The sequence below is a fragment of the Gopherus evgoodei genome, chromosome 8, assembly GCF_007399415.2.
Source record: "Gopherus evgoodei ecotype Sinaloan lineage chromosome 8, rGopEvg1_v1.p, whole genome shotgun sequence".
NCBI classification, from domain to species: Eukaryota; Metazoa; Chordata; order Testudines; family Testudinidae; genus Gopherus; species Gopherus evgoodei.
Window position 1 is genome coordinate 56999390 of NC_044329.1, and position 121896 is coordinate 57121285.

Sequence of the window (121896 nt, forward strand, 5' to 3'; positions counted from 1 at the left end):
CCAGGTGCAACCAAGTGCACTGATTGCTCTCTGTCCCCAACTAAGTCTTTCATTTCCTGTGTGGGGTACCTACTTCATCGCAGTAAGGAAGGACATCTGTGCAAGGGAACAACAACAGGTCAGAACCACTTTTGCTCCAAGAAGTGACACTAAGATCTTGGCAAAAAGTTGCTGACCACAAAGATAAAGATGGGAAATTGAACAAATTGATCATCAGCTTTCATGTTTCAGGCTTTGTCATGCAGAAGGGGCTGTGATGCTGCGCCATGGTGCTGAGGCAAGGTCAGCGGCAGCTCCAGGCACCAGTGCTCCAAGTGCATGCCTGGGGCAGCAAGCCACGGGGAGGCACCCTGCAGATCCCTGCAAGGGCAGCAGGCAGGCAGCCTTCAGTGGCTTGCCTGCGAGAGGTCCGCTGGTCCCGCAGATTTGACAACAATTCGGCAGCAGGCACGCTGAAGCTGCAGGACTGGCAGACCTCACGCAGGCAAGCCACTGAAGGTAGCCTGCCTGCTGTACTTGAGGCGGCAAAAAAGCTAGAGCTGCCCCTGGGCAAGGTCACCCTGTTTTGAGGTCTGCTACGCAACACGAGTTGCTACAAATAAATTCATGGCTTTCAACTATCCTGTAGACTAAAGTACTGCCCTGCAAATTTTGAGACAGACAGATAGCCTCACAATCCCCAGAGCAGCTTCTTAATGGATGACAATCTCCTGACAACACAGAGAGAATCCTAAATGGTCTTATCCACTTAGCTTGATAGCTCACTCAGGAACTCATCACTTTCACTATATGGGGGAAGGCCTCTGGTTCGAGTGGATTGTTCTTTGTGTGGGTTTAGAGGATAGATTTGAAACCCTACAGTACTTTAGATCATGAATTAATTATCTATATCCAAGCATCACTACCTAGATCCTAATGGAGAACTAGGGAGACCTTCAAGGGTTGTGCTTTCTATCCTCTCCAATCTATCTTCACCCCTGAGCCAGGTCTGATTTCCAAGGACTTCCTGAACTCAGGAAGCCAGAAACACCTTGGCAGCACACAATCAACAAGGCAGCATCCACACAGACCACATTCATGCCTGGTTGAGACTTTAAGCATGCAAAAGCATACAATTTAAAACAAGGCCTGAAGAATCCCGTGTTGCGTGGGAATCAGATTTTCATTTTAAAGTGAATTTAGCTCTGGAGTCTGAAGTCTCCTATTAATCTACAGAAAGAGCTATTGTACAGTATAGGCATTGGCACTGCAAACTTCCCCTCTACTCTACCAATGTGCCTACACTCAGCTGGAGAGTTGGAACTTTTCTGGCAATGAGAGAGGGATAGTGAGGCCTGTCCACTCTAATGTGCTGAATTAAGACTGACTCAGTATCAGTGGCGGTCGTGATCTCTGTGACGTGCACACAACTGTCTCCTGGGAGTTGGCCGAGATCATGGGCTTATTTTCTGTAGGTCATTGCCTAGCCTGGACACTTACTGGAGACCAGGAGCTGAAGGGCAGGAGGTGAGAGACTGACTAAAAAGAATTGCTCCTTCTACCAAGAGAAACTGCCTGGGATTGTCCAGCCTGCCCTTCTTGTTACCAGCACACAGTGGTGAAGGCAGCAGGTGTGGGGGTGAAGGTAGAAAACTGAAAGCTGCTGAAGGCAGTCAGGGACAAGCACAGAACTCAAAACTACATGCCCAGCCTACACCTGTGATGGGCAAACGCAGGAGGGATTAGAAATCTCCAAGCACAGCCTTTTAACTGCTCCTGATGAATTAAATGGACCTGGTGGCAGAGATTAAACCCAGCAGCACAAGAATGCTGGTCCTTCCTTTCTCTCCCTCGCTCCGAATTCCAACCTGACACCACGTCACCACTCTGAGTGAGGGTTACATAATGCAGCTTATGAAAGGAAAATGACCCAGCCGTGCCAGCCTGGGTGAAGCTCTGTGAAGAGAAAAAACAGGATCACGCTTAACTTTTCTGCAGTCCCTGACTGGGGCTATTTGTTCAGGAGTGTAAAGCAGGGTTGGGTGTTCAGAGCTGGGCGGGGGTCCCTGTCACGGAGTGTAGGGGGAGACAAGGCCCTGCACCCCTGGCTTCCTGCAATTCACCATGACTCTCAGCCAGCCAGCAAAACAGAAGGTTTATTTAGGCGACAGGAACACAGTCTAAGGCCATGTCTACATCTAAAATTTTGCAGCGCTGGTTGTTACAGCTGTATTAGTACAGCTGTATAGGGCCAGCGCTGCAGAGTGGCCACACTTACAGCAACCAGCGCTGCAAGTGGTGTTAGATGTGGCCACACTGCAGCGCTGTTGGGCGGCTTCAAGGGGGGTTCCGGGAACGAGAGAGCAAACCGGGAAAGGAGACCAGCTTCGCCGCGGTTTGCTCTCGCGTTCCCGGAGCCACCCAGCAAACCGCAGGGAAGGAGACCTGCTTGCTCGGGGTTCCGGGAACGAGAGAGCAAACCGGGAAAGGAGACCAGCTTCGCCGCGGTTTGCTCTCGCGTTCCCCGAACCACCCAGCAAACCGCAGGGAAGGAGACCTGCTTGCTCGGGGTTCCGGGAACGAGAGAGCAAACCGGGAAAGGAGACCAGCTTCGCCGCGGTTTGCTCTCGCGTTCCCGGAGCCACCCAGCAAACCTCAGGGAAGGAGACCTGTTTGCTCGGGGTTCCGGGAACGCGAGAGCAAACCGGGAAAGGAGACAAGCTTCGCCGCGGTTTGCTCTCGCGTTCCCCGAACCACCCTGCAAACCGCAGGGAAGGAGACCTGCTTGCTCGGGGTTCCGGGAACGAGAGAGCAAACCGGGAAAGGAGACCAGCTTGATTACCAGAGGCTTCCTCCTTCCACGGAGGTCAAGAAAAGCGCTGGTAAGTGTCTATACTTGATTACCAGCGCTGGATCCTCTACACCCGAGACAAAACGGGAGTAGGCCAGCGCTGCAAACAGGGAGTTGCAGCGCTGGTGGTGCCCTGCAGATGTGTACACCTCCTAAGTTGCAGCGCTGTAACTCCCTCACCAGTGCTGCAACTTTCTGATGTAGACAAGCCCTAAGACAGGCCTTGCCGGTACAGACAACAGAACCCCCTCAGTTAGGTCCCTCTGGGGGACCCAGGAAGGCCACAGCCCCATTTGGAAGCCCAAGCCCCATCAGGGCACCCCTCTCCATTTCCCAGCCAGCTCCAAACTGAAATTCCCTCCAGCTGTCTCACTCAGCCTCCCCCCCAGCTCCTCCCCCACCCTTTGTCCAGTTTCCTGGGAAGAGATGTCACCTGGCCTTCAACTCCCCCACCCCGGCTCCTTGTTACATGCTCAAGTATCCTCCCTTCCCCAATGCAGACAGTCCCAGCAAAACTCCCCTGCAACCTTCCCAGGTCACACTCCCCACTCAGTATTCAAAGAGCACATCAAGAACATTCCCACCTCATCACAGTCCCAGACAGCTGAAGCAGTCCCAGGGCTGACTGACCTGACACTCTTCCATCAGGACATGATGGTAGTGGCAAGGGGGCTAGAGGTGGAGAGAAACAAAGAGGGCAAAGGGATAGGGAAGAGGTGTAAAAGGAAGAAGGCAGCAGCAGCAGATAAGAGGTCCATAGATAAGGGCCTGATTCTCCTAAGAGATTATCAAGGGCCCAATCCTCAGCTGGTATAAATCTACCTCACTCTGCTGAGGTCAATGGCCTCACTTACTGACCTCAGTGTGGGTTCAAAACCGCTTGGGATCTGGCCTGAAGGTTACACATTAGAAGAAATCAGACATAATGAAAGGCTAAACTCAGCCTTTGTCTCCCACTTCCCTTCCCAGAAACCAACTCTAGTCTGCTAGAGTCAGGTTCCTCAGCTAGTCTGTATCAGCACAGCTTCACTAAAGTCAAGGGAGCTACATCACTTTACACCAGCCTGTGGGGGGTGGGGGGTTTCTGGCCCAAAATTGCTTACTTGTGATCTCTTGCCACAGGAGAATTTGGGTTTTTTTTTTGTTTTTTTTTGAGGGGGTGATGAGGCATTACAGGGACATGGCAATCAGACAGTGAGAGGGGTTTGCCAGTTATGAATAGTCACGGCTATTTGCCTGATATGAAATATTTCTGGTAGGTTATATTAAAACATTTATTTTAATCATTTATCTTTGATGAAAGCCTATGTTTGGAGTATTTAAGAGAAAGTTTGATTTGGTTACAAATGTATTTGCTTGCTATGGACTTTTGAGCCTCTCCCTAACTGATTATTTGTAATGCAGTAGCCCCTAGGAGTCCCAGTTCGTGAGCTCTGCTGCTGTTTTCACAGATCCACAATTTTATGCACTTGAAAATAATCCCATACTGCTGTAGAAACTAGCTGCTTTGCACTAACAGTTCAGTAAATCCCTTGAAGGACTTTGAAGACCAGACAGTCAAAGCCTGCATGCTCTCTGAAGCCTTAGCATAGCTGGTTAAGCTCACAAGCTCCACAGAAGAAGTCTCTGAACCAAGCCTGGACTCTCCTTTCCATACTTTCTAATACCTAGAGGTTTGAGGTTTTGGTTAACTTAGAATTTCCTGTTAGTGTCTTTACAAACCATCAACGCTCTCTCGATGCCTTTCCCCTAAAATCACTGATCCGTGTTTACAACCTTAACTTCAATTTAAGAGTTAGTCTGGGAATTGGAAAAATGTGCCAAGCACTGGCAGATTTTCTAGCATCCTTTGACTAGGGATAGACAACTCTCTTGGGGTTTGGATCAGATCAGTCCTACAAGTCTGGTGTCACAGGGTCAGTGCAGGCTCTCCCCCTTTTGTGCCTGCGCCCTGTGTTTAGGCTGGTATAATAAAGAGCCTTCCATGCCTTCTTTTGCTGGATCACCCAAGTGTCTTTATTTACAGTGTTCGTGCAGTTCCCCGGTCTCCCAACAGCTAGCTCCCCACAGACCCACCCCAGCATCTTCTACCTTTGAGGCTTCCCTCTTTGGTAAGGAGACAGCAATGCTACCCTCCTGTCTCCTCCCAGATTAGCCTCCTCACTGAGCTTTGTTCAGGGTTTTTATAGCCCTCCCGTGCCTCAGCCCAGCTGTCAGCACTCAACTCAGCATGCTCCTCAGAGCCAGCCCTGATTAGGGCTTGCAGCTGGGCTCACTCCTGAATACCTGTCTCTCTACCCTGACCTCCTAGCCCAAGAGCAGGCTGCAGCCAGCATTTTGGCAGGGCTTTAAAGTAGATTTTACCCCTGCCGTGCCCCATTCAGAAACTTAGATGAACAATCAGATCCTCCTGGGCAGGGCCGGCTCCAGGCACTAGCCCAGCAAGCAGGTGCTTGGGACGGCCAAGGAGAAGGGGTGGCACATCCGGCTCTTCAGTGGCAATTCGGCAGTGGGTCCCTCACTCCCTGTCGGAGGGAAGGACCAGCCGCCGAAGACTGGAGTGGCTGTTGTAGAGCTGATCACGATTGTGGCTTTTTTGTTTGTTTGCTGCTTGGGGCGGCAAAAACCCTGAAGCTGGCCTTGTTCCTGGGTCTGCCACACTGGACAGGAAAGCTCATGAGAACATGCTCTCCAAAAAGGCTAGAAGAAATAGTTCAGCCATTTTCCTCTGACAGGCTCTGAAAGCACAGAGACACCATGAACATGCAAAAGAAATGTCCAAGTTCTCTGAACTTTGTCAAACCTCTTTGTCGGGAGTTTGGTTTGCATTATGGGCAAGGTTTCCAGGGATTCTTTTTTTTAAGTCTCTCTTTTAAAAATCCATTCCGCTGTGAGCTCTATGGTGAATCTTGCTTAGCTGGATAGTAAATCCCTTTACTGTTCCCTGTTTCTAAATGACTTTTCTTTTAATCTCTCCTTCCTTAGTCTGGGAGCTCCTTGAGACATGGATCATGCCTTCCTGTATATCTGGAAAGCACCTAAAACACTGTAAGATGTTGCTGCAGACAATTCATAATTGGTTTTCAGATTGAAAACCACTTTGCCCAGCAATAACATGGTATTGCATTATACAGCATCATGAGTGTGCACAGCTTTACCTAGCAGACCAGACAGAGAACAGTAAAGGTGCGAAGATTACGTAAAGGTCAGAGATAGTAACAAACCTGAAACTGTTCTGTACACCTGGCAGGAACCTAGTCTCTTGGTGGCAGCATTATTGTTTATCATGTACATGCACACTGTACAAAGAGTCCTGAGCAGCCCCAGGCTATTTGAATAGCTCACCACATGCCAAAGTTATACTGTCATTGTATAGGGGAAAATAAAAAAAAATCAAATCCCTAGAATCTTAGCTCGCTTCCTGGTATTAACAAAACGCAAGCTATTCAGAGTTAAAGTCGACATTCTCTCCTTCACTTGGTTGATTGCTTCGTTCAGTGCATGTACGGTGGCTAAACTTCTCAATGAAACCAGGGCTGAAGCCACTGATTTAGAGTGGGCTCACCTTTAGGGCTTTAAAAGGTCCTAAAATCTGCTTCCAGCTTGAGGATTCTGCATGGTCCTCAATCCTGTAGCTATATGTATTTATGCAGTGTATTACCCTAGCACCCAGGAGCACAAACACAGAACAAAAAGAAGGGCCCTGCCCCCAAAGAACTTACCATCTCATGGATCCAGACAAACTGGGAAGTACAAGGAAACAGACAACACTGGGCAGCATGACAGGCAGTGGTGTCAACTCGCCCCCAGCCTAATCATTGTCAAGGGTGTTTTTAGGCATCTCAGCAAGGGAGAGTTTTAAGTTTTGAGCTTGTTTCAAAATAAAAATCAAAGCAATTAAACAAATGAAGTAAAGTTTTCTCTGCCCTTTCATCAGCATTTTAGTAAGGGTCTGCAGTTGTGACTTGAGCCCTAAAGCTTTCCACACATATGGCTGGGATCACTGAGGAGGTCACCCCCCACCCCCCGCGCAAGTCCTGCCCTATTGCCTGTCAGTGAAATACAGTTCTAAACAGCTTAGCCAGTGTATTAATCAAACCCATCCTGATGCTGAACTGCCAGTGTCTGGCACTGCAGCTCAGTGAGGCTTATTCTAAGCACAACAAACTGCAGCACTGGATCACTGAATGCTAAGAGACATGCAGTGGAGACTGTCCAGCAGGGGTCGGCACCACCACGTTGCGAGACGGACACTTGATAAAATTACTGTACTTAGTGATAGACATTGGGGGTGGAGGTGTTATGTCATTCAATTTTTTAAAAAGTTACCACAGACCTCAATTTTTACCATGGATACTTGTGTCCATGTACAGACACGTTGCTGACCCCTGCTGTGCAGAGCTCTGGCCCTACTCCAGGCACTCATGTTTCTGGGTATGGGGTTAGAGTTATTCATATGTTTAAAACCAAATCCTGACAAATGGTCTTTTAAAAAGGTAAAAAAAGACTAGGTGTAGTACAAAAGTTATATCCCCTGAGGAAGCTGCTGTCTGATAGGACTGCGCAGGCCCCCATCACTGTGGCCAGTGGGGTCAGGAGGAATACGACCAGCATGGGTGGCAGGTGAACCCCCCCTTCGGGAAGGCTAGCCCCAACCCTTCCACACAAGGCCCCACCTCCCATGGCCAGAATTCTGAGCTGCTCCCCCCAATGGCCAGAGAAGCCCTGGGCCGGTGGAACCCCAAGCCACCCCTTCCCACTGCCAGAGGAGCCCCAAGCCATCCCCAACTGGCCGAACAACCCGAGCAACCCCAACTGTGCTGGCTGGCCTGGGGCGGAGCAGCCCCAGCCCAGCATCCCATGGGCCGATGAGACCTGATGACCAGGAAAGGAACGGACCAGGAAAGGAACGGTCACTCAAAAAGGTAGCTTTGGACATGTGAGCACTTGGAGACAGACTCAGCAGTGTGCAATTGTCTCCCATACTGATAGCTGTCTCAAAATACTTGGGCAATAAATATCCCCTCTGGCCCTGTGAAAGTAACACTGGCCCGGCCGTTAGAGGGTCCACGTTGACGAGGCACTGACTAGAATGGCAGGGCCGGCCCATAACATTTTGGCACCTGAGGCGGGGAGCTCAAATGATGCCCCCATGCCCCCTCGCTTGGGCCAAAACTCTGGGTCTCAATTCTGCCTTCTTCCTGCTCTACTCCTCTCATGGTACTGCTCTGCTACCTACCCCAATACAGGAGAACGAACAACTTAAAATGCCTTGTTCAAAAACGTTAAGTAACACTTAACTTTCAAACACCTGAACAGCAAATGTAACTTTTCTTGTCTGCATAGTAAACACTGGCATTTTTATCTGTTTGAATAATCAAAGGCTTTCTGTGCCTTCTTGGTTGCAAAGATTTGAACTGCTTCCTGAAGATCCACAGTCTGGGCCAGCTCATGCTCTATTAAGACAGCTGCAAGGCCGACCAGCCTCTCCTGTGTCATTGTGGAGCATAGCTGTGTTTTTATTAACTTCAGCTTGAAGAAGCTGCATTGTCCACTGGCAACTGTTACAGGAAGTGTTAGAAGTATGTGCAGAACAACAAAAGCATTTGGAAAGAGGGTGGTCATCTTATTTGTGCACATATATTCCAGAACAGCCTTTGGAGTTGGTCCTGCTGAAATGTATTTGGAAAGGGCTTTCAGTTCATCACCTAAATCACTTGCATCAATATTGTGCATGTCGTTGTGTGTCCACACTGTCTCTAGTGCCCGCATTGCTGGTGTAGGTCTTCAGGTATAGTTAGGAGTTTTGGAATATCATACAACATCCCAAATATACTGCTGTGTTCCTTGAGCTGCAGGAAACATTCAACTGCATTGCACAATCTAGCACCTCGTTAAAGAATTCAACTTTGAATTGTTGTTTGGGGTCTCTTATGGGATTATCCCATGCCTGGTAATCAAAATGTCTTCTTCAGTGACTCTTGTATTCTTGAATGGGTGGGAAAATAGCTTCAGTGTGAAGTTCCTCTTCCAACTTCTGTTCACTCCTCAGAACATTTTGAAATCCCTCATCTGACTGGTAAGACTGTAGGTATGATTTTGCTTTGTCCAGTTGTTCTATTGCTCCAGAAATATCTTGGACTCTCTTGCTTACTAGATTTATTTCAAACAGTATGCCATGCCACAACACTAAACCACACAGAAATTTGAAGTTATGTATGTTTCTGGTAACTCCATTTTCCTGTGGTACTGTTCTCCCATGAACAGTTCCTGTCATAGAATTATCCTCCGTAATGGCAACTATGGCATCATCTATCTTCCCAGTTTGGTGTTTGATAGGCTTTATCGCCTCCACTCGACTTCCCCATCGTGCGGCACTCAGTGGTTTCAGTGTCAGAGAGGATGTTCCCAGATGTTGCTTCAAAATTTGTTATTGATTAGTTGATGCAGAGAAAAATATACAGATGCTTTGAATTACATTAAAAAATTCAGCAATTTCACTAGAAGCTGATGCTTCATCACTGACCACCAAGTTCAATGAATGAGAACTGCATGGGACAAAAAGAACAAGGGTTTAACTCTCAAATCCATGTTTGCACTGCGTGTCTGTTGTTTCCTCTCACGTTGGCACCATTATCATAGCCCTGACCTCTCATGTCAGCCAGGGCCGGTGCTACCATTAAGGCGAACTAGGTGGTTGCCTAGGGTGCCAAGATATGGGGGCACCAAAAAGCAGTGCCCCCAATTTTAAACAAACACACACACACACACACACACACAGCGGTTCCTCCCCGAGCGCGCAGTCGCTGCTCCACTTCTCCTGCCTCCCAGGCTTGCAGCACCAATTAGCTGTTTGGCGCCACAAGCCTGGGAGGAGAATTAGAGCAGGGGCGGCGTGTTCGGGGAGGACGTGGAGCAGAGGTGAGCTGGGGTGGGGAGGTGCTGCATGGCTCCTGGGGGGTGGGGGGGAAGCTGCCATGGGTGGGAGGGCTCAGGGCGGGGGGGGGGGGTGGGGAGCTGCCACAGGGCTGGGGGGAGGGCGGGGCACAAGGTGGATGTTTCGCCTAGGGTGCGTAACTTCCTTGCACTGGCCCTGATGTCAGCTATCACAATTCCCGTATCTTCCAGATTTTTTAAGAAGCACATTTGCCATACCAGCTCCTGTAGTATCATCAAGGTCAATGAAGTCTAGAAAATGCTCCGACAGTCACCATTGCAGGGACATTTTCACTAGGTTCTGTTATAAAATGCACCATTAAAGTCATTTGTTCTGTATGGCTGATGTCACGTGTGCAGTGCAGAATAACAGAGTAATATTTTGCTGACTTCATATCTGCCACAATCTTCTGTTTGACTTTTGTTGCCAGTAACGGTATGATCTCATTTTGAATGTTTTTTCCAAGGTAGTGGTGTGTGTACTTTTCTTGGGTGGTGACTCCTCTTAGATGCTCCTGGAACACAGCATCAAACTCAGCCATCAATTCCACAATTTTAAGGAAGTTTCCATTGTTTGGCACATACAGCTGATCTGAAGTACCACGCAGTGCTAGGTTTTGGGTAGCAAGCAGTCTCACAATGGCAATGAGCCTTTTCAGAACATTTTGCCAGTAAAGAGACTCTGATGCAATCTTCTCTTGATACTGATCATCTATGGTGGCCTTTAACCTTAGTCTCATCTGAAGCTCTTTCCACCTATGGAAAGCTCTCTGGTGATTTGCTGCCTTCTCATGGAATGCCAGATTTCTAGCCAAATGTTTCCTGTCCTTTGTTCCTATAGAACTGAATGTGGCTGGAATATTAGACTGGAAGAGTTTGCAACAAAAACAGTATGCAGCATTCTGGGTTTTTGAGTACATAAGCCATGGTCTCTCCACTTTGTCACCACTGGGGATTTCATGCCATTAATGTGTTGGATGGAAACGTCTATTTTCATTGTCTTTGGGGAACATGAAGTTTTTCTGTGGCCCATGCAGTACAAGGAAGTCTCGCAGGCTATGGCTCAAGTGGGTCCACAGTCCTGAATTATCTAGACTTGAGGAATTAAACTCAGCAGCAGCTGTTTCTTGCACCACCACCACACTCTTCTCTGATCTACATTTTTGTTAGTGAATTTGAATGGTTACATCCATTTGAGATGGAGATATGGATGCTGCAATAGCTGCCAGGTCACCTGCACTGTGACTAACTGGAAGATCAGGCATCTCCTCACCACTCACATCCTCACTGGGGCCGGAAGGCTAGCCACAAACATTGTGTCTATGTATCTCAGGAGAGTTCTGCTTAGACAGAACAGCTTCCTTTGCTTGCTTTCTTTTTCTGAATGCTGCCCCAGAGGGGCGTTTTCTTCTTTCACTCATGCCTGCTGTTCTGTGCCAGCTATAGTGGCTCTCAACACTCAGTTGAAGAGGACAAATAATCAGGCTGGTCGCAGGGCCTGAGTGAGGGAAGATATCAGCATCTTAAGGGCCTGACTGGCTCCTACTACTTCAGTTGACTGTTCTCCTCAAGTGGGTTCAGGGAAGCAGCAGGAAACCAGAAGCTCCCTGAGAAGCTGGTGTTAATCAGTCCAGGCTCCTGGGGGTGCCAGAGAGGCACATAAAAGGCTCCTCCTTCTCTCTCTCCCTGCAGCTCCTGCTGCTTTCTGTTATTCCCTCTCAACTTTTCTCCTGCCTGCCTGTTATGTCTCTTGTGCCCTCCTTCCTCCAGCACAGCACTCCACCATCTCTGTGCATCTAGAGCAGAGAGAATACATATGCACCAGCAGCAGACAATTTGCCACACTCTGGGTCCTAGTCTCCCCACTCATCCCAGTCTGGCACCTGAGGTGGCCGCCTCAGTTTGCCTCATGGTAAGTCCAGGCCTGCTGGATAGGGATCAATTTGCCCAGGAGAGCCTCAGAAACAGCTGTTAACCCCTTGAGACTGTTAGATGTGAGAAACTCAGACGTACAGAGATTAGAGTGACAGAGACATGCTGCTTTATTCCCCCTGTAAGAAAATCATTTCTAGTTCTTCTAAGGCAGAACTTGGAGCGGCACAGCTGTACCTTTGCAGCTGCACCGCTGTAAGGTCTCCCGTGTGGCTGCTCCATGCTGGTAGGAGAGAGTTCTCCTGCCGGCCACCTGCAATGAGCAATGGTAGCTATGTCAGTAGCAGAGCATCTCCCACCGACATAGCACTGTGCACACTGGTGCTTTTGTCAGTGAAACTTGTGTGTTTTTTTCACACCCCTGCCCTGACCATCAAAAGTTTTATTGACACAAGTGCTAGTGTAGACATAGCTTTAGACATGTTTATTTGTAGATTTTAAGGCCAGGAGGGACGATTATGATCTCATCTGAACTACTACATAACAGACAAGAGAACATTACTCAGTAATCTCTGCCAGTGGTTTGCATCCAAGGTACCCTGGGGATGTGCAGAGGTTTTCCAGGGAGCACAGCAACACATCTAGATATTGCCTAGTTTTACAACAGGCTACACAAAAAAGCACTACTGAGGTCAGTACAAACTAAAATTTCATAGAGACAATGATTTGTTTATGCTGTTCTACATCCTATACACTGAACTGCAAGTACAATATTTATATTCAAACTGATTTTTTATAATTACATGGTAAAAATTAGAGAATTAACAATTTTCCAGAAATTGTTTACTGTGATGAAGTTCCTCCTCTACCTTGGTGGGCCCTGCACTTATTGGCAGATTTTGCTAGCCTCAGAGATCTTCTTGTGTTGGATCAGGAGTTGAGAGGTTTTTGGGGGGAATCCAGGCCCACCCTTTACCCCGGGTTCCGGCCTAGGGCCCTGTGGACTGCTGCTGTCTAGAGCAGTGATTTCTCTACACCTCCCCCTGAATTTCCCCAACACCGACCCCCGCCCCAGTTTTGTGAACTAGTTACATGCCAAACCTGGTGGGTGAACTTTGTGACTTTGTCCTCACCCACAACTATTTCACATTTCAAGTCAGTGGCACTGCTATGGGTACCCGCATGGCCTCACAGTATGCCAACATTTTTCTGGCTGACTTAGGGGATGAGAGCTAAGGAAGTGTTGTTCTAATGCCTCTACTCTACTTGTGCTACCTTGATGACATCTTCATCTGGACCCATGGAAAACAAGCCCTTGAGGAATTCCACCATGATTTCAACAATTTCCATCCCACCATCAACCTCAGCCTAGATCAATCCACACAAGCGGTCCATTTCCTTGACACTACTGTGCTAATGAGCTATGGTCACATAAACATCACCCAATACTGGAAACCTACTGACCGCTATACTTACCTACATGCCTCCAGCTTCCATCCAGGACACACCACACAATCCATTGTCTACAGCCAACCTCTAGATATAACCGCATTTGCTCCAATCCCTCAGATAGAGACAAACACCTACAAGATCTCTATCAAGCATTCTTAAAACTACAATACTCACCTGCTGAAGTGAAGCAACAGATTGACAGAGCCAGAAGAATGCCCAGAAGTCACCTACTCCAGGACAGGCCCAACAAAGAAAGTAACAGAACGCCACTAGCCATCACCTTCAGCCCCCAACTAAAACCTCTCCAGTGCATCATCAAGGATCTACAACCTATCCTGAAGGATGACCCCTCAAACTCTCAGATCTTGGGAGACAGGTCAGTCTGCTTACAGACAGCCCCCTAATCTGAAGCAAATACTCACCAGCAATCACACACCAAAAACACTAATCCAGAAACCTATCCTTGCAACAGAGCCTGTTGCCATCTCTGTCCACAAATCTATTCAAGGGACACCATCATAGGACCTAATCACATCAGCCACACCATCAGAGGCTTGTTCCCCTGAACATCTACCAATGTGATATGTCATCATGTGCAAGCAATGCCCCTCTGCCCTGTACATTGGCCAAACTGGACAGTCTCTACACAAAAGAACACACACACACACAAATGAGATGTCAAGAACGATAACATAACATTCAAAAACAGTCTGAGAACACTTCAACCTCCCTGGCCACTCAATTACAAACCTAAAAGTCACAATTCTTCAACAAAAAAAAAAAAACACTTTCAAAAACAGACTCCAACGAGAAACTGCAGAACTGGAATTAATTTGCAAATTGAACACCATTAAATTAGGCTTGAATAAAGACTGGGAGCAGATGGGTCATTATACAAAGTAAAAACCATTTCCCCATGCTAATTTTCCCCCTAATGTTACTCACACCTTCTTGTCAGCTGTTTGAAATGAGCCACCCTGATTATCACTACAAAAGTTTTTTTTCCTCCTGCTGCTAATAGCCTACCTTCATCGATTAGGCTTGTTTGAGTTGGTATGGCAACACCCATTTTTACATGTTCTCTGTGTGTATATAGCTCTTCCTACTGTATTTTTCACTGCATGCATCCAATGAAGTGGGTTTTAGCCCAGAAAAGCTTATGCCCAAATAAAGGTGTTAGTCTCTAAGGTGCCACAAGTATGCCTGTTCTTTTTGTTGATACAGACTAACATGGCTACCACTCTGAAACTTATTACAATAACTCTTAGAGATCCCAACCCACATTGGTGCCCCATTTTGAGAGAGAGAGTCCCTGCCCTAAAGAGTTTACTATCTATAGTAGACAGGAGGGGGAAATTGAAGCACAGAACAATGAAGTGACAGGCCAGTGACAATGTTGGGAATAGGCCTCAGAACTCCCAACTGTCAGCTCAGTGCCCCATACTTTTGTAGACAAATTTCAAAGCAGTCACTTTCAATCAACATACACATTGTCCATTTTCAGATGCTTTTAAAATTCATTTTCTTTCTTCTCCCAATGACCATTTGTCACCTTGTTAGTGACAAAGGATTCCATCAATCAAGGCAATCCCATCCTCACTATTAGTGTTTAGTTAACTGCAGCTTTAATTGGATCAGAAGAACAAGTGAAATGAGCAGTTAGTAGGTCCTTAGAAGTTCAACCCAGCCTATTCCACTCTTGGATCTGGACTCCACTGTCCAGCTACATTTTAGCATGTGGCATTTTCCAAATCTTACAGGTTCAGTAGCCACACACAGTGGTCGCAGGTCTTAAACCTCAATGCACCACAGCTTTCCTGAGTTTGAGGGAGAAGGAGAAGTCAAGCAGGAGTTAGGGGGCTTGTCAGACTGGCTAACCCAGAGGAAAGGCTCCACGTTCCTAACCCTAAAGTGCTGTGAAGATGCTGATTTACAGACCAGAAGAAAAGGTCGTGATCCATGTTCCCTCTCCTAGAGCACAGCAAACAATTAAAGGGAAATAGAGAAAGCCCACAGATTGCTGGGAAATGGAAGCCACGTGAAGGAAGAGAAGGGGCAGAAAGGACAGCTGAGTGGGAGAGATGGGGGGGAATATTGCCTAACTCTGATTTGTTTCCCCCTAAAAGAACCATAGAATATAAGTATCTCGGTGATGGACCATATTTCTGGGCCAGTCAGGGTACTGCACGTGAGAAGCGTGCAGCTAGAACAGCACAAAGCCTCTCCTTCATACATTTCCAGAAAATTCATTGAATAAATTCATCACATAAATGATGGGGCTAATCTCAAAGCAGCTGGCACATTGTTTCTGGCTGCGCTGACAACCAACAAACAACGGTAACATCATTTGCTCAGCTCTACAAGGTGAAAAAATAATGGGGAAAATCTTTTATTATTTTATACTGACAGATAAATTAGATTATTCAGTGAATATTGTTCCTCCAGGCTGAGGTGCAATCGAATCTACACTAAAGCAATAAGAGAGAACATGCCCTTTGGCCTGGTGAAATCTCACATGCGACACAATGGATCTTGTGGCACTTCACAAACTTGATTAACGGATTATACAAACTATGTGTCATTACAGGATCACTTAGCTCTTTGTTGGTGGGTGGCTACATACTATGAGATAGTGTTAGAATAGGCAAATAAAGACTGTTCCTAGTTAAAACTACAGAGAAGATTTTTAGATGGGTAATTAGCCAAACCAAAAGTTGGCCTGAACAGAAAGCCTGGATGCCTTGCGGCCTAGTGGGTAGAGCACTGAAATGGGCCAGTGCCCTGCACGTTGGGCATGATTCTTCATTACCCCGTGCCTCAGTTTCCCCATATTAAAAATACAGATAATAGTACTGACCCCCTTTGTAAAGCACTTTGAGATCTACTACTGAAAAGCGAGCCAGGTATTATTCCTTTTGTAAACCATGCAAGTACTGAGCCAACTAAAGCCTGCTTAGCATCTGAGAGCTGACACAACCACAGCTTGGAGTAATACGCAGCTCCAATCCAGTACACCAGATGAGCAGAATAAGGACTGTAAATGTAATTAAGAGCCATAAAATCCAGTAGCATGAAACCGGCAACTACACTGAATCAATCATAGACTATCAGGATTGGAAGGGACCTCAGGAGGTCATCTAGTCCAACCCCCTGCTCAAAGCATACCTGGTTAACAACTAAAAACCAGAGAGACAATGGAAGCTTTGATGCTTAAGGACTCTGATGCAGTTACTGTTCTTCCCATGAATGAATTACTCCTAGGCTTTGACTTGTTTGGCAAAGGCTCCAAGAAGAACAGGATGCAGTCCCAGGTCTATCTTCTTAGCACTTTGCCATCCAGCTACGCCTATTACACAGATCTGTCTCCTCAGGGAAACGCTGAATGACATCTTCCCTGCCTTTCAAGCAGCATTCTCATCCTACAAACTGGTTTCCTCAGTGGGTCACTGCTTAGTGTCTTCCTTACCTTTAATCAGTAACTGATCAGGGTGATAGCCTAGACCTGTTGAAGTCAATTGCAAAGTACCCAGGATTTTACTTCAGATTCTTGAAGCACACCAGCTTACTAGTGCTGTTATAAAAGCCTTTAGAAACACAGGGGAGCTAACCCAATCTGCTTTGATAGGATCATGGTAAATCTTGTCCTCTTCAGTTCCCAATTTCTTTCCACCACCTTCCTTTGCTCAGGGGTTTCCTTTTGCTTTCTGATTGAGAGGAGAGTCCCCCTTCCCCCGCTGTTTGAGAGGAGATCTCTCTGATTCAACCCACTCCCAGCATTATCTGCTTCATTGCAGGCGAGTGCATAAGAAGGGGATAAAGGATCCTACCTGTGTGAATCTGGGCATGGTTCCTCTCCTGCTGGTTTCCCTTTGCTGGATATGACAAGTTTCTCAGCCCAGACACAGTCACTTGCATTATTATTCGTTCTCTCACAGTTAAGGCACCCATTGTGCTTGGCACCAGACATGCAAAGGTTAAGGGACTATCTGCCTGATTCATTTGCTAAGAGTGCAGCTGAATGCAGGCTAAGCTGGCCACATGGCTGAGTTGCATCTAGTCTAACTCCCCACATCTCCTTTCCTCTGCTGTCTCCTCAATGACAGCATCTTCAGGGCCCAGGGCCTTCTGTGTCCAGTTTTACCTATCAGGCTACACTGCCCTGGATAGAGTACAGTCTATGTAGAAAAGACAGTAAGGAAAAGCTAATGTCTTCATCTTACAGAAGGGGAAAATGAGCCACAGATTAAATGACTTGCCCAAGGTCATACAGCAAGTCAGTGCCAGTGCTAGAAATGGAACCTGGTTGCTTGAGGGCATCACCTTTTTTCAGCCGCAAGGTCATCATTCCTGCCATCACATTTCTTTCCAGAGCTGAGAGAATGGTTCTCTGTAGTCATTGGAGAGTTTGCCACCAGTTGATATAATACATTAGGTGTATTGGTAGGCAAAGCCACCTGTGGCACAAAGCCACCTGTGTATTGTATTACACGACACTTTAGCAGATCTTCTGAAAAACACACAAACCCTTGTGTACACTTACAGATAAATGGGTTTAAGACAAATAGTATCCAAAACCAAAACCAGTGTGAGACTTGCCTCCTGGAAGGGCTCCTACATGGCCATAAAATTTTAGAATTTTTTAATGAGAGTCACTTTAAAACCATGTTAAGTTTCTTAATACAGGTCAAATGTCAATATGAACAGAACTGAGTGGGTGTCAGATGATTGGGATGAGGGCGGTCTAGCCTAGTGGTCAGAGCAAGCATCAGGAATCAAGTGTTGGAACCAGCTGGAGTCAGTAGTTGGTAGCCAGAGCTAAGGGTCAAACCGGAGGTCAGGGACTAGAGTGAGCAGGGTAATGAGCAAGGAGGGGTTCAAGGCAGAGCCATGGCTAAGGCAAGGCTGGGTGCAAGGCAGAAACCCAAAGGACATCACAGTGATGGGTATGAGCATTGAGCAGCCAGTGAGCTGCTGCTGCTGGCACTTAATACCCAGACTGCTGGTCCCTCCAGCCAATCAAGTGTTGCGGACAATCAGGCAACTTGCAAGTTGCCTGGAGACTAGCTCAGCTGCAGGCCTTGATTCCTGACTGCAGGCCCCCATTGCTATGTTGTCATAGATGTACATGGTCTTTCCCAGCACTTAAGGACAAGTCTCTGGCCAAAGAGCTTACAGTCTTTGGCCCTGATTCTGCACCTCCTTAACTTACTCATGTGAGCAGCTCTATTGAGTTCAGCGTGACTATTCACCTGAGTAAAGTTAAAGAGGCGCATAAGCATTCTCAAGATAGGGGTCTATTTAGACAATAAGCGATGACAAGCAAAGGGTGGAGGAAGGACAAGGATTACAGCCGTAAAGGCTCGGCTACCCGAGGCAGCAATGTGTGCTTAACAAGGGTGTGATCTCTAAAGTGCACCAGTGTGTTAACAAACAGCGCTATGTTAACATGCTCTAAGGAACTTTTTAGTTACAGTTTCATAGATTTACCAAGAATGACTATTTGTCTGAAATTTCAGGCTGGAAATGCATTAGTTAGTACTAACTTTTTGTTATTCTGTTGCTGACTGGAGGACAAACTTTTTCAGTAAGCAGAAACAATGCCATGTGATTCAGGTGACCAACCACACACCACAAATAATGAAGAGCAGCAACCAGTTGACAATCTGAAAAACCCACAATCTGAAAGTTCTTTATCCCAATTATCTGGTGAATCATTACTACTAATGAACACATGTGAAGAAAATCCAGGTTGGTTCATGGCCAAATTCTCTGCAAAAAGAAGCTAAATTGGCAACTAGTATTATTTGAAACAAATAGTTCACTCAGCTATTCTTGTGGTTGGTCACGTTGTTGTAGAAAGTAATTTAAATGAAGAAACCACATGTTGAGTTATACTGAACGCCATCAAGTCTATCAGAAGAAGTACCCAGTCACTATATTACTTAGTGATGTTTATCCCTTCCCTCATCTACTATGTCTTTGAATCTGCCACCGCATAGGAACTTTGATATGAAAGATTCGGATTCCAGATCCCATTTTAAGATACTCCATGAATACAACAAGGAGTCTGGTGGCACCTTAAAGACTAACACATTTATTTGGGCATAAACTTTCGTGGGTAGTTACAAAACACTCTTGTATGTTTCAGTTCAGTAAGAGAACTGCTAAATGAGCCTTCCTCAGAAGCTTTGTGTAGTGGTGGGTCTTCATTACAAACAGTTATAGGATTTTAACAAAAAAGTATAGGACAGGGAAGCTCTACATCAGTGGTCCCCAACACAGTGCCTGCGGGCACCATGTCGCCCGCTGGGGCATTTATGTGTGCCCGCCTAGTGCCCAGCAGGGGAGAGAAGCTGCAGCTCCACACCTGCCGGGGACAGAACTCCGGGGCTGCAGACTGCAGACGCTGGTGTTCTCAGTCCCTGGCAGGTGCAGGGCCACGGCTTAAGCCAGAGAGAAGCTATGGCCCTGCACCTGCCAGGGACAGAGAACTCCAGGGCTGCAGGCACCGGTGTTCTCTGTCCTCCCAGCTTCTCTCCAGCTTCTCTCTGCACTGCCCAGAACTGGCGCCAAAAAAACCCAAAAAACAAAAACAAAACAAAAACACAAACCAACAAACATGCTTCGACTCTGCAGAATGGATGCAATGCCACCCCGTAGCATCTACTGCCCCAGGCACGTGCTTGCTCCACTGGTGCCTGGAGTGGGCCCTGTATTGAGTAATTGTTGGCGCCCGCCACACTCTTCTGAAAACATAATGTGCTAGTGGCCACAAAAAGGTTGGGGACCACTGCTCTACATCATGGACCATAATTTAGGTAGTGGGTTTTGGCACAGCCATGATTTGGAGACAAAAATCCCATGACTCTTAGGGGGGGTCTCTTAATTAAAAGCCATGGGTTTTGTCATGAAAAAATGACCAGAGGTCTCAACAAGCAGTTGCAGTGAGCTGGTCACCCCTTGACATTTTGCTCTATAATGTTAGTGAACATTGCACTGTATCTAGCTTGTAAGCCCCTCGGGGAAGGGAGTCTGTCTTCGCAACACTCTTCTCATCTGTCCTGCACAAGGCCGTCCTTAGGATTTATGGGGCCCTATGCAGTATTATTCAACTGGTGCCCCTATATCTGACCTGGGGCACAACCACCACCCCTGCCCACAGACCCCCAGAAGACACCTCACCCCCTGCATTGCTGACACACACTGAGCTTCATATGCCGGGCTTGCACCCAAGGGCATTTCGGCGGCAGGTCTCAGAGCGGAAGGACCCTCCTGCCATCGAATTGCCACCAAAGACCCAGCACTTCGGCGGTGGGGGATCCTTCTGCTCCGGGTCTTCGGCGGCGGGTCCCGGAGCAGAAGAAGCTCTGGGGGCCCAGGTCCCACGAGAGTTTTCTGGGGCCCCCAGAGCAAGTGAAGGACCCCGCTCCAGGGGATCCGAAAAACTCTCATGGGGACCCCTGTGGGGCCCAGGGCAAATTGCCCCACTTGCTCCCCCCTCTGGGTGGCCGTAGACTGCAGCATCCACTAGGTGTGCAGGAACTGATCCGCTCTTACCTGCTGTCCCAGTGGTGCCCCAAATTTTTGGGTGCCCTACACAGCTGCATATGCTGTATATGCTTAAGGACAGCCCTGGTCCTGCACATCTACTATGTGGTATAAATAACAGCTGACTGGAACATTCAGCTGGGGCCCTCAGCCAACACAGATACTCCTTTTGCCTCCAGCAGCACAACTCTGGGACTGTGCAGGTGAGGGAGGTTTGCTGGAGGGGCACAAAGCAGAGGAAATGAAAACAGGCTTGAAAGGTGAGAAATAAAATCCAGAGCAAGGCAAAGAAACAAAAAGTGAAGCAAGCGGGACACCCCATCACCCACCTTCTCCACTAAACTCTGCTGCTGCAGTCCAGGATTCAGTTCAGAGCCACTGCCCTTCTCATAGAGCCTAAAGGCTATGGAAGACCTAATCTGCTGTTCCTTGGGATAACCGAAGCACATTAACAGTCACTCAGGTGGAGTAACCCTTCTGCTCTGCTTTAATAGGCTGCTTTGTAGAGCCTAGCCCCCAGGCAAAGTGACAGGGCCCGGCTTACTTCACTCATCATTAGGTACTTCTAATTTGTTCCAGTAACTTTCCAGGTATCGCAGTTAGGCTGACTGGTCTATAATTCCCCAGGTCCTCGGTGTTCCCCTTTTTAAAGATAGGTACAAAGTTTGACCCTCTCTAGTCCTCTGGTACTTCAGCAGTCCTCCATGAGTTCTCAAAGATAATTGCTAATTGTTCCAATAGTTGCTTAAATACCCTATCAAAGCACACGTTTAACCTCATGGAAGCTGCATTCATGAAGAAAGGCATAGTAGTGAGTACAGAGGCTGATGTTGTATGGCGTAAAGGCTGATTTACAGAGAGATCCATGAAGATCAAACAGCTCTACTGTAGCACAAAAAAGGAATTGAAATCGAGACATTTAGTACCCTTCAGAGCACTGTGAAAATTTAACAGGAAAAATACAGAAGACATTTGCAATAAGAGTTCATAATAAATAAAGGATTTGCATGGAAAAATTCATTCCCAGGCACCTCTACACAAAAAAGAATTGGGCTGGAATGACTGTTTATTAAAAGAGCCTAGGAAGGTGATAACAGTTCAACTATCTCCCTTACATAGACAAACCTTTGAAGAGCCTTGTGGATAATCTTATTTTGATTGCATCAGAAGACAGTCAGAAAGAGTTTGGATCATTACAGAGTTTAACACTTGTCTCAATTCTTCTTTGTCTGTTAATTAGATTTGGGAAGGCTGTGCTTCACCAAAAAGGATGCAATTGGCAAGTGCATCCAAAAGATGGTGATTTCATTCTGACTGCCTTCAGCCTGCATGTTTTGTGTTTTACGGGCATTACAGCCGTTCACGCATCCGGGCAGAGTTCCTCTGGGCGGCGTCCACGGGCTCCCTTGATGCCTTCGAGGAGCAGTGGGCGCTGTCCGGGGTTCTCTGCTCGGTGTCCCTGTCAGGTTCCCTTCTTATGACCCTTTGACCTCACTCCTGTCCCTGTTCTTTTATTAGTTGTCCCCCGAACTCAGTGGGTTCTGTGGTCCTGTGGGTCCTCCCCTTAGACTGGGGGGGATCCTTTAGCAGTGGGTGGGCTTTGCCCGCCCACTTCCCAGACACCCAATAGATACGGGCATTACAGAGCAAGGTTTGAATTGCCTGTCAATTATGTTTCTATTTTTATGAAGAATGTATTTTTGCATCATTGTTTATTAACGTTGCCTTAAAATGTCAACATAAAACCAATTCTTTTTTTTAATAGTTTGATTTTTTAAACATTTGATTTAAAAAAAGTCAGTTCATCTTCTGACGATTTCATGTGAAGAATCTTTACTTTTTAACAGTTCCAATCTCAAAAAATGAGCTCTTTTCACCCTAAGAAGTAATGCCCAGATAATAATAAGAGACTCAAAAATGAAGATTTACAAATGAGGTTTTCTGAAAAGAAAACATTTTTTCTCCCTGTCTGTGAAGGAGTCCATTCATTTAGGCTTGGGGAGGTTTTTTAATTAAAAAAGTAGATAAATTAGATTTTAAAATGTGGAGATCAGTTTTATAGTTTAACAATGATGGTTATCAAATTTCAGCCAAGTATTTATTTGACATGTTAAACGTGAGTAGATTTAATTCTTTTATCAGTAGAGAACAAAGCAGTGCTGTTATAAATTACAAGTACCAGGTTTTAATTAGTATGTTAGACAACTTGAGAAGCAATGGACTTGGGGAGACAGTGCCATTGTTTTATTGGTGCCTGTCACTCAGAGGCATTTGATGTCATTTACAAGTACCTGCTAAGGCCCTCCATGTAACCCTTTATATGTACATATTAAAAAGGCCCCACATCCTCCACTGCCATTTGCAGGGAAACGGGTTGCACTTAGCCCTAGCATAAAACACAGATGCCCCTCCCCTGCAGCCTTTGGCACTCAGCACACTTCATGGGCTAACGTAGGATCACATGCCCTCTTTTGTGCCTGGGGAACCTCTGGAGGAGAGTAAAAACTCCATTACACATGTCTGCCTGCCTGGCTCTGTCTCCCTGGGAGATGGATCTGGGAGCTCGCACAGGAAATAATAGGTGCAGCCTGCAAAAAAAAAAAAAGTGCATGACTATGAAAAGCATACTCCTCTGCTCTGTTACCCCTGGCTATGCAAAACACACAGGCTCCAGCAAACCCCTCTAGGCTGTCATCTTCTCCCCACTAAGGGAGATCAAAGGGGATTACTACTAGTCTAACTAGCAGATCTCCATTCAAATATCTCAGCCACATTTGGGAATGTCCAGTGGAGAATAGTTCTGCTATCAAAAGCCATGTGTTCAGGGGCTTTTTCTCCTATTTTGCTCATTTGCACATGTAACAGAGGTGAGCATGTGGCCTCCCTTTGCTACAAGAACTAGGGAAAGAATTGGGAGAGAAAGGGACTCAAGCAGATCTTTGGCCTTGCTGAGCATCAAATGGGTGATTGTTAAAGATAACAGCATGCACAGGAGTTTTGGGTGGCTTTTCGTCTGCAAATTCAGGGTGCTCTGGGAGTACTTAATTTGGAAAGGATGTTATTCGGCTGCTAGCTTTGCAGAGGGACAGGACTAGTCCTCATGGAAGATCTGAGGGGAATGTGCAGCCTTGGGCTATTTTAAGGATAAGATGTGAGGGGAAAGACTCCACAAGAAACAAAAGTGGGATGTCAAGATGGAGAAGAAACAGCTGGATTCTTGGCACCCTACATCTGTGCCACAACAGGCAGGGAGCTTGTCAGATCTCAACCATCAGTGCTGGAGGGGAGATGTCCAATGAAACCCCAGGCTCTGTAGGGCAGTGATGGGGGCAAGTGGGGGTGAGTGAATGCTTGGCAGTGCTGAGCTGACAGCCAGGATGGAGGGAGGAAGCACAGAAAGAATGGTGCTGGAGCTCTCTGTCACAGGGGTGTGGCTGAGATCATCATCACTCACAGCTGGTCACATGACACCCATGACACAAGCAGGAACATTACCCCACATTTGAATCTGGTCAAGAGTGTTAATCACATTCTGCTACCTTAAAGCCCCTCTGCTCAATTCATTCTTAACTTGTGTTGCTGACATGTTCGATCCCAGAAGTAGCTGCATGTTAAAAACAGGGGAGTGATCCATAGGTAGCATATTACACTAGCCCAAAACTATCCCAAAGCACTGTGATCTAGGGGTAGACAAAGCATCATATGCAAAAGAGAATTCAGACCAGCCTTTAATAACATGCACTTCTGTAGCATCACTAAGCGAGGACAGATCCTGTTTATGATTTCAGCCACAGGCCACTCGTTAAGTAAGCAGCCTCCCCACATTACCAGCGCAGAAGAGGTGGGAGAGATGTTAAACTAGCTTGTCCAAGGTCACACAGCTAGGACTAGAACTCACATTTCTGGCTCCCATTCCTTTAGTCTAGCTGCCAGTCCACACTGCCCCTCCAGGGAGGGCCACTTACACTTTAATCTCTGAGTTGTGCACCCACAGCAGGGCTGCTGCTATGAAGGGTGGCTTTGTTTGTGGGAAGCTGCTTTGTTGTTTTAGAAAAACAGGCGAGTCTGTGTTTAAGCAGAAATCCTCTCAGCTCTGAGGAGTTACATTTTTCATCTTTTATCGAAGCATTCAGGCTGGGATACTCACAGGAGCCGGCTCAACATTTAATTCCCAAATCCCCTTGGCTTTGGGCAAATAACTCCCCTTTGCACCTGTGAGAAGCCCAACCCTGCACAAAGTACCATGGCCACGGTGAAGGGCCTCACAAACCTCCAGCACAACAGAAAAGCCTGTGAGCTGTACTCATCCCTCCTCCCCCCTCAGACAACCAGCATTCCTTGGTGAGTGTAATGGCCAAGCTTCCCCCTTCTCAATGCTGCCAGCACAATCAGGCCTAGAATGCCTCAGGGGCTAGAGCAACAGCCCATCTGAATCATGCATGCGGCCTTTCTTTTGATGGCTAGGGTTATGAAAGTCTTTGCTGCCATCCAGGCTGAATGGGCAAACACTCATTTTCCCATCCATTCTTCTGTTGAGGGACCTGGGTAGTCAGACCCAACTAGCCTGCTCTTATATTACCAGCCTTCACTTTTGGGAATCTGTTGGCATCTAGGCTACCACAGAACCCTAGGTACAGACTTGCCCAATGCATTGAGCACCAGAGTTTCTGCAGTAATGTTATATGAATTCTGTGCAGGCATCTCTTAATGGAGGCTACCTGGCACAACTAGTAAAGTGGCTGCTTCACAGAGTCTTCCAGGTGGGGTGGAGCAGGAGGTCACTTTCAACACATAGACACTTCGGTTTTAGAAAGGTAAGGCTATCTCAAGTAGCATGGGAAGCTAAGAATGATAAACATTTGTCTAGGAAGATTATGTATGGGATACACAAAAGCGGTTGCCCTTGGCTTAGCGGTTTCCACTGAAGTCAACAGTAAAACGCCCAAGATGGGAGCAGAGGAAGGCTACCATGGAGCATTTTTGAAAACGCCACGCTAGGAGTCTGACTCTTGCATTAGGAAATGTGTGATTAATTCTTTATCACAGTGACCCTGCTCCCAAGTGAAACATGCAGGATTTGAAGGTAGTCAATGCCACTTGGGCCTTCTGTTTAGAAAATTTTATGAGGCAAGTCATTGCTACTAGCTACAGGTTCCTGCATTAACCTCTTCTAAAGAAAAGGGGGTTTGAGTTGTTGGAATCTTTCAGGGGCAGATAACTAGAGGAAAACTAATGTGAGCAATAGCAAGTCACAGCCCCATTTCAGGTACACAGATGCAGGCATAAGGAGCTGAATTTGGCCAAATGACTTTGTAAAAATGTGTTCTTACACAACTGAATGGTTTCCGATTTTGGGGGGGCTTTTTAAATGAAGATCCTATGTCTGAGTTCCCCAGCTCATCCATGGTGGGTTGGCACCCCTACTTAGATTGTCCAGGAGTCTCCAGGAATTAAAGATTATGTCATGTAATGAAAGATTATGTCATCTGACCAAAATTGGCAACCATAATCCCAAGAGTTCCTCCAGGCCAGCGATGGCATTTTTCCCAGAGAACGAACGAACGAACGAACGAACATGTGTGTCTAGGATTCCCCATCTTATCCCAGGAGAGAGAGGAAATCCAGGCTGAAATCCCTCCAGATAGCTAAGAGCCCACACCATGACATTTCAGACAAATAAAACCAGAGAGAAAGTCAGAATTAAGTTTTTTTGTTATTATAAAAAGAAACTATTTGTAAATCCAAATGCAATGGCATATATTGGCATCATCCAAAATCCCAGAACTTTTGAACCCACTAGGCATTCCCCTGAGAGAACTTAGGGGCAGCCTGGGAAGGGAGGGCAGGTGGCACAGAGCCCCCTCGTCAGCACAGTCCTGGCTAGGTGGCAGGTAGTTTGCGTGCCAGGACATATCAACAGTTAACACCAATGGTCTCTGTAAAACTGTACAACTTTAGAAACCCTAAAAACATTATTAAAATCTAAAAAGTTGTTTCTTTTTATGAAAAGCCCTGCTTTAGTGACATGCTAATCCCACTGGAAAATAAAACACCCATGACCCCATTGCTAACACAGTTAAGTTGACCAGCCAACTCATAATTTAGAACATCCTCCTTGTGTTTCAGCCATGCCACACACCCGCATCAGCTCGAGTTTAAGTTATGATCGTTACTGCTACCTTCCAACTGCTGAACTGATGTCCTGCCAGGAATGGCAAAGCCCCCCCACCCCCCCCCAATTCTACCCTCTGCTCTAGCCCACGCTGGAGGTCCACCTCCAACAGTACCTTCAGGAACCCTGCCTGCTCTAGCTGGCTGAGTTATTGGAACAATCTTTAAAAAAAAAAAAAAAAAAAAAAAAGAAGATCCTAGGGTTTTTTTTGTTTTTACATTTAAATATTAAAAAAAAAACAAAAAAACCACAAACACTACTTCACTCTGTTATACACAGGAAATCGAGTGGCTTCCAATGACAGAGCAAGGAGGAATTTTGCTACCAGCTCCCACATTTAGCTGGGACAGTAGAATGCAAGAAGATGCCCAAGAGTCTTATCAAAGCCAGAGAAGGGAAATTTCCCACCATGTGTAAGTTTGCAAAGGTGTCAGAATCTATCATAGCTGCTTTACTCCTTTCTCCTCTGAATAACTCAAATCCAAGGACAACTGGTCTATGGAGAGTTTAGTTATGTATGTTGTTATCATGGAAGTTAGACTCTCTTGGGCAAAACCCACTACAGCCTCTTGTCCATCCACCTTCCTTCAGCCTATCGCCCCGTGTCCATGGAAGCCACTGGGTCCTGTCAGACATACAGATGAATTAGACAAAACAGTGGTTAAAATTCTTCTCTAACGCACACTCCTCCTCTCAAGCATCAACAAAGAGACATTGACAAGAACTAAATGCTCCCTCCCCCAACACAACAAGAGTTACTGGGACACAAAGTGGTAACTTGTCCCTTCTAGATGTAATTCTGAGGGCACATTTGGGGGCAGGCGGTGTCTGTCAGGGGGCAGTCCACTTAATTCTTGTACTCAAAGGGCTCATCCCCGGTTTCGCTGAGAAGACACGTACGGATTAGTGCCTCCGTCACAGCATAAGGGTCACAGTTGGCAGAGGGCCGGCGGTCCTCGAAGTAGCCCTTCTTTTCTTGGCCCACGTTTCTGGGGATACGGATACTGGCCCCACGGTTGGCCACGCCAGCAGAGAATTCGTGGATGCTGGATGTCTCGTGGAAGCCTGTTAGGCGCCTGGCGTTGTCCAGCCCCCCTTTTGGGTCATAAGCACGGATGTGGTACTGGTGCCGTTTGCTGAGCTTCTCAATGGCCTCTTCTATATGCCTGGAGACAGAAGGCGGGAGGTTGAGAGACTTTAGCAAGTACACTGGCTGTGCTGCTGTTCACTTGGCCACGGGTAACGTTGGCAGGAACTCACCCACACCCCACCCAAGCACACAAATCCCATGTTTCAGTCCCTTATCTGCAAGCACTCCCATTCCAGCTAGTACCAGCCATGGGCCCCTTCCTCTCATGGATAGTGAGTTACTTTGGGAAACTGACTCCACTGTATCACTTGGTTACATGGTTCAAATCCTCCTTTCCTACAGCCAGTTCGCCTGCATGTGGGGCTGGGTGTTTTCCCCTCCTGGCCTATTCTGACCAGTGAGGCTCTCAGAATTTTTCAGGGGGATCCCAAAGGCAGGTAAGACTCTCACTGAGTGGAGTTAGAGAACATTACAGCTTGTGGGGGTACCAGTTAGAACCAATAATTTGCTGAGTTGCATTGCCACTAAATATGCCTCGTACAGCTTCCTTTATCCTTGGGAAGACACAGGTTGTGCTTCAACACATTTTATTATTTCAGAAGCTTACAAGTTCTGCAAGTGTAGTGATATTCTGAATGCACCCACTGAAGTTACAGGGGAAGGAGTGGGCAGAGAAATGCCCAAATGGATCCTTAACAAAATTCCATTGTACTTGAAAAGTACAATCTAGTCCCTGAAAAACAAAGTCCCAGACTTTCAAGTACAGTGGAATCTGTAAGCCAATGGTCTAAGAATAGTCCAATCTGAAACTACTTTCAATATCTGGCCTTGTTTACCATGTGGCAGAAATTCTCCCTCCTTTGGTCTAGCACCAGATAAACTCCTACTACAGAGTGAGTACAGGGCTTTTTACAGAGATGGATAATCCAGTGCTAGACAGTGGTAAGAACGGCTGCCCCTTGTCTATTAGCACTTCCACCATTGCTAGTGTTGGTGAAACTGTACCAGTGTTAGACCACTACTGGGGGAATTCCCTCAATCTTCCGTGCAGACAACCTCTGGGTGCAACAGCTATAGTGGGAAGGGAGTTCAGTTCCAGTAAACAAACAAACAAACAAACAAAAAAAACCCACCACTAGAATTTCTGGGGGTATTCAAGCCAAAAATCTCTTGCATAGAGCAAGACATGTCACTATTCCCTTGGCAAGCCAACTAGTGTCTCAGGTGCAGTCTCAGTTCTGTAGAAGTCTTGCTGCTGTGGGTAAAGTCCACTTTCTCCAACTGAGCTTGCCAAACTGGTGCAACTAGCCCAGCTGTACAGAAAAACTTACTTGAGGCCTCCTTCCTCCCTCATGGACTTCGCGCTGAAGTTGGTGTGGCAACCAGCTCCATTCCAATTCCCAGAGATGGGCTTGGGATCGAAGGACACGATTACCCCAAAGTCTTCACACACCCGATGTAGGATGAAGCGTGCAATCCAGAGGTGATCCCCCATCTCAATCCCTTCGCATGGGCCCACCTGGAATTCCCACTACAGAAAGCAGAGAAAAAGAAAAAAAAAAAAGGCAAAAAAACAAACCATTGGCTCAGTTTGGTGAAGAACCATTGCTGCAAGATGCTGTTCACCCCGTCTGCACCCTCCTGCACTCTCAACATTTGCAAAGCCCCAGGGTACATACTGACTACAGCAGCAGAGTTTAGCAGCATGAGCTTCCGCATTGCATCATTGGCTGGTGCCAGCTGACTGCAATGGCAGGTGGAGCCAAAGTAGTTACCTGTGCGGGCATCACTTCTGCATTTGTTCCTCCAATTTTAACACCAGCATAGAGACATGCCCGATAATGTGCTTCCACAATGTCTCTGCCATAGGCTTTGTCTGCTCCTACGCCACAGTAATATGGACCTGCAGTAGCACAGAGCACAAGAAAGGTCAACATAGTCTTCAAATAGCTTGTGATTGAGTGCAGTGAAGAACACAGAGTGCAGTTAGGAAAGGGTTCTCAGAAGGCACAGGTCGCAGGAAAGTCTCTATACTGCTTTCATTTGGGGGTAGTAGAAGAACAAAATACCTCCAGAGTATGACTCCAGTCAGAGTCAGTGGGACTTGGGCTCCTACTTCTGAAAAGCCTGCCCAACTGGTCATATTTAAATGAATTGCAGACTAATGGAACGAACACTGGATATGAATCTGGTCTATGTGTCATAAGATTACTGTACAGCCACTAAGATTACTTTCGTTGTTTAGTTTTAGTCACTGTCAGCATAGCTTTTGGTGATCCAGTTTTAGCAACTCCTTGAATCTTTCATCTCATTTTACACATTTCCAATTAATCCCATTAATTAGTGATTGATAATATTATGATTTGGGGTTAGAGATCTCATGAATACTTGATTCCTAGTTCAGATATTAACTCCTGGAAGCTTACCCTGGGGCCCAGGGAAGCCATTGGAAGGCCAACCAAATGGATGTCCGTCTGTCCCAAGAAGAGTATATTCCTGCTCCATCCCAAACCAGGGGATCTGGTTGGACACCATATCCATAACCCGTTTACAGGTGTGCCGTAGGTTTGACTCTAGAATGGAAGAAAAGCGCAAAGCTTATTAGCTCACCAACGTTCTAGCCACAAACAAAAACCTCTGACATGTGAGATGTAGCCTGATCATGGACGAATAGCTTCTAGCTACTGGTAAAAAAAAAAGAAAAAAAAAAGAGTCTGGTGTGCTGCTCTGGTGGAACAGCTCAGATTCTTATCCCACCATGGAAGCTATGACTTGCCAATGTATTCTGGACAAAGCCACTACCACACAGTCTGTCTGGGGGACTCATTTCCCCACCCAGACCTCTAGGGAAGCCCAGAAATTCAGACCCAAAGAGACTGCCCTGTGACCACCATCATTAGCCAATGTAAGATCTAAGTGGTGGGTAGGGCCGCTGGCCTTAAATAGTGGATGCTCCTATTGGTTGTCAGTGCCATCTTATGGACTTCCTTATACTGTTCTTAGTCTCTTGAACCATATGCTGGCAATCATGAGCACAGAAGCTACTCGTCCATGACCAGGCCTACATCTCACATGTCAGATGTTTTTGTTCCCTCAGGTTCAAATTATTCCCTCCAATCAGTGATGCTATCCAATTCACTTCTTTCCCCCGCTCCCTTCCATGCTTCTCTATAGAATGATTTCCCAAGTTCCCACATCCCTCCCAGCATTGGAAATCCTCTTGACGAGTCCTTCAATATTCCCAAGACTGACCCATGTCATACTCCATCTCTGTATTACCAGTGGCAAGAGAGGCTAGACCAGAACAGATAAACATCGAAGCTAGTTTCTCCCTTGGTGTTGCCTACTGCATCTTGTTTTCTTTATATCCAAGCTCTTCAGGGCAGGGATATTTGTATTTCTTGTACAGTGTTAATGCATTAATGGTGCTTGGTAAAGTCTTGCATTAACTACTTTTCTGACAGTTACCTCTCCACCAACCCTCCTCAACTCCAAGAGGGAGCAAGCTTTCTCACCCCTCCCAGAACTACTGCAGCCACTCTTGGGGAAGGCACTGCACCATACCAGCTGGCTTGCGGTTGTACTTGAAGACCTCACAAAGAACCAGCTTGTTAGGGTCCTTGCGGAAAGGGTCCCGGAACATGGCAGCAGGGAGAAGGTACATGTCACTGTTTGAACCCTCAGACTGCAAGGTGCTAGAGCCGTCAAAGTTCCACTCAGGTAGATCTAGAGCAAGAGAGAAAAATTCACCCCTTTAGGATAGCAGCTTTCCATAACCACCAAAATGAGTTCACCAGCTGATTCAGCCTGACAATTGTGCAAAAAAGATTGCTTGTTAAAGGACACTGGCACACACTGTACTTTGCTGATTTTGCTGGTACTGAAATATGGGGTGAGGGAATTGCTTTTTGCTACCCTGTGGAAAAACAAAAAGCTGGGACATCAGCGAAGTCCGATTCAGCTAACTGCACTGCAGATGTCCTTGACGAACACTTCCTATCTTGTAGCCAACATGCTATGGTAAGATGGAGACCCAGATGGGTTTCCCTAGCCGAAACAAAGGGAATCAGGGAGATGCTATAAGTCAAAAGAAATGAGAGGGAGTCCGGTGTCCTCAGTTGTCTCCAGACTGCTGGACGACCCTGAAACACCCCCCTCCACATTGGTGCAACTGCACAGACCTGGTGAAGGGAACCTAGGAAGAATGCACATGGCCTAGAGTTGCCTGAAGGGGGAATATCATCAATTGGATAGTCCAGTGATTGTGGGGAGAGAACATCCCCTTACACTACCTGTGCCCCTCCAGCTGAGCATGGCTTAGGCCCCCACTGAATACTGCTTTTGCAGTGTGAGCACATTTGAAGCAGCTGGGAAGAAATTAACTCTACCTCCATTGTTATTCCCTTCCATGTGCTATGGGTGCCAAACACGCAGTGCCAGCCACTTCCTCGGTGAGGCGGGGAGATAATTCTGATTGCTCATGCACAGTACTTTGGTTTTAGAACCGTCCTAGCCAGTGCCATGGCAACAAGGGAAGAAATCCGAATGCTATTATGTCAGATGGGGCTGTTTGTTCTGAGACACAAAAGCTCTTAATTACACAGGATATATTATCTTCCCATTGCTTTCTTCCTGCCATCTCCCCAGGGCCAGAAAAGCTTTATAGGTAAAGGGCCAGCAGACTGGGAATACCCTGCAGACAGACACTCCTTTAGCGCAGATGGGGACACGTCACCGATTCCTGGCTCTACTTACAGCTCTGCCCCACAAGGAGAAGGGTGGTCTTCCAGATCTCCTTCCACATCAGGAGATTATGAAGTGCATCCTGCTCAGCCTGTACACTTTTCCAAGCACACACCAGAAGCGAGGTGGGAGCTATCCCACATCATGCACTCGATACAAAGAACTCAAGAAGTGGAATGCACTGACTGTCTCTGGTCCAGATTTCCCCCATGTGGGAGACACACCCCCACTCCCAACTCAAAAAGAAGGAGCTTTGTCTTCCAACAGCACAGCAGTGTTTTGCAGCTCTGTAGTCAGATGCTTGAACCCAAGCCAAGCCCTATATTGCTGCAAACCCACTGGGTGCAACTGCTTGTAGTCGCAGCATTCACCTTGTGTCAATCATACACCTGCCCTCTTACCTTCAATGCTCTTGGGCTCTTGGTCCAGCGTCCGGGTTTTACAGCGCAGGTGCTCCCCAGTCCCATCAATCCAGATGTACATAGCTTGCACCTTTTCACCCTGAGGCAGCTTCATGTACATCTGCTTTATAGCTTTGCTCAGGTGGGAACTCGCTGAGGTGGCCATGGCGGCACGGTGAGTTACTGGGGTCCTGCCAGGAGGGAGGTAAAAGCCAGCCATGAATATTTCTGTTTCGAATGGGTTCTCACACCCTTATACAAGAGAATGACCAAGTGGGAGAACTTCACAGCTCAGCAACAGAAGAGAGATGTGTGCAGTGTGTCCTCTAGACAGTTATGCTAGAATATCCCAGACAGTGTCACAGCTGATTACACCAGTTGTGAATCTGAATACAGTAAATTACACTATAGGAAACAGACAGTGTATCAATCCAGCAGTTCAATAACATGGTTTAGGACCAGCTACAACAATCATTTGGTTTCAAAGATTTCCTGTGGTCTCAGAATATCCAAGATCTCATCTACTGAGCAGTTGGGTCCTGCCCTGTCAGCTGATGGACTTGGTCTTTTCCCTCTCCAGCTATTATGATCATTAAGAGATCAGAAAGCAGCAGCCCCTCAGAAGGGCTCCTTGACTTCATTGTGAACTCTCCACTCACAAAATGCAATTTCAGAACGGACATTGCCCTGGAGCCAGGGCCAGCTCCAGGCACCAGCTTATCAAGCAGGTGCTTGGGGCGGGAACTCGGGAGTGGGGCAGCACTTTCACGGATTCGGTGGCAAGTTCCTCACTCCCGCTGGAGCGAAGGACCTCCCACTGAATTGCCGCAGATCGCAATCATGGCTTTTTTTTTTTGGGCTGCTTGGGGCCGCAAAACCCCTGGAGCAGCATTTTTGCCCACTTTGGCTTAGACAGGGCCTTCTGTGGTCCTTCCCCATTCCAGTAAGGACCATTTTCCAGAGACAGGTCCATCTCCGGACCATGCAATCTGAAGATATATAATACTGTTATGTAAGTAAGGTGAGAGGGGCCCCCAACTACAGCCCAAGACAAAGTAAGTAACCTTTGACCAGCAGAGACTCAAGAGGCCTCTCAGCCATGGAAGGTCTGGAGGCAGAGGGGCCCTGCTCACATACAGGGAGAGCTGTAGTAGATTCAGAGGATGCAAGCGGAGGTCACTGGGGATCTTTTACAGCCCCCTGGCTCTGCATACTTGGGGCAAAAGCCCCTGACTCTGAGAAGTAGCTGCTTTGGCTGAAGGCACTGTACTCCCTTGTCCCATATGAGGAATGCAGATTTGCCTCTGTCACACCAGCAGCTGTGCTGGGGGTCATGGAGCCCTGCTGGCCCTTGCCAACCCTATCCCAGCATTCCCAGCTGGCCACCAAGTCAAGCCCTCTCTGGTACTCTCAGAAACAGCCACCTCTCTGACCGGCACAGACAAGATTTTGTTCAGCCCCTTCCCTGCCTTTATTTATTTCTTGGCAATAAAAGCAGCACTGCGGTGACTCCAGTCTGGAAATAGCTGGGGTCTCAGAACCAGCCTGCCTCTCCCCTACAACTGGCCAGAAGGCAGACCACCACCACCCAAGATACAAACCTCCCTGGAGTCCCCTTCCCTCTCTGCAGCCCCCTTGCTGTCACTACATTTATTGCCCATTTGATTGCATGCCTCTGCAGTGGCAGTCCAGGTTTGGTCCTGTAAAAGCTTCCAGCTGAAGGACCCACTGCTGCCCCCCACGGCTTCTCTTTATGGTCAGCTTAGAAATTTGATCTATGGCTGTTCCTCTCTTCACGCAACTCTCTCCTCCGCTGTTCTCCTTCCTTAGGAGCCTGCACTCCCGGTTTTTAAAGGAAACTGTGCAGAGCAACTGTGAGGAAATCTTCTGTCCCAGAAAGATCCGAGCAAAGAGAAGCCCTTTAGAAGATCTTGAGCGACCTAGTTTCCCCTCCCCTTTACAGAGCTAAATCGGAGCTGCCCCCCCGGAGTGACTGCTTCGGGGACATAAAGCAGACAAACACAGCAGCCTAGCAAGGGAGCTATGCCGATGTACCGCCCCAGACACCATCAGGAATAAAGTTACCACACACCCAGCCGTCCTTCTGTCGGCAAGGTAGGCATCTCCCTGCTCGCAGAATCGAAGACTGACTGGAAGCAAGACAATGAAATAGGGAAACACACGAAGAGGCATTTCAGGAAAAGACAAGATCCATCCGCAAAGTCACCTTTCAATACAACCTTGCAGACCCGAGCCGAGCCCCGTGTGGGACCCAGTCCTGCGGGATTTCTTTGCCGCTGTACACATAGCCTGCCAGACGCAGGGTGCATTGGTTTCAGAGGAGCAGGACCATCCTCTAAGGGAAAAAGCAGCAAAACCCAACAACGCCACATTAAGCAAAGAGTCCTCCTAGCCCACCCCACTGCCTGTGAACAGCATCAAAGCAGCCTGGAGCACCCCCCAATCCTATACGCGGGGGGGCACATTCCCAGTGCACGTCCCCGCGCAAAGCCACCCAATGCCTTGGAGAGAACGGGCAGAGATTTACCAACACCCCCGCGCAGTGGCAACAGAAGCAGTTACCTTGGCTACTGAGCAGGCAGAGGAGAGGCGGGCTGATGGACAAGGGCTCACTTTCCCACAGCTGCTCCCATGCTCAGCTCTGGTGAAGCCAGTTCCCAGCTCGCCCATTTATCAGCTGCCCGTGCCGGCCCCCGGGCTGTCCGATTGGCTTCCTCAAGACGTGAGCACGCCACGATCAGCTGATGGGCGGCCCGTCGATCCGAGCCATTGGGCCAGCGAAGACAGGGCGAAGGGGCGGGAGGGAGCCAGGAGAGCCGGGCTGGGGGGAGCAGGGAGATAGGAAAACAAGAGCGAGCTCCTGCTGGGCCGGGGGACCCCGCCTTCTCCAGCAGGGAGAGGAAAACAAGCTCAGCGCAGCAGCAGGGGGAGAATGAATTGCCTGCTCCGGCACACTGGCTCCTTTGTGCGTACCCTGGCCCCCTCTGCCGGAGCCCTGCGAGCCGAGCCCGAGAGCGGTGTGGGCCGGTTCCCACTGTGCCCCGTTTCAAAACAAAGGAGGCACCCCAGAGACAGCGGCCCTGGGACTCTGCCGCCCGAGGAAGGTGTGGCTCTGGGTTTGCAGTGTTATTCCGATAACAGTAAAACGCTGTTTAGAGTGAAGTTAACCCCCCCCCCCGAATTCCCAGCATGGCAAATCTTCGGTTGTCTGCTTACACTCCCTGTGCCGCTCTTTTCTGGCAAGCAAGAGCTCTCCCCAGTCACTAGATGCTTCTGGGGAGGGACAGGCCAAGCCGGGTTTAGAAAGCGGGGGGGGGGGTATTTTTCCCCCTCTAACGGTTTTTGGAAAGTGGGGACAGGATCAACTCTCCCTGCTCTCCAAAGTGTTTACGTTAACAGCTGCCTTTTCTTTATATAACTGCATGCACAAAAACAAGCCCCGCTTGCTAAACAGGGCAGAGAGGGGAAAGCCGTCTAACTAGGACACCCAAAGGTTTATTGGGCGGGGGGCGCTAGCCCCGTACCCAGCTTTCCCCTCTGACTCTACAAAAACAACGGAACTTTGAGCACATTAATTTTAATTTCAGATCCTGGCTCCGCAGAGAGGAGGGGGAATGGAGTCTGCAGTGACCAGGAATTCAGGGCTGACATCCTAGGACTCAGGATGGCAGGGAAGTGCACAGCGGTCAGTATGGCCTGCTAGAAGGGCTGGCCAGTATTTTTCCATTCTGTGAATGGTCTCTTCTCCCACTTCTGCTGTGCCCTCCTCACTTTCCAGCACATTCATAAGAGAGTCAGGATTCAGAGGCCACTGCAGCTATCACACCAGCGCACTACTTGCTTTCAGTTTGCCTCCCTTCCCTGTCACAAGAGGCACTGGGGCTGCTCCCCAAATTGCCTTAGAACGGGGTGGGCAAACTTTTTGGCCACATCTGGGTATGGAAATTGTATGGGCCATGAATGCTCATGTCGTTGGGGGTTGGAGTGCGGGAGGGAGTGAGGGCTTCATCTGGGGTGCAGGCTCTAGGATGCAGCCAGAAATGAGTTCAGGGTGCAGGAGGGGGCTCCAGGCTGGGGCAGCAGGTTGGGGTGTGGAGGAAGGGTGGGGGCTTCCATTGGGGGTGCAGACTCTGGTGTGGGGCTGGGGATGAGGGGTTTGGGGTGCAGGAGGGTGCTCTGTGCTGGGACTGAGGGGTTCAGGAGGTGGGAGGGGGATCAGGGCTGGAGGTTGGGGCACATGAGGTGGTCAGGGGTGCAGGCTCTGGGTGGCGCTTACCTCAAGCAGCTCCTGTAAGCAGCGGCACGTCCCCCCTCTGGCTCCTACGTGGAGGTGCATCCAGTGGCTCTGCGTGCTGCCCCATCCACAGGTGCTGCCCCTGCAGCTCCCATTGGCCGCAGTTCCCAGCCAATGGGAGCTTTGGGGACAACACTTGAGGCAGGGGCAACTTGCAGAGCCCCCTGACTGCTCCGATGCATAGGAGCCAGAGCAGGGACATGCCTCTGCTTCCGGGAGCCGTGCAGAGCCATGGCACGTGGAGTGGGGCAAGTCCCAGACCCCGCTCCCCAGGTGGAGCTTGAGGGCCAGATTAAAATGTCTGAAGGGCTGAATGTGGCCCCCAGGCTGTAGTTTGCCCACCCCTGCCTTAGCATAATCTCAGAATGTGGGGGGATAGGTGAACAAATTTCTTAGCCCCTTAGAAATCCAAACCTTGCAAGTACAAAGGCTCAGAGACCCAAACTTCATCAACATTCTCACCTCCACCTTCTCCCTCCCCCCACCCCGAAATGAGCTCTCCAGCACAAACACTGCTTGCACTTCTCTCAGCTTCTACCTGTTTAAAAGAGGAAATCTGATTGCCACTACTCCCAGCTCTTTGGGCATCCAGGGGGCACTGTCAGCAAGGCGGTGGCATGTAGGATGGCACTGCACATCCCTAGCGCTAGCTGTATTCAGAAGGGACCAGATCCTCAGTGGGTACAAAGTGGGATAGTGTCATTAAAGTCTATGGAGCTGTGTCAATTCACGGGTAGTGTGTCCCCCTTAAGAGCCTGAATTCCTCCTTGGAAAAGGGATGGCAGCATTTATACAGACAGCCAATTATTTTGCACATCAGCTCACACAGAGGGCAATAAGAGCATGTTACTTCCCCAGGGTTAGTCCCAAGTCTGATGTCTATATAACCTCCCCATCATGTGAATGAGAAATAGCTACACATTTCTTCAGCATTTTGGAGGAAGAGAAAAAGTCAAGGGACATAGCCCCTGACTTCCCCTCCAGTCCCCCAACATGCAATTTCCTGCAGCCTAGAAAGCCCAGGTTTAAATGTAGATACAAAAGCCAAAGAGATGCATTAAATCCAGCATACCTCTAACCAGTTAGCTTGATAACAGGATTTGAACCCAGGCTTTTCACAAGCCTGTGCTGCTTAGCTCTAACTCTACAATAGCCAGCTGCCAGCAGTAGCCAATCAAAGCTCTTATGCAGCATGGTCATTACAGAAAGATCTCCACCCTGCTATTATGGGTTAAGCAGGTACTAATACCTGCTGCCAGACATTAGAGAGGTAGTGAGGCTATGACTGCATTGCCTCAGTTCTCCTGTGATGTTTGTTTCCTACTCCTTTCTAACAGCTCCATTTCACTCCTCATCCTGAGCATGCATTGTTGCTCCTCACATCCACTTTTCAGAAGCTGATTCAGTGATCTGTTTTACTCCTGACTCAAACCATGGACAGATAAACTGGCAACGTTACACTAGAATAGAGGCCAGGTCAGATTCGGTCATTTGAAAAAATAGATAAAGTATCAGCTGTTGGGAAGAGATCAGGTCAGTCCCTGCCTGAGCCAGCATTCCTGCTGCAGATCTGGATTTGGGAGACTGCAGGAGAAAGATCAACTCAGCAAATGGGGGGTGTTTGTAATAAAAGGTGCATTGGACCCAGGTTATATTCAAGGCTATTTTTCTCAGGTCTGCAGTGAAGATGCATCAGGAAAATTCTAGCTCAGATGGCTAAAGCATCTCTGAAATAGACAAGTAAGTTGCAAATGAGCTCAGTTTATTGATGCAAACAACCCTCCCCTCCCCTCCCCCCACACTTCAATCTATTTTAAACCTCATTGTTTTCTAGATTTCAGTTCAAGAGTCCTGGTGTTTGATTAGAGTGATCGGAAGATTCCAGGGTATTAAAAACCTCTTCAAGCATCACATGGGATTTGTTAGTTGATTTCTTCCCCCTGGGAAAATTCCAGAAGAGATTCTCCCCAATCCCCGTTTCCAAGACTCTCACTGTTATTCAATGCCTGTTGTTTCACACTGGAACAGACACATTCAGTGAAAATAGCCCTGTGCTATGCTGTGTTCTGTACACTCTGCTCAGTATTCATTCCCTCTTCCAGGCACTCTTCTCTTATTCAGGAATTGTTTACAAGGAATAGAGAGAAAGGCCTGGCTTGTCAGGTGAAAGGACAGTGCCTCTAGTGAGACCTCAGGGGGAATTACACATGTCCTTAGCCAGCTCCATTTCATTGGTTAACATGCTTGTGTTCCCTTCCTCCAGTTGCAGTTTATTTTTGTGGGTGCACAGATCACTCATTCCCTCGTGTGTGCCCCACTGACCCTCATTCTAGTCAGTGTTTAATTTTGGAGAGAAACCCTGTCCAAGAACTGAGAAGACAAGGACAACCAACACGTCCCACTCTGAAGGGGTATACATCAGCATAGCTCCCCCTGTTATGTTTATGTAAAGCCTTTGACAGAATGTAGCATTTAGGGGGTGGGAATAACATGCACATTTTTATTCTTTCTTCCTACCCATTTTAATCTTTGGGGGAATGTTTGTCTTTATCTCCTGCCTCCATCCCAAAAGTGGGCAAACTATGGCTCGTAGGGCTGGCTTTATGACCTGTCCGATTGGAATACTCAGTGGCGGTCCAGGGCTTCGGCATCATGGGCTCCACTCTGGGTCTTCTGCGGCACCGAAGGACCCCCTGCCGCCAAAATGCTGAAGAGCCCCAGAGCCGACCCCCTGTCTTTGCATGAAGTACCGGGGTTTTTGTTACCATCTAATGCTGGTTTGGTGCCCTATGAAATGGTGGACTCCCTCCAGTTTTTTAAATACACAAATGGCCATCTCAGAAGTCATCCCTTCCTTCGGCACTACTCAGCAGCCTACTTGCTAGTCCCAGCAGAGAAGCCAAGGACCAAAACAACATGAAAAGAAAATTCTTTTCTTTACTAGTGGCCATAGTTAAGGCTCATTGGCAGGGCAGCTTACACAGCTACTGCTCATGCTGCAACTATTCACTGGTTAAATAGAGAACTTCAGGCTCCAGGACTATTTAGACTGTAAACTCTGTAGGGCAGGGCGTGTCCATTTATTCTGTTTGTACAGCACCTGGCACAACAGGGCCTCAATCCTCACTTTTAATAAAAATATATTTTTTAATGGAGATATCACACTAGGGTGAAAAAAATGACCCACCTAGTTCTGTGTCATCTTTCAGCCAGTGACCAGTTCCCAGATACTTCAGAAGAAGGCAGAACACATCCATAATGCACCTGCCTGTCCAATACCAGGGTGGAGAGAAGTGAGAACTTTCTTCCTGACCCAGCTGATGATATTAGGTTACATCCTGAAGCATGAGGATTGATAGTTCTTATGATCTGCAATCCTCACCAAAGTAACTGCAGATGCAATTCTTAACACACAAAAAATTTAGCCAGGAAACATTTAGGGCTTCTATAGATATAACAAACCCACATAAGCATACTACCTAAAGGCATACATGCCTTACCAGTTCCACAACTACCATGCATCTTAGACCATATACTGACTGCAACCTTAACTCTGCACCCCCTTTCACTCTTCTGCACACACCCCTTTACCAAATTATCCCATCATCGTGGATGTTTGGTGGTGTAGTTTAGTACAGCAATGCATGCAGAAGAGGGGTTAAATGGGGTTATGGAAAGCAGGCATCCATAGAAGGACAGAGGTAAGGCCACAGGGACAGGGGACCTGCAAAATCAAGCCCAATATAATGGTAGCAAATGGATTTTGGAAAATTAAACTAATACAATAACAAGAGGAAGCAGCACCCATTTTTCTATTGACCAGCCTTTAGCTTATTCAGCTAGTCATGATGTAAATTCCATGCCATCGGGGACTCTGCAGTCACAGGGGTGGCTGCCCTGTGCATTTGATAAACTAATCCAGGGAGGTGGAAGGTCACTGGTTGCTCTCAGTGACTTAAACAGGTGCAGCAGGCACTGACCTTGCAGATCTTGCAGCAGATTTTTATCCCTTTGATTTCTGTATCAGGCTGATGACATTCCCAGAAGCAGGTTTTTGATTCCTATGCACCCAATTTACTTTATAACGAATAAATATTGAAAGAGAGGTGCGGGACTTGCTTTGAAGAAGCTGCCAGGTCAAGGGTAGATGATTGCTGGTTTTGAAATGGTTTTCAAAAGCAATGAAGGCTAGCAGTTATCTCTGGGTTGCACTGCAATGCAGGTTTTTGAGGGGTTGGGTTTTTTTAAACCCCCATCTGGCACTGAAAAGCTTAATCAGCAGTTCTCAAACTTCATTGCACTACCATCCCGTTCCGACAAGAAATCCTAGATGACTCAGTCCGGGCTGGAGCTGCAGCCAGAGCCCAAGCACTGCTGCTCCACTGCCCCAGGTAGGGGCAGACCCTGAGCCCTGCCATGCTTTGGCTTCAACTCTGGGCCCCCAGCGAGTTTAATGCTGGCCCTGACAACCCCAGTAAAATGGGCTTAGCTGATCCCTGTGTGTGTGTGTGTCAATGATACATTTAGGATAGTGGGGAACTAGTGATCTCTGAAAGCAGAGAGGGGAAATGTGGGGCCAGATGGGACCAAGGGAAAAAAAACAAAAATCGGGAAAAAAAAAACCAAAAAAACCCAAACATCACATGTTTCCTGCACATCCCCTCACTCTTAACTCTTCATCTTGGCAGCCCAGTTGCAACTCCCTTTGCTGGTACATCAGCCTGTGCTATTGGTCTTTTACCCACTCAGTTAGGTGCCCCACAGTTCAATGGGGCAAACAGCAGAAATCACAGCTACCCTATCTTGTCCCAGTTCTGTAGGCCAGCAAAGCCTCAGCACAAAGTCTTTTCTTCCAGGTTGGCACCTCTTCCCAGGCCTCAGAGTCTGAAACTCCCTTCACTACACTTTGCAAAAAAAAAAAAGGGAATTACAACATAAGCCTCCTTTACCCCTGAAGCGCTTCTGCCTCTGGAAGACCCAGCTTTCTAAGGCTCCTGCTGGCCTGAATACAGACCTTTTAAAGAGGCAAAGCATCAGCAGTGAGCTAGAGTCCCAGCCCCAAACTCTGGATAAGAGTGGTGGATGGTGGTGCAATGTAACCCACAGCACTAGTGCACACTCACAGCCAACAATGAGAGACTCTCTCACTGGTCCAGAGGCAGGTGGGCTGGAGAGGTAGGGAGTGTTGCAGGGGAGGGGAAAGAAAGGGAGACGTGGGATTGTGGCTGTGGAAAGTGAAAATACAGCACCATTTCCTCCATGTAAACTCCTACTCTAGTGTGTAGCTCCCACTATCCCTAGAGGTCCCCAGCAAGCAGAAGCCCATCACTGCTGTCTGGAACCAGCTGCATGCAGAAGTGGTGGGCTGTGTTTTGGATCTATACTAAGTCACTGTCAGGGTTCAGTCAGGGATCCTGGAATAGGTGCTGATTGTAGGGAATGGAATCCAATGAGAAATAATCTCTGCATCCCTTCCTGTAACAAGGACATGGGTAAGTTGTACAGCTCCACAACATGCGAGCAGGGCCGGCTTTAGGAAGTGCAGCGCCCAATTCGAACACTTTCGGCGGGGCCCTGGCAGGGATGACTTAAAAAGAAAAAAGTGTAAAAAAAAGCCTTCCATTTCTTCCATGTATTATTTACTTTCCATAACTATATAAATAATAAAATTGTATATTATGTAAATTGCATCATATATGCTGTGATTGGTTATTAATGACGGCTGTTTCACATGTGTGGGTCCCCGCCACTCCCTGCGGGGCGTGCACATGTGTGGGTTCCCGCTGCTTCCTGCCTCTCATTGAAGCAGGTGTGCAGGTTACTGGCCTGGGAACTGCAGGGCAGCAGTGGACCTGGGGCTGGTTTGAGGCAGGGCAGGGGCTGACTGGAGGTAGGGTCTGGCTGCAGGCAGGGCAAGGGGTGCGGCGCTGGCTGGAGATGGGAGTGTGGGGCGGGCTGGCTTCAGGCAGGGCCACAGGGGGGTGCAGCAGGGGTTGGCAGGGCTGGAGACAGGGCGGGCAGTGCAGGGCTGGTGCGGGCAGGGATCTGTGGCAGGGGTTGGCTGGAGACAGGACAGGGGGGTTGGTAGGGGCTGGCTGTGGGCAGGGGGTGCAGAGCTGGCTGCAGGCAGCGGGGGATGGGGCTGGTGCGGGCAGGGCAGGGGGTGCAGCAGAGGCAGCTGGAGCCCCGGCCCTTTAAAAAGCCCCCAAGCCCCCCGCTATCCCAGGGCTCTGGGGGCTATTTAAAGGGCCCGGGACTCCCCTGCTTCTACCCTGCCCCGGACCTTTTAAAAAGCCGTGGGAGCCCTGGGGAATGCATGGGGGCAACGGGGCTCCGGCGGCTATTTAAAGGACCGAGGTGGCAGAGGCAGCTGGAGCCCTGGCTCTTTAAATAGCCCCCAGAGCCCCCTGCTACCCCAGGGCTCTGGGGGCTATTTAAAGGGCCTGGAGCTCCAGCCGGGGGCACGGGGCTTGCGGCGCTCTGGCTGGAGCTCAAGCCGGGGCCACGGGACTTACCGCACTCCGGCTAGAGCTCCAGCCGGGGCTGCGGGGCTTGTCGTGCTCTGGCCAGAGCTCCAGCCAGGAGAGCGGGGCCGTGGGGCTTGTGGCGCTCTGGTCAGAGCTCCAGCTGAGAGAGCGGGGCTGTGGGGCAGCCACGCTCCCGCTGGCGCTTTGGTCAGGGGAGCGGGGCCATGGAAGACCCCGGAGCAGACTGCAGCCAGGGTAAGTAAAAAAATTTAAAAGGCGCCTAAAGCGCGGGGCCCTCTTAGGCGCAGGGTCCGATTCCCAGGAATCGGGCGAATCGGCCTAAAGCCGGCCCTGCATGCGAGGCCAATAGTCTTAGAGGGAGCCAGGCATAGCTCAGCCAGGTTCTGTGTGTAGCAGATCTGACTCACTGCCACAGCACCTCCTGCTGGTCATCCAGGAATTAGCTCAATTCCAGCACTAAGTGCCTCCTGCTGGCTAGTGTCTTGCCTGCCACAGGCCCCATGTCCCACCTGGACCCCAGTGCCCCTTACTCTGGGATTGTGCCCCACCGCAGTGCCCACACTCTGGGTCTCCCCTCCCAAGGGAACCCCCAACTCTCTATGCCCACCTTGCCTCAGTGGCAACTGCCAGTCATCATCTAGCCCCCATTCTCTGAGGCAAACTGTAGTCTGTAACAGCCACTCATCACTGGCAAGGGGATTTGGACCTGCTCCCTTTCTTGGCCCTGGTGTCTCCCTGCAGCCCCTGTATCTCCTTTTGCCTACAACAAGATCTCAACTTGGGGATTCACCAGAGCTGTGCTGCGCTGCGCTGCGCTGTGCTGCTTCAGGTACCCTGTCTCACTAGGTCCTTCTCACACAAAAGCTGGAGTGAGACCAACCAAAATCCTCCCTTAGCCCTTATATCAGGGCCAGCTGTGGCCTAACTGGGTGTGGCCACAGCTGTGGCTGCCTCTTCAATCAGCCTACCTTTTCCCCTAGGAGCGGGGTAATTGTCCCACTACACTGTGCATATTGTTTCTGATCCTTGGTCCGTTCACGTATCCGGGCGGAGTTCCTCTCGGTGGCATCCACTGGCTCCCTTGACGCCTTCGAGGAGCAGTGGGCGCTGTCCAGGGTTCTCTGCTCGGTGTCCCCGTCAGGTTCCCTCCTTCTGACCCTTTGACCTCACTCCTGTCCCTGTTCTTTTATTAGTTGTCCCCCGCACTCAGTGGGTTCTGTGGCCCTGTGGTTCCTCCCTTTAGGCTGGGGGAGGATCCTTTAGCAGTGGGCGGGCTTCACCCGCCCACTTCCCAGACATCCAATAGGTACACTGTGCATATTGTTTCTGATCCTTGGTCCGTTCACGTATCCGGGCGGAGTTCCTCTCGGTGGCGTCCACTGGCTCCCTTGACGCCTTCGAGGAGCAGTGGGCGCTGTCCAGGGTTCTCTGCTCGGTGTCCCCGTCAGGTTCCCTCCTTCTGACCCTTTGACCTCACTCCTGTCCCTGTTCTTTTATTAGTTGTCCCCCGCACTCAGTGGGTTCTGTGGCCCTGTGGTTCCTCCCTTTAGGCTGGGGGAGGATCCTTTAGCAGTGGGCGGGCTCCGCCCGCCCACTTCCCAGACACCCAATAGGTACACTGTGCATACTGTTTCTGATCCTTGGTCCGTTCACGTATCCGGGCGGAGTTCCTCTCGGTGGCGTCCACTGGCTCCCTTGACGCCTTCGAGGAGCAGTGGGCGCTGTCCAGGGTTCTCTGCTCGGTGTCCCCGTCAGGTTCCCTTTTTATGACCCTTTGACCGCACTCCTGTCCCTGTTCTTTTATTAGTTGTCCCCGGAACTCAGTCGGGTTTTTGGGGTCCTGTAGATCCTCCCCTTAGGCTGGGGGAGGGATCCTTTAGCAGGGGTGGGCTTCCGTCCGCCTACTTCCCGGAACCCAATAGGTACACTGTGCACATGCAGCTAGTTTTGCCAATGCACCTCTAACCCTTGGCAGGTTATCCTTGGACTGAGCAGCAGCTGTGAGTTGTGCCAGTTTATGTTGGACCAGGCTGAGAACACCACACTTGTTCCCTTTATGACTTAGGCAACATAAGCACTGGGGTCACCTACAATGACATGGTAGGGCATGAATTCTCCACTGTGCCATTCAGACTTTGTCCTTGTTAATGAAGATATGGGGAGAAATGTTATTAAAGAAGATGAGCAGGTAATGTTGGTCTAGGATTAGAATAATTAATGCTAATTAAAAGGTGTAAAGAGGCCTGTCTGAAGAACTTGGTGTTGCAACCCCATCCTTATCTGCTTATTGTTTGTATAAACAGTCTCATCACTCTGAGCTTCTCAATTCCTCATTTGAAATAAGTCCTTTCCTTGCTCTCTTTGCCTTCACTGAAATGGGACTTTTCTGCCCTTCATGGAGCAACAGCATAAACATAATCCCTTCCACAGGTGACCAAACTCAGGTCCCTGATTTGGTCCACCATCCTGGGTGGAGGAAATTGTCAGCTAGTGAAGTGTGCATACAGGGAGCAGACTCCCTCCAGTAGATAATTCACTGGAAGTAAGGCAGGTGGAAAACCTAAGTTGGAGTTCTATTCTCACCTGGAAGAGACTTTGCTGCAAGTCCTGTTTTCTGTTTCATAATGGGAGATACTTTTTCTTGAAAGAGCAGGAATAGGAAAGACCAAGAAGACCCCAGAATTTGGGGGAGAGCCCCTCAAGGGAAAGGAGCCCAAGAAAGCCCCATGATTCATTGTTGTAAGAAGGTGTCAAGCACGTCACTGTTGAACAGAAGGAAACTGGGCCATACTGGAGAGATCCCTGTGAAATCTGAGAAGGTGAAAGTCAGTGAATCCATCCTGAGGGTGATTGGACGGATTTTCAGAAGACGTTACATCACCTCACAGAGCAGTTGGGTGGGTCATGATTAGACATTGGCCTAAATAACAGAGAGTACCAGTATGCACTGGGATGGTGTGACTTTACCCACAGAGGTTCCGAATGCAATTTCCAGCTCTCCTATGGGAGGAGTCACACTCATGCTATTGTAGGAGTTACAATAATCACACCAGTACAGTACATACACATGTTGCAAAAATGCCTACAAGCTGAAGAACGAAAGAACAGGGGTAAGGTGCCATTCTGCTCTGAAAAGTGACTAGAGAAATGGCTTAATATGTTTCCATGGTTATTGCTTGCCACTGACTTCCAGATGCAGATCCTCTTCTGTTGTAAATTGGCAATTTAGAGCCAGATTGGTACCTCAGCTGAAGTCAGCAGGTGTACAGTGATTGCTGGGGATCTGGCCCTCAATTTGGTCACTTACCAACAGAAAGGATGATGGATTTCTTCCTAACTGAGTCGTGATCTGAGAGTCATGCATGTGACAGTCATGGCAAAAATGCAGTGTCACGTAGAGGTTACCTGGCCCCTCATGGGACTGAGATTAGTCGAGAGCTCCTGGGTGGATCTGTAATCAGAAATATTTTTCACTATGTTTCCAAACTGTAATGTATAGCTCTGTCTCCAGCATTTCATGGGGCACAATGTGTAGCACCTCTGTCTTCTCTGCTAATTAATTAGAATTAGCAGTGTTTTGCTGCTCCATACCTGCCCTAGAATCCCGTGATAGATCAGATTGGAAGGGCAGGTAATGTGGCCAGATGACGTGTAGTGTTTGGGGAGACAGAGGAATAATGAGGGGGGAACTTGTGATGTACCTCAGCCAGGACCATGATTGAAGAAGAACATCTTGATTCCCATGGGGGATTCTGATTCTTATCACCCTGGAGATAATTCACCCTAAACTGCTGGCATTCCCCACTCCACATGGCACCAGACTGTTAGCACCACGCCTCATGCCAGCATTGGTGGTCCCACCACACCTGGGACAGGGGGCCAGTAGCTGCAGTTCCGAAGCATTGTTTGATCTGGTTCTGGCTGAAGGGACCTGCCAATCCCTTCCTGAGCCTCCCAACTGCAGAGTGATACGAATCACCCTGCCTCCCTTGGGCGTCCCTGCTGAGGATGTAAAAAGACCTGATGCCCTTGCTCCCAGCACCTTCCAAGGACACGAGGAAAACTCTGTTCCTGCGTCCTTGCATGGGTGGTGAGAAGAATGCAGAAACCCAGGTGAGTCACATGTCTGTGACTGATTCAAAACGTGCTGTGAGTCATCTGTGCTTCTGCAACATTTGCTCTAACAAACCAAGAATCCCATCATGAGGCATCATGTGAATGCTCGCAACTGTGACAATGACATTATAGTGCACAAGACAGGCATAGCTTGCCAGTGCAAGGGTCTGGATCCAATGCCCATTGTTGAAGTCAACGGAAAGACTCCTTCTGATTCAATGGACACTTGATCAGGCCCTATAAGAAGGCTTCGAAAACCATAAGACCAAGGCAGGGGTTCCAAAGCTTATCTCTCAGCCTACATGTCCCTCACCTGGACTGAGACGACTGTTGGCACTGAGGGGAGGCCCATGCAATGTTGTCACTGAGGGGAGGCTTTATAGCTGGGCAATGCCAAAGAAAGAAAGTGGCATTCTGATGACAGCACTTGCTACTCTCATCAAATGTATTGGTTGGGAATGGGCTTGTTAACTGAAATGGGGATTTCTGAGCCTCCTGTAGGTCTCCAGCACCATGCTGCTTTGGAAAAGTGAAGTGACACCATTAGCCAAGATGGGAGTCTGGTTTCTACATAAGCTTCACAGGAGAACTCGAGAATATAACAGTAAATGTGTCCAATCTTATTTCCAATGAAATCAGTGGCAAAGCTCTCATTGACTTAAATGGGATCGGAAGCAGGAGCAGGTTCCATTGCCCTTCCTTCAACATCCCACCAGTACAGAATGGTCTTTACAAACTCTGGATTCTAGCTAGTCAGTAGCCTTGGTGGTAGCCTGGCACAAGAACACTGGTTGGAGCTACTTGTCATTACTGAACCCCATCACACAAATATCAATGCACCACCACAAGGAATGGCTTGTATAGAGTATAAGTAAAACAACAGGACCAACTCTCCACCTCACCCAACTCCGTTCAGCCATCAAGAGATGGGCACAGTGCAGGTTGCAGATGCTAGATCCCACGTCATGTGGGATTGGCATAAATCGGCAAGGGCAGCTCTCATTCATATCAGTGGTGTATGGTCCCTCTGGGATCTTACACCAGCGGATGATTGGCTGTAGCATAGCTCTAGTCCGCCATGCTCCTTCATGCCCCCAACCCACCCTATAAATGCCCTTTCTGACTCCACTGGCTTTACCAGTTCTATGCCAGTGGATAGCTCCCTTGCACAGGGAATTCTCCATTAGCCAGTTCAAGTCCACTGTGTCACATGCACAAAGTGGACCTAATGGACCAGAGTATCTGGCCCAGAATGTGTTATGCAGGACACAGCATAATACAGCAAAACCATTGGGATTTTTTTTCACTGACACCCAATCTTGTGAGCAAACAATGCCAGTGTCCCTTCAGTCTACCAAAAGCACATTCGGCAGTCATGTTGCACCTGCTCAGCCAGTGATAGAATTTTTCCTTGGTGCTGTCAAAGTGGCCAGCAGGGGTGGCTCCAGGCCCCAGCACACCAAGCGCCTGCTTGGGGCGGCAAGTCACTGGGGGCACTTTGCCAGCGCTGTGAGGACGGCAGGCAGGCTGCCTTCAGCAGCTTGCCTGCGGAGGGTCCCTGTGGCTTGCCTGCGGGACCAGCGGACCCTCCGCAGGCAAGCCACCGAAGGCAGCCTGCCTGCCATGCTTGGGGTGGTAAAATGCCTAGAGCCGCCCCTGGTGGCCAGTGTACAGTTTCATGAGCCAGGGGGCAGCCTGGATCATCCAGGATCTCTACTGGCATATCAACCTTGTCAGTGGTAATCTGCCAGTCAGGAAAGAATCTCCTTGCTTGTGGCTTTCTGAACAGTCCTGTGTTCTTAAAGATGCACACATCATGAACCTTCCCTGACCAGCCAACACTGATGTTTATGAGGCGTCCCCAGTGACCCACCAATGCTTGCAGAACCATAGAAAAATAGCCCTTTCGGTTGACGTACTCTGTGGCAAGGGTGTCTGGTGCCACAATAGGGATATGCATGCTATCTATTGCTGCAGCTTGGGAATCCCCTTGCTACAAAGCCACCCCTGTGTCCTGCACATTTCTGAGAGTCAGAGGCCTGCATAGCAGGAGATAATTAATGGCTCTGTACACCTCCAAAATGACTTCCCACTGACTGGTAATAATCCAGCATTGCAAGTTTCTGCAGTGCCATTGCCACTCACTTTGCCACTGTCAGTGCAGCTCTCTCATTTTGATGTTCCTGTGCACACAGATCCAAAAATGTGGCCTCACGTATCCGAAAGTTCTGCAGCCGCTGCTCATCATCTCAAGCCTGCATTATGCTGCCATCCCACCTGTCAATGATTGTTTCTCGGGCCCAAAAGCAGCACTCCCACATCTGCAGCTGCTTTGTGAATGTCACCAATAACCTTGAATTGATTCTTGCTGTGTCCCACAGCAATCTATCCTCCAAGAAGTAGTCACGTTCCCCACTGATTCAGTTTTTCTTACAGATCTGCAGTCGCCAGAGGATTGTGCGTCTTGTGCTTGCAACACTCCTGACAATAATGCAGAGCTGTGCAGGCTCCATGCTTCTGTAAGAGATGGACAGTGAGGAGGGTCATGTAGGTTTGTAGGATTTTTTTAAAAAGGCACAAAATTATGGGCTATACCTGACATTATGGGATGGAGACAGATGCACACAGGGAAGTTGACCCCTTGCTCCTAGTCACCCTGCATGACTCATTTCAGCCCCATCATGTATTACCAAAACTACACACACTAGGTTACGTACACATGGTGCACCACACTGTGCACCAACATAAACACTCTCACACTGTAGCACCAGCTCAAGAAGCCAAGTATGCACATGCACAAATGCTATACTAACTGCAACAACTTGATGCAGATGTAATTTACGTCAACCAAAGTTTGTACAGTAGACATGGCCTGAGAAGATCCAGAGAGATGAAATCACTTGCTGAAGGCCACAGAACAATTCAGCGTCACTGGAATCAGGATTAAGACTCTGGAGTTCCTGACTCCCAGCCCCATGCTCAATCCACTAGAGATTGTCTCCAGAGGCATTGATTCTGTGTGTGCAAACCTGGAGGCTATTGCTACAGCTACCTCAGGGAAGAGGGGAATAGTAAGCCAGACTTCAAAGGAGTGACCTTGTATTAATGATTCCTGTCTTTCTTCTGATGTATCCAGTGTAATGTGATACCAAGAATCAAAACACAGTTGCAAAAAGTGGTGAGTTTAATATTTCTAATCTAATGGTGCCACCTGCTGTCATGGAACACAAATTGCTTTTAGCCATTAGAAACTAAGTATCGGGGGTAGTCGTGTTACTCAGTATCCACAAAAACAATGAGGAATCTATTGGCACCTTAAAGACTAACATTTATTTGAGCATAAGCTTTCGTGGGTAAAAAACCCACTTCTTCAGACGCATGGAGTGAAAATTACAGATGCAAGCATAAATATATACACTGGCACATGAAGAAAAGGGCGTTACCTTATCTGTGGAAAACCAGTGTTGACAAGGCCATTCCAGTCAGGGTGGATGTGGTCCACTCCCAATAACTGATGAGGAGGTGTCAATACCAAGAGAGGGAAATTGCTTCTGTAGTGATCCAGCCACTACCAGTCCCTATTCAAGCCCAAATTAATGGTGTTAAATTTGCAAACGAATTGTAGCTCTGCAGTTTCTCTTTGAAGTCTGTTTTTGAAGTTTTTTTGTTGAAGGATGGCTACTTGTAAATCTGTTACAGAATGTCCAGGGAGATTAAAGTGATCTCCTACTGGCTTTTGTATGTTACCGTTCCTGATGTCTGATTTGTATCCATTTATTCTTTTACGTAGAGACAGTCTGGTTTGGCCAATGTACATGGCAGAGGGGCATTGCTGGCATATGTCACATTAGTAGATGTGCAGGTGAATGAGCCACTGATGGTGTGGCTGTTGTGGTTGTGTCCTCTGATGGTGTCGCTAGAATAGGGAACAGAGTAGGCAGTGGAGTTTGTTACAGGGATTGGTTCCTGGGTTAGTGTTTCTGTAGTGTGGTGTGTAGTTGCTCATATTTGCTTCAGATTGGGGGGCTGTCTGTAAGCGAGGACTGGTCTGCCTCCCAAGGTCTGTGAGAATGAGGGATCATTTTCCAGGATAGGTTGTAGATCATTGATGATGTGTTGGAGAGGTTTTAGCTGGGGGCTGTATGTGATGGCCAGTGGTGTTCTGTTATTTTCCTTGTTGGGCCTGTCTTGTTGTAGGTGACTTCTGGGTACCCATCTCGTTCTGTCAATCTGTTTCTTCACTTTCCCAGGTGGGTATTGTAGTTTTAAGAATGCTTGATAAAGATCTTGTAGGTGTTTGTCTTGTGTGAGGGATTGGAGCAAATGTGGTTGTATCTTAAGGCTTGGCTGTAGACAATGGATTGTGTGATGTGCCTGGATGGAAGCTGAAGGCATGTAGGTAAGAATAGTGGTCAGTAGGCTTCCAATATAGGGTGGTGTTTATGTTACTCTCACTTATTTGCATTGTAGTGTCCAGGAAGTGGATCTCTTGTGTGGACTGGTCCGGGCAGAGGTTGATGGTGGGGTAGAAATTGTTGAAATCCAGGTGGAATTCCTCAAGGGCTTCTTTTCCATGGGTCCAGATAATGAAGATATCATCAATGTAGTGCAAGTAGAGGAGGGGTGCTAGGGGATGTGAGCTGAGGAAGCGTTGTTCTAAGTCAGCCATAAAAATGTTGGCATACTGTGGGGCCATGCGGGTACTCACAGCAGTGCTGCTGACTTGAAGGTATAAGTTGTCCCCAAATCTGAAATGGTTGTGGATGAGGACAAAGTCAAAAGGTTAGCCACCAGGTGTGCTGTGGCCTCACCAGGGATACTGTTTCTAATGGCTTGTAGTCCATCCTCATGTGAAATATTGGTGTAAGGAACTTCTACATCCATGGTGGCCAGGATGGTGTTTTCTGGAAGATCACCAATTCATTGTAGTTTCCGCAGGAAGTCAGTAGTGTTTTGAAGATAACTAGGAGTGCTGGTAGTGTAGGGTCTGAGGAGAGAGTCCAAATAGCCAGATAATCCTGTTGTAAGAGTGCCAATGCCTGAGATGATGGGGCATCCAGGATTTTCAGGTTTATGGATCTTGGGTAGCAGATAGAATACCCCTGGTCAGGGCTCTGGGGGTGTGTCCATGTAGATTTCTTCCTGTGCTTCTTTAGGGAGTTTCTTGAGCAAACGGTGTAGTTTCTTTTGGCACTCCTCAGTGGAATCAGAGGATAGTGGCCTGTAGAATGTGGTGCTGGAGAGTTGCCTGGCAGCCTCCTGTTCATAGTTTGACCTGTTCTTGATGACTATAGCACCTCCTTTGTCAGCCCTTTGACTATAATATCAGAGTTGTTTCTGAGGCTGTGGATGGCGTTGCGTTCTGTATGGCTGAGGTTATGGGGCAAGTGATGCTGTTTGTTCACAATTTCAGCGTGTGCACGTCTGCAGAAACACTCTATGTAGAAGTCCAGTCTATTATTTCGACCGTCAGGAGGAGTCCATACAGGAGTCACTTCTCTTCATGTGCCAGTGTATACATTTATGCCTGTATCTATCATTTTCACTCCATGCATCTGAAGGAGTGGGTTTTTACTGATAAAAGATCATGCCCAAATAAATCTGTTAGTCTTTAAGGTGCCATCAGACTCCTCGTTTTTATTAGAAACTAACATTGTCAGGGTAATCCAGGCCTGCATTTTAACGTGATGTCATAGATTCTCAGCAGGTATGCACCCTGTTTCAAAGAATAGTAAGATTTGTTTACTCACATCTTTGCTGTGCTTCAAAGCTCAGACAAGATGCTGTAAATTAGAAATAAAATGTATAGGTCTAGTATGTGGGAGAGAGCAAGCCTGCTATTTTACACACATGCCATATTAAAAGGGAGTGGGGAATCTCAGGTTTGGAGGTTCATGTTGATAAGAAACCACGTGTCTGGTAGCTTATCTGAGCTTTAGCCAAACTACCAGCAGTGGGCCTGCAAAACTGGAGCATTTCTGGTAGTTCTTGTTTCCAGCAACAGGCAGGAATACCATAGCAACAATGGGCCAGATTCATCCTCACTGTAGTTCCACAGAATTCCATAATAAAGTTATGTTAAGGATGAATGTGGCCCAGTGTACTTCCACTTGGACAGTACTAAGGATAAATATAGGGCAATTCTCCTTGGAAGATTTAATCAATACAAAAAGATCCCTTTCCTTTTCCCCACTCTACTCTTGTTGATATTTTACTAGAAGCTGTCTCTCCTGGAGACCTTGGTTACAGGTTTCAGAGTAGGCATTTCTATGTCCATGTCCAACACAGTCTTTGAAATCAATTTGTACACAGCTTTGCAAATATAAAGTGCTATATAGGTGCCAAGAATGGCTGAGTTCCTCCTGTTCAGATGTTGATGGACTATCTGTTTTCCTTTAATTAATCTATATTCTAAGTCACCATTCAAATAATTTCTATTTTTCTCTAGTTTTAAATCCAATGAACCAGAAATTGTAAAACACACATACAAGGGTCTACATGCTTCCTTCCATTTCAGGCGTAATTTTATCTGTTGTTTCCTTTTGTTTAATAGCTCCAGAGATGTAACACCTTCCCATCCACAGAGCTCACTTAAAGGCTTATTAGCATTCAAATAGTCATCTGGAGAGAGAATTAACTCTTCGATGTTTCTGGGACTTGATTTCTTCACCCTTATGAAGTAAAATATAAGGAAGGATTTATTTTATTTTTGCTAGTTTTTATATAGAAAGATTATTTATCCTACAATTAAAGAAGTGGCCAATAAAATTAGATAGAGGTTTAAAATATGACTAGATATGGAATAATTAAAAATAATAGTCATTGAATGTCCATCTGCCACACTGAATACGGATGGTCAGATTCACCATTGCTTAAACTCATATATCATTATACCCATGGCAAAGTGGAGCTTGAATGCTACCATTTGGCTTTACACTGACTTTGCATTTGTTTGGCCTAGTGTGTATCATTAAACAAGGCCCTGGGCACTAGTGAATCAGACCACATGTCTTTACAATATCTTCCCATTAAAACAATTTGAAACCTTAAAGTGCAGTTCTGGGCAAGACCCCTGCAGCTGTGGTGTTTGCCATGGAATTCACCTCTGGCTGCAGAATTGTGCTCTGCAAACTCAGTTCTTACCTTTTAGGTTGTGGGGATGATGTTGAACACATAACTTATACTACAGCCTATGTCAGCATAACTTATGTCACTCGTGGGTGTGTCTAAACCTATCCCCCGAGAGACATAAGTTACACTGTCATAAGTGCCCGTATGCACTGAGCTAGCTTCTCCAGGCAACACAGCTTCTGCCGTTCACAGAGATGGTTTTATTATGCTGATGGGAGAACTTTCTCTTGTCCGTATAGACTGTCTTCACCAGACATGCTCCAGCTGCATCAATAAAGCTGCGCCGCTGCAGCGCTGTACATGTAGACATGCCCTTAATGTAAAGTGACGTAGGAGCACTTTTCTGACTTTATAGGCAGCCTGAAACAATAGTTCTGAGAGGTGTGATCTGCTCCACTTGTCTCAGACAGGCCTGTGGGGATTCCACAATTATATGGCCATGGCATATGGCATTTCTCCAAGATGCCACAGAATCTGTATTTCTGCCAGGGAATTCACCATTCTGCAGCTGCCTGGCACTTAACATACCATTTTTTGTCTCCCTGCCATTCTGGGACCTCCCTTCAGCTGAAGGGGGAGCTAACTGGATTACAGTGCAAATTCCCTGCATTGCATGGGCAGCAAGGGGTCTTGGAGCCTGAGCTGAAGTCCAGCTTGCAGCCTGAGAGTGGGCGAAGCCTGAAGTGTAAGCTGGCAAGCCGGGCTACCTAAAGAATAGAGCAGTAGCTGAGATTCAGAAGCCAGGGTGGTGAATTGATACTGGTGCCTGTGATGTTGCGCTCCATATGATTTTATGAAAATATGCTAATGAGCGTGAATATAATGTAACTGGAATATGCTTCATGCAAAAGGTCTCTTGTAAGATATCATTACAAAGAGATCACTGAGTGTGATCATCCTATTTGTATAAATCGATCATTCTTGTATCTGAAACTAGAAATATGAAATATACCACTGAGGTCCTATTGTAATTATGCAAAGTGTGGGCCATTAATTGTGGTCTGGAATCTTGATGGCTCCCATAAACTAGGACAATTGGTTGTAAATGGCTCTGTTTACTTGCAAGCCTTCCTGTGAGTCAGGCCAGGAAGAATGAAGGCTTGGGGTCTCACAGGACATGTGACCATGTCACCTGGTACTGGAATCTATCTTCAACCTGGTGTTTTTCCTTTTAGAAGGAGGGGTGGGGACCCAGAGAGACAAAAGATTCCTGCCTTGTGCCGAAGCTATATAAGGGGGTGGAACAAAACAAAGGAGGGTCCAGTCATGAAAAATCCTCTAATTACCAATTGAGCTGGAGCTGACAAGGATTGTACAAGGAGAAAGGATTGGGCCCACACTAGGCAGTAGTCCAGTCTGTGAAAGAAGCTTATTGGAACATCTCTGAGGGTGAGATTTTATCTGTAATCAGTTTCTTAATGTATTAGGGTTAGACTTGCGTGTTTTGTTTTATTCTGCTTGGTAACTTACTTTGTTCTGTCTGTTATTACTTGGAAGCACTTAAATCCTACTTTTTATACTTAATAAAATCACTTTTGCTTATTAACTCAGAGAAAGTGATTAATCCCTGGGGGAGCAAACAGCTGTGCATATCTCTCTATCAGTGTTATAGAGGGCAGGCAATTTATGAGTTTACCCTGTATAAGCTTTATACAGACTAAATCAGATTCATTTGGGGTTTGGATCCCATTGGGAATTGGGTATCTGGGTGCTGGAGACAGGAGCACTTCTTAAGCTGTTTTCAGTTAAGTCTGCAGCTTTGGGACATACGGTTCAGATCCTGGGTCTGTGCTGGAGCAGACTGGTTTGTTTGGCTCAATAAGACATGGTTCTGGAGGCCCAAACTGGCAGGGAAAATGGGCTCAGAGGTAGTCTCAGCACATCAGGTGACAGTCCCTAGGGGTTTCTGTGATCAAACCCGTCACACTGCCTACAAGCTCTTCTTTTCCCTGGCGCGTATGAGCAGAAGGTGATTCTGTGCTGATTCTGACTTCAACGGGGCTCCTGCACTGGGAGCTCCTGAAGTGGGGACAGAGCTAATTGCAGGATTGTGACCAGAAGCAAGAGAAGTGACTGGCTAGATTGTAGGATCCAGTAGTTCCTCTGTGGCTTCCACAGCAAATGTGTTTTGTTTGAAGCTGATTTTGCTATGGGACAGGACTGGAAGCTCTTTACACCATTTAGGAAGCCAGAGGACAGGGGATGGCCTAACCTGAAGATAAAAGGGTTACAGAGGTCACTAAGGGCCTACAGAATCTTTCTTATGGGGGATGATGCTTGAGACATAAAGTCCCCAGCTTGACTCTGAGCTTCCCAAGGTATATTTGTAAGGTATGCAGTTAGAAAACAAATGACTGGCAGATTTGATCTGGGATCAATGAGCAGATGATACATATGGACTTCTGCAGTGCCATTTTCAGAGTAGCATTGCACTTTCACCAGCTGGTACCATGTGGAGTGTGGAATTCTGCAGAGCAGCAATACTTAACGCATCATAAAGGAACGACTCCCTCTAGAATGGTCTGGCTTGGCAGTGACAGCAAAGCTCTCAAGGACAGGGGAAAACATGAACAAGACTGGTGAGTTACCTGCAACACACCCTTTTTGGAAGCCTTAACAAGTAATTAATGAGGGAAAGAGGGTTTAGAGCAGAGGTGGGCAAACTTTTTGGCCCGAGGGTCACATCAGGGTTGTGCAACTGTATGGAGGGCTGAGTAGGGAAGGCTGTGCCTCCCCAAACAGCCTGGCCCCTGCCTCCTATCTGCCCCCTCAGAACCCCCAACACATCTACTCTCCTGCTCCCTGTCCCCTGACTGCCCCCTCCTGGGACCCCAAGCCCCTATCAACCCCTCTGCTCCCTGTCCCTGACTGCCCTCCGGACCCCTATCCACATCCCTGCCCCGACAGGACCCCAGGGACTCCTACTCCTAACCCTCCCTGTTCCCATCCCTGACCACTACCCCCCAGAACCTCCAATCCATCCAACCGCCCCCTCCTCCCTGACTGCCCCTCAGGACTCCCCGCTCCCTTACCCAACCCCCCCCCGTTCCCCACCCCCTTACCAGCAGCAGGAGCTCACAGCCACGGACACCCAGCCAGAGCCAGCTGCGCTCCCCACTCTGCCCAGTGGGAGCGGTGGGCCAGGTGTGGCCGCACGTCAGTGGCCCACTCTGTCCAGCTGGGCAGGGCAGGATGCTCCCGGGGCTGGCTGGATGTGGCCCGCGGGCTGTAGTTTGCCCATGTCTGGTTTGGAGTAGCACAGGCCAGGGACTCAGGAAATCTAAATTCCATTCCTGCCTTTGTCACAGATTTCTTGTGTGATCTTGGTCACTTAAGTGTAAGCTTTCAGAAGTATCCATTAATTTGGAGTGCACGTTTTCTACGTGCCCCTCTTGCCTCTATCCCTCACTTCCATATCTGTGAAACAGGGATAATAATACCTCACAGGGATATTGGGAGACTCCGTTCATTAATAATGTTCATATAGTACCTTTCAATCCTTGGATGGATGGAGCTTCTGAAGTTACTCACTGTCACTATAACCTGAGTCACTTTTGTCTCTCTTGTCCATTGACCTGTGTTGGTTTCTAGGAATTTATTAGCATGCTCTACAGAAAAGCAGTTAAAGATACCGATTCACAGAACCAGTTCCTCAGCTGGTGTAAGCTGGAATAGCTTCGGGGGGGGGAGGGTCAAAGGAGTGATTCCTATTCACACCAGACAGAGCTCTGGCACATGATGTTTTAGTCTTAAAATCTGTTTTGGGATTGGTCCTCTCCTGCAGTCAGCCACAGCGTCTCTTCTTTATTTTGTACTGCACTGACTCATCGATTTCAGAGTACTAATGCTATTCGTGCATGAGCTAGGCACTTTAATTGTTTAGAGAGGTGCCCTTTGACCTTTCAGAACCTGGGATCCCACACTGGGACAAACTCTGGCTACATAAAACTTCCTTCAGGATATGTCTTCACTGCTGAGTTTACTCAGGTCTGAGCAGCCAGGAATGGGCACCCCAGTTAGCCATGCCCACCTGCAAGTGTCCACGCTCTGGAACCACACTCAACTCATTCTCATGCAGCCACTGTCATGTTTTGGGGTGCAATCCAGACCAGTAAGGGGTTATGTCAGTGCCTGCCCTGTAACCCTGGATAGCTTAAATGCTCTGCTGCTGTGATTCACAGCCTGGACACCAACAGCCACCAGACAAGAATGCAATAGCCTGAGTGTCTGTGTGCGGTGCAGCCCTGGGTCAGTGCTTCTGACCGCAACAGCCTGCCTACAACACAACATCCCACCCAGGGTTGGTTACTCCTGGCAAGATGACCCCAATGCACTTCCAGTCCTGAATTTGTACAAAACCATCTACCCTGAAAGGTCAAGCCCTCTTCTCGACCACAAGAGAAATAATAAAGTTCATTTGCTCCTTCAGAGAGACAATACTCTGCAGTTTACCATGTTAACTGGAGTTAATAGTCACTTAAATTCAACACAGCACTGGGCTGATTTAGATTAAAATAAACAACTTTATTAGCACCGTGAAGAAGGGACCCTGTGAGTCAAGTGGGACTGCCCCTGTTGGCCCAGTGCCAGGTTGGTAACCCTGTCACACAGTTGTCAGGACTCCCTGTGGGATCAGATGATTGCAACAAGGCAGACACAGGACCCCTGGCGGGGTCAAGCAAGCAATCAACCTGCAGCCCCTGGGCAGGGCAGAACAAGCAGTCTGCAGCCCCTGGGCAGGGCAGAGCAAACAGTGTATGGCCCCTGAGCTTCCTGGTTGAGGCAGGCAATAGCAATTGGGGGTTCTGACGCTATGGGCAGGGCAGAACATACAGTCAGCTTGTAGCCCCTGGGTGGGGCAGAGAACAAACAAGTAGCCACATCTAGTGGAAAGTGGGGAGGGGTAAGAGAACCCAGGCCCATCCTGCTCCACCGGGTTCCAACCAAGGGCCCTATGAAGTTGGGAAATACCCTGCTAAGGGTTTAAGCATCAGCTTCTACTACATTCCCTGGGTCACTTCCTACCGTGAGGTGCAGCTCAGACTTCTCCCTAGCTGGCAGTGGCTCAGTGTCCCCATAAATCTCTGTGGTTGTCTGGTTGTTTGCAACATAGTCTGCGTCCACAGTTTTTGCCTCGTGGAGTCTCAGATGTCTCTGCAAGAGCTTGCAATACACGTCCTTCCTCCTCAGCCAGCCCAGACTGAACTGGGCTGTCTCCTTTTATCTGGCCCTTCCACCTAGAGCACGTGTAGCAGGTGTGAAGGGGCATGGCCTTCTGGGTCCACGGTGATTGGTCCCACTCCATTGGCCCAGTGCAGGGTTGGTAAACCTCATCAGAAAACAGGACATAGGTTAAGTGAAGCCAAGCAAAAGAAATAAAGGTAGAGATGGTTACAAGCAAACAAAAGTGAAAACGTGCATCTAGAAGTCTAAAACTCAACCTTGCAAGGCACAGACTTTGTTTAAGATGGTTTTGCTCACCAATTGCTCTTAGTTTAGCATGGCTGACTGTTTCTCTGTTAGGACCCTTTCATAGAAGTACGAGGTACTGGTTTCTCTTGTCTTAGGGGAAAGCTAAGATGGAGTCTCTCTATTCCTTATATTCCCAAAGAATTGTTTTTATTCTCAAAGTTAAAGAGGCCTCCTGGGGATTTGGTCTCTCTGGTGTGTAGAAGCCATGTTAATTCTGTGTGTCTTGGGTTCAGGCTCAAGACAACCCAAGCTGGTTTGCTTTATATCTTTGTTAATGACTAAAGGAGGTAACCCTCATTTCTTTGTCTAGGATGGATTTGCTTATCTAGGCTGTCTTCTTACACATCTTCTAGTAACATTATACAGAGGGAACTCATAACTTCACATATTAGATTAATACACGCATTTTACAATTATATTAATGACCATTGTGCTAGAACATAAGACTGGCTATACTGGGTCAGACCAATGGCCCATCTGGCCTAGTATCCTGTCCTCCAACAGTAGCTGATGCCAGATGCTTCAGAGGGAATGAAGCGATCATCCCTGTCACATCCAGTTCCAGATTCTGGCAGTCAGAGGTTTAGGGACACCAAGAACATGGAGTTATATGCCTGATCTTCTTGGCAAATAACCACTGATAGACCTACCCTCCATGAATTTATCTTATCTTTTTAACCTAGTTATACTTTTAGCCTTCACATCATCCCCAGGCAACAACTTTCACAGGTTAACTTGCATTGTGTGAAGTAGTACTTCCTTGTTTGTTTAAGCTTATTGTCTATTAATTTCATTGCATGACCTCTGGTACTGGTATTATGTGACGGGGTAAATAACATTTCCTTATTCACTTTCTCCATACCATTCATAATTTTATACATCTCTACAGACCTGCTCTTAGTTTTCAAATATCACCTTAACAAGGCATATTTTGTACAAACATCTTTGCAGTAATGTATGAACATGGGGTGCTTAGAGTCACAGCTGTGTCTACACTGACACTGCAGTAACCCAGGTCAGGCACGATGATAATTTTGGGGCATATCCCAGGATTCTAAGCACCTCTCTAACTTGACCTGCTGTAGGAATTGTTCCACATTGTACTGTGAGAGAACTTGTTTACCCTTCCCAAGCCTCTCTGTGGAAGTGTTCTCAGAGTTTTCAGTGTTACAGGAACCCAATCTATTAAACGGTCTCCTCCTTTTGTGTTCCTTAAACTGGGTTTAAGAAGGAATTATTTAAGAACAGTTTTAAACAATTGTCTTTCCTAGTATGAGAACTACCAGGGATTGAACTAGGAACTTCCAGAGCAAAAGGTGTGAGTTGCAGCTTGCGGGTCAGCTTGCAAATTGGAGCTATAACATATCCATATCTCCTGTAATTAGCACAGACAGGGCCCTATAGCACTCCCAGTGGGCTACCCTAGCATTTTAAAATTCATTTTTTGGTTCAGTTTCGCTCCCTCTCTGTTACAAAAGCTGGGTAACTGTTTTTCTTCTCCCACCTTAGCAACAATAGCCTCCACGGAGCTGGTGGTTCTGCTGGAAGATGAAGTCTTTGTAGATTTTTTCAACACATTCCTGAATCTCCCAGTAAGTTTCCATCTTACAGTTTAACTCATTCTCTTTCTGGATTCTACTCCCTGCCACCCACCCACACCCCTGGTGAGTCTGCAGGTCTTAGGGAACCCTGTGAATTTCAGGCCAGTACTTCTCTGGTAGCTATCCCTACACCTGCTCCATGAGCATGCATCTTTGGATGTAATTTTGTCAGCAGTTGCAAGCTAAGTCCAGGAGAGGGGGTGTTAGATAGGCAGAAAGTAGTTATCCAAGCAGGACTTTGGGCAGCACAGAGGGAACACCACCTTATTTTTGCACGTCGTACCTGTGTCGCGCTGTATGGAGTGGCTCACAACAGGGATTGCTGACCTCAGGGCAGACTGTCAAAAACAGGGCAGATGCCCCAAAACCAGTGGTGTGTTCTACAAGTAGATTTCACCAAGCCAGTAATAAATGTGAACTCCTGGATCACTATAACAGACTTACCATGGAGTCACAGATAGTCTCCTTAGACTCTCCAGTCTATCCTGCCACTCAAACAAGTTGGACTTAATGATAAATGGTCACAAAAATCACAAACAGTCCCAAGAGACCAGTCACTTACCCCAGATCAATCTGTTTTAGATCTCACACCAAAGATAACGCCTGTAGCCAATCCTGTAATAAACTAACTTCAAGGTTGATTAACAAGGAAAAAAACAAAACAAGCAAGTTATTTAAGGATTAAAGCAAGCAAAAATATACTCACTAATGAGTTGCAGTCTAAATCCTAAAGATGACAGAGATGTGGTAGTTTGTCAATTCAAGACGTCTTGCAGGGTGGAACCAAGGAATGACCCCTTGGGCTCTCTGCCTCAGTTTGGAGTCTCTGGCCCAGTGAGAATTCAAATAGGAAGGAAATGACAAGTTTCCTGTGACTTTGTTTTTTTATTTCCTTCATTCAGCCTCCAAGTCCCTAGGACGGGCATTGCGCGTAGCATTTCCCAGGTGCACTAGGGCCATTCACCAATCCTTTGTATTGTGATATTCCTTGATGGCTCATCTGATTTTTATAGTCCTTCTGGACAAGCAGTGGAAGGTGAGGGAGAAACACTCTTTTCATATGAGCTCACAAGTTTAGAGCAAACATTTTCAAAGCCATAAAGCAAAGCTTTCCTATTTCCTTACAGCATAGAATACAGCCATTACAAATGCAATTAATGCATGCAGCGACTTACAAACATCCTGCAGAGTCTAAACACTACATACATACTTATAAATGGAGGGGGACAGGGATAGCTCAGTGGTTTGAGCATGGGCTTGCTAAACCCACAGTTGTGAACTCAGCCCTCAAGGGGACCACTTAGGGATCTAGAGCAAAACTGAGTACTTGGTCCTGCTAGTGAAGGCAGGGGGCTGGACTCAATGACCTTCCCTTCCAGTTCTAGCAGATAGGTATATCTTCTATTATTATTAAAACTAATACCTATTCTGAACAACACTAACACATAAGTGAATTGGTCTGGTCTCCAGCTATGTTTGTTGGCTCTTGTGGGAATTAGGAATCCCTTCTGCCTTTCCAACTTCTCCAGAGCTTGCTCCTAAAATGGCTACTTTTGGGCCTAATAGGACAGAGCTCATGGAAGAGAAGGAATGAGCTTGTGAGTTAAGCCTCAGAAAGGCTGGGTTCAATCCCAGCTCTACCACACACTCCCTGGGTGACCTTAAGTGCCAGTAAGTCTAGGGCCAGTGCAAGGATACTTTGCACCCTAGGTGAAACTTGCACCCCCTAGACCATCAATTATAAACTTTCAAAAATAAATACTGCATAATATGGCATTGTTCATTAGAATTAATACACATTCATTTTGAAAATGTATTAATTTCATTATTTAGTCTACATATTTAATGAAAATAAATGAATAACCTGACATGGTGTGGGGCTGGCTGGCTTCGGGCAGGGGGGTGCGGCAGGTGTTGGCTGGAGACAAGGGGGTGCAGGGCTGGCTGGAGGCAGGGGAGGGGGTCTGGTAGGGGTTGGCTGGAGACAGGGGGTGCGAGGCTGGCTGCGGGCAGGGCATGGGGTGCAGCAGGGGTTGGCTGGAGACAGGGATCCAGGGCTGGAGGCAGGGCAGTAGAGAGTGTGCAGCAGAGGCTGGCTGGAGACAGGGGGTGCAGGGATGGCTGCAGGCAGGGCACTGGGGTGCGGCAGGGCTTAGCTGGAGATGGGGGTGTGGGGCTGGCTGCATGCAGGGCAGGGGGTATGGGGTTGGCTGGAGACAGGGGGTGCAGCAGAGGCTGGCTGCGGGCAGGGCGGGGGGTGAAGCAGAGGTTGGCTGGAGACAGGGGCTGTGGGGCTGGCTGGAGGCAGGGCAGGGGGTGTGGGGCAGGGGCTGGCTAGAGACAGGGGGTGCCTCAGGGGCTGGCTGTGGACAGCAGGTGTGGGGATGGCTGGAGACAGGGCAGGGGTGTGTGGCAAGGGTTGGCTGGAGATAGGGGGTGCGGGGCTGGCTGCGGGCAGGCGGGGGGTGTGGCAGGCATTGGCTGGAGACAGGGGTGTGGGTCTGGCTGGAGGCAGGGCAGGGGGCGTGGGGCAGGGGCTGGCTGGAGACAGGGGGTGCAGCAGGGGCTGGCTGCAGGCAGGGGGTGTGGGGATGGCTGGAGACAGGGCAGGGGTGTGTGGCAAGGGTTGGCTAGAGATACAGGTGCAGGGCTGACTGCGGGCAGGGCAGGGGGTGTGGGGCAGGGGCTGGCTGGAGACAGGGCAGGGGATGTGGGGCTGGCTGGCTGCGGGCAGGGGGTGCAGCGGAGGCTGGTTGTGGGCAGGGTGACGGGTACCAGGGCTGTCTCTAGATATTCTGGGGCCCTACACAGCCCACCCCCCACACGGGGGAGCGTGGTGCCCCCAGCCTCTGCAGGAAGGGTAATTGGGGGGTGCCCTATACTTCCTTGGGGGGAGCAGGCCTCTAGGGGGGGTGGATCTGGCTTTGAGGGCAGGGGGAACCACCCCCCAGCACTCCCCGGCAGTGTGGCTGAGGCCGCATCTTTGCACTTTCCCCCACCAGTGAATGCAGGCACGACCCTGGGGGCGGGGTGGGGCTGAGCAGGGGCGGGGCCCTGGAGAAAAGCCAGAGCAGCAGGGAGTAGCGGCGGCCGGAGAGGGAATGACATCACTTCCCAGCTAGCCGGAGCTGATCAAAGCCGCTGTGCCGGGTGAGCATCCTAGACATTTTGCGCACTACTTTTTGGCGCTCTCAAATTTTGGCTCCCTAGGCAGCTGCCTAGTTTGCCTAATGGTTGCACCGGCCCTGGGTAAGTCATTTAATCTGTGAAGTGGGAGCAATCCAGAGGTGAAAGTAAGCCGGTATGGTCCAGTGCAGCCTACCAGCAAGAGCCAGTACGGTGTGCCAGACCAGACCAGCTTTCCCAGGCTAGCACTTTAAAGGGCCCGGAGCTCCCTGCAGTGGCTGGAGCCCTGGGCCTTTTAAATCACCTGCTGAGCCCCGGTGCTCCAGCAGCCAGGCTCAGGTGGCAAGTTAAAGGGCTCAGGGCTCCTGCATTGCAAGGAGCCTGGGCCCTTTAAAACACCACCTGAGCCTGACTGCTGGAGCCCTGGGGTAGCAGTGGCTGGGCTCCGTCGGCGATTTAAAGGGCCTGGAGCTCCGCTGAGGTAGCAGCGGCCAGAGCCCCGGGCCCTTTAAATCACCCCTTAGCCCCAGGGCTCCCATCCGCCTCTGCAACTGGTAGCTGGGGGTGATTTAAAGGTGCCGAGGCTCCCAGCCACAGCCGGAGCTGTGAGTTGAGACCAGGCCCCTGCTCAGGACTCTGGCACAATCATTCCTTTCTCCCACTCTTTGTCTGTTTAGACTAAGCCCTGTAGGGGAGAGGCTTCCCTTTACTCACTGAACATACAACAGTAATACACTAGGGTACCTAGGCCCTGCTGTAATCCAAATACATCCCAGACTGAGAACCGTGACTATAGGGAGCGGTAGGGTCACTTAGTTTTAAACAGTTTGTTCATTTATTACTAATAATTGTATCGGAGGAGTGTCTCTGCTTACCAGGAAAGGTTGGAAGAACTCTGCATGACTTGGAAGAATAAGTGGTGGTGATTGTCTATGGGAAAGATGGGTTTTCCAGGAGGAGTTATGTCTCCACTAATCAGCCCTTCCCCCACACCCCAATCTCTCTCACTTCTGTCCTATTCTTTCTTCACAGGTCTTTGGCCAGACACCCATTTACATGGCCAACATTTGCCAGTGGTTCCTGTGGCCAGAGTTACCGTGTTACCTGGTGAGGCAGTAACCTTCTTAGCATGCAGTGGAGGGCTGACACCTTCTCCACTGAAAGGGAGAGGGGTGGGGAGGGAGGGACAACAAGAGTGGGCTGAACAAGTAGGGTTTAAGATTCCCAAGGGTGACTCTCCTTCCCTCTTGTCCCCTCCTCATGTTTATTCCGTTAATAGATTTATTTTAACATGGGGAATCATGTTCTTTATGTACCCTGGGTACAATCAGGAGCACAAGTGATCAGGGCCCTGATCCTGGGGAAGTTCTGTAGAGCTTGATCCAAATTCCATTGAAGTCAATGGAAAGACTCCCTTTGGATCAAGCCCCATGTGCAGAAGTTTTGTTAAATTCGATAGAACAGTGTGGAGCAGAACGTTCCATCCTTAAACAGGATAGGGCTGTCTTTGCAAAACCAGGAGCCTTCACTCTAAGCCACCTCTTGCAGGGTCTCTCCTCTCCACTGCTACAAGCAGGATTCACCTGTGTTTTGACACTATTGATCCCTGCTGTTCTTACTGGGGAGCCTGCTTCCCCAGTGCTCCAGCTGCATCATCACCACCTCTTCCTTCCATTGGCTTCATGGACAGGAAGCAAATCCTTGTCTCCCTAGGTGTAACCCCATTGGGATCAATGGGGTTTAAGTCCCCCCAAACATTCATTACCCTGAAAAGGTCATGAAAAACAAGTCCTAGCAGGCGTTGAGCCCTGGGAGTCTTACAGGCCCCTAGCCCTAATGGGTTCTCATTTGATGAAGTCAATGGAGTTACACCAGGAATAGATCATTCCTCACAATCTAATCAGTCTTTGTGGGGGGGAATACAGGTGCCAAAGTACAAAGGCTTATTGACCTGGATGGAAAAGTACCGGCTGCCGCACTTCTGTAAAACCAACTTGTGTTTTCATTACATTCTCTGTCAGGAGCTTCTCAGTTTCATTAGATCCAAGGAGGCAGGTAGGCAAAGGTGACCTTAAGCACAAACATTTGAATGTAGGGCAGGATTTCACACATCAGCAGTGCTGTACCCTGGCTCCGTTCAGTTAAGGCGCTCACCTCCGTTGCATGCTGACTGAGGTTTGAAGAGTGGGAGACGCACTCTGGGCTAGGTCATTGTGCTTATAAAATGGTTGCATTTTTTGTAAATGTTTCATTTGTGTAGGGGGAAAATACTTGTAAACTGTGGGAAAGGGCTCAAAAGGGGCATTGTTTATTGTAGCAACTTATGTTGGAACCCAGTGACTTCTCAGTCTTGGGCTCTTTAATCAAGACTGGATGTCTTTCTAAAAGAGGCTCTGGCTCAACCAGACATGGCGGGTGGGATGCAGAAATCACTGGGTGAAATTCTATGGCCTGCGTTATGCAGGAAGTCAAACACCCAAGGATTCTATTCTGCCTCAGTGATTCCAGGTCAAATGTGCTCAGTTCACACATAAAAAGATCGTATTCCTTTAACTTTTCAAGCTCCCCTCTATAAGCAGATATTGGAGAGAGAGAGAATTTGCTGGTAGTTCCTCTAGGAGTCACTCAGCTACTATGGGCATGAGCAGTGGTGCAATCCTGATTTTTTATGTGCAGGTACTCCACCTCCACCAGCGTGGCCCCACACCTACAATGCATGCGAGGTCACACTGTGCTGAGGAGACTATTTTGGTCTATAAACTGTGGTTACACAAAGGGGACTCTGACACTATGAGCATGCAGAAGGGATGCAGAAAATTATACCCTGAAACTTGGAGTAGTAAAAGCAAATATCAGAAGAGCGCAGACCAAAGTAAAGGGACTTGCTGTAGCTGGTTTTTCTGTTCCTGTCCACCTTTCCCCATCTCCATAAGTTACATTCTTTTTGCACGCCCACAACTGAGTGTTAAATTGCTGCCAGTTGCCCTACTTCATCACTTACACCTTTTTTGGCATTTAAAACCATTTACCACTTGTACCCAAGTTTAACTTGCACACTCCCATTAAAGCCACCAGCCAGTCAATTTCACCCTAAAATCTTGATGGGAATTGCACCCAGAGGTGGACTGTCCCCTAATGCCTGAGATGCTGAAATCCTGTTTTATAAATGTCCTGAGATGACCGGGTTTTTTTCCTCATCTGAAGGAGCAGCAACCATTTAAAAATGATATCCTGTGAATGATCCTAGATAGAAACCAGTGTTATATGCCACTGGGAGTCCCACTGTTCCAGTGATGTATAGTAGGTTTGGTGGGTCAGGCGATAACCCACCAATAAGCCTAAATCAGGGCTATTTGCTTGTCTGCTGTGTCTTGTGCTTATAAAATAGTGTCCTGGCCTGTGACTCAGCCAGTCTGTGTCATAGTTACACCAGGTCTGAATCTGGGCCATAGTGTTTACCCCAAAACATGAGGACAACAGCCCATTTACCAGGGAAATGCAAAGCTGTTGAAAGTGAAGACAAATGGGAGAAGGGCAGATGGGATGCTCTTGGTGTATCATGGGGCACAAACACATAGGGCCAGATTCATCTGTTGTAACTCCAGGGAAGTTAATATTTAATGCAGTCATTGGGTGTAGAAAGGTCACCCACCAGCCAGTACATGTCTAATGACTGGGCATAGTGTAGCAGCCTCTTGGACTCTGGTGGCCCTTGTTGGTGGCCACTCGGAGCCTGTAGTGGTTTGCCCATTCTCATAACTAAGCCCTCCAGCCACATGGTTTGTCATCCTACCCCTTCTGGGGTAATAGAGACCCTAACAAACAAACAGTACAATGACCTTATGCCACGTCTTCAGCCCCATACTGGAATCACTAGTACTTGTTCCCTTGCATCAGGCAGGCTTTCATATCCCCTTCCTTGGAGGCAGGGAGGGGAAGCCAGGGCCTCCCTCTCCTCTGGGTTCCAACCCAGGGACCCTGTACTAAGCAGGTAAGATGCGCTTCCCTAGACCACTTCCTACCTTCATTGACCTCCAGGCCCCTCTCAGAGGAGCTCGTTCCAGCATTTTGTCCTTGGCGGCTCTGGCTCCTTGCACGGCTTCCTCCCAGTCTGCAGCTGGTGCAGTCCTCCACAGGTTCCTGGGCAGCAATCACTCGCTGTCTGAGCTCCAGCCTTTTAGCCCAATTGTTGCTAATCACATAATTCCCTGCAGGTGGGGAAGTAGCTGCTCTGCCTATTAATCCCTGGATGGCTATAGCAGCGCAAGGTCCAGACATCCTGGATAAACTTGAGTTACACCCTGGATTAATTTGGTCCATGTGGGTCAACAAAAGCTCAGAGTCATAATGTCATTATCAGAAGAGCTGCAAAGATAGCTGAGCCATGTTCATCTTGTATTATAAAGTCAACAGGAGCAAAGTTCACACCAGTTTGAGCTTTCCTCTGCATCTCAGGCTTCTTCTTGCAACCTAGGTTTAATGTTAGACACCAGGAAGATTTGAGGGGAAGCCCCAGTTGAGATAAAAAATGGAAATGGGAGGGGGAGGGTTAACTCAGGGAAGTGGATGTCAGGGTCTGGAGGGCATGTGTGTGGTTTTACATGTCCATACATTCATGTATTGGGTATCACTAGTGGGAATTCCAGCTCAGCATTTGCAACTGGCTCTTATTTATTCCAGCTGGCAACTAGGTTTTGGAACAGCCAAGGTCCATTGGCCTGCTGTCTCCTGGCACTGCTGGTCCTCCAGCAGAAACTAACAGAGATCAATTGAAGGATTCTAGAGGGGTCTACTGAAATTTCCATAGGGATGTGTTTGCACATGCACATGCTCGAGTACATTCTGATGTGATGTCTTTCACTTTCTCTTGCAGCAGAGATGCTGAAATGGAAGAGTGCAGATCAATGGCTGCTCGAAAAGTGCATTAGCGGTAGCAGGGGAATGTGGCGCTTTCGTTCTTTCATCCAAGGAATGGCAGGTGACCACAGAGAGCTTCCTTCATACTGCCCCTTACTTCCCTATGTATCCATAAGTTTGTGCAGAGTGGCAATCCCTGCATCTGGACATTGGGATATGTAACTTTAAACCATGTATAGAACTTTAGAATAGCACCTGCCTGTCTCATCAGCAATGCTTTCAGGGAATGTCTCTCCTACTCACTCTCCCCACTTTCTCATTTTTTCCCTGCCCTTAACCATTGCGCTGTCTGACCCACAGGGGAAGAGCTGACAAAATTCTGGCTTGCTGCAGAAAGGCTCTTGGAGATTGATGAGTCAGATATTGCCCAGCGAGATCTCTACCTGTCTCTGCTCCAAGTGCTGAGGGCCACTTATTTGCAGGAGGGCTCCACAGTGGTCACCCTCTGCAGCATGAGCATTGGTAAGGAGAATTTGAGGCTGGGAATCTGAACTTCCAGGAGCAGCAAGACTTCAGTGCATCTGTGCACTTTCTGGTTATGTTCAGCACCCCAAGCCTGGCTTGAGGATCTGGGGATAGAAACATGGGGTTGTATTTACCACTAGGGGGTTGATGAACATGGAGTCAGTTCAGACAGCTCCACCTTGCAGAATGGACATCAGTATCACTTGGTCAGAGATCTCATAGTTCCAGAGAGAACAGCACTCAATGAACAATGTGACCAAATCATGGACGGCTGGTATCATAGGCTAGGGGAGGCTAAGCATCCCCAAACAGCCAGGTGTGGCCCTGCCCATGCTCCACCCTGAGGCCCCCTCCCCATCCCACTCTTCCCTCATGACCTTGCCCACACTGCTCCTTTTCCCACTCTTGCTCAGCCTCTCCCCCAAAGCCAGCAGGCACTGGGGCTAGGATAGGCGCGCTGGTGGGTTGGGACTCAGAGCAGCTGGGACAGGTGGGCCAGCATCCCAGGATTCGGGCTGGCCAGGGCAGCAGGGGCTGGCCGGCCTGCAGTAGGGTGACCAGATGTCCAGATTTTATAGGGACAGTCACGATTTTTGGGTCTTTTTCATATACAGGCTCCTATTACCCTCTACCCCATCCTGATTTTTCACATTTGCTGTCTGGTCACTCTAGCCTGCAGCCTTGGTCTTGAAGCAGCTGGGGCAGGTTGGCTGGCGGCCTGGACCGGCTGGTGGGCCAGAACTCAGAGAGGGCTGGGGTGTGGGCTCCTCTGACCATGGGGGGGGGTTGGGTGGGACAGAAGGGGGAGGGCCAGGCACTAGCCTCCCCAAACAGGGGGCTCATGCACCCCTCATGGACCAAATCCCTCTTTCACCCCAGAGAGGGCCATCTCTCCACCTGCTCAGGCTTGAGGAGCAGTGGTGGAGACTAGAAATGACAGGAGATGGAAACGAAATCCATTCTCTTACCCAAGGGAGGGGAGTTGTTCCAGAGCAGAGCTGAAGTAAAGTGGTGAGGCAGAGAGGGCAAACACAGGAGTAAGAAAAACTGGAGACTGACTGCTCCTGGCATCTTTTTGAGAGAGCTAGCCCACCTCAGCGGGGGTGAAGGCTTGTGCGGCCCATCATCAAACTGGTACAGTAGTCAAGCTAATCTAAGAAGTTAACTCACAGAAAGCCCTGGTGAAGTTATGACCCTGCCACTGCGCCCTTAGTGGATGAAGGTGTACGTGGAGCAGCCGAAGTCTGATGAACCAAGCAGAGTGCTGAAAGGCAGTCAGTTTGCATTCTGTTGCTGACTCTGCCACTGAGTCACTGCATGACCTAGGCCAAGTCACTTAACTGCTAGTCCCTGTGCCTGCATTACCCTATCTGGAGAAGAGGGCAGTAAATGCACCTCTACCTTCTTGTATAAAGTGCTTTGTGTTCTGTGGATTACAAAACACTCTACAATGCAAGGTATTATTGTTGCTATTATTTCCCCTTGCGTTAAACCATTGTCCTGTGGCTGGAAGCAGTGAGCTATTTTGCTTGCTGACTGCCAAGCTGTATCCTGGGATTGTGCATGTATACAAAAATGGCCACAGCGCATGTGTTGCTTTGTCATGGAACAGATAAACCACAATCAAAAATCCGCGTTTTAAAAAGTCATTAAAATTAGACTCATCCTTGCAGTAGCTTTGTGTACATGCCGCTTGCAATGAGAAATAATGGAAGGGGGAGCAGTGTGCAGTCTGTAGAACTCTTCTCTCCCTTACCGTATTTACTCCACTTCTCAAGAACCTACTATTGTAGGGTCTGATCCAAAGCCTAGTGAGTCAGTGGAAAGACTGCCATTGACTGCAGTGGGATCTGGATTAAACCCTTACTCTTTACAATTCTCCATGCCCTTTTCAGAGTCTCTGTTGAAGATCTCAGGCTGGCACCCTCAGCACATCAGCACCAGGAGGGAGCTCCTGAGCGAGATGCAGAAAGTAGCCCTGTTTAAGATCCAAAGTTATTGGCTCCCTAACTTCTTCATTCATTGCAAGCTGAACATGGAGAAGGAGGATGCCTGCCAGCCTCTAATGTGGGAATACCAAAAGCGTTTATTACAGGTGTGCTCCAAGGCGAAGGCAATATCTCCAGCACTCACAATGAGTATCAGGAACAGCCGGGCTACGTCAGAGCCGTACTCCAGTAAAAAAGCCAAGGAGCAGATCTGGGATCTTGTAACTTGTGGACAACAACCTAAAGAAACAGAGAAACATGGGAGACATGGGCTGCAGCCCGAGGGGCAGCCAAGCTCAGACTGGAGTGCAACTAGTCTGACAGACATGAAGCAACCACCTCCTAAAGAGGATGCCCTGGGAAAGACTTCTGTGTGGGCACAACATCCAGAAAGGGGTGTTAAAGATATGGAAAAGGCCACTTCTTTCAAAACACCCAGCCCTAATGCCCAGTTGCCTCTTCAACTGGAGGAGATTGGCAAAAGGAGAAGCCTCTCTGATTTACGTACTTGTACACCCATTGCCCAGCTGCCTTCACTGCTAGCCCTGAAAAAGATCATCAAATCCTCTTCTTCTTTGGATTTCCTTCCTTGGGCATTTAATGCCGACAGCTGTGCTGGCCGCCCCTTCAGGAAGTTCTTGAAGAGCAAGAACTATGCTGTGGAGACTCATCTTTTGGATCTGTGGCACGATCTGGAGGATTTTCTGCGCATGGTGCTGAGCTCTAGCAAAGGAGGCAGCTTCCTCCTGCGCCATTTGATGGGTGAGAGAATATGTGAGATCTATTTAACAGAAAGCAACCACCAGCACCTTCCCCTGAAGCTGAACACTCTCAGGAACCTGCAAGATCTTCTGCCTTCTGGAGAGGTCATTCCTTGGATATTAAAAGCACAGGAAGAGATTTGCAAGGTAGGAAACGCTGGCCATGATGCTAATGCCAGGAAGTGTGATTGACATTCTCTGTGTTGGGTGCTGCTGTGCATGAATAGAAGTCATTTGTAACATTGCAAAACTGAGTACTTTGGTGCCTGATGATCCCTTTACAATGTGCATGGGACACGTTCAAATACAGTGCCTGGAGCTTCTGATTTCTAAGGTCCCATTGTAGGAAATCAAACTCTGAAGCAGACACTCCAGGAGGGATTATTCCCAGACACGAAAGGCTAAACTTTCAAAGTTTAGCACCTATGTTTTGCTCACAAAACTTGCATACCCAGCTCTCGTGTCTGATTTACACCTACAGAAACAGAAACTGGGGCATGCAAAATGGGTACTTAGATGAGCAGCTACCCATTTGCAAGCACAAATGTGGATTTTGTAAAAGCAGCTTAGAGTCTACTTAATAAGGATGGTTCCAAGGTAAGGCAGAGAAAGGAAAGTGGAGGTTCAAGAGCACGCCATGCTGCATATTGTCTGGTCAGGAATCAGAATTCCCCAAGGATGCAGCAGATGTTACTCTCTGTTTGGTAGAGTTAAAAATGACCTTCCATGTGGTCTGATTCCAAGACCTTAGCTCTTGCTCTGTGGGCCAGGTAGAGGTGGATGGGGAGCTCACTAGTCAGTGTGCCCAGCCAATAAAGATGTATGAGCCAGGGGGCTGGATAGCGTGGGAAACTGTGCTAGGGATCCTTTCACATCGAGGCTGGTGTTCTCAGTGTGATGTAGTCTGCGACTGAACGCCATTATAACCATCGCTATTGGGTAGCCTATGCAAAATGACTTGATGGGCTTTACCCAGTCTACATCACTGAAAACACCCTTAAGCTGGCCCTTTAGCCAAGGACCAAGAGTAAATTCCCTTTTCCCCATAGCCATGGCCCTTCCACGCCAGCATTGAGGCATATGGACAGGGCAGTGTGGAGCAAACCTGCTCTGGGGCCACCTGGGCTGTCCTTTATGGCTCTGCAATGGACTCATGCATCCATGGAGGGTATTAATCCAGCACTATTCCCAGCACTACACTAGTTTTTCAAAGCACTCCCTGGCAAACTGAAAGCTGAGAGCTCTGCTAGCAGAAGTGGCCAGCGCTTGCTTACAAAGCATGTTCTTGTTGCCTTATCAGATACTCAGCTTCTTCTACAATGACTTCCTTGCTGATGATGATGAAACATTTCTTCATTTTGTGGTAAGAGGAAGCTGTGATTAAGGTGACCAGATGGCAAGTGTGAAAAATCAGGACGGGGTGGGAGGCAATAGGTGCCTATGTAAAAAAAAAGTCCCCAAAATTGGGACTCTCCCTATAAAGTTGGGACATCTGGTCACCCTAGCTGTGATGTGGGTGAGGGTCTGGAAGGATGAGCCCTAGCCGGTGTGTCTGAGGATGTTAGTGTCCCTTTGTGCACTGCACACCCACGTGTTCTGAGCATACAATGACTGTGCACACCTGGGGAAGGGTTTGTGTGAATATTGCTGTGTGTGCATGTAGGTGTGTGCAAAAGACTCTCTCTTCAGCTCTTTGGAGCAATGTTCCTGAATTCCTTAGCCACTAACTCCTGGAATTTAGCAGCCTATTGGTGGTGTCTTGAAAGAGCAGTCCGGAGACTTGCCTGACCAAAAACCACCCAAGAGTAGCAAAAAAAAATAAAAATAAAAAAACTTTTCTGGCAGGAAACACAACAAGGTACCGATCACATACACAAACCAGGGGTAGGAAATACAATGAGTAACTGATACATTCTTTAAGGACCCACCTCTTTTCCCTTGCTCATAACAGGTATTGCTATTATTACACAAAGAGAAAAAAGTCTACACACACAGATAGGTGACCCTGCAACCAATAAAGGCCTTCATTAATGGGAAGGGCAGCTAGCATTTTTAACTGTGCTTTACTTGTGTTTATGTTTTTCATATGTTTTTTCACTACCTTAAGAAACTAAATTACATGAGTTCTCCTCTTCCTGTGGCATTGCTCTTAACCGGTGCTTGAAATTCCACAAGGAGACCAGATCTCATGGAATACCAGCCCCATAAATGGCACCTTGAGGCAAGAATGGCTCTGAAAAACATACTTTCAAACAGATGTGCTGAAATATCTAGGTTTATCTGGATTCCTGCAGAACCCACATGGACCACGCTGCTAACTCAGGCCAACATTTGCAAACTGACCTCTCCTTTTGAGTGTCTCGGTTTTGGGTTCCAACCTGAGACAGCTGGGTCTTGGTTTTAAAAAATGCTGAGCACTTGCAGCCGCCCTTTTCTTGGGCACTTAGCATGTCTGTCTGCAAATCAGACCTTCATTTTCTGAAGCTGGGTGCCAAAGCAATGGCCACTTCTGAAAATATTGATCTTGGGCCAGTTTTACAAAGGTATTTAGATGCCCAAAGATGCAGCTAGGCAGCCCCTTTCTCCCACTCTTTGTTTCTTTTGCATATTTAGATCGTAAGCATTTTGGGTCAAGGACTGTTGCTTTGTGCAGCACCTAGCACAATGGGGGCCTCTGGGTGCTACTGGAATGTAAGCATCCAGCACCAACAATTGTCTGAGCCTTGCCTATACTAAACAAACCACTCACATTTAAACACAGTATGGCTGTGACCACCTTACAGCATGGCTAGCTGTGCAACGCAGCTGGTGCTTGAGCCAGTGGAGAGGCTGCCAATCTGTTCTAGTGTAGCAATTTCGAGACTGTCATCTGGGCTCCGGGCAATAATTCTCCACTCTTTTGGCCATAGTCTCAGAGGAGCAAGGTCCAGAAACCTGTGGGAAAAGAGGAGACTTATGGAAAAGATGAACACCTTCTGCTGGCCAAGAGGATAAACGAATCCCTGACTCTGAGCCAAGCCTTGTATGGAGTGAGGGACTTCGAGACACTCTCAGAGGAGCACTGGAGATTCATAGCCACTCAGGATCTCACAAAAGGGGGATCGATTCAGGTTGAACTGGAGCCTGTTGTGCACAAGACAGGTAAAAGGAGTCTCTTCTGGAGGCTCAGACATAGTCACTTGAGAGGGAGGCACTCATGTCAAGCTAGACAAAGACTGAAATATACAGTGTAGGCAGTGTTACAGCGACCCCTAGAGGTAACCTGGAAAAAGTGTTTTCCCTCTAGCAGACCCTCAGCTGCTTATTGTTGGAAAAAAATGTAAATAGTTGACATTATTTTGCAAAAATGGCGGCTGTTCTTCCAAACAGCTTCTAGAGTTAAAATGTTGCAAAAAAGTCTTTAAAATTTCAGCAACATTTTTTTTTCTGAATTTTTGGACAAGCTCTGTTGCTTATAGCCACTTTAAACTTTGATACTTAGAGCTGAAATTTTCCATGCTTGATCTCAGCCTCACAGCAAATTTAAAAACAACCAACCCTTAAATGTTTGAACAAAATGTTCAACCTTTTTTTGCACAGTCCTTTTGTTCAGCCTTTCTCTACAAAGAGTGGCAAAAAATACACTGATGCCATGTTTTGTGACCCTTTATTTGAACAGCTCAGAGGGAGATGGCAGACAATGGAAATTTGGCTGGGATGTCACCTACTGTGGTGATCTGGTAAAAGGTGATTTTGATTTGACCAAGTGATATGGATTGACAAAACACACGGTACATGTCTCCCATTGCATACGGTGTCTGAAGGTACATATGGAGTGGAAGCCCATATGATATGCCGAGGAGAGTGTGGAATAGGGGCAGGGCTTTGAGGTCAGGGATGCCTGAGTTGTAATTCCAGCTTTGTCAATGACTCACTGGGTCAGATCCCCTCCCGCTGGCACAGGAGGAGCAAACTGTGCCTCTTTGCACCTACCCTGGGACATTGCACCGGGTGCAGGCTGCAGCAGGAATGCACAGAAACCCATGCCCAGTTGCCTTGGCCAAATCCCACATCTTGGATTGCCTTGGGCCCTCAGTAGAGGGGAGATTGTGGCAGTGCCACATGCTCTCACCCAGTGGACTTCTGCTGCCTAGAGCCATGCACAAGGTTCTAGCTGGCAAAAGCTGTTTTAGAGTCTTGGATTAATTTATCTCACTGTGTGAACTGAAGAAAGCCATTTAATCTCTCTGTGCTTCATCAATCCCGTCTGTTGAACAGCAATACACCTCTCGCAGAGAGGCTGGGAGACGTCAGTAATGTTTGGAAAGTGCCAAGTGTTATTACTAAGCAGTTTTGGTGAAGCCTGAATTTCTGTGGACCACCTGTCCAGGTCATTGCTCATCACAATGGTGGGAGAGTCCAGGGATCAGGATGGAGAAGGAATCGGGGGGAGGAAGGGAAGATTGGCACTTCTGTGGCTATAACGCCATGAATTATTTCTTCAAGCACCTTCCCAAGGCTGACTGGTAACCACATGCTGAACGAGTGATTAGTCCAACCCCTCTTCTCTCTGCCCCATCAGACTACAGGAGCATGACGTTCGAGGAGCTGACCCTCAGAAATCCTTCAATGGCTGTAGAAGTGTTAAGTGAGGACTATGAGCTCTTCTGCAGAATGTTTCCCTCCCTAGGTGAGTGCTTATGAGGGGCTAGAACTAGGGCAGATTTAAAACAAACTCATGGGCAGAGAATAGCAGACACAACCTTGAAGGACTGAGCACGGAAGGCACCCTGAGAGGATTAGGCTGAGGAGAGGCCCATCTACTTCCCTCCTATGGTTCAGGTGATCATCTCCAGAAGGAAGGGGGAGAGGAGAGTCCTCGCCCCCCAGAAAGGCCTGCACTCCAGCACCCTTTCCCAGAGTTAAGGGAGAAGGAACACTACCCTGCAGCCAACCCCAAAGGGACGTGGCTACATTCAGGTGATGAGCTCCCACAGCACAGGCTCTTCTGGGCTGGCCTCATGACATGAATGTCGTCATGGTGAGTTTGGAGATTGCCCAGAGCCCTCTGGGTTCCTCCACTTGGAGGCTGAGTCGATCTGTGCTCGCTGTGACATGGCTGCCAGTAACCTCGGGCCCAATTCTCTTCTCTTTGTAACAGCGTTTGATCTTGAATACGAAGAGAGGAAGTGTGTTCGCCTGAGCAAGACAAGTCTGTCCCTCATGAGGAGGGAGAACCTCATGTTAAGGAAGCCCTCTCTAAGACCCAGGTACAGCACCATGTGTCATGGAGATTTCTTCCCTTTTACCACCTCCACTCTCTCCGGAGTCATGTTTTCTAACCCCCAAACTCCTGCCATCTGATTCATCTTCCTGTGGAACCAGTCCCATCTGCCTCATAGAGTACAGCACTCTCAGACAGAGGCATTGGTATAGCTGGATCTGGGCAATGGAATGGAGGAGGAGGGGAAGAAACTCGGTATCTTCCTCCCTCCACCCCACCCCCATCCCACACAGCTCTAGGCACCAGCAGGCCAAGCGCGTGCCGGGGACAGCAAGCCACGGGGGGCGCTCTGCCGGTTGCTGTGAGGGTGGCAGGCAGGTTGCCTTCGGCGGCATGCCTGTGGAGGGTCCGCTGGTCCTGTGGCTTCGACGGACCTCCCACAGGCGTGCCGCCGAATCCGCGGAATCGGGGACCTCCCACAGGCAAGCCACCGAAGGCAGCCTCCCTGCAGTGCTTGGAGCGGCAAAATACCTAGAGCCGCCCCTGATCCCACGCACCCTCCTTTGCAATCTCACATCTCATCTACTCATACAGGAAATATCCGCTTCATTCCAGAGGGCTGAATCATTCCTAGTTACCCAGCAGGTGGAGCTCTTGAGCATCATTAATAGGGCTTCCTCCTCCCCTCATTTATTTATTTCTCGTGCCTGCCTAGTTTGATTCCCTGCTGAGCTGATTCTCCTTCAGCACAAAGGCCAGTATATGGCTTGGGTGTCACTGATCACTTGTGGGTTCCAAGGCAGCCAGGGCAGATGCCTTCAAGTGCACAGCTGAACTCTAGTGAAATTAGCCTTGCTCCCACACAGGGCCGGTGCAACCATCTAGGCAACCTAGGCAGTCGCCTAGAGCGCTAGGATTTGGGGGGGCAACATTTTCTTCGGCAGTGACCGCGGCAGCCAGATCTTTAGCTGCCTCGGTCGCCGCTGGCATTTAGGTGGAGGGAGCTGGTGCAGGGGGGCATGGGGAGGGCCGCCTGCAGCAAGTAAGGGGGGGAGGCGGCACGCAGGGGAACTCTCTGCCCCAGCTCACCCCTGCTCCGCCTCCTCCCTGAGCACGCCATGGCTGCTTCACTTCTCCTGCCTCCCAGGCTTGCAGCACTAATCAGCTTAGGTGCCGCAAGCCTGGGAGGCGGGAGAAATGAAGCAGCCACGGTGTGCTCAGGGTAGAGGCGGAGCAGGGTGAGGTGGGGAGGGGGGGTGCCTCAGGGTGGAGGGTGGGGGGTTGGGGAGCTGCCGCGGGGGCGCACCTCAGGGCGTGGGCTCGGGGACGGGGGAGGATGCAAGGTGGAAGTTTCGCCTAGGGCACGAAACATCCTTGCACCGACCCTGCTCCCACAGGTTCTCTGGTTGGGATCTTCTGTTAAACATGGCAGGTGCAGAGCCATTGGGTCAGATTCTGCTGTCTGGTACACCGCCATAAATCCAGAATGACTCCATTGGCTTCAGGATTTACACTGGTGTAACCCAGGTCAGTATTTGGCTCAGTTGCTCCCTTTGGTGGCAGCCAGGTCTGGTAAATTCCACTGATGCTGTTGAGCCATGAGTGGGTTCGTCTAGTCCTGTGGTTCTCAATAAATCAGTAGCTGGGGAGGAGGCACACATTTGGTTTCCCTTGTTACGGAGAAGCTGTACTCTGCCAGTGCCTTCATCAGGTCCCATGCACGGAGGTCCCCAAGCTTTCTACCCTCTCACCATCACTGGGAGTCTGACAAAAACTCCCTGTGCCAATGGAGATGCGGGCACAGGGCTCCAGCTCTTGATCAGGGCAAAGTGCCCTGCCATGGTGCTGCTTTCTCACCCAGTGCCTCCTCCCCACCAGGTATCTCATGGAAGTACTGCACAACCCCGTCCACCTGGAGTTTTTCAGGCAATTCCTCAAACAACATAACGTCGAAGCCCCACTGCTCTTCTGGCAGGCGGTGGAGAAGCTCAACACAGAGTCCAACCCCAAAGCTCAGAGAGCTTTGATCAACAATATCCTCAAGAATTTCTTCCACAACAAAGTGCCTGCTGGTATGCAGACTCCCTACTCCACAGAGCTGAGCTACTCAGGAAGGCAAACATGATCCAGACCACCCACTAAGGTTACAAGGGAAAGGGATGCCCCAGCCTAGAATGATTTCTCTGTGCAAAGGGCAGTGCCTAAGCTCACCACCCCAGGAGTGGCCTGGGCATGCAGTGTGCCACAGACACCCCTGTGGGGTACAACTCACTCCCCACTTCCCTATTGCTCCAGAGTGGGAGGGAAATAGTAATTTGTTGCTGGGCCACACCCACAGCAAAGTAGGACAACCCCCTGTACCACCTCAACTATTTGGTGCATTGGTAGGGGAGGGGAAGCCAGTGCATTGTCCACTTATTCCAGCATGGGGAGTACGTGGGCACACAGCAGGGCTCTGGAGGAGCTGCTACTCTCCCTGATACAACTGTACACAAATCGGCAAGGATTCTGGACCACTGGGAGCGTCGGCAGCTGCCCTGCCTAGGGCTGCCTTAAGATTCTGTTGTATCCCTCCAGCACAACGGAGCTTTAGTGGAGGCAAAGGGTCTGGACTCTCATTTGGCATTTCCAGTTTGCTGTGCCACAGTGCTGCCAAATTCAGGGACCTTACAGCAAGATTTAGATCAGCTTGCAGCAGAGTGCAAAGGGCCTTGCCAGGTCTCACTGCCCAAACCAGGGGGCATCTGCTCTTCAGGGACTCTAATTTTCATCTCACTGTTTCCTTAGTTTCCTGCTCTTACTGCCACACAGGTTTCTAGAAGAGATCACTATGATCAGCTAATTTGACCTCCTGCATAGAATTTCACCCTGTGATTCTAGCAGTGGAGGGAAATATTCTTGCCTCCTGTCTTCTTTAGATGTTTTGAGCTCAGTAGTGTCACTTGCAAAGTGTGTGAGGTGCCTTGGTACTTATATGGCCTGCAGACTTCTTCTTGGGTTAAAAAGTGATGTTATAAATGGGGAAAACGCCAAGGAAGGAGGAAAAATGTATTGGGCAAATGTGGTTGAGGGGGTAGTGATTGTGATGAAGGTCCTGGGCCTTGTGAACGTGAGGGATGGAGATTCGTGGATGGCTCAGAGGTCTTACAATGATAGAATGTCTGGTGCAGATGAGAGAGATGGTGTGTCTTTTCTAGAGGAACTGCTGCAATGCCAAGCTTCCATCATCAGAGATATACCCAAGGCCAGCCTGGTCACCAGCTCCATGCTATTCACAGCACAGAGCTTTGTCCTGAAAGCAATGGAAGAGAAATGGTGAGTAGTCCTGGCTCATTTCACTTTAACAGGGTACACTCACCACTGGGGTGCCTCCTTGTGGCTGGGTCTGGGGATTCTCTCTCATCTGGTCTGGTGTCCCTTTCCCTCAGTTGCCTGCACCGTGGCCTCTCTATTTCTCTGGGACTTGAGGTGCTTCCTCTTCGTGACTCAGCCTTACAGCCAGGTCACTATTTGGTCCTCCCCTTCTGAGATTTTAAAGTCCCACTGGACAAGCTGTCCATATGCCATGTCAGTCAGTCTTTCAGGCCAAGTCCAGGTCCAGTGCCACTTCCCCAATGGCTAGTAGGGCAACCCAGGCCTGCCCACTACTCTGAGTTCCAGCCCAGGGACCCTATGCCTAGCAACCACAGTTTATTCAATCTCTGATCCTGTTGCTGTTTCCTTGGGCTCCTTCCTACTTCACTTCTCTATCTCCTGGCTCACCTCTGGGTTTACCAGCCCAAGCTTCCTCCGCTCCCAGAGGCTATTCCCCCCTCTCAGCTTCTTGCCGGAGTCTGAAGTCCAGGACGTGATCCCAGGGTTTACTCTCCCCCTCGAACTCCTTGTCCCTAGTCAACTCCCTTTCTCTGTAGGGAGTTACTGCAGAGCCCCTCCATGCAGCCCCCTCTTGCTCTCAGCTTCCTGGTTTTTCTCAAGCCCAGCCTGCCCATGCCCAGCTGGGCTTCATCTTCCACTAGGCTTTATCCAGCCCTGGCTCTCCTCCAGGTGCAGCCTGTAACATTAATTGGCCCCTTTTAGCCTGTTCCAGTCTTGTGAGGGGTGGATGCCCCATCACACTTCCTAAGAGGCCAATGGCGTTGTTGCTAAATTTGTTGGAGGTTATACACACACATACTCAGTAGTAGGATACACCTAAGCAGTGACCAGAGTGCTGAGTCCATATTCTGGCACAGCTCCCATTGGAGCTGACGGGATTTTATCTGCATAAGGACAGCAGGGTGTGGCTCATAACTTTTCATACACTAGTGTGTCTGTGAAATATTATAAGGGGCAGGTTGAGCTGGTCCTTGTATTTCTGGGATTATCCATGAATAGCACAGCCCCCTGCAGCAGCAGAAGCTGGTGAGGAGGGGATCAGAGGATGATCAGTTTTACCCTCCTCATCAGGTTTCACTGCAGCAATAGAAGTGATATCCAGGGTTATCCAGCATTCAGGGACTGGGCCCTCCATTTCCCCCAACACCTCTTTCCTCCCTGTCTCTGCCTTTGTGCTAGCCTCCTCCCATTAAATTAGGCTTGAATAAAGACTGGGAGTGGATGGGTCATCACACAAAGTAAAAACTATTTTCACCATGCTAATTTCCCCCCTACTGTTACTCACATCTTCTTGTCAACTGTTGGAAATGGGTCATCCTGATTATCACTATAAAATTTTTTTTTTCTCCTGCTGATAATAGCCCACCTTAATTGATTGCTCTCATTATAGTTGGTATGGCAACACCATTTTTCATGTTCTCTGTGTCTATCTATCTTCCTACTGTATTTTCCACTGCATGCAGCTGATGAAGTTGGTTTTAGCCCACGAAAACTTATGCTCAAATAAATTTGTTAGTCTCTAAGGTGCCACAAGTACTCCTTGTTCTTTCTGCTTTCTCTAATACTCTCCCATCCGGGCAGGTTTAAGATGTACCAAGATTTATACCCTGGGAGCGATATTTTTGACACTCACTTGGTCACGAGGCAGGGAAGGGGATCCTTCATAAAGGACAAGCTGGTAAGTAGGATGGCCTGCACTCCACCTGCTGATACACCAGCTAGATCCCAGAGCACAGGCCCGAGAGTGGGGAGGGGCTGCTTTTCTCTGTAAATATGTTGATGCCAGTGGGTTGAGGGGTCATGCAAGTCTGCAGAACAAACTGTCTTTGTCCAGAATGAGAGAGTTAATGTCTATAGTCCCTGGGCTGTAAGCTCATCTGTGCAAACAGCCCCCTGTGCCTATGCAGAGCCCCACTGACTTTCATCAGGAAATTCATTTAACGGCAACGTCCCCCAGGGTTCTGACTGAAGCCCAGTGACATTGAAAAGCAATGACTGTGGCTCAGTGGGGTCAGTAATTCCACTTAATGTGCAGATGCATTTTGGTGCATTAGTTCAGGGTGGCAGGTCTGCCTGGGCACAAATCCCAGGGAATAATCAGGATAATTAGTCTGAAGGCATTCCCATCAGGCCCATAGTTATTTACTGCCTCCATTCCCTGCCTTGCTTCCTCTCCCAGAGCTGTACATAGGCTGACACCTTCCATGTGCTTTGCCCACAGAAGAGAGTGTGGTTCGTGCTCCAGGCTTTCATCAGGAGCATCTGCAAGTTCCAGAGGGAGATGAACAATCGGAAATCCCGCAAAGACTTTGAGGACTTTCTGCGGAGGGAGCTCGTAAATCAAAAAGAAAGTATGTCCAGATCCCGCTCATTCTCCTGCCTACCATTGTTGCCTCCTGGGGTGAGCATACTCTAGGGGAGGCAATAGCAGAAACCTGGCAGCTTGTCCCCTGCCATCATTTTCTTATCTGAGAGTTCTCTGTTGGGGGCATATAAGAGGCCACGATACCAGCTGGCTCAGAGGGAGTGAAGCAGCTGGGTTGTTCTCTCCATAGCAAGAATATGCTCCAACCCAGCAAGAAGTTAGCCACTGGAGAAGGGAAAATCCCATTTGCTAACCTGGGCAGGCAGCTCTGCCGTTGGTCACTCAAAGTGGCATTTTATGCAGCTCGTGCTATTTGAGCACCCATGTGAGGAGCTGGGCAGCCTAACTTAGGCACCCATTAGGCACTATAATGAAAAATGAGGTCCTAACTGTTTAAAGCACTAATTGTACTGCACAACCCCCCTGGAAGCTGCCTACGCTGTACGTTTTCAGCTCATCTGAAGACAGCACCCACCAGCTGCTCTTGTAGGTTCAGTAAGTCTGTGCAGTGACTTAGTACCTGGCTTGAGCTGTGAGTATTTCCTCCATGTGGTGGTTTAGTGTGCAGCACTAATGTAAGTTCTTTCCTTATGATTTAGGGTAGCGCTGGGGGGCAGGAGGAGTATGGGGATTAGAGAGTAATGTGAACTAGAAGGGCTCTGGACGAGCCGTGTGTGTACTGGGGGAAGTGTTCAGGTTGAGGATTACAGGGCCAGAGACACCAGCAGCAAACTGTAGACAGAAGAGTAGAGCACGTTAGGTGGGGGTTAGGGTACAGGATTGCATTGTTGGGGGATTGGGTAAATTGATAGAGAGACACACGTGGGATTGAAATGAGGTGTGGCTCAATCCCATTAGTGCTGGCCTTGTCACCTCCCCGTCTCATGCACGCACTGTGTCTCTATCAATTTACCCAACATCTGGGTCGCAGGAGCTTGAGGGAGATGAGTTGCTCAGGTCTTCCCTTGTCCTCACTCAGACTTGCCCAGTAGCTCCATGCGCAGTACCATTGCCGTGGCTAGCCCCCGCCAGGCTGTGCCGGCTGCCAGCACGGGAGAGGATGTGGAGGTGATACAGGTGAAGCGCCGGCTCTTTAACCAGCGGCACATTTCCATCAACTTCTTGGTCAACGACCTCAGTTTTTACCTGGAGATTGAGAAGTAAGCCTGCCCGCCTTGTCCGTTTGTTTCAAATACCTTGGGGTTCTTCCTGTCTTGCAAGGATAAAATCCCTGGCCTGATGGGCTAGCTCAGACAGAGCGGCACCGCATGCTAGCCTGCTGGGCACTCAGCTGATCTGTTGCTTACACTGCAGCGATGTGGTGCTGGGAGGTACTGCACTCTGCTCCCAGGGCAAAGGCCTGTTTCTTTACACAAAGAAGCCCCCTTTGGACAGCCAGAAGGGACTCTTGGTGTGAAGGAGTACCTGTTGCTGAGTGCTCTGCAGCGACACCTGTTGGCTGATCAGGAAGCAGCAGTAACAGAAGACTGAAGGATGCTCACTTTCACTCTCCCAGCCAGCACAGGAATGGCGGTGACACAAGCTGTGTGTCTCCAGGGCAGGAGGTTGTTTAAGCGGGGGGACAAGTCAAGCCATGCTGCCTGTGTCTGCTTTGCATGACCCTAACTGTGATCCGTGCACTGCTGGTGGCCTGCAGAGAGCGGGCTAGTTACACACTACTGGCTGCTGCTCCTGGTTTGACATTTGGTATTTTCCTGCTGGAGCTGCCACGGAGATGTCATGATGGCCAATGGGAGGGGTGGGAAGCACAAGACAATCCCTCTGATGAGGTGTAGTTGCCCCTATGAAAGTATCCAGGAACCCTTGTGCCATCCCCCACTTCCCTCTGTCATAGAGTGACTCACCGCTGGCCAGGTATGGTGAAGCAGGCTCTGGTCTGGCTCCCACTGCAGGACAGCTGTTCCAGCCTAATGGTGGTCTGCCTCTTCCGGTGACTCAACCCTCCGGCCAGGTCACATCCAGTCCCCCCCCTTCCAGGGTAGCAGGAAGTCCCTGCAAACACCAGCCTGATGTCCTTAGGTCAGGTTTCCTGACTCTAGGCCCAGTGATCTTTACACCCCTTGTCTCCAGGTTTTCCAGAGTCCCTACTCTTTGTATGGAGGTATCATGCCACCTTCCTCAGTGGCCAGGAGGGGAACCCAGGTCCTCCCTCAGTGCCAGCTGCAGGGGTTTTGCCGTCCCAAGCAGCCAAAAAAAAAAAAAAGCTGCGATCACGATCTGCGGCAATTCAGCAGGAGGTCCTTCGCTCCGAGCGGGAGTGAGGAACTCTCCACTGAATTGCCGCCGAATATCTGAAAGTGCCGCCCCGCTCCGGAGTTGCCGCCCCAAGCACCTGCTTGATAAGCTGGTGCCTGGAGTCGACCCTGCCCTCCGTCTTCTCTGGATTCCAATCCAGGGACCCTGTGGAAGCAGACAAGGTCCACTCCCCCAGACTCCTCATTTGAGTGCTTCCTACCTTGGACTTCCCGCTGCCCCTTTCTGGGCTCTGCAGAGTCCTTTCCATTTCTTGCGGTGAGCGATACTTCCCCGAGTTTCTCCCCTGGCAGTCCTGTTCCTCTTTGTCAGAGCTCCCTTCGGAGGGACTGCTCCACCCCTCTGTCTACCCAGTGTCTCTTCTGGCCTGTTCCAGGGTTCCTGTGTCAGGAGAGGATCCCCAAGGCCTATTCCCATCTCCATCCCTGGGCTTCCTCTTTCCTCTGCTGCCCTGAAATCCTGCCATTGGCCCACAGGCCTCTCTATTGACCAGAGAGGGACTGCAGCATTCTTACCTTCTCACTGTGGTTCCTTCACCTCATTGTAACTCCCAGATTCTTCCCAGCTAGACTTCATCTTTAGTTGGACCTGGCCCATCCTCCAGGTGCAATTGGATGCATTCATTGCTCTCTGGCTCCAGTTAGCCCTTTCTATACCAGTGTGGCATATACACCCCATCACACCCTCTTCGGAGGAAGACGTGCCACAGGGCAGGGAGTGAATGTTAGTGGGAAGTGGGCATCCAAATCCCCTACGTGGCTTAGAAAATCTCAGCTAAAAGCCACATGTTGTACCAGAGTCTGAGGAGACAGCCACAGCCACAGCTTCTCTCTTAGAGGTTCTCTCCCATTTGTCCTGGCAGGTTTTGTCACCTGGCTGATTCGGCCGCAGTGCTCGCAGCCTGCGGGATGTACACCGAGAGGGACGTCGCCTTTCTTAAGACCAAAGTGGCCACGATCGCCAAACTCTTCCTGAACTCCGAAGTCCCTCCTAAACTGCGGGTAGGATGCTGTAATAGGCCCTGCACGCTCGCTACCAGGGAGGCCTGTGGCCTGCAAATCATCACCTGAGAGTCTTATGGACTGCGGGGTGTCTGGCTCAGGGAATTAATAATGGGACCCAGGTTTCAATCTGCTCCAGCTGAACATACTGCAGTTCTGATGACTTTGGCATTGTGCAAAGTAAGTTATTAGCTTCAATCCAGGTCCTACTGGAGAGTGTCCGTGATAACCAAAACCACTCTCACAACTGACGCTAACTGGTAATCCAGAGAGAGTGAGTGAGTGGGCATGGCGACTGAATGACTATCTGGACATGGGCCCCTCTGGTCAGGGCTGAGACACAGTGGCTGGCTTTACGGTCAATAGAGAATAGCCTTTTGGCCTGTATTCACTAGAGATCACTCATACTCTCCCTCCCCATTATGCTGCACCTCCTCATGGCACACTGCTGTTTCTTTTTAAATCCCTTTTAAAAGCATGGTGAGGGAAGGGGCAGAAAGGAGATTCCTTTGGATTTTGGCTAGTTAGCCAGGAAATAAACCGAGACCCTGCTTAGAGAGCTCTGAACTGTGACCAGGGCTCTATAAGTGGAATGCAGACTCCTGGAAGGTGCGAGGGCAGTTGGAGCAGAGGGGGGGGAGTTACTAGGGGTGTTTCTGTCTGGGATTCAGTAGGGATGCCACCTGTGCCTTAAGCCTCATTTGTGAAGTGGTCTCTGTTCTGTGGCCAGGTGAACATTTCTGAGGGCCAGAAAGATTTAATCCGGAATTTAGCTGCCAAAGGGGTCCTGGATCGCAGCCTCTATCACATGGCCTTGCTCAACGTCTTCCCAGTTCTGATATACTTCTGGAAAAGGTAAAAATCCCTCCCTTTTGGGCAGGGCGAGGGGGGTGCAGAGGTGGGTGTCGGGCGCTCTCTCGCTTTACCTCCTTCCAAAGAAAATGTGAGTCCGAAAGGGACATTATTGCTGACTGTATTCCTCAAATGTGTTAGACTTGGTTTGCTGTCTGTCCTTGACCTTAGTATTTCCCCTACAGATACTGTAACTGGAAGGTAATGGAGTCCTTCCGCAGGTACCCAAAGATAAAAAAAAATCTCTCTCCACTCCCAGCGAAGGCATCACCTAGAACATCCAGTATCTTCAGTGGGGGTAAGCTGAGACTGTCTCTTCCTCATCCTCTCTCTTTCTCTGATGTTTTTGCCCTGTCACATATGCTGCACGTTAGTCCTCTCAGCCTTGCCCATCTTCTAATGCCTCAGGTAGTGGCTCACCAGTGGTTCTGTATGAGAGGCAAAGTTTGATGTTAAAATACCTTTATTTGGTGAGTATTTGCATAGATCAGGCAGCTGTAATGCTTCATGGTGTAAACTGGATCAGGTCAGGAAGGAATCTTCCTCCAGGTAAAGTGCTGCACAGTTGTCTAGGGGAGGTTTTTTTGTGAAACCTCAGGTAATGATATAAATACTGTAACTGAAGCAGAAGACGAGAATTGATGGATTAATATTGATCTGGCAATTCCTATCTTCCTATGTTGGTGATCATTTTCAATCAGCATGTTGGTCTCAAAACAGCTAAACCTCTCCCTTCATTCCCTCCTAGATAGCACATGAACACCCCACAGTGGTAAGTCCCATAACTGTACATCTGCTACTGAATACAGAAAGTCTAATCAGGGTCATGTCCATCAAATGCACTTTCTCCATGATAAACACACTAGATTCCTTATACCACGTCCCCCAAAAATATTCAACCCTTCAAAACAGAAATTAAACTAAAGTAATTCTGGTTGGCGAATTTGCTCCCAGCCAGGGCCGGCTCCAGACACCAGCCTACCAAGCGCTGGCGGGGGGAGGGGGCACCTTGGGGTTTGTTTTTCTTTTTTTTGGTTCCGCAGGACAGCCCTGGGGGGAGGCGGGGCTTGGGAGGCGTGGCGCCGTGCTGGGGGGCGGGGACTTGGGCGGTGCGGCGCTCGAGGGGGCGGGGACTTGGGCGGTGCAGTTCGGTGCTCGGGAGGGGCGGGGACTTGGGCGGTGCGACGCGACGCTCGGGGGGCGGGGACTTGCGCGGTGCGACGCGACGCTCGGGGGGCGGGGACTTGGGCGGTGCAATGCGGCGCTCGAGGGGGCGGGGACTTGGGCGGTGCGATTCGACGCTCGGGGGGGCGGGGACTTGGGCGGTGCGGTGCGACACTCGAGGGGGCGGGGACTTGGGCGGTGCGATGCGACACTCGAGGGGGCGGGGACTTGGGCGGTGCAGTGCGGCGCTCGAGGGGGCGGGGACTTGGGCGGTGCGATTCGACGCTCGGGGGGGCGGGGACTTGGGCGGTGCGATGCGACACTCGAGGGGGCGGGGACTTGGGCGGTGCGGTGCGGCGCTCGAGGGGGCGGGGACTTGGGCGGTGCAGTGCGGCGCTCGAGGGGGCGGGGACTTGGGCGGTGCAATGCGGCGCTCGAGGGGGCGGGGACTTGGGCGGTGCAATGCGGCACTCGAGGGGGCGGGGACTTGGGCGGTGCGATTCGACGCTCGGGGGGCGGGGACTTGGGCGGTGCGATTCGACGCTCGAGGGGGCGGGGACTTGGGCGGTGCAATGCGACACTCGAGGGGCGGGGACGTGGGCGGTGCGGCGCTCGAGGGGGCGGGGACTTGGGCGGTGCGATGCGACACTCGAGGGGGCGGGGACTTGGGCGGTGCAATGCGGCGCTCGAGGGGGCGGGGACTTGGGCGGTGCGATTCGACGCTCGGGGGGCGGGGACTTGGGCGGCGCAGTGCGGTGCTCGGGAGGGGCGGGGACTTGGGCGGTGCGACGCTTCTTGGGGCGGGGTCTTGGGCAACGCTACGCTCTGGGGGGCGGGGACTCGGGCGAAGGGACGCTCGGGGGTGGGGGTGCGTGGAGGCAGCGCTCTTTATCTTCGCTTGGGGCGGCAAAAAATGTTAGAGGCGGCCCTGCTCCCAGGCAGGTTCGGAGATGAACGCAGATTAAGGAGTGATTCATCTCTCATGTAGCTTCGCTGACATCAGTGGCTTTATACCAGGGCTGAACTGAGCACTTACAATGCAGAGAAGCTGCGGTCAGAGCTTGGCGGGGGGGTGACACTCACTAGAGTTCAGTCATGAAGTGGAGGGACTGGTATAGGGTACATTGTCCTAAGGATCAGGGGCAATTTTCACTCCTCAGCCTGGCATTTAGTACCAGCTCATTTAAGAACCAGCAGTGAAGTGGTTGTCACTCCCTCTGACACCTTGGATTCCTCACTGAATAGTCGTGGCAATTTTCTAATTGACTTACCACTTTTAATCAAAATAGTCATTTTTTTTATTAAAAGAGAGTTTTATTTTCTTTAATAGTTAGAATAGAAAACAGAGAGAGAGTCAGGAGTAGGGTTCTATTCTCTCTACTCCATCGTTGAATGACGTTGGTCGTCATGCAACTGCTGTGCCTCAGTTTCCCTGCATATAAAATGAAGATCTGGAGTCTTGATTCTTTTTGTTACAGCAGTTTTATGTGGCTCTATTGATCTGAGTGTTGAATCAAGACCACTGATGTCTGTTGAGATGCATATCAAGATGTACTGACCCAGGCCGAACAGAGCTCAATATTTATCCCAAGGAACAATAAATCTTATTTTCACTCAAAGTGGAAGTTACTATGTGTAACCATGTCAACTTCCCTTCCTTATTTGTTTGTGGGATGTTTAACGGGGGTTCTGAGACCAGCTCCTCAATATGTCACGGCTCTGGTCCCAAAGTCAGGATTATTGACCTCCCAAGGAGGCAGATAAAATTTGATTCATCACATGATTATTCTCAGCCAAACATCAGTCAAAATTTCAATTGCACATAAAAAGACTTAGGGTATCTACCTGACATGGCTGTTTGGGAGGGTTAATAAATCTTCATAAAAAGCTTTATGGAGTTATATGCAGTACATGCAAATTATTACAGTCATTAACTATTTCTGTTCCATGCTGTCCACTCCCAGGCACCAGAGTTTGTGTTAAAAACCATGATGCTTTGAGATGTGACCAATCATTATCCCAGTATTCAAGTGTTGCTCTGGACTCGACAGCAAATGGAATAGATTGAAATGGCACTTTGTTCCGTCCCGTCCTGGCCATAATCCAGCAAGGAGTGCCAATTGGGCACACCCCTGTGCCTGCACAAAGCTCCTTGCAGGACTGGGGCCCCAGCAGAATCCAAACTCTGTAGGTAGGGCCTTAAACAGACTAACATCCTCACTAGAGCTGACAGAGGACAACCCATAAATCACTCTGACCTCCGTGTTATAGCTACTCACTGTCTTTGTGTCAGTTTCTAGAGTTGCCCATTAAATGAGAAGAACCATCTGCAGTTGTTACCAGTGTCCGCACTGCCAAGCTAAGATAGTGGTGGGAGAGCAAAGCAGATTCTCTTCTGCTTCATGTCATCCACACACTTGCCAGCCAATCTCAGATGGCAGAATCTGTATTGTTGGTGTCATTGTATGAGAAGGGGAAAATACCCAGTTGGATTTCCAAACCCAGGATAAAACTGTATTTTAGGGCAGTCAGAAAAATCTTGTTTCGACTTGCAAACTGAACTGTTTCTGTTGACTTTTGTCAAGATACTTTCCTGATTATAATCACACCCTAAAGTAAGAGCTTTGCCTAGCGAGGTTACTGACAGGATGGGTTTAATAGCTTGTTAAAAAAGTACTCTACAATTACTAGGAAAAATATCCTAAATATATACTGATCGCACAAAAGCACCTTTATTTACTTTAGTTTATTTCTGGGATTACAGTCACTGCAAAGAAGCAGCTGAGCAGAGTAATGTCTCACAGCATATACATATTTTAAATTCATCTCTCTTCCCAACCCCACTCCCCTGGGGTGCCTCTCTTTCTGGGAAATTCCCAAGGAAGAGACTTGAATTTTTCTTCCATCTGGCCACATAGTGTCCCTGTTGCTCCGCTTGTGCCTTATTTTGTCATCAGCAGAGGATTGAGCAGCTTCGGGTGCTCAAAGCGATGTCTCAGCTGGGAGTGTAGCCTTTGAAGATGTGATGAAGGACCTTCTTTAGGAAAGCTTGAAAAAAAATGTAATTCAGAACTTCAGATCTCTAATTCAGGGAGGGAGAAATTCAAATGACATCTGCCACATGAAGCTGAAGATAGTGCTTCATCCTACAAGTCGGTTTGTTTGGTTGTGTGAATGGAGGGGTAAAGAGGAAGCCACATGGAGCCACAAAGACACACAGCTTTACACACAGCCGCATGGTTTAACACACTGCCACACATGCCCAGCTGGCTGGCTGTGCGGCTGTGTATAAAGCTGTGTATCTTTGTGGCTCCATGTGACTTCCTCTTTACCCCTCCATTCACACAACCAAACACACCACCTTGAACAACATCCGAATAAACACAAGGCCCCACCTCCTATCCTTCAAGACCTGTATCATGTATGGGATAGTCAGTAGCTCCTACCCTTGTTGTTCACCACTGCTGCAGAGGAACCTAGGTCAAGAGGTGGTTCCCTCTGTTATTCATTCATCCACTCATCTTGTTTCATTGACTGTGCTTGATGTTCAAGGAGAACAGCCTCCAACAACATCAAATGAGATGCTTGTTGTACAACCCTGAGCTGCTTCCTTCCCCCTCTTGCCCAAGGATACGTGTCTATGTCACATCCCAGTCATTTAATATGGGATGGGGAGGAGAATCCAATCTCATTCTCCAGTACCCCTCAATCCTGTCTGCCAATCCAGACGAAAGGAGCTGAAGAGGCCTGAAAATCTGTGTGGGAGCAGCTGGTTGGTAGAGCAGAGGAAGGGGGAATCTATTAGATGTATTAGAGAAGGATCCCATTGCTGGAGAAGTTACTGTGCTGTATTGTTTTGCCTCCTCTTTCAATAGAGGACTATCCAATCATTAGGTTCACGCTGCTCAAGGGGATCCAGCTGCTGCTACCGCAGCCTCGGGAGGAAGTGGATTCTTCTACAGAGCAAAAGTGTAAGTAACTTTGCCCCTGAGGCTCTCTGACCTGGGAACCGAGTGCCTAGTGATGACGAAGGAGCCTGGGAAATCAGACTCTCCTGTCTCTAGCTATTCCTGTCCCCAACTGTGCAGTTCTGGGTTTACCATGGTGACATGGTGCTTGGCCCAGAGTCAGAAGGGGCCCTGGCCAGCCCAATTCCCCAGCCGGCTGAGCCAGCTAGGAAAGCTGCCCCGCCCCTGCCCCACGCTCACCCCGCCTCTTCCCACCCCTGCTCCGTCCCAGGCCCACCCCCACTCCACCTCTTCCCCCGAGCTACATCCTGGCTGGAGGCTGCAGCAGGGGTCGGGCGTGCCCAGCACTCACTAGGCGGTGGGAAGGGGAAGCGGGGGCAGGGGGAAAGAGGCAGTGGGGAAGGAAGGGGGTGGGATGGGGAGGAGATGGAGTGGTGGGGAAGGGGCATGGGATGGGGAAGAGAAGGGGATAGGGAAAGCAGAGGTCCAGCATACAGATCCCCTTGGCAGCAGCTGGGCTCCTCTGTTAAACAGTATCAGAGGGTAGCCGTGTTAGTCTGGATCTGTAAAAGCAGCAAAGAATCCTGTGGCACCTTATAGACTAACAGACGTTTTGGAGCATGAGCTTTCGTGGGTGAATACCCACTTCCTCAGATGCATGTAATGGAAATATCTGTTAAACAGGCCCATCAAACCCTCACCCTGACAAGCCCCACCTCCCCTGCATCTCTACCATCCAAATAAGACCCCCCCAACACCCTCCCCACTGAGCCCCAACCACCTACACCTGGACCCCCATCCAAATAAACCCCACTTTCCCTGCACCCAGACCTCCCCCTCCCCCCCCCACTGAGCTCCAACCACTTTCACTTGGTTCCCCCTGCAGACTCCTATTGCCCCTGCACCTGGAACCTCTCTGTGCATCCAGACCCCCCACTGAGCTGCCTGCACCCACACTGCCCCCCAAAGAACCCTCTTACTCCCATCTGGATACCCCCTCTGCACTTGGATCCTGCTGGCAGGCTGAGCCTCCCTGCCCACATCTGGTGTGCCTGGCCCTGGCACAAAAGGGACAGGGCCCCCAGGTGTTTCTATGGCAGGCCTGGCCCTTGTGCTGTGTCAGGGTCAGGTTCAGCCTCACGGCCAAGTCCCTGTCCCGGGGGGCAGGGGAGACTTCAGGTTATTCTCCCACTTCCATGCAGCCAGTGGCCTTGTAAAAAAAAAAAATTGCAGGATTTTAAAATATTATGCACAGAATTTGATGCAGAATTCCCTCAGGAATAGGGGGCACTGTACAGCTGTGATGGTGGGACTGCGAAGGGGGTGCTGGACAGTAGGGGATCTGTGGGTAGGGGAGCTGGTCCGGGGGTATGGTGTGCAGGATGCTGTGCAGTTGCAGTGGGAGGCCAGTTGGAGAGGTCTCTGGGCAGGGGGTGCTGGGCATAGCAGGTCCAGGGGCATTGGGCATAGGGATCTGTGGGGGAAGTCTCTGTGTGAGAGGGTGCTTGGCATAAGGGCAGGGGGGCAGTGTGGAAGTGGCACGCTGGCAGCGCAGGATTGGGCAGGCCAGTGTGCGTCTACCAGTTGTGGGTTTGTAAACAGTGCCCTTGTGCTAGGCTGAGTGGAGCCATTCCCGCTGCGCTTCAATGCCCCCAACCGATCTCTCGCTCTGCGGACCACAACCCATCACATGCCCTATTTCCCCAATGGGGGCCCACAACTATCTTTGGCGCTGGCCCACAAAAAGTTAACCCAGCCCTGCACCTGTGTAGATGTTGCCAGGCCACCTTGGGAGCATCACGTCCCCCTGCTGATCTCTTTACCCCAAAGAGAACTTAGGAATGCTCTTTCTCGTGAGTTCACCTTCCTATCTGCCCAGGAAAAAAAGATGCTTAGATGTTAGAATGTTGCTGGTTGCTTGTGTGGAGGGGGCCTGCAGGGTGATTTTCAATTCATGATGGAAAGTTCTCTCGGGTTTTCTCTCAGCATCGTCTGGAAGCCTCAGCTGGAAAAAGCCTCCCTCTGGCATTTGCGTGACCCAACAGATCGGGTAGGTAATGACCGGGAAACCTCATCTCCTTCCGTCCAGACCCGGTGCGAGTGCCCAGCATGAGATGGGAAATCACTCGCTTCCTAATTGTGTGGGCAGGCCAGCTCCCTGCCCCCCAACCTACCCCGGGCACAATGAAGAGTGGGGAAAATAACCCCAGCTGAAGATGACTACAGAATAAGGGGGTCCTGCTTCTGTTCCTGTCTCTGCCACAGACTCCCAGTGAACTAACTACTCTCTCAGGACCTCATTTTGCCGTCTATAAAGTGGAGATAAAAACACTTCTCTTCCTCGGGCATTGTGAGACTAAATCTTTGGAAGGCACTCTGATCCTGCAGTGATGGGAGCATAGAGGGACTCCGGAAGACTGTACTCTCCAGTGCTTTGTCCAGTTCAATTCCAAACAGTCCAAGGGAGAGAGTTTGGGAGATAATGCCCAGTCCAAGAGACCTCGCCATTGGGATAGCTTCCCTGATAGTCAGGCTTTTCATTTCACTGCTTCTGGTTAAGAGCCCTTGGACCATTCTGAGCTTTAACTCCAGAGGAGAAAGTAGGACTAAGTCTAGATGGAGTCAGGATGGGTTGATGAATAATATGTACTGACACATACTCATGGACCAGGGCCAGGAGGGAGTGGTGGGACATGCTGAAACTTGTTCTGCTTCTGAGGAAATGACTGTATCCATGACATTTGCATCATACAAACCAAAACTCACTAAGGGTGGATGGGATTGTTGGCTTCTCAGCTTTGTTGCAATTCCAGTGCATTTGTATAGTACAGGGTCGGTGCCCTCCTGTCCCCCGCCTATCATGGATTGGCATTGCCTGACGTTCTTGCTCTTTTTCCTTCAGGCAACAGCTTCAAGATGCTTCTAAAAAGCCATCCTAATCCATCCCCATTTTCACGATTTGAGTGCATCCAGAGGCTGGCTCTGAAGGCACAGCAGTGCTCCAGGTCAGGACTGAGGTGTACTAGCAAGGCCGTGGTGGGAGGTCTGGACTAGAATATCAGGAGTTGTGGCAGTTCAAGCATTAGGTGCTTTGGCAGACCTACAGGTTGCACAACACCTGTTCTCATAGTCCTTGGCTATGGACAATGATGGCATCTTCTGCCTTCAATAATGTTCTTTAATCACTAGCCCCTTCCCCCATAAAGAAATAAGTGGAAGCAAAAGAAAGAAAGAAAGAAAGGTCAAGGGAGGCAGGCCTAGGCACTAGGACAGGCAGTGCCTGCCCACCCTTCTACTTGGGGGACAATAGCAGAGAGCAGCCAGCCAGAAACTCCAGCCAGCAGGGCAGGAGCAGCCAGAGCAGGGACCTCTAGACATCGCAGTCAAAACTGTAGCCGGTTCTGACTTTCCCTGCCCTGACTGGCTGTTTGCTCCAACCCTCCCTCCCCCTCCTCACAGTATCTTCACCTCACCTTCAGTCCACACCTGCTCCTCTTATCTTCTCTTCCCCTGCCCTGTCCCCTTCACTTCCCTTTCCATTTGGCTGATCCCCTCCTAAGTAAACCCACCCCTCACCCCGGTCCAAAATAGTAGTGGAACGAACATGATGTTTTCTGCTTTCCCGCTGATCGCTCCACTTGTGTGTTAGACCCCTTCCCCCAGCCTGGGGCTGTCTAGTCTCTAGAGACAATATTGTCTCATTGTTTCCTTGTACTTCCCAGTCGGTCCATCTCCACCTGTTATCTCATCTTGAGATTCTAAGCTCTTTGGGGCTGGGGCTATCTTTTTGTTCTGTGTTTGTCCAGCTCCTAGGGCTGTGGTCCATCACTGGGGCTACTAGGCACTTCCGTAACATCAATAAATAATAATTGATAGATTTGCTGCTTGGGTGTATTGATTCCCTGGGTGTACTGCTCTTGTCCCAGTTCCAACAACTTACACAAAGTAAGCGGGCCCCCTCTGTGCCTTTGAAGCAACATTGCAGGAGAATCTGGTCTCTCTGTAAGGCCTTGTCTACAGGGCCGGTGCAAGGATGTTTTGCACCCTAGGCAAAACTTCCACCTTGCACCCTGTGCCCCTGCCCTGAGGGGCCTCCCTCCCCCATGGTCGCTCCCCCCCTCCGCCCTGAGGCGCCCCCCCCCGTGGCAGCTCCCTATCCCCCACCCTCTGCACTGAGGCACCCCCTCACCCCTGCTCTGCACATGAGCACAAGCCCGAGCACCCCGAGCTGATTGGTGCCACAAGCCTGGGAGACGGGAGAAGTGAAGCAGCCACCACATGCTTGGGGAGGAGGCAGGGCAGGGGTGAGCTGGGGCGGGGAGTTCCCCTGCATGCCGCCCCCCGCTTACTTACTGCAGGTGACCCTCCCTGCACTCCCCTGCCCCAGCTCCCTCCGCTGAAATGCCGACAACAACCGGGGCAGCTGAAGATCCGGCCGTTGTGGTCACTGCCGAAGAAAATGGCGCCCCCCAAATCCTAGCACCCTAGGGCGCCTAAACGGTTGCACCGGCCCGGCTTGTCTACTCTGGGGATATGCCCCAGTTACAGCCACCAGCCACCAAGGTAGCTGCACCAGTACAAACCCCCAGTGTGGGCAGGCAAAAGCTCTACAAGCTGCAATTTGCGCTGGGGGAGCTTGAGACTGCTTGAAGCAGGGGCAAGCTGCATCGTTGCTAACCTAACCGCAGTTTAAAGCCGCTTTGCCTGCCTACACTAGTGCAGCTACCATGCTGGCTGAAATCCCCAGTGTAAACAAGGCCTAAGGGAGCTGTATCCGTCCCCCACTATCCTTCTGGCTTGATAACTGCCCAGAGGTCATTGCAGCCTGTGATGTAAAGTGTTTTTCCCCTTCACAGAGACAGCGGGAAGCCTAGTGCTCCAATGTTATTAGTGGATGCTGCAATGGTTGAAAAAAGTTCTGAGTTTCAAGCAACATGCACAGAGAAACTTTCTGCTCAGATGCTAGCAAGTGCAGAGAATAAAAAGTTCTGTTCGCTAGATGTGTTCCTAGTGCCTATCTGTCTGCCTCTAAATAAAAATAAGCAGAGCAACCTCCACGGTGAATTCCTGTCCCTTCAGACTCTAAACAAACCACATGAGCCTCTGAATCCATCTCATGTTCTCACTCTGATCCCCTTTTTGGAGATGCTAGAGAACTGGAGGCATTCACCAAATAGGTAATTAAATCCCACCAACCTCTGTCCACATGGCACAAATGCTCATAGACATAAAATGTCAGATCTGGAAACCGGTCAACAAAATACTGTGATGGGTTCTGGATTATTTCCTTGAACCTAGAATAGAAAACAGATGAATTTACGTGGGGCATCCCAACTGACTGTGAAGTATCAAAGAAGTAGGTTTTCCCACTTTTCATCAGCCTTTGAGAGAATTTCCTGGAAACAAACTAAGGTCCATGCTCTCCCTGCTTTGCATCTGTGGCTTCTTCCGTTCTCACCCTTGTTCTCCTGCCCGGGGATTAAAAAAAATCACTTTACTGGTAGGGGGGGCAGGATTTTGGCCACTAGTTTTCAAAATCTGGTTGCAAAATGCACTTACAGTTGTTTTTTGGTTTTTTATAATGCTGGAAGTGAAAAAGGACCCCCTCCCACACAACTCCCCTCGCAGTCCCCCAGAACTATCTTCATCTGGGACATCAATCCCAATATGACCACTTACCATTGCGGTTTTCCACCATAGTGCGTCCCCACATTTCTGATTAACCTCAATAGGTCAGTGACAGTACCTTTATGGAGGGGCGTCTCTTTTCCATGTTTTCCAGAACATCTTGATCAATCTGAAAAATGACCCAGAAGAGATTGGTCACTCTATGAGGTTCCCATACCATAGAAAATACTCTCCTCCTTCCCTCTCCTTCTTGTCCCCTTGCTACTGCAATCTCCCACACTGGAAACATAGTCACTATCCCATTATTTCTTATATTTTCAACAGAATTTTATAGCTGCAGTGATAGTTAAGGCTGTATAATTGTTTCCATCATAACCCCCTACTGTCAGTCACTCAGAGCTCTCTAAAACTTTTCACGTCTCAGGCTGAAATTTTCCAGGTTCAGTGTCTGTCTGGGGATGAATTGGGCTGTCTTTGTTTTTTTCACAGAGTATGAGCTAAAACAATCCAGCTGTTAAGAACATGTAAAGAAAAAAAATTAAGAACCTTCCCTATTATAAGCAAAACCACCACCCTGCCTTGCAACCCCCGAGAGCCAAAAGGACTAGATCAAAGAAAGCTGAAATTTAGCTGGGAGAAAATAAACCAATGTAAAGAGAAATACCTCTGGTGCCTTGTGGCTTTGTTTCTGCCATTTGCAGGGTCTTGAAATCACTGTTTGCATAAGCACAGTGCTTTGTACAAGTGCAGGGGTTTTTTTAGCCATTCTTAGCAAAGTTCTAAATGCAAGCATGCGACACTGCACGTGTGCATGACTGGCCTAGATGCACTGTGAACATGTTATGCATTGAGGCCCCAATCCTGCAAGCTCCTTCATGCAGGCAGACCATTATATCTGTACAGAGACTCACTGAAATATCATAGGGGGTTACCCACACAGAGCAATTTACACAAAGGCCTCAGTGAGTGTACATTTACTGCACACCAAAAGTATTTGTTCCAACAGGTAGGGCTCCACAGAACCTTTTGCGTTACTGACTAAGGTGCACAGTCACTGCACACCTGATACAGAGAATTCTGGTGGGTCCAAACCATTCTAAGTTATGGAATTTTTTTTCCCTTTCAAGCCATAGGAATCCCATCAAAAGTCAGGAAGTGCCACAGTTAAGACTGTATATGCAACCTTAAGTCCCCTTATACATAATGCATAGTATTCAGGACCAAATTCATGTAACAGAGTTCAGAATTTGGCTCAGAGACTCTAATTACATTATATACTATTTGTCAAATAATACAACACAACACAGGTTTTTCCCCCTAGAACCCTGAAAGGCGCATCTTGTAAGGTATGCAGTGAGGGCTTGATCCCTGACACCTATGGAAAGGCTCTCATTGATTTCAGTGGGCATTGGCTCAGGCCCTGTGGAGCCCATTCACTACATATCTTCAGATATGTACAAGGGGGCAGAGTTAGCGGAATGATTGTTTTATGGTTAAAGCACTGGACTGGGACTCAGGTGATCTGGCTCTGGATTCAAGTTTCCAGCAGACTCCGTGTGTGACAGACTCCCTCTGAATCAATCTGTGCTTCCATTCTCCATTTGGAAAATGAAAATTATACACTTTCTTTCTCCCACCTTCTCTCTCTTGTCTATTTAGATTGTGAGTTCCTGAGGGCAGGGATTATCTCCTACTATATGTTCATGCAGCACCTAACATAATGGGGCCTTGATCTTGGTACAAACTGTTAGGTACTACTTTAATACAAAAATAAATAATAATTAGCATTAAATGTGTAACCTTAATTTTGTCATTTCCTGATTTCTGAGTGCTTAAGTGTGCAACTGACATGATAGTATGTGGGGGAGGAGATTTGGAATGAAAAAAACGGCAAAAAATATACTTAAAAAAAGTACAAAACTGATGAAGTTTTCAGATATTTAAAATACGAAATGGCAATATAGGAAAAAACACAATGCATTTTCTTAAGAAGAAACTAAAGTATATTTTAAATATCAAATGTATATTAGCAATTTGGCAAACCAATTCAGATTCCATTTTGTACAGGAATCCACTGATAATGAAGTTATTTAGTATCAGTGCACTGGAAAAATATGTATATTGAATGATGCCTTGATTATGTGTCAATATAATTCTGCCAAATCCCTTGGTTGGCCATTACCTGCTTTTGATCACTAAATCAAATAGGCTTTGGCAAGAGGGCCTCCATTTCACTTTGCAATGGTTAAGTAATAAAAAGCATTTATAGATACCTTCAGCCTTGTCAACAGCAATAGGTATCCTGTCTTTGAAGACATGGTGGACACAGAACATGAGCAGATTGAGTAAAAGTTGAATACAGCCAGTAGTCCAAACAACCATCAAGCAGAAAGGACTATGATGACACTACCAAAAAGAGAGAAAAGGAAATTAATCTTGATCCACAGTAAGCAATCTGGGCTGAGACATCTGTGGCCCACATACAGAAAAACTTAGGCCCTATAAGTCTTCAGGGACACCCTTCCTAGTACAAGCTGCCTATTGTTATTTTTTTTATGATTTAAATGCCAGCAGCATGCTGGGTGCTGTATAAGATACTAATTGACAACAGTCCTAGCCCTGGAACATTTGCACTATACAAAGATACAGAGAAAACAGGACACAGTGGGAAGCCTATTTGGAGGATTATTCTTAATATATAATTAGCTGATTAAAGCTTACCTTCTTAGTCCACTGGTAGAAGTGCTTCCCAGTTGTTGCCTTATTGCAATTCAAAGCTTTCACAATCTGACTCTCAGCATTGTATTTTTCGATGTCTGGATTATTCCCAACGTCCACAAGAAACTCAAACCTGCTGTGGAATTGAAAGAGAGGAAGGGATGGCCTTCAAGAATGTATACCTGCTACAGAGTTGAAGGTGAGCACATTTATTATCCCAGAGCGGGGAGGTTTTGGCAGGAGCATTCCAGCTATTGTATCTATTGTTTGAGATCTTAGAACTATTGTTAATGACGCTTACCTCTCATGGGTCCAGAAAAAGGGGTGGTGGAGCAAGTCTCCTAACTGAACTGAGTTTCCTCCATGGGGGGAGACCAAACTTCTCATGAGATCTTCAATCTCCAAGTGACCCTGCAAATCTGTTGGACATCTTGCAGCCACATCCTCTCCATCAGATCCATCAAAAGGCACCTCACCCCGTGTTACAACTTATAGGACCAACCTTCCGAGTGCCTGAGCAGGAGAACAAGCATCAGAATATTTCACTTCCAGAGCCAAAATCTCCAGCAGAGAGAGCATACAGGGTTTGATCCTCCTCCCCTTGAGTTCAGAAGGAGCAGGACTGAGTCCATAATCTGCACAGACTCAGTTATATATTCATCCTATTGGCCAAATTCTCTTTGTTCTGCTATTCTCAAGAAACAGCAGGTATAGCATCTTTAACAAAAATAAATATATGAATTGATAATATCTCCCACATAACGGGATCCCTTAAAAGAAGCTGTTTTGATACTGAAATCAAGGTTGTTGGGCTTTTTAAAAAAATGCTGCATGTAAAATAATGGAATCCGTGGATCAAGGTTAAGGTTGTTATGTTGTAATGAAATACACCTCTACTCTGATATAACGCGATCCGATACAACACGAATCCGGATATAACGTGGTAAAGCAGTGCTCTAGGGGTGGGGTTGTGCACTCTGGCAGATTAAAGCAAGTTTGATATAACGCGGTTTCACCTATAATGTACTAAGGTTTTTTGGCTCCCGAGGATGGCGTTATATCGTGGTAGAGGTATATACACATTTCTTTAGGCTAAGAAAGAATGACGTGCTTATGTTTATTTTTACATGGGTATAAGATGTTATGATGTTTTAACTATTCATTTCCTGCTGTTAAAGATCTGGGTTTTGTAAATGGTGTGGTAGTTAAATAAATTGTTGATACTTAGCAACCATCACCATTTTTTTAAATGAATTTTTTTTTCTTTTTGGGAGTTGGATGAACAATTTAACCAGCGGATGAACTGCTTTGCCTCTGCTGTATTCCCACAGGCCTAAATCCTGCAAAGGTTAACACGTCTGCTTAACTTCACATACAGGGAGTGATGCCACTGAAGTCAATTGGATTAGGGACTAAGGCCTATTTTAGGTATCTGTTACCTTCCCTTTACTGTGCATGTAATATAAGGAAATGACTTGTCCTTCAAGAATTTTATTTATCTTTTCTCAGTGGATGGGTTGCAACCCCAGGGAGTCATGAAAGGTAACCAGGGGTATCATGAGGCATTGAAATTTTTAATTATAAATCTAAAGCAGAGAAAATCTCACTCCACCACTCCCAATACACCTTACCCTTCAAAATCAAGTATTCTCTGTCAACCTTTCAAAACACACACACAAATAAATTATATAAGCTTAGCATTATCACTGATACTTTTTTATCCTTACTCTTATAGTAAATGTAACGAGGTTGCAACATTTTTTTTAACTTTTAGTAGGGGGTTGCCAACCTGAAAAGGTGGAGAAACACTGATCTACAATAAAAGAAACTAAAAAATAACTTAGCTATAGCTTTGCAGCCAATTTTTGTCTGTTTCATTTTAAATGAACACTAATAAATATATTATGGCAGTCAGCCCCTTTGCAGTTTAGAACATGCTGGCCATTTCAATCAAAATAGCAGAGATCCTCTTGTTAGATTAGTGCACATTGTAAATAGCAACTTGCAATAGCTCAGAGGAAAAAGTCTTCAATGTTCACCTCTTGTAATGCCCAAAGGCCTTGCTTCTGGTGGAGAAAATACCCTTTTCTATTAAAAAATCAATTTTCCTAGGAGCTATGTCAACTTCTTGTGATCTTCTGCAAGAAGCTGACCAGCTCTTGGTCAAATTGCCCATATGCTGCAGTGTGCTGTAGGTGTCATGGCCATTGTATTTTTATATCAAGTTTAAAATAAACTGAAAACAAGATACATAGAAAAGACTATGGGCCAGACTGTCTCCATCTGTGTGTAAAGCAAAGGGACGGAACTTTGCTTTGTAAGATTTTCACATACATTGTTCCACCGATGGAGTTCCATTTCATCTCCTACCCCCACTGGGCAAAGCAACTTCCTGACAATAGATCTGACACAGCTCCAGTGGACTGGTATAGCAATGAAAACATATAGGTAGAAAAGAATTAAAAATATATATATCACAAGATGTAGATCTAGCCAGGGAGAGTTGGCTTTGTCTAAAGAATAGATTGCAGTGCCACAACAGGGGTGCAGCCCTTTGATTTCTTGGCTGTTTCTGACACATCATTATATTAACATGTCAAAATTACAGTATCAAGTAGGTCCCTTATCAGAAGTGACAGAACAATCCACTATTTCTATCACATGCACCTGCAATTTGTAATTTTTTTTTAGCAGCATTGGAATGTCCAAAAAATCAACCTATCTGATTGACTGATGCCAAATTGATTTCCTATCAACAATACTGTGACCTGCTGCATTGTCTATTTCTGTGTTTGATTCTGCAGAGACTAATCACTGTGTTGTTATTTTGGGGGTTGGGTTAACCACTGCCCTTCCTTCAGTGTAAATGTAAGAAATAATCAAGGTCCTTTATGAAATAGATAGCTGAAACAACAGAGGCCAGCACTCAAAACACCAGCTATGCAGATCAGGTGAGAAACTGAGCTACGTGGGAAGAGAGGTTTTAAGGTATATTGCTTGTTGGAGATGGACTTGTGGCGGGGGGCAGAAACGCACAGAGAAGGCAGCCAAGGCACAGGCAAAGATGCGTTTACAGCCTGATGCTGACAAAAGCTAAAGAGACAGCACTTTTGGGTAGAATGCTGCCTGGGCAAAAGGCTTGGGACTGTGAGCAAAGAAACTGTCGCCTGCTGTTTGATTTCTTTTATGTTCAGGGAAACTGGGCTTTATGTGCATTCTTTGTAAAGTAGCAGGATTGCATCAAAGAAATACTTGCTTCCATAATTTATTTCCTTTCCTAACAGAATCAACCCACAAGATTCCAAATGTTAGCTAATCACTTGGCTCAAAAGGCATAACCACATGTTATTCTTGTATGAGCAGAGAGGGCTAAGATCTCTCCCACTAGGAAATTTTAAAAAAGAAGGACTAGGAAAAAAAACGACAGAAAAGAGTAGAAAGTTGAAAAACTGTAAGCACAATATTGGTATTAAGGAAAAGTGCCTCCAAGTCTTCTTTGATTATAAGTTCCCTTTGACCTTCAGCAAAACTGCTACTCTTATCAAAATCTGCAAGGAGAACTTTATCATCCGCATCTATCAAAGCAACATGATTTGTTAATAGTAAATGAATGGCTCCTGTGTGATGTTCCACCTTTCTATTGTGTGGCTGAATTAACCCTTTGTTCCCTGGAGCAGGGTTACTCAGAGGGATGCCCTGATCTGTCCATATGATGGTAAAGCTGCTGAACTGCAGGCTTTGTTGCTGCTGAGATCAGGTTTCCTTTCCCCTTCTGTCTGACACACACAATATTCTTGTCTCACACAAATATATATTACAGCATCCTTGTACACATGCATAACATCCTTGTTGTGAAAACACACACACACACACACACACACACACACACACACACCCATGCAAGTCACTGGCTTTGAATCTTCTATAATACCCTGCTTTCTAGAATTTCTCATCCAGCCAGGCTGCAGGATTAAATGGAACTGAATGTAAAACACACAAACCTATCAAAATGTTACATGGGTGCAGGTCCCCGTGGCCTAATTCCAAAGAGTGCAGATCTCTCACTGCTTCCAAGAATGCCTTGATGATGTCATGATTATTGACTGCCTGTGCAGATTTGTTCAGATGATCCTCAAGGTTGCTTTCACAGAGAGAGAGGCAGAAGAGCTGGCAGTTGCCATGAGTCTCAGTCCCCAAAAGTTTTACCATATGCCTGTTGCTATGGCAGTGACAGAAGCCATGTCTACATCTAAAATTTAGCAGCGCTGGTTGTTACAGCTGTATTAGTACAGCTGTATAGGGCCAGCGCTGCAGAGTGGCCACACTTACAGCAACCAGCGCTGCAAGTGGTGTTAGATGTGGCCACACTGCAGCGCTGTTGGACGGCTTCAAGGGGGGTTCGGGGAACGCGAGAGCAAACCGGGAAAGGAGACCAGCTTCGCTGCGGTTTGCTCTCGCGTTCCCCGAACCACCCTGCAAACCGCAGGGAAGGAGACCTGCTTGCTCGGGGGTTCGGGGAACGAGAGAGCAAACCGGGAAAGGAGACCAGCTTCGCCGCGGTTTGCTCTCGCGTTCCCCGAACAACCCTGCAAACCGCAGGGAAGGAGACCTGCTTGTTCGGGGAACGCGAGAGCAAACCGCGGCGAAGCTGGTCTCCTTTCCCGGTTTGCTCTCGCGTTCCCCGAACCACCCTGCAAACCGCAGGGAAGGAGACCTGCTTGCACAGGGGTTCGGGGAACGCGAGAGCAAACCGGGGAAGGAGACCAGCTTTGCCGCGGTTTGCTCTCGCGTTCCCCGAACCACCCTGCAAACCGCAGGGAAGGAGACTTGCTTGCTCGGGGGTTCGGGGAACGAGAGAGCAAACCGGGGAAGGAGACCAGCTTCGCCGCGGTTTGCTCTCGCGTTCCCCGAACCACTCTGCAAACCGTAGGGAAGGAGATCTGCTTGTTCGGGGAACGCGATAGCAAACCGGGGAAGGAGACCAGCTTCGCCGCGGTTTGCTCTCGCGTTCCCGGAACCACCCAGCAAACCTCAGGGAAGGAGACCCGCTTGCTCGGGGTTCGGGGAACGCAAGAGCAAGCTGGGGAAGGAGACCAGCTTGATTACCAGAGGCTTCCTCAGGTATGCTGGGATACCTGCTTATTCCACGGAGGTCAAGAAAAGCACTGGTAAGTGTCTATACTTGATTACCAGCGCTGGATCACCAGCGCTGGATCCTCTACACCCGAGACAAAACGGGAGTACGGCCAGCGCTGCAAACAGGGAGTTGCAGCGCTGGTGGTGCCCTGCAGATGTGTACACCTCCTAAGTTGCAGTGCTGTAACTCCCTCACCAGCGCTGCAACTTTCTGATGTAGACAAGCCCTGAGACACATGGATTCTTGTTTAGCCTTATCACTGCCAAGAAGGAATCTCTTCACAGCCACCTTTTTCCCTGCATGGAATCCCAGGTAGATGCCTCCTTCAGAGGTGCTCTCAATGCGGTAATACTCGTCAAATATGATGTTGAATTTTCCGATCTGAGGGGAATTTATACCGTGAAGACACCATAGTTGCTCTCCCCAGCGTTTGCTGGTGGGTGCCCACTCTATAGGAGGCTGATTATTAGTAGCTGTAGCACCGTATTTGAGCAGCAGTGCCACCATTTCATTGTTGTAGTTCTCTTTGGCTGCAAAAATGTCACTACAATCAGCCCTGACTCCGTTCTAACATAACAGCTTGGCTATTTCCTCATGGTCGTACTCCACAGCTATCTTCAGCGCTGTTTTGCTATCATTGCCCATGGCGTTAATGTCAACTTTGCCTGTCTTCAGTAACAATTCCACCAAATCCTAACTTTGCCTCTCTGCTGCCAGGATTAGCGAAGTCTTCCCATTTTCATCTCTTCCAGTAACATCAGCACCACAGTCCAGCAGAAAGGAGACTATCAGTTCTATATTCTTGTTTTGTCTAAGTATGGTGTTCCTCTTCAGAGGCAGCCATAATGCATGGATCAAAGCGTTCCTGCCAAAGTTATCACAGGCATGCACGCTGGCTCTCATCTCTTTCACAAGGGTTTTCACAGCTGAGAGGTGGCCATTCCTGGCAGCATCCATCAGGGCTGTTTCTCTGCCTTTGTACACTTGTCTTTGTTGTGCACTGACCATCCGGCCCATATTCACATCCATCTCTTTTTCATCTGAGAAATTCTCATACAAGAATTTCAAGGCCTTTTCCTTCCTATACCAAGCAGCATCCATAAAGGCTGTGAGGCCGTTGTTATCCTTCTCGTTTATTTCTGACCCCTTAGAAAGGAAGAGCTCCAAAATGTTCACATTCCCCACTATGCCTGCTATAATAAAGGGAGTGGCACCATTGTCCTTTCTGGCATGTGGATCAGCACCCTGCTCCAGCAGAAGGTTAACAGTCTCCTCCTGCTCAGCCTGTACAGCTGTGTGCAGAGGTGTCCAACCACCTTCTACCTTGGAATTGACATCTACACCTTCCTTCAACAGCTGCCGGACTGTCTTTACTGAACCTTTTTCGATAGCATCATGTAACGGAGATGCTGTGGCTGCTGCTGTTCCATTTCTGCAGCTGTTTGGTGCTGCCGGCTGACTGTTGCCTGTGGCCTCCATGAAGGCTAAATCAGTGGCTGTGCCCTTTGCTCCTCTTTGTCCCTTGATGAGCAGTTTTTGAACAAAATTTATTTCCCATACAATCGAGCTAGGAAGAAGGGTGTGGATCTACATCTGCCTTTGATGAGGGCAGCACATAGTGCTTCACTGTGCAGTCCTGAAGATTCCCTCAGGAGTTTTTTTCAGCTATTTCACCTGGTTAACAGAAAAAGTAGCATCGCCTGTTAATTTAATCCCAGAGTTTACAGTTGCAATAAGTGTTCTTTAGAGCCATCCCCACTCTACTCCCCTCCCCTGTACTCCAGACTTATAATTATAATGAATTCATGGGAACACAGTGAGAGATCATGTTTTCTAATGGACTAAAATGAAGACTATTAAATTCATTTTCTTAATCCTGGTGTAAGGGGATTGTTGCCCCCTTACTAAAATTCAGTGGGGGTGTTTTGGTTGGCTAGCTCGCAGCACCAAAAGGGGAGGGTTCGATGGGAAATCAGGACCCTGAGACTGACAGTCTCCAAGAACAATGAATGGCAAGAGGCCAATGCTCCAGGTCAGCCTGATTGACAGGGCGGGCAGGCTAATCAGCGAGACAGGAGGCCAGGGTGGGTCCCATCCTCCTTTGAGTTGGAATTGCCTAGCTCAGATAGAATGGGGCTGAGCTAAAGAGAAAGTGGAGAGCCCAAGCTGAGCTGGAGAGCAGAGCCGTGCCAGATCCACAGGGGCCAGAGCAGCAGCCACAGAGCCAGAGACACAGCCCAGGGAAAGCAGATCCTGTGCTGGGAGCAGAGCTGCAGTCACAGAGCCAGAGACACGGCCCAGGGAGAGCAGATCCTGTGCTGGGAGCTGTCACGGAGTGTGGGGGAGTCCGGCCCTGCACCCCTCTTCCTGGGACCCACAGTGACTCTCAGCCAGCCAGTAAAACAGAAGGTTTATTGGACAACAGGAACACAGGTTACAGCAGAGCTTGCAGGCACAGTCAGGACCCCTCCACCGAGTCCTTCTGGGCTTTCAGGGTGCTTGGATCCTAGCTAGGATCCCCTGAATTCCGCCCACACAGCCCCAAGCCCAAACTCAAACTGCTTCCCTCCTGCCACTCCCTTCCTTTGTCCCCTTCCCGGGCAAAGGTGTTGACCTTTCCCCTCCCTTACCTAGCTCAGGTTACAGGCCCTGGCATCGTCCATCCCCTAAAGTCCTCCCCTGCTCTCCCACTCCCCACACAGACAGTCCCTACTCCATCACATCTCTCCCCCCTTCGAGACTGAACTGAGCGGGGTCACTCTGCCCAGTGACCTGGGGAAGTTCAGGGCCCCCTCTCCGGGACAACGCGTCCGCTGTCAGGTTGGCACTTCCCTTCACATGGACCACGTCCATGTCATAGTCCTGCAGGAGCAGGCTCCACCTCAGGAGCTTGGCATTGGCTCCTTTCATCTGGTGCAGCCAGGTCAGGGGAGAGTGGTCGGTGTACACGGTGAAGTGTCGCCCAAAGAGATATGGCTCTAGCTTCTTAAGGGCCCACACCATGGCCAGGCATTCCTTCTCGATGGCCGCGTAGCTTTGTTCCCGGGGTAGCAGCTTCTTACTCAGGTACACGATGGGGTGTCTCTCCCCCTTTTCATCCTCCTGCATTAACACTGCCCCCAGTCCCGTGTCTGAGGCATCAGTGAACACCATAAAGGGTTTGTCAAAATCTGGGTTTGCCAGAACTGGGCCACTAACCAGAGCCTCCTTCAGGGCCCGAAAAGCCTCCTGGCACTGCTCAGTCCAGATCACCTTGTCTGGCTTCCCCTTCTTGCACAGTTCAGTGATGGGGCCGGCTATGGCACTAAAGTGGGGCACGAACCTTCGATAGTACCCCGCCATCCCAATAAAGGCCTGGACCTGCTTTTTGGTTTGGGGAGCAGGCCAGTCTCTGATCACCTCCACCTTGGCTGGTTCCGGCTTCAGGCAGCCGCTCCCCACCCGATGGCCCAGGTAAGATACTTCAGCCATCCCCACCTTGCACTTCTCAGCCTTTACCGTTAACCCAGCCTTTTGGAGTCGGTCTAGGACTTGTTTAACCTGGGACATGTGGTCCTCCCAGGTCTGGCTGAAGACGCAGATGTCGTCAATATACGCCACGGCAAAACTCTCTATCCCCCTCAGTAGCTGATCCACCAGGCGCTGGAAGGTGGCTGGCGCTCCCTTGAGGCCGAAGGGCAGGGTCAGAAACTCGTAGAGCCCCAGAGGGGTGATAAAGGCCGATTTCAGCCTGGCATCTGCATCCAGCGGCACCTGCCAGTAGCCTTTGGTAAGATCCATAGTGGTAAGGTACTGAGCACCTCCCAGCTTGTCTAGGAGCTCGTCAGGCCTGGGCATAGGGTAGGCATCAGATACGGTGATGGCATTGAGCTTTCGATAGTCCACACAGAACCGGATTGACCCATCCTTCTTGGGGACTAGCACCACTGGTGAGGCCCAAGGGCTGGAAGACGGCTGGATCACCCCCAAAGCCAGCATGTCCCTGACCTCTCTTTCAAGATCCTGGGCAGTTTTACCAGTGACCCGAAAAGGGGAACATCTTATAGGGGGATGTGACCCGGTCTCCACACGGTGGACAGTCAAATTAGTGCGTCCAGGCTGGTTGGAAAACAGCTGTCGGTACAGATGCAGCACCCCTCTGATCTCAGCGTGCTGGCCCGGGGTCAGCTGATCAGAGAGGGGAATCGCCTCCGGGGGGGAACCAGCTTTTGTCCCAGGGAATAGATCTACTAAGGGGTCATCTCCCTGCCCCTCCCAATGTCCACACACGGCTAACACCACATTTCCCCTGTCATAGTATGGTTTCATCATGTTCACATGGTACACCCGACGGTGATGTGCCCGGTTTGACAGCTCCACCACATAGTTTACCTCATTCAGTTGCTTGATCACCTTGAAGGGCCCTTCCCAGGCGGCCTGGAGTTTGTTTCTCCTCACGGGGATGAGAACCATCACCTGATCCCCGGTGGCGAAGGCACGGGCTCGTGCTGTACGGTCATACCAGACCTTCTGCCTCCTCTGGGCTCGGGCCAGATTCTCCCTGGCCAGGCCCATGAGCTCGGCCAGTCTTTCCCGGAAGGTCAGGACATACTCCACCACTGACTCTCCCTCGGGAGCAGCCTTCCCCTCCCATTCGTCCCTCATCAGGTCTAGGGGCCCCCTCACCCGCCTTCCATACAACAGTTCGAAAGGTGAAAACCCGGTAGACTCCTGGGGTACCTCCCTGTACGCAAACAGCAGGTGAGGTAAGTACTTGTCCCAATCTTGCGGGTGCTGGTTCATAAATGTTTTTAGCATCATCTTCAGCGTCCCGTTGAACCTTTCTACCAGCCCGTTGGACTGGGGGTGATACGCTGAGGCCCAGTTGTGCTGGACCCCACATTTCTGCCATAAGGACCGGAGCAGGGCCGACATGAAGTTGGACCCCTGGTCCGTTAAGACCTCCTTGGGGAACCCCACCCGGCTGAAAATTGTCAGCAGCGCATCTGCCACTGTGTCTGCTTCAATAGAGGACAAGGCCACCGCCTCGGGGTAGCGAGTGGCAAAATCCACCACCACCAGGATGTATTTCTTCCCTGACCGGGTCGTCTTGCTGAGGGGTCCCACTATGTCCATGGCCACCTTCTGGAAAGGTTCTTCTATGATGGGTAAAGGCCTCAAAGCTGCTTTCCCCTTGTCCCGGGCCTTCCCCACCCTCTGGCAGGGGTCACAGGATTGGCAGTACTGTCGGACATGGGTAAAGACCCCAGGCCAGTAAAAGTTCTGTAGCAGCCTCTGCCTGGTGCGCCGGATTCCTTGGTGCCCTGCGAGAGGGATGTCATGAGCCAGGTACAGCAGCTTGTGACGAAACTTCTGGGGAACCACCAGCTGCCTCCTGATCCCCCATGACTCTACTTCCCCTGGGGGAGCCCATTCTCGGTACAGGAACCCCTTCTCCCACAGGAACCTCTCCTTGCAACCTCTCCTCATGGTCTGTACTGCACTGAGGTCAGCCTGGTCCCTGTGCTTCCGCAAGGAGGGATCTTTCTGCAACTCGGCCTGGAACTCAGCAGCTGGGACAGGGATGGGGACCGGCTCTCTCTTGCTGGCTGGGTCTGAGACCGCAGCCTCTCTGAACCGTGCCCCTGGGCGTTCCCCGCTCCCTGGGTTAGGGTCCTGCACCTTGGGTCGAGTACCTTCCCCGTTGTCGGGGTGCAGTGCCCTTTGCCGACTCTGACTACGAGTCACGACCAGGGCACTCTGGGTGTTACTAGGCCAGTCCTCAAGGTCCCCTCCCATTAACACGTCAGTGGGCAAATATTGGTGTACCCCCACATCCTTGGGGCCCTCCTTGGCCCCCCATTTCAGGTGTACCCTTGCCACGGGTACCTTGAATGGGGTCCCACCCACGCCCATCAGGGTCAGGTAGGTGTCGGGCACCATCCGATCTGAGGCCACCACCTCGGGCCGGGCCAGCGTCACCTCTGCGCCCGTGTCCCAGTACCCAGTGACCTTCCTCCCATCCACTTCCAGGGAAACAATGCACTCTTTCCGGAGGGGCAGCCCCGCGCCCACCCGGTAAACCAAAAACCTGGAACCTGGAGCATCCGCCGGTGGTATGTTGCCAACCCCCCTTTCCTGGGAATGTAGCCCCTCCTCCGATTGGGTTTTTACCCAGTCCACCCTCTGCGGGTTGGGTCTGCTTGGTCTGTCCCTGAGCTTGGGGCACTGGGCCCTTATGTGACCTCGTTGGCCACAGCGATAGCAGCCCATATCTCGTGGGTCCCCTTGAGTGGGTCGGAGGGACCTGCCACTGGATGTTCCCCTTTTGGGGGGGTTCTCTATAGGCCCCCTTTGGGAGGTCCCATGATGACTCTCTCTCTGCGTTGAGGCAGGCCTGCTCCTTCAAGACTCCTCCCTGCCATCCCCTGCCCGACTGTCCACAAATTGGTCGGCCAGCTGGCCTGCATGCTGCGGATTCTCCGGCTTCTGGTCCATCAACCACAGCCTCAGGTCGGACGGGCACTGCTCGTACAGGTGCTCCAGTATGAATAGGTCAAGCAGGTCCTCTTTAGTTTGGGCCTCAGCCGTCCACTTGCGGGCATACCCCTGCGCCCGGTTGACCAGTTGTAGGTATGTGACCTCACGGGTTTTACGCTGGCTCCGGAACTTTTTCCGGTACATCTCAGGAGTCAGCCCAAACTCGCGGAGCAGGCCTGTTTGAACAGTTCGTAGTCCCCTGCCTCCACCCCTTTCAGTCGGCTGTACACCTCCACGGCTGTGGAGTCCAGTAAGGGGGTGAGAACTGCGATCCTGTCTGCAGGGTCAACCCGGTGCAGCTCGCAGGCATTCTCAAAGGCCGTCAGGAAGGTATCTATGTCCTCCCCCTCCTTACGCCGGGGCAGCAAGTGCTTATCAAAGCTCTTTGTAGGCTTGGGTCCCCCCTCACTCACCACAGCCGGGGCCCCATTGTTTGCCAGCCGGGCCAGCTCCAGCTCATGTTTACGCTGTTTCTCCTTCTCCTCCCGCTCATGGTTACGCTGTTTCTCCTTCTCCTCCAGCTCATGTTCACGCTGTTTCGCCTTCTCCTTCAGCTTTTGCCTCTTTAACTCGAGCTTCTCCCTTTCATATTCCAGCCGCGTCCGCTCCACGGATGCCGAGCGTTGCCGGGAGGATCCCCTGCTGGGGGGTGAGCTTCGCTGGGCAGATCCCCTGCTGGCCGGGGGTGTCACGGTGCCCTCGGTATACACTGGGCTCCTCCCCGCCCTTCCCCTACGCCTAGGAGGGGGGGGTCTCGGGAAGCCCTCGTCCGCTGGCTGACCACTCCCAGCGGGGACAGACACTGGTGCCTGCGCTGCATCTGCTCGGCTGCTTCCCTCAGAGACAGGGCTCCGTTCATTCATGCGGTCTCCCTGCTCCAGCTGGGCAATCAGCTGGTCCTTGGTGCGTCTCCCCAGGCGCAACCCCCTCTGCTTGCACAGCTCCAGCAGGTCACACTTGCGCTGCTTGGCATACATCTTCCTGCTGGCCACTCACAGGCCGGGGTGCTCGCCGCTCCCCACGGTTTCCAGGGGGACCCCTAGTGCACCAGCCCTTCTTGAGGTCACCACCTCTCTGCCAGGGTCGAGCTGCAGACTCCTCCGCCCCTGGGACCACTCGCTGCAATCCCCCGGGGGACCCTGTTACTGCAAAGTCCTTCTCACTGGGCACACACTCCCAGGGGTTAGTCACCCCTTCGTTTTACTGCTCCCCAGTCACTTACTGCAGGAAGCGCCGTCCACGGGGTGCAGTATCTCCCGCCGCTGCCACCAGTTGTCACGGAGTGTGGGGGAGTCCGGCCCTGCACCCCTCTTCCTGGGACCCACAGTGACTCTCAGCCAGCCAGTAAAACAGAAGGTTTATTGGACAACAGGAACACAGGTTACAGCAGAGCTTGCAGGCACAGTCAGGACCCCTCCACCGAGTCCTTCTGGGCTTTCAGGGTGCTTGGATCCTAGCTAGGATCCCCTGAATTCCGCCCACACAGCCCCAAGCCCAAACTCAAACTGCTTCCCTCCTGCCACTCCCTTCCTTTGTCCCCTTCCCGGGCAAAGGTGTTGACCTTTCCCCTCCCTTACCTAGCTCAGGTTACAGGCCCTGGCATCGTCCATCCCCTAAAGTCCTCCCCTGCTCTCCCACTCCCCACACAGACAGTCCCTACTCCATCACAGGAGCAGAGCTGCAGCCATAGAGCCAGGTGTGGTGAGCAACTGGGGACAGCCAAGGGGGGGACCTTAGGCAAAAGGCCCAGTGCAGAAAGATACCCCTAGCCAAGGGTCCTTGCAGGCCAGGCTCGGAGGGAGATGTTAACCCAACGGGGAGCTGACGCTGTGAAGAAGGGTCCAAAGCCTGGAGGTGTGTGGCCACCATCATTGCAAGTGTCCAACCTGCGGCATACCTGCAGCACAGCCAGGTCCTGAGAAGGAGACCTGGGACCTACAAGGAACAGACTGCAAAGTGCCTTTTTGTTCAGAGACACTGTTTGTAATGTTCCCTGCCACAGAGCGGGGTGATGTGTTTTCCTTTAACCTTTCCCATTTTTACTTATTTTTTTCCTTTAAATTAATTGTTAAGTAAACAACTTGTATTTGCTTTAAATTGTATGGAATAATCAGTGGGTCAGGGAGGTGCCCAGTGCAGAGAGGGTGCCCCAGAGTGGGGACATCCTAGCCCCTGTCCTGGGTGACCACAGCAGGGTTGGGGGTTGAGCCCCCCAGGAATCCTGGGCCCAGCCTTGTTGGGGTTACGAGGACTCTGCCAGACAGGAGAGTGGAAGGGAAGTCTTCAAGGGCAGGGAGGCCTCTGGATAAAGGAAGTGGGAGCGAGGACTCAGATCCTTTCACTAGCCCACTTCACTGGGGTAACACAGAAGCCAGGAAAGTTCCCCACAATAGCAGGACCATTCCCCCGCTTACGTTGGATTAGTGCCCAAATCCCAAGAGATGAGAATCTACTGTGCACTAAAATGCTGTATTATGTAACCCACTTCATGGATAGATCAATACATTCAGAGGGAGTGTGGAGTTGTCCCTTGCTCTTGAGTGGAGAGGGAAGCTACTCTGCCTAACTACAGGCAGACAGCAGGTTTATAGGGGAAACGCCGGACCTCTGGGCAGGGCAGAGCCACAGCCAGTCTTTAGCCTGCAGTTGCCTGGCTGGGGCCGACAGCAAGGAACAGTCTAGGGGGAGGAGCAGCTCTGGTCCTGTGGGCAGGGCAGAGCCACAAACCGTCCTTAGCCCAGCACCTTCTGGCCAGGCAGACAGGAAGTAACAGTTTACGAAGGAGCTCTGGCCAGCTGGGTGGCTAAGATCCCTGTAAACTGTTTGGCCGCACAGCAGCCTATTTAGCACCATGCAGGTACTCAGGGAACCAGCCCTGGCCTGGACTCGCAGCAGCTGGGATGCCCTTCCCCTGGCCCCTACTCAGCCCCAGACTTGCTGTGACTGGGGAAGGGGCACTTATCCCCAGCCCCTCCCCCTGCCGCAGCCCTGGAGCACCCTCCTGCACCCCAAACCCCTCATCCCTGGCCCCACCCCAGGGCCCACAACCCCAGCTGGATCCTTCAGCCCCTGCACCCCAACCCTCTGCCCCAGCCTGGAGCCCCTCATGCCCAGCCCTACCCAAGAGCTCTCATCCCAATCCTCTATCCCAGCCCTGAGCCCCTCATCCCCAGCCCCATCCCAGAGCTCACACCCCGAGCTGGAGCCTTCACACCTCTGCACTCCAACACTCTGTCCCAGCCTTGAGCCCCCTCCCACACTCCGAACCCCTCACCCCACCCCCACCACATGAATTTCACATCACCTCCATATTGGTGCACATAACAAAATTCATTCTGCACATGTGTGGGAAAAATTAGAGGGAACACAGCGGGTGGGCAGAGCAGGGAACATGCTTTTACCTAAGCCTCCTGGCTAAGGCAGCCAGCAAACACAGTCTCTAAGGCAGGGGTAGTCAGTAGGCGGACCACAGTCCAAATCTGGACAGCCAGATACTTTTCAGGGGACACTGGGGGCAAAGGTGACATGTGAGCAGGGCCATATGCCCTCCCCCCCCCCCACATTTCTCCAGACACCTCTGGCAGCTGTGCTCTCAGTGTGTCACTGCAGCGTGGGGAGGGAGCATGGCAGCTGGCTGAGCTCCTCCTCTTCCCCCCGCCCCCCAATATGGGGCTGTTTCCTCTTTCCTTCAGCTGGAGTCCCAGCACTGCTGTCTACTTCACAGACCATCCAGACTAGCATGTGTGGGGAGAGGGGGACACCTCTCAGGAGGGGAGGAGAGGGAAAGGGAACTGGGCATGGGCCAGCCCATGGCGCAGAGATCGGAGTGGAGACAGGGCACAGGCCGACCCCTCAGAAGGAGGTGGGGGGGAACAGGGCACGGACCAGGCCCATGCGCAGTGTTTTCTTTTTCCTTTTGGAAATATAGTCACACTGCGGTGGGGGTCACATGACCCTCCAGAACCTTTCATCTGTGCTTCCCCCCCGCCCCACTAGCCACAGCTACATGCCACCTCTGCATGCAGGCTGAAGCTGAGCTGGGGCTGGAGCATGCGGATCCATGCGAGTGGTCCCCAGAGTCAACCTGTCCCACCCTAGCCTCGTGTCCCCCACCCATGAGCAGTCCCTGGAGCCTGCCCACCCACCCTGTTCTCGCACCCCTGAGCCATTCCCGCCATAGGCACTGACTCCGTGGCAGCCCCTCTATCAGCACCACTCCCACCCCCAGCGCCTCCTGCCCACCGGTGGGCCCCACGGATCAACACCTCCCCCTCCTTCCCAGCGCCTCCCCCCACCATGATCAGCTGTTTCGTGGCATACAGGAGGCTCTAGGGGAGAGGGGGAGGAGCAAGAATGCAGCAAGCTAGGGGGAGGGGCGACTGGATGGGAAGAGACGTGGGGGTGGAGTGAGGATGGGGGCAGGAAGAGGTGGGGTGGGGCCTTGGGGGAAGCAGTGGAGTGCGGGCAGGGCCTGGGGCAGAGCCAGGGGTCTAATACCCCCCGGCACCTTGGAAAGTCGGCACCTGTGGTCCCTGCAGCACCCCACTCTGGCCTCATGTCCTCTCCAGCCCCCATACACAGCCCCAACCTGCCTCTTTCCCTCCACAGTCCGCCTCCAGCCACCTGCTTCTGCCACATCCTGGCCTCCCACCATCTCCCCAGGGCTGCTATCTGGAGTTCTCTTGGTCCCTCCTGCTACCTAGAGCCTCCTTCCTGCCCCTCTGCTATCCCAGCCCCAGAAGGGGCATCGCACTGCAGGCTGGATCATGGTCCAACAGCTTCACCTCCTGGCTCAAAGGTACTCACACGTTCACCCCCATCTCTGCTACTTGGCTCAACTGGGGGCAAAGAGGAACATTGCGAGGTGGGGAGGGCAAGCAGCAACACCAGATGACTCCAGCCAGCTCCATGCCTCCTGTTTTCAGTTGAGGAAAATAAGGTCACCTAACTCTCTGGGCAGGGCGGGCAGGGAGCTGATAGGCAATTGGGGAGCTTGTAGGGATAATTGGGGGTTAAGGAAGAGAACTGGAGTGGGTGGGTCTGGAGTGGACCCTGACTATTCCTTGACCAAGAAATTTGGACCTTGACAAAAAATAAGTCTGCTCCTGCTCAAAGGGCTCTGGGAAGGGTGGCACAGAGCAGTGAGCAGACTTCTGCCAAGGCCTCCTGGCTAAACCAGCCTGCAAGCAAACAGTTTGGGGGGCCGCAGTTTCCTGTCTGGGACAGACCACAAACAACACACAGGCCCAGGGGTGGGGTTGGCAGCAGGGGATAAAGGGGCCTTGGCCCACCCTACTCCACCGGCTCCCAGCCCAGGGGGCTAACAGTGAAGGATGGGTGTGCTGCTGGGTCAGCGAGGGTCTGCTCACAACACGCTGACTCTTACTCTGGCAGCAGAGTGGGATTAGAGTCTGGTTCCCCCGGGCTACTTCCTACCACAGTCGGGTGTAAGGCCCCATGGTCCAAAGATCCTTGTCTCCTCGAAGTACTCGGCCTCTGGCAGCTCCTCAGGGTCCTTGTCTGCCTCCCCTAACTGCAAGGCATCGGTCCACTTGGGGGCTGGGCCGGGATCTTGCAACGGTTCCCTAGAAGCCATGTCTGCTCCCTCCCATGACTCAGTAGCAGCTGAGCTCCAGGGCTCTCCTTTTCCTGCCTCTCTTGTAGAGCGGAAGGAGGATGGATTTGGCTCCGCCCACTCCTCACTACAGAGTGTTGCAGACCCAGGAGTACACTGAACAGCAATGATTTTTACATTAATCTAGGGCATGGGGAGCCCTCCCTTTTGAAACCTTAGCCCGAGGAGCCCTATTTCTGCAACCTTATCCCTATCTAGAGAAACCCTACCCTTTGGACCTCTAGCACTAGCCTGGGGAGCCCTCCCCGCAGGAACCCTGACCCTATCCTGAGAAGCCCTAAAATTTGGGACCCTGACTTACCAGGGGCAGTGAATTATATGGACCCATGGTGCTTGTGATCCAGCAATATTCAGGGCCCGCGGACCCTGCTCCACCAATGTTCGGGGTCAGGTCTCTTCCCGGCCCTACCTGCCGCCCCCATGTGCCTCCCCTGTGCATCCCTGCCTGCGCCCTGGGCAGCTGCTCCCTGCAGCTCCGCGATGTGCTCTGCCCTGTCTGTGTAACGACAGAAACAGATCCTGGCTCTCAGAATCCACCGCCACCGCAGGCTCCTACTGCCTCCCAGCCACTAGTGCCAGGGCAAGCTGATCCAGCCTGACACTGACACTGCCCTTCCGCCTTGAACGGATGGACCCTTCCCTCTTCCGGCGAGACCCTCCACCAGCACTGGGGTCCCCCTCACCCACAGTCACCACTCCTGCCCCACGCTGGGCAAGGGGCAGCCCCATCCCCCAGTGAGGTTACAGTGAGGGGCAACAGCAGGGGAGGAGGCGCACACATGATGGCAGCCGCCCACCCACCGGAAGGGAGGCGAGGGGGCTTCTGGATGTGAGAGTGGCCCTAGGAGTACGTGCAGTAACAGTGGTGCAAGGTGAATGTGCTGCCTGGTGGGAGGGGGCCCTCCCCCGGAGCTCACTGCTGCCGGCGGGGGGAGTCCTCCTCTCTGGCCCCAACCAGGGGCAGCCTGTCTGCACCCCAAACTCCTCATCTCCAGCCCCACCCCACCCCAGAGCCCGCACCCCCAGCCTGCACCCCAACCTCTGCCCAAGCCCTTCCCAAACCCCTCAACCCCAGCCCCCTCACATTTTTACATTATATATATATATCAGCTTACAAGGCAGGTGGGGGGGATGGGACTTGGACCCATTCTGGGCACCACCAAAAATTATACAAACCTGGCCAGCCCTGTGACTACGCCCAGGTAGCCCTCCCCTTTGGAACCGTAACCCTATTCAGAGAAATCCTACCCTTTCGAGCCCTCCCCTCTGAACTGTAACCCTAGCACAAGAAGGCCTATCATTTGGAATCCTTACCCTAGCAATCAGAGCCCTACCTTTTGAAACTCTATCCCAAGAAATCATACCGTGCAGAACCCCTTCCTCTGCAACTAATACCATAGTTGGGAAGACCTACAATTTAGAACCTTATTCCTATCCAGAGAGCCCTACCATTTGGAACCCTAACCCTCAGCAGTGAAAGTAGGGCGGTCTGGTCTGGTATGCCGTACCAGCAACATATTTATAGCAGGTGCGGCGACCTGGAAAGAACAGGACGAGCTGAGCTGCTCTGGCATGACTGTACCGCCCCCAGCCCCACCCCCTGCCCTCCCATGGAGCTGTGTCTCCTCTGGCTTCGTCTGTACAGCAGCAGCCTCCCCAGAGGACAGGGCTGGGGGTGTGGGGCTGGGAGTTCTACTCCTTTCTCTGCTAGAAGAGGCAATGGGGAAAGGAGCTGAACGCTGGCAGCAACTCTGGTGGCTGTAGCGCCCCCAGCCCTGTCCCCCGGCCAGGCTGCCACTGTACAGATGGAGCCAGAGGAAACGCAGCTCCATGAAAGGACAGGGGGCAGGGCTAAGCGTTCTGCTCCTTTCCCCACTACGGTTCCAAAGTCTCTGGTGCAGCAGGAGGAGGACAGAGCCTGTCCCCCCTTCCAGGTAATGTGAGATGGATCAGAGGGAGGGGACGGGGAGAGCATGGGGGCCCCAGGCTGGGGGTGGGTGGGGAGCAGTGACATTGAGGGTCATGTGGGGAGGTCATGTGTCCCCCCTTAGCTGGTTCCCCACCTCCCGTACTGGTAAGAAATGGATTCTACTTGCACCACTGCTAACCCTAGCCCTGAGAGCACCACCTCGGGAACCCAATCCCTATCCCAACACGTCCTACCGTTTGGAACCCTCATTTGGGAAGCGTTGTTGTCTGGAACAAGACTCTTGTGCACAGACCCCTAATCCCTTGAAACATTCTATTCTGACACGTCCTGCCATTTGAAATCATGATCCTACCCAGGGGAGCACTAACCACTGTACCCTAACCCTATCCTGAAAAATCGTACCATTTGCAACCTACCCCTAGCCCAGGGAGCCCTATCCACTAAAACCTTAGTCCAGGGAAGCCTACTGATAGGAACCCGAACCAAGCTCCAAGTACCCCACCCATAGGAGCTGTCAAGGTTCCTCTCCCACTCTGAGCTTTAGGGTACAGATGTGAGGACCTGCATAAACAGTTCTAAGCTTAACTACCAGCTTAGATCTGGTTTCGCTTGCACCATCCAGATTCCTCAGTCTGGAAACACCCCCTTTCCTCCCAAAACCTTCCCCTCCCTGGGTAGCCTTGAGAGACTTTTTCTCCAAGTT

At 49.6% G+C, this 121896-nt stretch overlaps 2 protein-coding genes, 1 long non-coding RNA gene and 1 pseudogene across 3 annotated transcripts; 2 read left to right on the plus strand and 2 right to left on the minus strand.

Moving 5' to 3' along the window:
* Positions 1-26332: 26332 nt before the first annotated feature.
* On the minus strand, positions 26333-35728 carry GLUL (glutamate-ammonia ligase). The gene is made up of 7 exons (XM_030573228.1): positions 35628-35728; positions 33045-33235; positions 31465-31626; positions 30327-30473; positions 29676-29803; positions 29232-29431; positions 26333-27976 (listed from the first exon to the last, which is right to left on the minus strand). The coding sequence occupies exons 2-7, from the start codon at positions 33208-33210 to the stop codon at positions 27658-27660; spliced, it is 1122 nt and encodes a 373-aa protein (XP_030429088.1). The 5' UTR covers positions 33211-33235; positions 35628-35728; the 3' UTR covers positions 26333-27657.
* Positions 35729-35817: 89 nt separating this feature from the next.
* Positions 35818-39270, plus strand: LOC115656470. Its single transcript, XR_004001673.1, has 4 exons — positions 35818-36169; positions 36653-36750; positions 39034-39099; positions 39194-39270. It is a non-coding gene; the product is annotated as an uncharacterized LOC115656470 (long non-coding RNA).
* An 18341-nt stretch (positions 39271-57611) lies between these two features.
* On the plus strand, positions 57612-97680 carry RGSL1 (regulator of G protein signaling like 1). Its single transcript, XM_030572655.1, is given in 23 exon segments — positions 57612-57658; positions 62059-62158; positions 66326-66400; positions 67219-67348; positions 70167-70324; positions 70326-70373; positions 70510-70672; positions 72571-73571; positions 74725-74787; positions 76334-76565; positions 77986-78093; positions 78565-78673; positions 80506-80699; positions 81825-81942; positions 83584-83680; positions 84224-84353; positions 85347-85527; positions 87504-87642; positions 88373-88497; positions 88680-88792; positions 93534-93629; positions 95613-95676; positions 96529-97680. Coding segments are annotated over 23 exon segments (3528 nt in total). The 3' UTR covers positions 96566-97680.
* On the minus strand, positions 92367-119297 carry LOC115656229 (annotated as a pseudogene).
* Positions 119298-121896: the final 2599 nt, after the last annotated feature.

Coding starts and splice junctions, on each gene's coding strand:
- GLUL (XM_030573228.1), bottom strand. CDS start 33,210: ATGGCCACCTCAGCGAGTTCCCACCTGAGCAAAGCTATAAAGCAGATG. Junction 31,627..33,044: donor AGAGCCCAAGAGCATTGAAG/GTAAGAGGGCAG, acceptor CTCTTGCTCTAG/ATCTACCTGAGTGGAACTTT. Junction 29,804..30,326: donor TGGCTTCCCTGGGCCCCAGG/GTAAGCTTCCAG, acceptor GTGCTACTGCAG/GTCCATATTACTGTGGCGTA.